The sequence below is a fragment of the Ambystoma mexicanum genome, chromosome 3p (genome assembly GCF_040938575.1).
Source record: "Ambystoma mexicanum isolate Mex_15411 chromosome 3p, UKY_AmexF1_1, whole genome shotgun sequence".
In the NCBI taxonomy this organism is placed as follows: Eukaryota; Metazoa; Chordata; class Amphibia; order Caudata; family Ambystomatidae; genus Ambystoma; species Ambystoma mexicanum.
The window spans coordinates 843,253,232-843,381,170 of NC_090925.1; the positions used below are offsets into that span (position 1 = coordinate 843,253,232).

The window sequence follows — 127,939 nt, forward strand, 5'->3', positions numbered from 1 at the left end:
CTACCCTCTTGACACAGTTGTTCACCGCATCGAGGTTGGATCATAAAAGGTCCCTCTGTCTCTAAATGACTCGGATTTCTCTCATATTTTCTTCTCCCGTATCGGCTAGTGCTCCGACGCGGCTCTTCGTTGCACGTGCACTGTACAAAACACCAAAGATCAAATAAATACACATGTTCCATCATGTATCTTTCCTTGGCGCTTTTAGCAGCTAGTGAAGTCACGGCGCTGCATGGCATGAAAGATACAAATTGAATCTCAACAAGCCATGACACAAGTTCTTTTATTTTTAATCTGGTGCACGCTGCCACAGGCTGTACATAGCATGGGTTACTGTGACCCAACACGGTTGCCCTCTATGTATCGTCCCACACTAGATGAAAGGCTGAATTTGCATCTCCTGGATTCAAACATGACATCTGCAAATTACACACAGATTTTTTCAGGAGGCACATTAACCGACTGAGCTACCCCCTTCAGATTGAAACCCGTGACCTTCAGGTTACACGGCAGGCACTCTCCCTGGCATGGGATCATCCCGCTGTTGTATTTTAAGCGATTGGACCCTGTACCCTGTACCCTGCGGGCAGTGGTCGAAGTGAGCAGGAGCGGTTTGGAGCGGTGCTCCTCTACTATTTTAATTTAAGTTTTACTGCTCCTATACTTTTATTTTAAAAAGATGCACTGCACGTTCCCTTAAAGAGCAGGTGCATGCGTCTGTTTTTGTTATTGTGTGTGGGAGGTGGTGTATTGATGGGGTTTGTGGGGATTGGCTGCAGGCTAGCAGGGAACATAGTTCCACACTTCTTTTCGTACACTTCGACCACCGTCTGCGGGTTACACCGAGGTCCATCTATGTAGTGTGTTTATGAAAACACTGCACTTTCCTAGAAGAATCAGAACATACCACCTGCAGGGTACAGCAACTTCTATACAGAATATGCATCAGCCTGGTGAGCTAATGTAATATGACCAGCATTTGGAACATGTGCCCTGCTGGGTGCACGTTGGCCTGTGAGTGACAGCTGCGTTAACCCTCAGAGCTATCCTACTGACTGTGATTGGAACCCCTGACCCTCCTTACACACAGATCTCTGGAGCGGGTGCATTAGCAAACTGATCTATCTTCTCCTTGCCTCGTTATAAGTATGGCGATAATGGTCAAATCCTTTGGTGTTTCAAATACCCCCTAATTGTGAGTCTGGAATCGCATGAGGTATTTACCCGGGATATTTACCCTGTGTGGCGCATAGAAAGTACTGCATTTGAGTAAATGACCCATATTTGCCGTCCGATGGTATTTCGCATGCCACATTTTTACCGCTGCCACAAACTTTTTGGTCTGCTCTCTCTACTCAGCTTTTTTAGAACCCCTAAAATTCTTCAACGGTTCCCAAATCCAGTCTCTAGATTTCTTTCTCCCCATTCCTTCCTCACTTTGCTCCCCCCGCCGCTCCCGCCTTCTCGTCAGCTGCCACAGGCAGCCGCTTTGCCAGCCGTGCCCTGGGACAGAAATAGGCCGCAGGTGCTGAGTGGTGGGTGAGGGGTGCCGGGATTCCTGCTCCAGACCCCCTCACTCCGGACCAGCTTCTCCACCCCACAGGCGGCTGCGACCTCGAGTCCCGGAGCGGGAGAAACCCACGCAGATTTCAGGTGATATTAATAATGACTATGAACCGAATATGTATACAGTGGTAGCGTCCGAGAGCAACAGGCTATGAAGGGCAGTCGTGAATGTCGCCAGGCCAAGGCCGTCGCCTCTGTACAGCCCAGCAGGGTGGGGGCAGAGCTCCTCCAACCTCAGGAACAGCCTTAGGCGAGACCAACGGTCACTCGCGGCTCTACTGGCCCTACGCAGATAGCTAGCTGCTTTGCTGGGGGCTTAGATACACCCTGTCTTGTCTGTACCCCACTAAGAAGCGTTTCAACTCTTTTGAGACAGTGGCATCACTACGGGGGAGGTTGGGGGGGGCGGGCCCTCCCCTGTGAAACCCTGTACCCCCTCTTGTGCCCCCCTACCTAAGACGTGCAGTGACTATGTTCTCCCCCTGCTTTTGTCTGTGCCCCCCCTACTTTTGTCTTTGGCCCCCTCTGTGCCCCTCCTAAATTTGATTCCTGGCGCTTTTGAACTCAGAGTTTGAAGGTTGTGGCGGCAGAGTGTGAAGGGGTTGTGAGCAAATGCTTTAAGCTATGGAACCTGCGTCATATAAGCCATAAAGTATATTCATAAAACAAATACGCAGGGATCTTGTTTTGTGTTGGCAATCAAAAGGCTGTGGCTTTTTATCAAACATAATACTAATAAAACCAAATGAGTATTATGGATATTTCCCAACCAAACAGGTGTGCAGTGTTACCTCAGTTCTGTACTTTGGGGCACTTGGGCCAGGCACTGGAAGTTGGCCTGCTTTACTCACAGGGTGCCCCCAGCGTGAGCTCCCAGGTCCGTGTGTTTGGGACCTGTACTTTGTCTGGTGAGCACTGCTGTGCCTGCTGGTAGTTTCCTTCCTGGGCCATGCCGCCACACATCTGTGGGCCCAAGGCCACTCGGGGTCCCCCAAAGACCCTTGCTCTATATGCATCGCCTTGCTGCTAATAAGTTCAGGATCCCTGTGTGAAATCGTTCCACCCTTTTTTCTCACATGTGGGTTCTGTCTTTGTGGAATAGGTCCGGGTCAGAAAAAAACGATACTCCTGTGCCTGATTAAATCCAGTCCCCTTTTTCTAGCTTGTGTTTAGCTTTCTCCTAGCTATGTCAAGGGCTCTGTTTGATGATGCCCCTCTCCATATTTTTTTGTACAACATTTTGGACATAAATATTTCAGTGTCTTTACAATTTCTTGGTATCCCTCTAAGGGGTATGTCTTGTGTTAGTTGTCGCCTTCCTATATTTACTAGGTCGTTGCCCCCAGGTGCATTACAAGGTATTCTAGGGGTCCCTGAATCCCACCAGGTCTGCTAGTCTCTCATGTCTGTCCTTCCATTTCATGCCCCCGGTGACCCACCAGGACGTGATAGTGTTTTTAAAAAGGTAGTTTATCTCTGGTTTCCTCGGTCCACATTCCTGTCCTGCCCACAACGGAATGCCCCACGATCCAGGCCGATTTGTAGGGGCCTTCTTCATCTGCTGAGAGGTATTTGTTAAATTAGTTCTGGCCTTATGAATCTTTTGACACACCCCGATTTCAATTCCCCTATTTCCTTGACCCCTTGTGGTCCCATGCCCCCACCCCATGGCGATATGATCGCTCCTATTTTGAAAGAGTGAGTTCCATATTCTGTACTGTGCCAGCCTGCCATGCTGATGGCTTTTTTTTCAGGATGGCCTGAAACTAAAAACGGCTCAGGGCCTTCCGTCCCAGTGTACCAAGAACTGGCCTCCTAGGTGGGGGCGGTTTGTAAGAAAACCATTTGCGATGCATGTCGGGCCATAGACCCCATCATCGATGACGTACAGGTTGATTACCTCCCTTTCACGATTTTTGTTTTTAATGTCATGCAGTCCCGCCCCATGAGCACATCTAACATGGCTAAACCATAATAGACACTTATATTAAAAGCTATAATAAACTATCAGCTTGCTGACCACCAGGGCCCTAAAGTGAGCCAGCGCCAAAGCTGCCCTGAATAACTTGCTCTCATATATGTGTGAACATATTTCTCCCAGTTTTAGCATTAATGTTTTGAGTTTTTCAAAATTTAGGGGCCGTCTTCTGTCCTTTGCTGGCCCCTCTAGTTTGCCCCAGCCCTTGAAAGCAGAATCTATCAGTGCGCTGTGTGTTGGGTCTTTTCCTCCGGCTATTCTTACAAAATATGCTATGACTGAAAGGTGCATCCTAGCCCATGCTTTCTTCTTCTTCTGGCTGTAAGCCCATGCCACAAATTAGTTGACCTCTATCTCATTCATGTCTTCTGTGTTTGCACTGGACAAAAGCATGAATGGCAATGACCCTGGTGGTGTCATATGCGGTAAAATTATGTGGGATCCTTTGTGCAAGCTCGCAGGTCTGTTTTTATTTTGGTTATTTTGTACGAACCTCAGGAAGCATCAAAGCACCGTGCATCAGTATAGAATTAAGCAATCTCCGAGCTTGGGGGTGGACATTGGTGGAAATGGTTCACCAGCCCATTGGCTCAAGCCTTGCTGAGGGCGGGCTCAGGGCCATTATTGGCTGTGGCCGCTGCTGAGCAGGGGTTAACGCTATTATAGCACCCTTGGATTTTTCCCGGGCTGCGAAGGGTATGGAATATGTTGACTAATGCGATTACATTTGATGAAACGGCAGACACGGGACCACTGCTCTTCCATCAAAGTGAAGCATGTGGCTGGCAAAGGTGGCCACCATGGAAATCCGAGCCACTACTTGCTTTCCGTGCTGGCGTAAGTTTCATGGTATACAGTGAGGCGGACGCGGGTTCGGGACTCAGCAGCATGAACAGGTGAGTGAGCAGGTTTATAACCTTGGCACTCAGCCATGTGGTGTGCCACCCCTTTAAGAAAGTATGAGTCCCTGCCAGGGCTTGTGTGTATGTCATATGTCTGTGACCAGGTGACCAACACAATAAAAAGGGATGAGTGGTTTCCCGCTCATCAGTCAGTACCAACTGACCCCTGCCTCCTGTGATCATTGCAGCGCTGCTCCAGCGGGACCTGTTAGGAAGATGGGCCTGCCCTGCAGGGCCCATCCTGAAGACAGTCCCCCTGCAAGGCAATGCTGCCCACCTGTAATAGCAGAGCCCCTGCAGGGCAACTCTGCATGTGTGTGCCGGTGCCCCTGCTGGGCAACTCTGGCTGCGTAGGCTGTAATGTCCTGGGTAACCCCCCAGGCCATGGTGCGCCAAGTGACCACGGGCTGACAGGGTGCCCCATGTCCTTGTGTGTTGGCTGGGTGACCCCCAGCAATGATGAGCCTGTACCCCTGTGCCCTGGGGGTCCAGCCACAACAAGCCACGTCCCCGAAACGGACCTAAACACATTGACATCCATCGGGACATGCATGCACTTTATTATCATGACAACGACATTGGCATGTCGCAGAGATGACTTTGGCATGGCGCAGAGATGACTTTGGCATGGCGCAGAGATGACATTGGCATGGCGCAGAGATGACTTTGGCATGGCGCAGAGATGACTTTGGGGGAGGCCGTATTTGTGGCATAGAAGGCTGCAGGTTGTATACAAATTGTCAAAACAAATCACAAATGCTACAATCTACATGATCCATTTGTTTTTGTCACAACCGTGTCATTTTCAATTCACCTTCCCCCCTCCTATTTAAGTCCAGTTCTTTGGCCAAAACTTTCCAGCCTAGTGTCTGAAAGCACCGGTCCGATCTTGAGGGTTGTCCCTGGTTGGAAGGAGCACCATTCATTGTTTATCAGGGGGGAAGTCACCGTTCTCTCCTTTAAGTGCCTTTAAGCATCCTCACCGTCTGGCTAAAGAGGGCCCCCCCTTACTACTGAGTTGGTGATTACCCCCCTTTTGCTATGAAAACCTTGCATTTGTTGTATTCTGGCCAGCCTTCTACAGCCGCTAGTTCCTTCGTGGCGTGATCCGAATGCTTGCCCTCGATGTGGCCTTCAATCTCTTGGGTGCGACGTGGCGTATCACTGCCACACTGGCTCACCTCTGAATGCTCCATGTTGTATTCCATTGCATTCCATCGCATTCCAGCTCCCGAGCCTTGCCATATATGGAAAGTGAAAGGCTCGGGAGATCGGGCGAGTGGCGGTTGGGAGCGTTGAAGGGAAGGGAGCCAGTTTAAGGTTATTGTCTCCAGGCCCAAATAAAGGAATTTACATATTACCGGCCTATCCCTCGTCATTTCATTGGCGAAGAGGACTTCCGCAAATGGGGTCGGCTGGGCCTGAGGGACTTCCTGGTAGCAATCAGCTGCGGATTGCATCCTGGCGGCTTCACAGTCCGTGACAAGCCTCACTGAGCAGGCTCACTGAACGCCCTTGTTATTCCCCACTGTGCAGACAGCAAACAATGCAAATCTAATTACCCATAAGAGGGATTGGGCACCACGCTCGTGGGTTAGAGGAAAACGTGGCAGCCATTTTAGTTTCCATTGCAACTCAGAACAATCACTGCTAATCCAAGCTCAGAGACTTCGTTGCAGTACAGGATCACTGTTTTCATGTGAACAGCTCTGTAAGTGCTAAAACCAAGCCTCATACTAAGTGAACATATAAACGGAAAGAGGATAATTGCAGCAACACGCTTGTTTTAAGGAACCATGGCAGCGGCAAGCATGGCACCACCCCCACCATGTTTAGCTGAGCCGGGCACACCTCCAATAAGATGGGACAGGTGGAAACTATTATTTGATGCCTACGTACCTATTGGCAATCAGAGGTGACAAATCTACCCCTGCCAATAACCAGGCCTTTCTTTAACATAATTTGGGTGCAGAAGGCCGCAGTGTGTATGATGGACTTCCCGAAGAGTCAGAAGCAGGTCAAGGGGACATTGATGAGTACACTATGGCAGTGCAAAGGATCCAAAACCACCTTGAACCCAAGAAGAACATCACGTTTGAAAGTCACAAATTCTTCCAGAGGTCACAGGAACCGCAGGAGCCTGTAGAATGCTTTGTGGCAGCATTGAGGGCCCTAAACCACACATGTGAGTTTGGGGGGTTGACCAACTCACTGATCAGAGACCAACTGGTACGTTGTACCAACAACAGCAGGGTACAGGAACAACTACTCTCCAAGGATGTGTCGCTAGACCAACCCATGAAAGTGGCAAGGAGTATGGAGTAAACGGCTCATTATATGAAAAGCATGAGGCCCGAAAGGCAAATTCAAGAGGTGTCAGCTATCAGGCAGCCTAAGAAAGTAAACAGCAGCAAAGAACTAACGTGTTTCAAATATGGCAGCAACATACATCTTGCAGCTAGTTTGTTTTGTCCTGCAAGGAATGTGAATTGTCTTAAATTGGTTGCATCCAACAAAATGGCTGAAATCTTTTAAATCTGCAGGGAGCTAGCCAACCCTTCCACTGTCTCCTCCTCCCCTCTTCTGTCCCAGGCCCTCTGCTACGCACTGGCCACACACTTCACCACTAAAGCTCTGGGCATCCTGAACACACTTGCTAACCTCCTCCCAACCCCTACCTCACTCCCTTGCCTCTTATTACTTCTCACCCTTCTTCTTCCTCTCTCTCCTTCTCCCGTCACACCTGAAGAAGTCACCAGAGTTGTCCGCTGCATGAAGGTCTCTTCCAAACAGGTTTCCCCTTGCTCCTCCGGAAACAATCAAGGACAACATTGGCTCTCTTGCCCCTGTACTTGCTGATCTCTGAAACCACTCTTTTGCCACTGGATCTTTCCCATCCTCCCTCAAGCACTCCCTTGTGGGCCCCCTCCTGAAAAAACCTTCAGCAGACCCTACCTGTCCAGCCAACTACCGCCCTATTTCCATCACCCCCTTACTTCGAAAATTGCTGGATAAGCTGGCATTTCCACAACTTACCTCAGACACTGAACTTGTTGGTGGTCTCCACGACCATCAATCTGGATTCCGAGCACCCAGAGGCATAGAAACTGCTCTTTTGAATACCTGTGAAGAACTGCTTGCTTCTGTGGCCTCTAACTCTCCAGCTGTCCTCATCCTACTTGATCTCTCCTCTGCCTGCGATACAGTTAACCATTCTATCCTCATAAAACGGTTCCATGATACCCATGGTATCTCGGAGCGGGCACTGAACTGGCTTACCTTCTTCCTAACTGACTGTTCATCTCAAGTCATTTTGGGCACCTTCTCCTCACCAACTTCCTTCTCCACCTGTGGTGTCCCCCAGGGCTCAAACCTCTCCCCCTGGCTCTTCAACACTTACCTTGCTCAGCTGGTACTCCTCATTTCCTCCTTCTGTGCCAAAACCTCCAGTGCTATGCAGATGACACACAACTCTTTTTCAAACTTCCTGCTGACCCTCTTGCATCTTCCATCATCCCTGACTGCTTGTCTGCCATCCAGTCCTCGTGCACTTCCAACAATCTCTGCCTCAGTGCCAGCAAGACTGAGATCATTCCCATTGGGACCCCTGCACCTTCTTTGTTCCCCTCACTCTGGCCATCCTATATGGGCTTTCCCCTGCTCCTTTTTCTGAAGCCAGAAACCTTGGAGTCATCTTCAACTCCTCGCTCTCTTTCCTCTCACACACTCAGGACATTGCCAAGAAGTCGCATTTTCAACTCTTCTTTCCCAAAGGAATTCTCCCTTTTCTCACTTTCCCCCACGAGTTCAATCTTACACGAGCCCTGGTTCTCTCTAGGCTTGACTACTGCAATAGTCTTCTTCTGAATCTACCTTCTTCCACTTTACAACCCCTCCAGCTAATCCAGAATAGGGCATTGAGACCTATCCTTAGCCTTGACCCAGGGACTCCTTCTCTTCTGCCCTAAAAACGATTCACTGGCTCCCGGTTGCAGTACGGATGAAATTAAAATCCCACTCCATCATCCACAAGGCTGTCTGGTGCCTGGGACCAGGATGTCTGCAACTTTCTCTTACTAAATATTGTCCCTGTAGACCTCTGCGGTCCTCTGGCACCAACTCTATGTGTGAAAAGTGTTTCACTAAACAGAGGGCTGGAGGCTGATCACTTCCTTCAGCTGGCTCCCTCTTATGGAACAGCCTTCCCCTTCATCTTCGTCTTCAGCAGGACTCCTCAAGGCTTTCCTTTTCACCTCCTAATTCTCTGCTAATCTCACAGTTGCTGTGATTGGTGGACAGGGCGCTTATGCATCCTTTGGGGACCTGGCCTCCCATACCCAATCGCCCCAGCCTACCTTGTAGCACTTGCCTTGGCACCCACCAGCCTCAATCCTGTTGGCTTGCACTTTCTACCCAATGCGGCTCCATGCCACATAGTACAGATGCTCGTGTGGTAGTTGGGGGGCGGGATCCCCGAGGATCAGCAGGTGGTGGTTAGGTTTGCAAGGCTATGATTTTAGAGTATGCTACCTGCCAGGGAAGCAGTATGTGGTGGCTGATTGTCTGTCGCGAATACCTGTAAGTACGAGTGAAGAGGGCTTGGAGAGTTGGAATGAGGGTGTTGTTATTGCCAGTCTGATTTAGGAAGCATAGAGTGAATTGAATGGGAGTTGTATGAGGGAGCAGATGAAGAATGGAAGTATGTCAAAGAGTGTACAGTCTCTGGTTGACCAGGCAAAGATACTTTGGACCGGAGATTTGAGGTGTGGTGGAAAGTTAAGGATGAGTGGCCTCTTATTGACGGTAGACTCAGGAAGGGGTCAAACATTGTTCCCCCGGAAGGACTAGGGCCCAAATTGGTTGAGTTAGCTCATCAAGGACACTTGGGAGTGAGCGGCACAAAGAGAAGGCTGAGGCAAAGTTTCTGATGGCCTGGGATGGATAGTATGGCGGAAAGGTTGGTCAGGGGGTGTGTACCTTGTTGTTTAAGTGATAAAACCAAAGTAGTGCATGAGACACCGCTGAGCCCCACTTTTGTTCCTGACAAACCGTGGAAAAAGGTTGCTGTTGACATCATGGGATCCATTCAGGGTTTGGGGGACGATTTGAGGTTTCTGTTTGTGATGGTTGATTACAACGCCAAATGGGTGGAATGGATTCCCACCCGGGAGGTTACGGCAAGGGACCTTGTTGATTTCCTGGAGGATGTGAGGTTTTGTTCCAATTTCATGATGACATTTCTGAATAGTTATGCCATTAAACACACTCGCACCACCCTCTACCACCATAGAGCAAATGGTTTGGTGGAAAGCGTTAACAGGTCCATCAATGGCAGTATCTTATTGAACTTAAGATGAAGGTTTCAGTGGAAAGTGGTCCTCAATCACATGTTGTGGGGTTATCTCACCATACCTCACTCTGTGACCAAAGTGTCAGCCTTTGTTTCATTGAAGGCGATGGAGTCTGGGACGAAATTGTGTCCGGGTTGGCTTGGTTTGGCCAATTCTGTTGCAGTAGACAGGAATTCCATAATGGGCTTCATCAAGAATAGTCAAAGGCATGCCAAGGAGGTGTTTTATCATGGAAAAAGTATGAAGGATTAGGTGTGAAAGGTAGGAGATTGGGTGTTGATTCGTAATCCTAGATTTACTTACAAGTGTGTGGAAATCAAATTCCTGGGTCCAAAGAGAATTTCTGCTATTAGGAATGGAGGTGTAATAGTTGAGGGTGGCGAAGTGTGGTCATTGGGCAGGTTAGTGCCTTGTGATGAAGGCAACGACTATGGCAGTGTACTGTTGCTAGAAGAGGAGGGCGAAGGTGTGTCAGTAGGAACCAGTAAAGGCGATGCTGAGTACAGTCCTATGTCAACAAAAAGAGTGAGAAACGAGCCAGAAAGTATGAAGGACTTAGTGCGTGATTGAAGATCAGGAGGGTTAAGGTGTGTAGAGTTACACCTTCAAAGAAATGCATATATGTTCACCTCTCTCATAAAGAAATGTATATAGGTTCATCCCTGCCAATTGCGTCATGCTCTGTTATTGTAGCATGTTAGAATCTACCACTCTTTTCACCCTGTGGTACCTTAGATTTCAATTGTTAGTGAAGTTCTGCATTAAGACTTTTTGTTATTCATGTCCGACATCCTGTGTTGTTTTAAAGTGTTAAAAGGGGGAGATGTGCTGTATTCCATTGCATTCCATCTCCTGAGCCTTGCCACACATGGAACGTGGAAGGCTCGTGAAGACTTGGGAGATTGGGCGAGTTGCGGTTGGGAGAGGCGAAGGGAGCCAGGTAACGGTGACGCAGGCCTAACTAAAGGAACTTACATCTTACCGCTTATCCCTCGTCATTTCACTCCACCTAACTGTGCTTGCCTTTGCCCAGGGCTGCTGCTTTCTGGTGCTACCTCGCTGAGCCGGTGCAGCTCCTTTTTTCCTACTACTGCAAGACACCTTAAGATGAGTAGAAACATTTGCCAATTAGACAATACCTGAAATTATTACACTGATCCAAGGTTTATGGAGAATAACAGGCAATAGGCTTCATTAATTACAACAGATAGTTATAAACTGTGAATTTCCAAGTGTGTGCTTTTTGGCACATAGGGGTCAGGAAGAGGGATGCCCTTCCTCGCCGGCTTTTCCTCCCAGGTCCCTGTCAGCAGGACCTGTCATAATCATATTTCCAGATCTGTGTGAGTGGGACCTGTCATACCTATTTGGCAGTGTTAGTGGATTGTTTTTACTGAGAAACAAGTCAGTAAAAATCCAAAATAAATCCTCCAACCCAAGACAAATAAATCCTTAATTGGAAAAATCCCCCCCAAAAATGTAAAAGAAATCTGCAGCTTGAAAACAAGCCAGAAGCAATCCCAAAACAATACAAAAAGTGGATTTCTTTTTTACTAGGGTTGGTTGCAGGTGGTCCTCCGCATGACCAGTGCCGCCCTTTGCCCACAACTTTGTGCAGCGTTCGTTGTCTGTGTTTTCTCAGCCAATGCTGCTCTTTGCTCACTTCAAATTTTCCAACCACACCGCTGTACCTCATGCGCCATACTGCCATTTCTACTGTACTGGCGGGTGGGTGGGGTGGTTAAAAGAAATTTGCCATCAGTGGTTGTGCTCCGTGCAGAGGTCGGTGGGGAAGGTCTATTTGGGCGCCCTCGCCCCCGATATTTATAAGGCAAAATAAGCCTAAGGCAGAGCCCCTATCTGGCGCTGGGCAGCATGAGCAAACGGACTGGTTCCACCCTGCCTGGCCCAGATGGAGCTGCTCATCACCTAGCCCATCCTCTTTCTTTTGGATTTTCACACTATCCCCTTTGAAGGGACAGTGTGAAAATGCCTTCACTCATTGCATTGGAAGGGGGGTGGGTGCCTGACTGGCACCGACATCTCTCCACACTGGCCACTTGCCCCGCTGCCCTCTTAATGCCTGTAGTCCCTATCTACATTTCTGCCGCCATTCTGCAGCACAGGGTAGATGTTTCTCTTGTTCTGCCACTACATGAGTTGCCTCTGCCCTTGAGTGGCACTTACTTCTCTGCTGTGACGACCAGACTCGTTAAATACACTACTTAAAAAGTATTCTGCACCTTAACGCAGACTCTCTTCTTGCTCGACGCTGCCACACCAGAAGTGTGCTGCTGTTCCTGCGGTGTCCCTTTTGAATACGTTCAGACTTGCTACCATTGGCTCCTTCTTCTCCAGTTCAAATAATGCAGGCCAATCACTGCTGGGCGCAACCATCTTGTTCCTTTTTTCTCAATATGGTGCCGTTTCTCCCCTTTTGTATGGGAATGTGCCCTCCCCCCACTGTTTCCTCACGGGCTACGGCCAACGTTATGGGATCTACGTTAAAACGCATTCTGAAAAGCTTGAGTTTCAAAATTGCAAAGCCGATTGTGGGAATGTGCTCAATTGTCCCCCGCTTTCACTTTAATGTATGCAGGGGACACCCCTGCAACCCCCAAAGCCCATAATGCCGATCTAGGGGAGCGTAGGGCACCACCGCAACCCCAGCTCATCTAGTTTGGCATTTTGGGATTCGTCATTATCAACTATGTCGAATGCCCAGAAAACGTGCATTCGGCATTTTTGATACAATATTTTGGAGCAATACCACGTTATGCTGGTGGCCTCATTACGGTCTGCCTTCATCTCCTCATCGCCACCCGCCAGGGTCAGTGGATGGGTGAGCTGATGAGATTGCGGTGGGTTTGCCAACAGCAGCGGCAGTGCAGGGCAAGGCTGGATTGACAAGCTCACTGCCCACCATGAGGAAGCAGAATTCAGCTCCTCAAAATGCAAGTGGGCACTGTTAGATTCGACCCAATATTCCCAAAAAACTGACTGGCTAGTACCACGTGTGGCACGCTGATTAAATGACTATGGAAAGGAAAAGTCGAACTACAGTAGCATTTATTACCAGCGGATCATTTAGGGTAGCAGGGAATAGTTAACATTTACAGTTTGTGGGAACATGCAACAGTCTGAAAGAGGGAACTGGTGGAGCAGGCAGTTGGCCTGTAAAGGTGGCTCATCAGGGGGGATACTGGGCTGGGTGGTGGTGTATCTTACAGGGTGTGGAGAAGGTGCTCCTTGAAGAAAAGTTCATGGTAAAACTCTGTGGGCAGCATTCATGTAACCCTGAATCAAGCCTTCTTACGTTCATCGTATAGCGCCTCCATGCCCGCGGGCTGCAGTGCGCTCTACAAATCCAAAAAATAAAGAAAATAAAGAAAAAATAAATGGTCCTTCAGTGAACAAATCAACAGCGATGCAGAGTTTCACCAAGCAATGTTCAAGGTGTACATTGATTAAACTAAGGGCTCCGGGTATTGACCCTATTCTGCCCAGGAGGGCTATATTATCATCAGATACAATTGAACGGATAAGTCAAAAAAGCACCTCCCCTTACAACTCATTTTTGGTACCCAGATAGCGTAAATAACATCTGGTCTCACTCCTTAGTTGTTGTGATCATTTTCATTTAACTTTTAAACACCTATACATATTTGCTAGTTAGAACAACACAGAACACCAGTTTTTACACATACAGCAATACATATTGCAAAAAATGTATATAAGCAAGTTAAATTCCTTGCAATACAGTATACAAGATAAACACAATACATGTCACTTAGTCTTTAGCTACAGTGTTACAACTGTTCCACTGTTCACAACTGTTATTATATGTAGCCATTGCACTTTTTCATGTAATATGACCCCCGCCGTGCTTGATCTCGACAGTACAATATGTATTGTGTTGATCTTGTACACTGTATTGCAAGGAATTTAACTTGCTGATATATATTTTTTGCAATTTGTATTGCTGTATGTGTAAAAACTGGTGTTCTGTGTTGTACTAACTAGCAAATGTGTATAGGTGTTTCAAATTTAAATGAGAATGATCACAACAACTACGGAGTGGGGCCAGATGTTATTTACGCTATCTGGGTACGGTAAATGAGTTGTAAGGGGAGGTGCTTTTTTGACTGACCCGTTCAATTGCACCTGATGACAAGGTGTACATTGGACAGTATGCTCGGGCAAGGTAGGAAGGCAAGCTATTGTGACCACTAATGTATTATGGTGCCCTGGAATGGGTTCCAAGATATTGCCCCCTAAAGACATCACCTTATAAAATAGGATATGGCCCACCAGGGACTTGGGCCATGCAATCAGCCCTGTATATTGTGATCATATGTTCTGCATAGCATTAAATGACACATTTCATATTTATTTTGAACAGCTATCAGAATTGGCTTGGTTCCCCCCACCCACCCGCACCACCTCACCTTCAAGCAACCCCATCACACACTTCATACACGTTACTCAACCAACTCAGACTGGTAGGAGATCCTGAGAACTATTGGTCTTCCGATCCCCCACACCGTACCAGGACTGCCCCGCTCAAATCTCACATTGGAAGGTGATGCGGGCAGCCATTATATTCCTTCAATCAGCCAGGGCCGTTCCCTCACCTCTGCCTCAGATACACACCTTTACTTCCCACCAGACTTTAGGAGTGCAGCAATCACCCACAATGTTCATCAGCTCTACCAGAAAGGTTGTGTAAATGACAGTCACGTGCACCTCCCAATAGTGCACAAAAGTCATGAGTAATCTGTGGTCCCTTTCATTGGGTGGAAGATAGAGTAATTGACCAACTCTCAGAGAGATCTGGGTGTGGTGACCAAGGCAGCCTTGATATTTAACTCTTGGAATGTTTATAAACCATTCTTATTGGACAATCCGGAAGCTACACGAACCAGAGTAGCCCGCAGATTGCTCTGAATGCCACATTTCAAGCCTACCGGCAGTGCAGAGTGTACCCACAGACAATTCTCCATGACTGCCCAGGCAGATTTAAATATTATCAACAGCCCCCCTGCGAAATCAGGTTAATCTAAATACCAAAAGCGCAGTGGCCATTTCTTTCAGGGAGTGGAGAACGCCTGTTATATAGGCATATAAAAGCATTACTTACATCCACAATTTATCACTTTTTGACTTTTTCTTCTCTTGAAAAAGCGGCACGGGTTATACCTGCTCCATTTAGCTTGCCCTCGGGCCTTACCAGGCGTTGTAGTCTTATAGACCATGTTAAATGTGCTTGCTGTGGAAGGGTCTTTAATTCAGTCTTCAGAGTCCATAATACTCTGTATGGCCCTTGGGCCAGGTCTACAAAGCTCAATTAGCGTGTAGGGATTATAAGCCGGCCAATCGGCTGCCACGAAACGTCGCCTTCATCTACCGGAGAAAGCCCACATTTCATGCCGACAGCTGGTGCCATTTCTCCAAACACCTTGTACCACTGTCCGGACCATGCGTGCTACTCCATCCTCTTGCATCACAACTGCACCTCTATTTCTTGGCTATGGAATTGGGGTTACCCTCGGAGCACCATGGTCTGTCTCCATGGCAGGTACGTTTTTTTCCTATCTTCCACTGATTCATAGCTGCATGGCTGTCATAGCCCATGTTTTTTGTTCTTTTGAGCTTGCCCGTCACATCTCAGGTGTTTTGCCCGGAGTGCTAATAGCAATAATATTTCTTTTCACTGGCCTTTTCAAAATGATTGTATCACACCTATTAACGTGGTCTGAGGGCCATTGCCACTTGGAGAATTGGCCCCCAGGCAGAAGCACTATTACTCAAATAGAATGATATGATACGACATTTAGAACGTGCCTATACACAAGTGTTTCAAGGCACGGCGAGGCAAGAAACAAAGGGAGGACAAAGACCACGATATTACTTGGCCAAGTGACATTGAGATTGCGCAAGTGCAGGGGTCAGGGGAGGGGTAAAGTGCCAGGGGAGAGGGAGGAATGGTAAGTGCAGGATACAGGATCAAGTAGTGCGGCCAACAGGTGGCAGTGCGAGGTTAGGTGCAGACAAGCGACTGGTAAGTGCAGAAAGAGACTGTAGGTTTACAGATACAGACCCAAGTGCAAGGGTTGCCGGGAGGCAGTGCAGGGGTGCAACTGGGCGGGTAGGGACCTGGGCCTGAAGTTCAGAGGGTAGCCAGGTGACCAGTGCAATATCAGACAGGAGAGTCAGGGAAGAGGACGAGAGAAGGCAGAAGCAAAGAGGAAAGTCTTGAGTTGCTGCCGGAACCGGAGATGGTTCTGCTCAAGTTAATACCATAATCTGCAATGGATGTAAATACACTGATCTCCAAGACCAGTCCTCAATAGCAAAATTAACCCCATGGTTTTTGGATAGGAGCATAGCACCCATATGAATACATTTGGACCGCAATTTGAGCATGCCGATGCATGGGGTTCTCGTGAATTTGTACAGAATGGTTCCTGCCCTTATGGTAAGGGTCCAGGATGATGATGTGAAGGGTACCTAGTCCATTAGTACATTGTTCTGCATCAGTGATAGGGTTCCCTGCTTTAGCCAAGAAGTTAGACCCATTGAACTGCCATGTTTTCCTGCACTGCAGCAAGGGGTTGGCCACAATGTTGCAGGGGGTGCAGGCGCATTAGAACAATGTGAGCTCCTACACCAGTACCTTGAGATTAGACGCCATGATTTAAGGTGCCCTAGCCCATTCGCACTGCGATTGTTCCTGCACTAATGCCAGGTGGTTGGGCTCGATGATTACAGGTGCCCTAGTACATTTGACATATAGACGGATTTGTTGCTAGCACAGTGCAGTTGCTGCAGTTACCAGGAAGCACTGGGGAAATAGTCCAAGGATGCTTATTGCTGAATAGCAGGGGCTGGGCAGCATGATACAGGAGTTCTTACATTAGAATTTTAAACAGAAATCTGCAATGGGTGTAAATGCACTGGTCTCCAAGACCGGTCCTCAATAGCAAAATGAACCCCAAGTTTTTTTTGGAAAGGAGCATAACACACATCTGAATACATTTGGGGAGATTCTCAAACAGTAGCGCAAATGAAAGGATCATAGAGAATGCGCCTGTTGGGGTTTGGCCAGTTTGACTGGAAATATTTAACCGTATGGCCTAGTTGACCGAATTTAGACTGTACGAAATGATCGTACAGCCAAATATTCAGTCAACTGGGCCACACGGTTCCATTATAGCAAACACGGGGAACAGGGGTTGCTGGGGTGCCCCCGATCCCCTTGCTTGCTATAATGGGATAGGGGGTTGCGGGGGTGTCCCCCGCTTCTGGGACATTGGAAGCTGGGGACTTTAAAAAAAAAAACAGAAAGGGATCCTGCGGCGTCAGTTCTGACCCGCATTGCAGGGACGTAACTTGCGCTGCAGGGTAAGAATGAAGGCAGCCACTGAAATGTAATTGGAGGTAGGGTGGGGATGTATTGGGGGATGGGACGAGGCATGGATTGGTTGCTTTTTGGCCGCTGCAAAATTGGGTTCGCGGCAGTGCTGACTACGGTCAGTTCTGCCGTGAACAATTACGCCGCGATCAAATCATATCAATCGGCCTGTTGTCTTGATTACCTAGTTTGGTCGAAGACTCTCCTGGAATGGCGTCGGGGACACCACTGGGAATACTTCTAAGTGGCATTCCCCAACACTAAACTTTAACCCCATCCGTGGTTTACACAAGGAAGCACTCCTATGCAAAGAAGTCCTTGCACTCAAGAGGGAGGAGTCCAGTCTGAGCTGCCTGGCCACGTCCCAACTGCACGTAAACATGTCAGGACATGTTTAAACTTTTTGGGCCTGCTCTTGAAATATTCCAGACATTATGCTGTTGAATGTTGTGCATTTTGTCTTGTGCTGCACTGCACATTGCATCCTTAGATGGCGGAGAGCGATAAATCTGTCCCAAAGATGATATGGTGCTTATCCCAAAGTGATTTATACAATGCTTTTGCTCTGGCTGCTAAAGGCTGTAAACTGGTTTACATTTCCCTGAAATCTAGGATTTAATGAATAGGAATTAGGATTGACTTTGTGCCCTAATCTTGTCAAATTGTGGTGCCTGAAGAGCCTGTAAATGTGCCTTAAAAAAGGCACAATATAAGCCAACGTCTGATAAATGCAGGGAGTGGGCACGGAGGGGTCAACGGCCGAGGAGGAGTAGATGCCAGTGTGAAGGAGTGAGCCTCGTCGGCAGTGGTTAAATGTTTCGTGCAGAAAGGACGCAACACCGTACTGGAGCAGGACCTTCACTTTATTCCTCTCCTTACACTGTACTTACAGGAACTGACATCCCACACAGAAAACCCCCAACTCCTCCCTTTCCTTCCGCTGTCTGCCCGGTGCCCTCCCTGTGCCTTAAAGGCACAGAGTTGTGTAACAGGAGTCAAAGTTGTAAATGCTCCAATGGCTATTAAGATGGCGCAAAAGGTCAGTAGAAATGCCACATAAAAGTATGAAACATAGCCCGCAAAACTCTTAACTATACTCCCAAAAACAGTGAAAATGCCAGCAAGAGCTGCATTCATGGACTCAAAAATTGTAAATCTGGCCGTACAAATGTATACAAAATACCACAAAGGAGTAGTAAACATGTTTTTATTCGGTTTATTCAATGTTTTATTGAATGTTTTATGCTGCTTCAAAGCACTTTAAGTACATTCATGTAATCTAGAAGTGCTGGGGCCGCTCTGCTGGTCTTTGGGGTGGGCAACAAATGCGATTTGTTGGAAGCCCGGTGGTCACTCCATTAGCAATGCTGTGTTTCATATAACCTGCATTATCTCTTGAAATATGCCAGTAGAAGAAGCCCTGTTGTTGAAGAAGCCACACCAGATGTGTACACTAGTCACGAGTGGCATGGTGTGGTGGCATGGTCTCTCAGCCCCACCCTGCACCCTGGGGGCTTTTCACCAAATGCAGTTAAGTGGCCACGTTGATTTGGGTAGGTACCAACCATTCAGGTGTTCAACTTTTGCACCGGTACTTAAAAGTGGCAACTTGAGTTGCCACCAGGTTCCCTGCTTGTGTAATACGGAACACAGTAAACAGGTTTTGTTTACCCCAATCCATATTCGATCAATATTTCTGCAGTGAAGCAAAAAACAAAGCACTATGTTTTTTTTAACTATGCGTTGCTGCACCATAAAAAGAAAGACTCTGGGGCTCATTATGAGTGTGCCGGGTTGGTAAACATGCCAGAAAAGTGCTGGTTATACCGACTTTGGAATTTTTACCAGACTGGCACACTCTGAGTTTGCCGCTAGGTTCTCTGATTCACTCAGCAGCCTTGACCTAGTGGTAGTTCAGGCCCTTACCGGCAAATAATTGCTGCAATCACTGGCATCATTCCATGGTGTCCTAATTACTGGTGTGTTACTGGCAAACCCGTAAGGAACCCCTATGCCTCAAAAGTCTCCTCTTGAGCATTGGCAAGGTGGAGCAGCATTGTTTTTGTTGCTTAATGCATAAACAGAAAACAAATTTAAAACACTGTTGTCCCATTTACTCTATTCCCCATCATTATGGCAGAACAAATGGGTAAACCAATGTTGCTACATTGCAAATGGCCTGATTAGTTACTGGAAATCTTCATTATTTCGAGTATTCCTCGTCACAGTCCTTACTCACTTACTCTACAGACAGGTGTGTGACAACTCTGCTAAAAAATGTGCTTCCTAATTTTTTAGACTTTGCCCCGAAACTTGGTATAAAAGCATCAGCCTCTCACCAAGACTTCCTGTTTGATTACCAAGGGGTTTAAAAGCACAATGGGCCACAAAGGTGACTGTGACGAGGAAGACTTGGACTTGCAGTAATGTAGATCACCGGTAAGTAATCGGGCCATTGCCTCCTTGTTCGTCTTCCGCACCACAGTCCTGACACTACGAGGATGTATCAAGCCGAAACTATTAAATTGTTGGACATCCAATTAAAGAAAAATGCCAAGTAGCCATTACCTTTTGAAATGGTCTGCACTTACCCAAGCATCAGAATCACAGAGTGGTGAACGTCAACAACACCCTATACATCTTATGATTGTCAGCATGACGACTGCCTTCATAAATGTATCCATGAACTAGAAAACGAACTCAAAACAATTAATGACATTTTCCATTTTTCAAACTCAATGGGCAAGGCACTGCTGCCATGATTTCTCCTAAGCACTGGCAGCATTTGGTAGCTCAATAACACCTAATGCTCTGGAACATCCATACAGTTCTTTACTGTAACTTAAGGGCTGCCTTCCTCGATTTCCACGTGTCTATAGGTCTGCAGGTCTAAAACACAGAACTCTTACAAAAAGAACATTCATACCATGCATATTTATGCTTCAGGAAGGTTGAAAGGCAAAGTCAGCACTAACAGAGTTAAAAAATGCAACCTGAATATTGAATACCAATTTTGCAACAAGTGTCCAACTCCCTGGGCTACTGCCTCTGTCCTGGACCATTGAGGCCTTTCCCAGGAACTAAGCACAGCCCAATTTACTACACACAGAGTTAACTCGAATCTTTAAATGTATACTCTAGCACTGACACCCATCTAAAAGTTAATCTTGTTAATTGGATGCAAAGGAGAAGGGTGCACAGTTTCAGGATTCAGCCCTGTGTGGGTGTTAAACTTCCCATATGCGAGGCTCATAGTCCAATGCTCTAACCACTGTGCTATACAGGTTTTCCCAATGGCAGCAAAAGAATGACTTAATAGTAGAATTATATTTTATTCATATTGATTTATATATACATTCATATATAATTGTTAAACCTTTTTTTCTTTACTGAAGACAAGACCTGCGTTCGACATTCATGTTTGTATTACATTAACTGTTTCTTCAAAGACATTCATAGCCTGAAACACATCAAACACATTTCAGTAAGAAGTAAAGGGTAAGATAGATAGCGTAGGTTTTATCATCCTAAACATGAATTACATTTTAATCTGTAGGGTTGCCCAGAAGGCAGCTTGATTCCCAGATGCATTTCAACTTCTGTAGTTGTCCGGATACCATCGCAACCAGAAAGAAACTTCCTTCAAAAAGACACAGAGTTCTGTCAGCACACACAGAAAGCACAGCCTTTCCCTGTTGCTGGGAACTGAATTCCACATGTATGTTGCGCTGAAGAGTCCCTTTGACCAGCTCCCTCATGTAATTCAGATCTACCTGGGACCAACTGCAAAGAAATAAAAGTATAACAACAGAGGAGTGAAGATTGGAGAGAGGGACATTCTCCGACAGACACAAATGACAATACACTGATACATTCAACATTCTAAATGTGTCGTAAAAATGATTCCCGACATGTTTCTGTTCTTCCAATTCCTCAAAGGGTGAATATTCTTCAGGGGAATCTCTGTAAAAACTGACAGTTTCTCTCTACGGTGTTATATAGCAGTACACACAGCAGGTGGGTAGTCCTGGGGAATTGTGTGCCAAATTTCTGTTAGTAGTTTGAGGCATATTCGAGAAACAACCAGGAATACATGAAATGACCAACACAGACCTTCCAAGTTCTGAGTGCATCATCATTTATTTTAAAACAAAGGAACAGTTAAATATCTGTGTACTTATATTTGTATATGTTTTATACATCGTTCAAGTTAAAACGTTTGCACAGCAGTACATGCTTCAATTGGGAGGCTCAAAATAACAGGTGTGCCCAGCAGTGCCTGTCTCTGAGTGGACAAGGGATCAACAAGATCTTTATGAAGTACAGGAGAACTGGGGTCCCCAGCAGTACCTGTCTCTGATTAAGGTTGTCTCTCCTAGAACCACCCCTAGATCACTGCTGTGCACCACTGGGGGCCTGGTTTCACATTCTAACAGGTATCCATACAAGGGTTTGGATGGGGGAGAAGCAAGAGGTAATGTTTGGCTATCTGTACCCTTATTTCAGAGGCTCACAGAAAGCCGGGGTAGCTATATCCTGGATGCAGGAAAACCACCTTTTAGTCACAGAAAGAAAATAATTTTGAACATGCAGAGATGTGCCCTTAATATGTTAAGAGTCACCCATGCATGAGTGCATATTGAACATAATCCTATGGCCCAAAAGACCAGGGAATATACTAAAAGGGAAGAACATATGTAGAACAGAAAGCTATCCACAGTCATGACCAACAGGTTCAATGCTACTTACCTATGAGATGCTGGAGAGGAGGCACATGTGTACCTGCCTCCAGAGGAGAGATACAAAACAGGAAGTCTTGTGAGTCATAGAACCTTCTATACCCAGCGCATGGAAGGATTAAAAACATGGGACAACTATAGCTTTTTTTTAGGAGATTTGTGATTCACCTGTCTCCTGCATGAGGACTTACCTTGTAGAGTAAGTACTGTGATGAGGAAGATGGATGAAGACGTAATGTACATTACCCTCAATGATGCATAGTGCTCCATTGCTTCCTAGGTAAGTTTGCACTATACAAACCCCTAAACACAAATATAAAATGTAAAAATAAGTGCAGTATGGCTTGGAGAAAAAAAAACGTGATCTATACAGTATTACACAAGCAGTAAAGCTGGTGCTAGGTGCATTTGCTCAGGTCCCAGCCCCAGTGTCAATTCAAATCAATGTATTCTCTGGTCATAGACCCATATAACTGGTACAACTCATTCCATATCATGCTGCTTAACATTCTCAAAAGTCAATGAAAATAATATAAGAAACCCCTGAGTGGATGAACATTTACACACTAGGTTATACTGAGGAATGACCTAAAATGATGGATTTAGGTAACGACTTTCAACTCATTGTATGATAGCCCCCCCCATTTACTATCCAGTGGCAGATTAATTGTAACGGGGAAGATTGGGTTTCCTGCGACATTTGAATCAGATTACTTAGACAAGAGGTGATTGATTCAGCTTACCTTATTGTTTTGAAGTTGTTGTAAGTGTTGATTGCAAAAGAATTATCCCTATGCGACATTATCCTTAATGGCTCTTTATGATGATTTTCAGAATGCATAAATATTGAATACCCCTGAAGAAGAGAATTGCTTCTCGAAACACGTTGGGTTTGGTTGCTTTTTGTTTGAAAATTAAACTACATGTCGTATGACACTTGAAATTGAAAGTCTAAAGGAGTTGCTTATCATTGTATGACTATTTCATTCATCACTATTGACACTGTTGTTCTTTCACTTACTACAAGTGAAATTACTTCAGTACAATTTGGCTTTACAGGCCACAGATAGTGTGCAGGGGACGCGAGTTCCCAATGCTGGGAACCCTTTTCTCTTTCTATACAGTCAGCATTTGCTCAATAATTGCTTTCTCTACTGCTGTGCACTTTTTAAAAATACAATCCAAGGAGTTCTCAGTTCTGTTTTCATAAATTGTGTAATGCTTACAGCAGATAAATACGAAAAACAAAAAGAAGGCATCTTTCAAATACTGAAAAATTCAGATAGTGTGCAGGGGACGTGAGTTCCCAGTGCTGGGAACCCTTTTCTCTTTTTATGTCGTTATAGGGTCTATGTGTCAGGACCTTGTTTTCTTCTCTGCACCTTGACTGAGTTTCTTAACTTATTACCAGACATAATGCTCTAATAATTACTCCACAAGCTTACTTATATGTATCTCTTATAGATAGGTGTCCTGTGGTCTAGATTTTTTCCAAATACTGACTATACACAGACTGAGCCGAGAGAGCAAAACCTTATCTGCCAACTTACTTAGGAGGGCATTGACAGGGCATCTGCGCACCCTGCTGGCATTAGTGAACCTCTATGCCAAAAGGGCATTCCAACATACCACAGGACGGTTCCATGGAATGACACAGCCAACAGTCTCTGTGGTGTCCATCTAGGTGCTGGCTACATGCCTGCCCCATCCAGCCCAATGACACACCTCCCGTCCCACAAAGCAGCAGGAGAAAGATGAAGCCAAGGTCAGTCTCCTGGCAGTGATTGGCTTCCCTAATTTGCTGGGGAACTGCAGTGCGCACGCAGAGCCTTTGCCCACTCACCCCACTTAAGAAAGGGTTTGCTCTGCAACCGAAAACACCATCACGCCAGGTGTGAGAAATGCCGTTCCTGTACAGAAAGTATGCAAAGGAACGCAAAGGCTTTGGTGCGCTATGCATGGACCACAGCCTGACTGTGTCCTGTTTCATTCATTAAGGTTACACAGGTACAATGTGAACGATATACCTTCATGGCTTCTATTTTGGTAATGGGGTTAAAGGGCATGCTATGCTCTTTAAAGAAGTGAGTCGGCAGCGGAAGTCTGCCAACAACGATAGTACAGGAATTAAGAAATAAAAGAAAAGCCCCAGCAAGGTTCTATGAAAATATGCAATCAAGATGAGTTTAAGACCCTTGGAACGTGTATTTATGGCTCCATGGGATTACACCAGAATAATTCTGAGTCTAAATAACCAGACAAACCCAACAATTATCTAAAACTGGGAGTTTACAACAAACATCAACAGACGTATGCTCATTCCCAGAGTAGTGTCATACTTCGTGGCAATAGTGAAAAACCTATCAAGGGTTGGGATTGGTTATGGGAAACATCTAGATATACAATCATATAGGAGCCTGGATTGTTATTGGCTGTCCTTTATCAGATGGACAACAAATGCCTACCTCTTCAAAAATGTAATTTAAGAAAAAATAGTTACACTGTGTTTCATTGTTCTTCTACGCTATAAGGTCCTTCGTTATATGGACTAATACAATTGGTTGGAACGCTTGTACCATGTCTGGGACATTCGGTTCATCTAGCAGCACATAAGCCCAGACCCAGGTGCAAGGAGATAGGACATGAAGCTACCTCACCGCCCAATTAGCCCAGCATCTCTCATCACCCACGCCTTCTGCCATGAAATTGCCTTTGTACTTACCCTTGCAGAGTATTCTCGTCCTGGAAATGCACGGGAGTGAGGACACTCGCTATTGTGTCTGGAACTCCAAGTTCGAACTCTATTTCCTTCCTTGGCTCACGTGATAAGAGACCACAATTTCTGTCATTTTACAGCTTTTAAATGCTTTAAATGAATTAAAACTTGGCATCCTTTGTGTTCTTTTTTTAACCCTAACATGAGAGGATTCATCCTCTGCACACTCGTTCTCTTCAGAGAAGATAGGTGACCTCGATTTCTAGGATCTGGACTATAGGGCAGGCAGCATTGCCACAAATCTTTAGCGACCTGTTATTCTACTGCGACACAGCTTTCCATTTTCCCTTCATAGTTTCTGGCTTATTTATTTCATGATACCAATGTCCAGGTTCTATACAATGGCAGCTTCACCTTCATTCTATTCACTAATCATAGCTAGCACAGACAATGATTTGATTTACCTTGCCTTTCAGAGTCTGTACATTCATTGGACTTCTGTTTTCTGCAGCACTTTAACGTGTAAGCTTCATCTTTTCCACTTTAATAGTCCACTCAATTCTTTACTTCTTCATTTGTCCTCTAGGATTCATACATTGTCTTCATTCAGCATCTCGGGACGTCGTGCACACTTTCTTATAACGTCCTCAGTTGATTCTCTTAGCTCTTTCTCATATTCCTTCAGGGAGTTCCTCCTGTAGATTGTCATCACTTCAGGGGTACAAAATACTCGCTGCGGTATTGGTACGATAGCTGGTGTCAGGCAAGGCACAGTCTCATGTCTCAATACAAAGGAGGTAGGGGGGGCGGGATCTCCTGCGGATGTATACATCTGGTCCTCTACAAAGACACTCAAAATCCACAGCTGTAAGGCAAGTACACAGGTACTGGAGGCTAGTGATATATACACTCTACATGCTGAGTGTTATCATGCGGGGTGGAAGGGCGCACACAAGATTAATATTAACTGTAAAAACACAAACCAAATGTAGTTACTTTTAATTATCTTTGGGTAAGGCAGGACAGGGGTGTCTCGCTAGTCTCTAGAGCCCAAGGTACGGTCAGGGCGGTGGAAAGCTAAAATAGGCAGACACTATGGTTAGCAGCGAATTCCAGACTGGCAATAACTAAATTCCTTGTATATTACTAGATCCATCTTTTGGCAGGATATAGCACATCTTCAATTCAATCTACCCTCCAATGTGCAGAACGCAAGTGAAACAGGCCCATTACCATTATTACGAATTAACCTGAAAACGGTTTCAGTTTTTCATCTACACATTAAAAGGTAAATACACAATTGGTCAGAAGTTTGTTTCTGTGCAGACTACAGACATACTGTTTGGAGGTAAGCTTCCTTAGGTTGTTCCATATGTAGCTTTCCAAATCTGAGGCTGCTAAAACACTCCTAAATTGTATGCTAGCAAAAAAATGGAATGCCAATAGAATGTTAGCAAAAACAGCTAGGGCTGCACTTTTAAAAAGGCTGCTGCATTTATGCTCAAATAGAAGCAGCTTTAGCAGAGTGTTTAAAAGCCATAACATACTGTCCTTTTACCCTTAGTCCCAAATGACCCCTTAAGTGCTATGGTTATGTATGTTCGCCCGGAATTCCCATAAGGAATCATTGTAGGTTCTACCCACTCCCGTAGTTTAGTGAAAAAGGAACTTGCATATAAAGGTGCCACATGTTTTATGCAAGTGTACACTCCCTTGCTGTGTATACTTGCAGGTTAGGTAGCTATGAGGTCTAACAGCTGCTGCCAAATGACTGATGCACAGCTGAAAGTATACACATGGTGCCATCTGGGCAGAAACCACTGCCACCACTTTTTAAGGCACAGAGTGCTTCATGAAAGTGAGCACTATTAGCAGACCTGACTTTCATGCAGAATCCATTCGCTTGAGAGCCTGAAATTTCAAAAAATAAAAATGGCAGATGTCCCGAGTGCATGACGATCCACCATCACGCCATCACTGTGCAGATGACCTGAGATGCCGCCCTATGCATCGGTCATCATTTCCTGTACTTCTTATTAGATTACCAGAACTTTAGTGAGATCACGCTTGCGATTCGCAGCAGAGGTTCCATACTTTTAATGGAACATTAGGCGTACCTTCTGCACATTTAGTAAGCAAGTATGAGCACTTCCTGGCAGGCAGTGCTACTATATTTGCAAGGGGACGGTAAGCACTTCAGCAAAGGGGCTACACTTAATAGGCCGCTGGTGCTTCGATAAGTAGCCGATCGCCTTCTAAACTTGTTCCTCTTTCCAGTAATAGGAACTCTGTGCTGGGTCGCTTTACTTATAACATGGCATTAAAGGTATGTCTGAACAGGGCTGCTATGCTTTCATTGGGGCAATGCTGGCACTTCTCATCTTGCACTTGCCTTTTGCAGTTGCACTTTAGTTTTTTTCTTTTTTGATGTCTTGATCCTATGTCTAGCACTTGCTCCTCCTCCTCTTCCCCTGCACTTTTCCCTTTCCCTCTCCCTGCACATGCGTGATCTCAATGTCACTTGGCCTAGTAAAATCGTTGTCCAGTCCTTCCTTGTTCTCCTCCCTTACCTCGTCGCGCCTTGAAACACTTGTGTATAGGCGCGATATAAATGTCTTATCATATGATATCATATCAATGGGACAGTACCAGCGGTTCTCTGTTGGACTGTTACCCATTCAGTGGCACAGTGCATGCACTTCTGAGGCTGCGTTTCTCTATTAATGAGACAATACCCGCAATTTTCAGCTGGGCTGCTATACTTTCAATGGCGCAGTGCCCACATTTCTCCTCATGCTGTCTCTCCTTAGAATCGGACAGTGCCAACAAGTCGTTGCAGCACTGATATACTTTAATGGGACAGTGTTTAAAAATTGGTGACAAGGCAGGCGCTCTGTTGCCAGTCAAGTTTTCCTGCATTAGCTTCTCTTCCAAACGCACGTTTTCATGACTCCATCAATCTTCAGGGAGTCTGTGTTTCTTTGGTTTTTCAGGCGTGTCTTCATTTCCTTTTCAGGTGTGGCAAGTTAATTGACTCTAATGATTCTGGTACTTGTATTTTTTGCACTTAATTATTCTTGCAGATGGCTAAACAACTCCCTCCAGAGCACAAATCTTCCCCTTGATGGGTGAAGTGGGAAAGCCATGATTGTGGCTCTCCATTTTAAGACATGATGGCCCTGCTGCTGCTGCCTTTTGAGCCCGGGACTCCTGGAACAATGTTTAAAAATTGGTGACAAGGCAGGTGCTCTGTTGCCAGTCAGGTTTTCCTGCATTATCTTCTCCTCCAAACGCACGTTTTCATGACTCCATCAATCTTCAGGGAGGCTGTGTTTCTTTGGTTTTTCAGGCAAGGGTATGTCTGAACAGGGCTGCTATGCTTTCATTGGGACAATGCTGGCCCTTCTCATCTTCCACTTCCCTTTTGCAGTTGCACTTTTGTTTTTTTCTTTCTTGATGTCTTGATCCTATGTCTCTTGCTCCTCCTCCCTTTCCCCTGGCACTTTTCCCCTTCCCTCTCCCTGCACGTGCGCGATCTCAATGTCACTTGGCCTAGTAAGATCGGTGTCCTGTCCTTCCTTGTTCCCCTCCCTTGCCTCGTCGCTCCTTGAAACACTTGCGTATAGGCGCGATATAAATGTCTTATCACCTGATATCATATCATGGGACAGTGCCTCCATTTCTCAGTAGGCCTGCCATAATTTAATTTAAGTGTCAGTCGGGGCTGGACAGGCCTACAGGGAACTCTGGAGATTTCCTGGTAGCAGATCTTAAGTCAAGGGTACACTCGGGTGAACGGAGCTCCCCCCCCCCCTTTTTTCAGACGTCCCTCCACTTTTTTCAGATGGCACCTTGATATGCTCATTTCTGGTGACACCACATTCAATTGGCATATTAACATGTCCCCCCACTATTTTTTAGGACTTAACCCTGCCTTGTAGGCCCTCCACCATGGACCTCTTCTGTGTGGGTACACCTGGTTTTGCACTCCTCTTACCCTTTCTCCTATGCACTCCAGTCCTGCCTTCCATCATTCCTCCGAAGTAAAAATGTGTTTTGAAGCTTCCAATTCACCATTGCAACCTATGTTTTCCATATGTACTTTTAAGAGAACCATCACAAACCCTACTGGGGGGCGGAGGGTGAAGGGGGGGGGGAGTTATTTTGATGGGATGGGCTTGCTTGCATATGGGGCCACTTCGAAAAACATTTCCAGAGCCACTTTAGGTTCCCCGACCACTCCTGGTGTCAATACTTCTTGGCAGGGTTAATATCGATTAGCGGGACATTACCGACACTTCTCTGAGGGGCTCCTGTATGTTTAATGGGACTGCACTAGCACTTCTCTGAAAGGTTAATATTCTTTAAATAGCCCACACTTCCCAGCGGCGCAGCAAAGAGACTGGGTCATGCCCCCCTCCCTGCTATCAAAGCAGAGCACACTCATGCACGCGCAGATTGGATATGCAATGGATTGGGGACGGGGGAGGTGGGTCTACAAGGGCAACAGATGTTCGCTCAGTTTATAATCCTTGCTTTAATAATCTAATATAGTTACATAAATAAAATAACGAGCAGAGTCCGCAGGTTGGACTCTAAAATTGTGTTTTCTTTATTTTATTTTTTTTACACAATGTAGCCCTCGTTTTCCTCTTGCGTTGGTGACTAAAGGTGGCATGTGTCCGCAAAATAAGGGGTTATTTTCTAATTTACTATGGGAAATGCCCGAGGTCAGTGGCTGCTGTGCAAACCCTTACCGCGTTGTACAGGGGTAGCTGTGTGAGTGCTATGGCACTGAGCAGTTGCTATATGGACGAGGTGCTCTCCTCCGCCGGGACGGCGCACACGCCCGCGCTCCCCAGTGCGGCGCTCATACCTATATATAGACACATTCGCAGGCCGGGCGTGCCATTCCATTCCCGCCCGAACCGCCTGCGCGAGCCCGGCCAGGCCGTGTGACGCAGCTGGGAAATGAAGAGGCCCGTCCTCTCGCGCTCCAGGACTCGCCCTGCACCGCAGCTCCCAGTGTGAGCCGTGCCACACAGCACAGGGACCAAGCACATCAGAGACTGGTAGTGTCCCTGTGAGCAGCCGCACTGCCCCACGTAAGCCCGCCATCTCTGCGTGGTAGCATGCCTGGGAAGAGCAGGGCGCTTGGGTTCCTGTAGATTGCGCGGGAGGGGCAGCAGGCCCGTTGGACTATGAATTCCTCTTGGTATCATGTCGGGGAGGGAGAGCATTTGGCTCTTTTTGCTCCCTCCATCTATTGGTAGCACAGTATCCCTGGGAGGGACAGACTAGTTGGGGCACTAGATACCCTCACTCTTCATGGCAATAAACCTGGAAAGGAAAAACCGTTTGGAGGCACTGTATACCCTCTCTCTATATGGCAGGATACATGACATGACCATGTTGGTTTAGGCACTGGATACCCCCTCTCTGTATTGCAGTGAGCCTTGCAGGGGCAGGTTGGTTGAGCGCTCTAGATACCCCGACTCTGCAGGGAAATATACCTGGGAGGGACAGAGTAGTTGCTGGCACTGGATACCCTCTCTCTCTATGGCAGTATGGTTGGCAATAACACCCCAAGATGGTACCTGAATCTTGCGGGTCTGCATGCTAATGAGCATGGAAGGGAGAAGTGGAATGGAGCTCTGTTCCTGAATCCTTTGGCAGGATGCCTGGGTGGGAGGCTTACACACTGTCTACACATCAGAAGGTGACACGGATTGGTCATAGAATGTGTTGGCAGCGTGCTTGAGAGGGACAGGTTTGCAGGTTCCTTGACTCCCTGTTTTTGTTGACCATGTTCATGAGAAGAGCAGACTCTTTGGGGCCTTAGAAAGCCTTTGCCTAGCTTGGAAATGCTAGCTGTGGCCCTGGATTTCTTAGTGTTTGGTAGTAGTATGTTTGGGAGAGACAGGCTGCTTGGGACCCTGGAGCCTTACTCTTTGCATGATAATATGCCTGGGACGGGCAGGCTGGTTAGAGCCCTGCATGCCTTCTCTTTGAGGGTACACCTTGTAGGGACATGCTGGCCAGGGCACTGAATTCTTTCCCTCTGGATAGCAGTATGCACCTGAGGGGCAGGCTGGTTGGGCTCCTGGATCTGTTCACTATGTAGTATGCCCGAGGAAGCAGCCTAGTTGGGGCCCTGGATCCCTTCATTTCATAATGCCTGAGAGGGATAGGCTACTAAGGGACTTGGATCCCCTCTCTTTGTAGGGTAGCATGCCTGAGAGGGATAGGCAGTTTGAAGCTTTGTTTGCCTCCCAGATCCCTGCATTGCCCGGAAGAGTCATGTTGGTTGATTCTTCTTCGATTTGGGCTTTATTTGGATACTAGGTGGTTGAAGCGGCGAGGGTTGGATATGTCCTTTTGGAGACCAAATATCCCATTCATACTACAACAGGTTTGCACTTTGTAGGCTCTGGGTTCCTTGTCTGAACTTTTCCTTCCTGTTTCTCCATTTATAGATTGACGACTGCCACGTCACGTCACAAAGATGTCGAAGCCCCTTCTGATCCAGGGTATGCACCAGGACCTGAGCTGTCCCATCTGCCTGGAGCTCTTCCGCTCGCCGGTCACATCAGAATGCGGCCACACCTTTTGCCAGAAGTGCCTTGATGGCCTGCCAAAAGAAGAGGATGGTCACACCACTGCCTGCCCCACCTGCCATGCCCTGACTCGGGCCGAGTCCCTGAACATCAACCGCCAAATGCAGCACCTGGTGGAGAGCTTCCAGCAGGTTCCACGCGACCACTGCGAGGAGCACATGGACCCCCTCAGCGTCTTCTGTGAGCAGGACAAGCAGGTTATCTGTGGCGTATGCGCCTCACTGGGAAAGCACAAGGGCCACAACATCATCAAGGCAGCCGATGCCCATCAGAAGATGAAGGTACTGACCACAGCTCATAGAGTTTAATGAAGTGATTAATAATCTAGAAATGTACCTGTGGCACAGCTTTCCCGGCTTGCTGTGGGGTGTGTGGGTGGGATATTCCACTTTCTGACAGTGGATCTTAACACTTCTGGGTGTGGCAGGTCCTCAACCTCAGCGTTGGTGCCCGATGCTTGCGTTTCATTTTCAAAACATTGAATTCTGGACAGAGGCTCAGGATCAAAAATGCATTGCACCAGACCATCGTACGCAGCAGCTGTAGAGCCGTATTAACTGCTAGGCAAACTAGGCATGTGCCTAGGAGCCCCCGGTATCTAGGGCGCCACTGAATGATTCAGCCTTGCACTTACGTGGCCCTACTTGCTGTTTTAAATTGCTGAAGCATCACTATATTCGTCTCAAGCTCATCGTCTGTATAAGCAGAGGCTGTTCTGACAACAATGCTGCCGCGACTTTAACTTTTTTTTACAATTGCTACAGGGAATCGCTTGCAATGCCAGCAGCTAAGACATTTGAAGGAAAAAGTACAAAAGTTTACTTTTTACATGTAGAATTCACAGCAGATCTACTTATTGGGTAAAGTGCTTTTGCGGAAAGCGCTATATAAACTTAATAAATACAAATGTGAAAGTTATAACCAACTCGTATATAACATAACAAAACAAAAACATTTTTTTATGTTAATAAAATATAATATTTTTTTAAAAGTTCTATAAGCAACCATAGATTTTCTTGTGATTACAAACTACAAGGAAATGGTCCCTCCAAATCTTAGTAGCTAGAATCCCCAGAGGGCATTAAACCAGTAGGGATCATTTGCCCTGAACCGACTGAGAGGCATTCTCAGCAGGCTAGAAAGAGCAAGGACCTCGAAAGTTTGGTTTGAAAATGAGTTTCTCACAGAATGGAGAGACAATTGCTTTGAAAGGAAACCTCATGGATACATGAATGCCTCTGGCTAAGGTGTCGTTTTTGAGTGCCTGATGGCAATTGATGGCTGTTCGAGGTCGAAAAGAGGTGCCAGAAAATGTCATCTTAGCTGGAACATGTGGCGCCTTGGAGATGGCATTCCACGTGCTTTCGCACGCACTAGGGATTCCTCTGACCGCAGTGACGTTGGACACTGAGGCTTGAGCCTCTTCATTCCAGTTTGCTGTTTAATTTTTGATGCACGCATCACCTCTCCGCCTGGGGTATGTTCTTACAGTATATATAGCATTGTTTCAGGGATCAGCACCAAGGTGTGGTCTGGACCCAGAGAGGAATTCTACATCATAATCAGGGAGGAACTGGAGTTCAGTTGGCATGCTTGTTTTCCTTATTCCTAGCCTCCTCTCGCATTAGGAATTTTAACATAAGCCCCCTCCCCTGGGCAGAGCATGCTCCTTCCATCTGGTATTGTTGTGGCCAAATGCCCTACCACCTGGCCTCTTTTTGTTTTTGACTTCCTCGACTGAGGAGCAGATCTTATCATAAGAGCATGGTATTTACCTCATGTGCTGTCGAAAAGGCCTATTGTGTAAACGCTGGTGGCCTACCACTAACAGCATGCTCTCTCCCTCTCTCTCAACTAGCATTCCGTCCAGTCATGGTCGTTTTCCCCATCTGGGTGGTGAAAGAGGTTCGTGCCAAGGCTATGCCCGCGCCTTTTCTCCCTCTGGCGACACTCCGGAATAGGCAGAGCAATGATATTTAGTGACGTGTAAGAAAGCATCGTGCGAGGTCTCCTCTGTGCCTCGCAGAGTGGGTGCCAAGGTGTCGCTCCCAATGTCAGAGACTCGTTCAGAAGGTGGTTGGACATTGCGCCTTAAGTGTACAACACCAGGAGTCGTCAGACGTGCGTCTCCCGCAGCAGCCTGCCACAGACCTCCCCCTGTCTTCTCCAAAATACAACCCCTCGTTTACATGGCGATGACAGCCAGTTTCAGGAACACTCAGATATGCCCTACCGCCTACCTACCTAACCATCCAGGCTGTTACCGGGGGAATGTTATCACACCTACTGTACAAGGAAGACAATAGGAGGATAGCCGTTTGCATTGGCCTACAGGCAAACCAGAGCCTGCTAAGAGAATCATAGACTCCTACAGCTTAATACATGTAACAAACATGTACTTTTCATACCCAATAAAAATAACGACCGCCGAAAGGGTGACTTACAGAACACAACACCAGAGATAAAAAGATGTGCGATTGTACTCATTATTGTCTTTGGTTATAACTATGAAACACCAGCAAAATTAAAAGTGTGCCCTCAAAACAACTCTCTGTACATATCATTCCATAGGATGATCTAATGCACGCTTTTTATAGCTTCGCCGCTTTCTTTCTCTCTGTCTCACTCCATGTCTCTCTCTCTCTGTGGGTCAGCATCTGTTGCCAGATGCGCGTTTGCTAGCACAGCGCAACCAGAGAAAAAGCATAGCTCACTTTATGGGGGTGCTGTGTTTTTGAGTAGAGCAAGAGCCACAGCGAAAGAGGCATCCACCCAGGTGGGGCTAGGCCTACTATTTGGAGACATTCATTGTCATTGCGTGTGTCCTGTAGGCCTGTCACCATCCACACTGAGGGCACATTGTACAGTGCGAGGTCAGAGGCCGTGAATGTATAGGCTTTGCAGGGTTTGCAGGGTTTATGGCAGACCTTGCAAGGGACCAGATGACCAGACTGAAGGCTCTAGAGCTTTTTTGTAATGTTTTATTTTTTTGTTAACAATTATTTGTTGTGCCTACTGCAAAGTTGGTCACAGAGGAAACGGGTCATTGGTTTTAATCTGTGCCTGACCCCCTTTCCAACAAGGAAGGACATTTTGAGAGACACAATGGTGTATAATTCTCAGCAACAAAAGCAATTAAAAAGGACATGATTTAATTGCACTTACATTGTAAACTGGCTATTTCCAAAAAGGGACAATGTTCATTTCTAATGATCACTTCTAATATAAATTGTGGTCATAATAGTGTTACACTTGTCTTTCAAAACAAAGCACATTATCAAAACATAGAAGAACCATATACTTTTTTTTCTGATAGTAGGCTGGTATTTCTGTATGAACTGTCTTGTACACTCCTATTGTACTCTTTATAAATACCCCTATAAGAACGGGAACGGGAAGGGGGCTGATAGCACGAATGGTAGTTTCTGGATGCTTTGCATGAAATCAAAGAGCATTTTGGGAACATAAGAATGACCACAGGGCTTTATATGAGTCAAATATGTCTCTTATAAACAGGTCGTATGCATGAATGACTAAGTACATAATGCACGCCGCGTCTGGTGCTCACTTTCCTTTTTTATAACACTCACCCTGGCATTTGAAATGTTTGTAACCTTGAGCCATATATACGGATCCGTACACAGGCAGGATTTGGATGTCAGGGTAGAATGGCTGTGGCATCGGTCAATGGTGGGGATCAAGGGCTGTCCTGGTTCTTGTTTCCAGTGGTAATGTTACCCTCCCTCAAAGGGTGCTAGGTTTGGGAGCCTTGCAGAATTTTAGAGAGGCAAAAGTGGGTGTGGGGGCAGTTATGATCACTTTATCGTGTCAAGATTAAGCTATTTACAGAATTAAATCTGCACCCATCATTAGTATTTCCATGCTCCAATTTCCCCCAAAGTGACTGGAGAATATGTTATATATTCTGGTAGGAGTGGGGGGCCAAGGGAAGATAGAATACAAACATGCAAGAACATCTGAAAATGAGACATCCTTTACAGAATACAGTCTGCATAAGGCAACAAACCCATTCCATACTTCCACACCCCATCTTCAACATGAGACCAGAGACGCGTGAGACCAGGGACGCATGAGACCAGGGGCGCTGGAGACCAGGGATGCTGGAGACCAGGGATGCAGGAGACCAGGGATGCAGGAGACCAGAGATGCATGAGACCAGAGATGCATGAGACCAGGGATGCATGAAACCAGAGATGCAGGAGACCAGGGATGCAGGAGACCAGGGATGCAGGAGAGCAGGGATGCAGGAGACCAGGGATTCAGGAGACCAGGGATTCAAGAGACCAGGGATTCAGGAGACCAGATATGCAGGAGCCCAGGGATGCAGGAGACCAGGGATGCATGAAACCAGAGATGCAGGAGACCAGGGATGCAGGAGACCAGGGATGCATGAGACCAGAGATGCATGAGACCAGGGATGCATGAAACCAGAGATGCAGGAGACCAGGGATGCATGAAACCAGAGATGCAGGAGACCAGGGATGCAGGAGACCAGGGATGCAGGAGAGCAGGGATGCAGGAGACCAGGGATTCAGGAGACCAGGGATTCATGAGACCAGGGATTCAGGAGACCAGGGATGCATGAGACCAGGGATGCATGAGACCACAGATGCACGAGACCACAGATGCACGAGACCACAGATGCATGAAACCAGAGATGCATGAGACCAGAGATGAAATTCCAATCAAACAGGAAAATAACTGTCACAATCATGCACAGCAACATATACGCAATGCAAGCCTCCAAGTGTCACCAATGGAAGCAGCCTCTCATTTTACACTTCCTTAAGGGACCTGTAACTTTCCACGTGTGTATTCATCACAACCTCTGGAAGGACCATCTTTCACAACCTCTGCATTGCTTGTAGCAGAAAGCTGATGATCACGGTTTCTTCTCAACCATGGTTTCCATCTTTAGGATTGCCCATCTGCAGGCTGCCCTATACAATGGCATTATTATTATTAGTATATGCCCCTTGTTTTATTTCTTTATTTTGTTTTTATTTCTTTTTGTTGCCCATTTTATACAATGTAAATGATTTACGGCTGATGGTTTGGAAATGAAACAAAGCTATCTATCTATCTATCTATCTATCTATCTATCTATCTATCTATCTATCTATCTATCTATCCATCGATCTATCCATCCATCTAGTTATCTAAATTGACATTAACCCTAGTGGCCTGGGGCAGTGTTTTCAATTGCTCCTTTGATGTCCTACTACTAATCACGGGGATAGCATCCAACAATAATGTTGTGCTGTCCCGAGGCATGCAAAGAAGAAAGTAGAGAGGACAGGGTGGAGGAAAAGAAATAGCTTTTTGCAAAGTCGCGAGACGTGAGATGTCAGGATTAGTTGAAAGACGCCCCTCTTCGTAGGTCAAGAATAACTATTATATAGCATGTCTGCATCTTTTATTTGTATTACTTACAATACAGGAAAACCGGCTTCACCTCACAATTATCTTAGTCATAGATATGCGGTGCTTGTAATACAATGGTGCTATTGAATTGTGTTGTCTTTCAAGTGGGACCCTTCTCTGGTGCTGCAAAACAGAAATGTATCCGCATTGTGCAACATGCGTTTAAAACATCCAATATATATTTTGACATCTAGTTCAGGATTATTGCTGCTAGTATGCTATAGTATTCTGCGGCGTTAACTCTCTCTGTATTAGATAATACTGTAACATGAAACCCCCCTGTGTAACCATCTACGTTTTCCACTGCAAGGCTATATGCTCAATGTAACCCTGAGCTAAGCATGGTCCTTGTAACTAAGACACTTTCTTGCAACAGTGCCTCGATGCCTCGGGGGTGCTAGTGCGCTTTACAAATGTAAATAAATAAATAAATACTTTAGCCTGGCCACGTTTGGCATTCAATTCCCAAAACATATTCTGGGAGACCTCGCTTCATCAGTTGTACAAGTTCCTTAGAGCTAATTGAGAAGTAATATATGGCCCCTATGCAGAGCCGTGCCTACCATAGAATTAAGGCAAAACATGAAGTGACATAGTACGGGCCAGAGGGTAACTGTGGGCTCCAAGAACACAGAGGACTATAGGATGCTGCATTTAGAGAGGGTGTGATGATTGGCTCGCTACTAGTTTGTAAGTCGTAGACTTGGGCACTCTCCATGACAGGTACCCCAGAGCTCATCCTTATCACTGTGGCCATTTAATGTCTATATCCACCCACTGGAGTCACTCATCATTTCAAGTTGCCATTTAATATCTATGCTGGGAATCAACATTGATGACAAGCACACCTCTTCCTAAACCCAACAAAAAACCCTTCTCTGCCATCGAGCTTCATCCATTGCTAGATTCTAGCCCGGAGCCCGGGTCTCCTCTCTTCCCCGCCAATCGGCAAAAGCCCAGAGTCTGGGAATCATGTTTGACCAACAACTTTCCTGCAGCCCACAAATAGCTGCACTTTGAGTATCTGCCACTTCCAACTTGTTTACACCTCTGACAGATCTAATCGTCACATGGGATCCAAGGGTCCCCGACACACCTGGGGAAGGGCGCTTGTATCCCAGATGGAGCCTTGCCTGGAATTTAGCGAATGGCCCGTCCACCACAAAGCAAAAGAAAAGAGAAATACCATTGCGATGTGCACCTGTATCAGCACCGCCATGTTGCAGTCTCCGTGCATGCATGGGATACCAGCGGCTGTGCTTGGAACATGGGCGGCCCGACATGCTCTTCAGATGTTTGTAGAATTGAGGCTGAGCCTTAATCCCACTTGAGGCATTCATCACACATAGAGGGGGCTTTGCAGACACATCACAAAGTCTCTCTGACTTGGCACGCTATTCCTTATTCAGGGGCCATTTCTTACCCACCTTCATGTCTGCTCAGTCCTTGCCTGTCTTCCTATTCGCTCCTTGTCCTCTCTCCTGTAGTCGTCTTAGGCCGCCTTGCTCATCGTTTTCCCTCCCATCTTGCAGCCTCCCTGCTCTTGCTGGTTTCCTTGCCAGCCATTGTTCTGCTATCACTAAATTTGCCAGAATACAGACTCTGAACTAGCGGTATCCCAGCTTTATTGCCAGAATACCTGACCAGCCAATGCTATACCAGATTTCCCACTCTGCTACTCATCTGCTGACTCCCCTCTCCCTGAAATAGCCTCACCCGCGGGTAGCTCTTCATCAGAGAATATCAGTGCAAAGTGTTTGCCTCTGCATTTCAGCAGCGATAACCTCTCACTTCAGTTCTTGTACTATTTACTGATCCAGATAAATAGTAGGTAGTTGCTAATGTAGGTTGGGGTGCTGTTCTCACGCAAACCTTCACGTATGACTCACGCCTTTGCCCCAAAAGACGGAGTATAAAATGCTGAATGCGAGTGATGGTCACATTCGGTATAGATAAAAGAAATCAGAGCCGAAAATACCGAACTGTTTGAGCGGGGATTGCAGGGGGTGACTCCCTCGCCCCTAGTTCAGTATTTTCTGATTCCAGGGTTGCGGGGGTGTCCCCCACATACATGGAAGAAAAAGCGGGGGACAATTGCGCTATTTCCGAAAAGCTTGAATTACACAATGCGGTAAAGTGGGCTTTGGTATTTTGTAGTTCGAGCTTTTTGGAATTCACAATGATAACGTGCATCCATAATTTACAGGGTCTGAGCGGTACTCCTTCCACCCCAATAGACCCTTCTACCAACAATCTGGATTCTGGCGAAGATTCCACCAAACGTACAAACAGGTACGCGGCACAGCATGACAACCACTTAGAAAAACTGCACATAAAAATACTACAGTCCATGCTCAATCATTATCAACACTGGATTAATGCAATATAATGTAAATTGGCCTCCCAAAATTAAAACTACAGAGCCAAAAGCCGTTCAAAACAGAGCTGCAAGTAGGATCCTGAGCCTAAACAAACATGGCTGTACCCCTGGCGGACTACTTAATCTTCACTGTTTCCCACAAAACATCACATTCAATTCAAGGCCAGAAAAGCCGTATGGAACTTGGGTCCCACTCATTTATCACCAAGTATAACCTGCTACCCCGTGTCTCATTGTAATGTGGGCCATACACCGATTTTGCTCCCTGCTTATCAACTATAACTTTTCTCCCTGATGTCCTAACGTAATACGTTTCATATCGCATAGTTGTGCTGGTGTCCCTCTGCTTTTTTCCAATCGCAAGGTTCAATATTTAGTGCAAATTGCATTAGCACACGGGCGGGGGGAGCCAGCCAATCAGATGGCTAGGAACATCGGCTTGAACTACCGGTACAAGCCCTTGTTCCAATCCGCCTGACGGCCAGCTCCCCCGCCGCCATCGTCCACCACCCTCCGTCCCTTTTTTTCTCCCTCACCCCCATACTTACCTTATTTCGGCAGCACGAGCCGCCGCTGCATCTGCTTCTTCCCTTTGCCTCCCGCAGGCTGCCATGTAAAGGGAAGAGGGGCTCCGTGTGGAGCCCCTCTTCCCTTCCCAAATGGTGGCCATCTTGGAAAAGGATTTTCCTTCCTACAGCAGGACGCTGCGCACGTCCCGTTGTAGGAAGGAAAATCCTTTTTTTTAGCACACCGAATTACCGCTTGGCAACCCGGCTTGCTATTGTCCATCGTCCACCGTTCCAGCCACTGGAGTGGGGGTTAACGTCCCGGAGTCCACGCTTCGCTCGGGCTGATACCAGCCCCTGAAACGGGTGATGAGCACCACAATGGTGCTGCTAACGGGCCCTTGTTCAATTGCCGTGATCCTGCTCTGGCCCTACTGCGTCTCTGTGAATGGCAGGCAATGTGACACCCATCCTGCAATTTCTCTCTAACCACTAACCCGACCCATCCCTCTCTATCCCTCTCCTGTCTCCATGCATCAACACAACAGCATAGCTGTCTTGCATTTTCCCTCAAACCAATAACCAAACCCATCCCCCTCTATGCCTGCCAGAGCAACCGGAGACCATGTGAGCTCAGGGCCCTTTAGTAACAGTAATGGATGGGTTCACAGAATAACCCTGACTCCAAATAACCAAACCAACTCAGGAAGATGGCAAAGTATTGTTTTATTATCAATTATCTAAAACAGGGAGTTACAATGGACATCAACAGACAGTCGCTTGATTTCTCTCAACGATCTTTTCACAAAACATACTTTATACAAGAAATACGTCAGAGGTGACGCCACACTACGTCGCAAATAAGGAAAAACCTACTAGGGGTTGTGATTGGCTTAAGGGGAACATCTAAGTATACATTACATAGGAACTGAGTTTGTAATTGGCTGCCCACTGTCAGGTGGACAATATATGCCTACCTCTAAAACATGTCATCTTCAAAACCATTAAGTACACGATTTTCAATTGGTCTTCAAACTATAAGGTCCTTCGTTAAAAGAACCTCTACAATTGGTTGGCACACTTGTGCCATGTCTGGAACATTCGGTTCACTTAGCAGCATGTAATCCCAGACCCAGGCACAAGGAGGTCGGCCTAACCCTACCTCCCCACCCAATTAGCCCAACATCTCTCAGCGCCCATGCCTTCTGCCACGAAGATGGTCTTTGAACTTGGCCTTGCCAAGTATCCTTGTCTCTGGGAATACATGGGAGTGCAGGCACTCACTATTATTGTTCTAGCACTCCAAGTTCAACTCTATTTTCATCCTTGGCTCACATGACAGGAGACCATGATTTGGTCAATTTTTCAGGTTTTAAATGTCTTAAATGAATAAATCTTGCCACTCTTGGTGTTCCTTCTCTGCACCTTAACCAGGGATGATTCATCCTTTACAGGTTCACTCCTTTCAAGAATAGATAACTGACCTTGGCTGCATCAGTTTTGATAGCAGGCCAGAGAGCCTCGCCATGCAGCTCGACAATTTTAGCTTATTCTTGCTGTGATACAATTCTCCCCTTTTTTTTCATGGGTCCCGGTTTACTAAAATTCATGATACCGATGTCCAGCTTCTGTACAGTGGCGGCTTCGCCCGCATTCTATTCACTAAATATAGCCAGCTTCTATGATAACTTAGTCTACCTTGCGTTTCAGCGTCTGTACAAGTATTGAGCAGTTGATTCTTTGCAGCACTTCATGCTCGTGTAATCTTATTTTCGTATTTAAAAGTTCACTTGACTCTTTACTACGTCATCAGTTTCTGCAGGATCCATGCATCCTCTTCAGCCAGTATCTCAGGACGTCGCACAGGACTCCTGTGATGTCACTAGCTTCTCTGTTTGCTCTTTTTCATATTCCTTCAGGCAGTTCCTCCATCAGATTGTCATCTCTTCTGGAATACTTTCGATAGGGTTGTCTCAACTGGTATCTTTTTTCAAATATAGGCTGCAGTATTGGCACAACTGTTGGTGTCAAACACGGCACAATCTCAGACTTCCAACATATAGGAGCTAGTGGGGTGGGATTTCCTGCAGAGCCATGCAACTGCTCCTCTACACATGCAAACATCAGTGGTGCAGAGTATAAATCCCAATAACGTAGCATAACTTATATCTCCAACCTCTTCAAGAATCCTGTGGACAGGTTCGGAATTTACACTCATCCCCCTACTTGCTTGTTGTGACTTGAGCTGTATCTGGTAGTGTGTGTGTGTGAGTGTGCATGAGCTGGTATGGAATGTATGGAATCTGGAACCTAGAGGGCCCTGAGGGTTCCATAGATGTCGGTTGGGGACTGCAGAATGGGAGCCCCGACAAGGGAAGATGTACTTGCCTGTTGCTCCTGCCTTATCTTTCTAACTGTAACTTGCAACAATAAAGAAGCCTTTCTATTTTCACTTAATTGGGTCCATACTCTCACCTAAGTGATTCCTGCCTCTGCTGGGACCAAGATGCATCAGGCCTTACTAAAAAAAAGACAGGACGAAACAGACTGGCTACACATAAGGACCAGATTCATGCAAACCACGCCCCCTGAAACAAAGACTGGAAGCCAACCCCGGAAGTGGAGGAAAGCCTTGGAGAGCCATCACTTGCATGAGGCTTTTCCACAGCATCAAAACGTTTCACTGTAGGTGCCAACCTTTGGTCCCGCTAGTCCTGGGCCCTCCGATCATTAAACGCTCCTGGCTTAAAGGAGGATATTCATTGATCATAATGAATTCTGACGTTTGTCTAAGGAGTCTGGAATGTGCTGTCCGTGATGGTATTTCTAATACATCTCAACTTAGCAAGCCTACGCTCTTGGGTGGTTGGCATTTCCTCTATCCCTTCTACCTCTCCCCACACTTTTTAACCACAGCATCCTCGATTATCTTTTGTGCATGCGGCACGATGCAAAACATCAAATCAATGCGTACATGTAGTCCACGGCAGTAATATTTGCCCTTTGGAGTGAGAGCAATGTAGAATCTATGTGCCATTCTGGACCTGTGCCTCTCTGGACAATTGACCTCTGTCGCTCCTCCGATGAATTCAGCTGGCATGACCACGCACTCTCAGGTGTTTTCATTGATATTCAATTATCCTCATTATGTTAGTAGGAAGTCCAGGGTTCCCCTTTCCTGTTGTAACTCATCCATAGAAATCCCATCATCTTTTACAAAGTACTAACAATAGCAGTGTCCAGCCGGGGTTGGAAAATGCATGAAAATGTCATTGCTTTTCCAAAGGTAAAGAGGCTATCCATGTTATGAGCCGCTGCTGCTCCAGCGTGGGCTTTGGAGAAGCTGGTAAGGATGGGCTACAGCGAGGGACAGCTAAAGGCTGGTAGATGCTGGGGCAGAGAGAGTCACATATCAGGCCAGTGTCTTGAAAGGCTGGAAGGACGGGGGAAATCCGATTGGTGTCCCTACTAAGCCAGCAGAGGCTGGGATAGAGTTAATCACATTTGAGGTTTACCAATCAAATATCGGGTAGGCTATGGCGGAGATGTGTGTTTTAACGAGCTCTTTGTCACGAACCCTTAGGATCAATACAAGGCAGATATGAGAAATATATCTGGGATGTATTAGGGTCAATTAGAAGGCCAGTCAAATCAAGAAAAATGGAACACAGAACTCCAGTGACAAAGACAGGATGGCTTCCCTGTGCTTTCAATAGTTCAAGTGTTTTAGTTTACCTGCTCCAGTCTTTGTTCTATACCAGGTGCAGCTTATAGTGATAACTACAGAGGTCTTGGTTCGTCCTGGGTGTTAACATTCCTTTGTGGAATTTTTTTAAATGGGAGATTTGCCTTGCACGTCATGGGTATGCCAACCACTTTTGAAAAAAAACGGCAAAGGTGTATGCTGGGAGAAAAGGTACATCGTCCTTTTTCTGTTTCCCTGGCAGCCAGGGAGTGGACTAAGCAAGGCACTGGAGCAAAAAACAGCTTTCTGGGGGTGTATTGCGAGTGGAGGGCAGGGCAAGAGCAAGAGGTTGGATCTAGACAGAAACAAAATGGCAGGTGTGGTAGTGGCGCAGAAGGCAGCAAGGCGGAATGGACTGCACTATTATACCAGCAGGGCAAGCCCATGTTCCTATCCTCTTGTTTGGCTGGCACAAATCCCCAGTGCTAATATCAGTTCATAGTCATTCACACTCCTGAGAGGTTTAAGGGTTCCTTGCCCTTCTACCTTTCATCCTTGGTTCACCATCACCGGTCCACTGTTTCTCATCCTTGATTTGCCGTCCCCTTTTTCTGAGGTCCCTCAGACCAAAGTGCAAAGTGCATGTTACTGCTGGGAATAGGCAGAAGATGAGGTATGGCAGTACAGTGAAAAACCCACGAGCTCCTATCGGAGGCCCATATTCTGAGTTGACCCCGAGGCAGTGCTTCTATTCTGTTGCACAATCTGTCTTTCAGGGTCCTGGCACTATCCTCGTATTCCTCCTTTATGTCTCGCACATTCTCGTACCTAAGAAAACCTCTCTTGTCCCGCCCAGTCCCATCTCACAATGCCAGCAATTCCTAAAACAGCACTCCCTCCTTGGCATCAGACAATCTGGATTCCGACCGAAACACAGTACTGAAACGGCCCTTATCGATCTAAAAATGCAACTTGACAGCATTAGAGATACTGGCAATGCTGCCATCCTGCTCTTCCTAGACCGCTCAGCTGCATTTGATCTCGTGGACCACAACCTACTCTGCCAAAACCTTTCTGGGATCTTCCACTTCTCACCTGAGGCAGTCCAATTGATCAAATCCTTCCTAAATTACCGTACTTCCAGAGTCTTCATTGACAACCATACAGCCGCTTCCCTGTCCCTCTTGGTGTCCCGCAAGGCTCTTGCCTTTGCCCGACCCTCTACAACTTCTACACTACTCCCCTCTTTGATATACTCGACACCTTAGGCACCACCTGCACCAACTTTGCAGACATGCAAATTCTCATCCCCCTTTCCGGCAAATACACTAACGACTCCAACACCATTAACAAAGTCTTCTGCATCATTCAATCTTGAATGCCTACCCATGACTTTTGCCTCAATGATGAGAAGACAGTTACTCATTGTAGGCTCACCCGCTCGCCTCAAGCCCTCAACACCTCTTACGCCTCCTTCACCATTGACGGCTCTATCATACCTGTCCTCAAACATGCCAAAACCCTGAGGGTCTACCTTGATGCAGAAATAACCATGACGAGACATATCAATGCTCTGGCATCTTCCACCTCCCACACCGCCAAACTTACCTCATTAAGAAGATAATTCCTCAGCCCCACCAACTGCCTCAGGCTCTAAAGAGCCATGATCCTGAGCAAACTAGACTATTGTAATGCCGTATTCAAGGGCACATCTGCCTCCAGTCTAGCTAAACTAAGCCCTCTGGGCTGCTCGGGGCCTCCGCAAATCGGACCATATGTCTGCAACACAATGAGAAGTGCATTGCTTACCAAATAAAAGCACAGACTGACTTCAAAACCTTGACTATAGCGCACTGTTGCATCTACAATGTAGCCCCCATATACTTGAACCATTGAATAAACAAGAAACAACACTGTTGCTCACTCCGCTCCTCTGAACAGCTCACGCTAGCCGTTCCATGCTTTAAACTAGCCAGAGCAGGAGGGGTTAGTTTCAGCACTACAGGCCCCACCGTGCAGAATTTCTTACCTCCAAACTTTACAAATGAGTCCTCCTACCCAGCCTTCAAGCGACTGTTGGAAAGTTGGTTATTCAATAAGTATGACTAATACTTTAAACATGAACTGTGTCCTACTTTGCCCATACTACCTCTTACTAACTTAATGATATGTAAAGATTTTACTCTGTTACTACCCATACAAACCTTGTGATACCTGTGGGTCTGGGCGTTACACAAATGTTAAAATAAAATATCCTTACCCACCTTCTCCGTGCTCTGCCACATGCTCGTGCCTCCATCTGCCACAAGTTCGCTGTCTTCAGGGTTCTGTGGGACTTCTCCTAACCTTCTGCCAACTCTCCTCCAGTGGTTATCCTAAAATCATTGTGACACCATCTTCCACTCTCCTTCCACCCTTCTTCAACTCTTCAACTTCTCCTTCACTCCCATCCTGATGTCTCCTTCAAACCTCCTTCCTCTCACTCATAATTCCACCAGCCTCCTTTTCCCTTTTCCTCTGTACTTCGTTCCAAGCTCTCTTCCAAACACCTCTTGATGTTACCTTCTAATCTTTGTTCTCTCTCTTTTACCCACCAACCACATATTGGTACCTCCTTTACACCGCCTAACTTGCTGCAGTCTCTCCTCCCTCCTACTTTCACTTGTTCCACTCCACCTTCTTCCTTCTGATTTCCATCTCCCTCCTTTCCTTGGAGGTTCTTGCTACCCTTTCTTGCCTCTTGTTCCACCATCCTCTTTTTGATCCTGACTTCCTTCCATCACCTGGTCTTACTCTCTTCTACCCTCCTAGCTTCCTGTGTCCCTCTTCTCTTATTCCTCTTTGCCCCCCTACCTTCCACTTTTCTTCAAGCTTTGGCCCCACCTCAGTCTCCTTTTGTTGTCTGCGTCAAACGCTTTGCTCTCTCTCTCTGCTTCACTTCTCCAGCGACCACCTCTGTAGCTCACTCACCAACTCCTTTAACCTACAGTACATCATGAACGCTTGTGGGTTTTTTCAGGTTCTGGCCCCTCCACCAGATCCATACCACACAAGTTTTTTTGTAGCTGTGCATGATAATTAATACAATACTCAAATTGGTGTGTTAGTGGGCTGGAGCAGTTTGTAATTGGGAACACAAGTCTGTGCATCTCCACGGGCTCAGAATTTCTGACCTTGTTCGCAGTGCGATTTCCCACTCCGTTCCCACTACACGGACCGCAACCGGCCCTCACATGTTTGCAATTGGAGATCCTGACAGACTTGTTCCTATTTCCTCCTCAGTCAGACTCTATTGAATGGGAATGTGCGGCTGAATCACAGCTCTCTAATTCTCAAGACAAGAAGGAAGAATCCATGTTGGGGGTAGACCACATGTGTACATCTCTAAAGTTACATACCCTGCCAAAATTCTGGGAAGAGGTGAGGTGGTCCATGTAATCCCAAATGTACCTCTTCCGGGCCCGGTAACACGGGCAGTTGGCGGCACCTGTCTCCCGTGACCACCCCGTCAACAGACAGAGTCAACAGACAGAGCTCAGTACCAATCCACATGTTTCTATCACTTTCCTCTGTATTCTAGCTCAAATCATCGCCATCTGTCTCTCTTTCCCTCTGTCTCTTTCTCTTCTCCTATTCTCCCCCTTAATGTTATCTTATTGCTTTTCACGGCTCCTTTTGCTTTCTTTCCCTATGTATCCGCCCTTTCCCTCCATTTGTTTGATCTTCCTTCTCTCTCTTCAGCAATGCCTCTTATTCCCATTTTGTTTCATTTCAGAAACAACTGCCCCAGCAGCAGGTGGTCCTGCAGGATGCTCGCTTGCGCAAAGAGAAAACCATTGCCATGCTGGACCGGCAAATCAATGAGGTGGAGGTGAGTACCGGGGCAGGTCAGCCTCTCCTTGATACCCTCCTATGATCCTATCTCAAAGTTACCATCTACCAGCTGCCAACAATGCTTCCTTGTTGAAGCTGCTTGTAACATTAGCATGACACATTCCAAATCAAATGTACTTTTAGCTTTTGTCTTTAGGCAGTAGTTTGGGCTTTCTTGAAATGCAGGTAGCACTGTGTTAGATCTTGTGCAAATGGTAATGCTCCATCTGACTGCATGGTTGGTGTCACAAAGGTGTCACAAACCAACAAGATTATTTTAATTTTATTGGAATGTTTGTTTAGTGCTGGCCCTACCCAGAGGTTCAAGGGGCGCCTTACAAGGTTCAACTGTTAACAAGGTGGGAAGTGAAAATGAAGTTACAAAATGTTTTCAGGATAGCATGGAAAGATTAGGAGTCAAGTGGTAGCAGGGATGGTGGAGGGACAGGGTTATGTGTGGGGAAACTAATATGTTTTGAGACTTTCTGACAGTGCTAATGGACGGTGCAGTGCGGATGTGAAGAGGTAGGGTGCTCGAGGTTCTGTGTGCACAGTGGGTAAACACTTGTTTTTGTGTTGGAAACGCTGGCTTGCTTGGCTGGTGTTTGTGTGGGTGATGGGTTTGAGTTTGTCATGAAGGTAAGATGGGTTTTGTGGTGGATGCCTTTGAAAACAATGCATAGTCCTTTGAAGGTATTTCTTTGATGTATGGGGAGCTAGTGGAGCTGGGCGAGAGCTTGGGTGATGTGTGACTGTTTGGGTAGGTGGAGGATGAGTCTGGCTGCTGCATTTTGTATGGTTTGTAGGTGTGCAACAGTGCTGCTGGGGAGTCAAGAGAGGAGAGAATTGCTGTAGTCCAGCTTGGACAGAACCAGTGCTTGGGCTGCGGTGTGAAAGTCACAAGGAGGAAGTATGTGGCTGACCCTTCGTAGAAGGTGTAGTTGTATATTGCATGCTTTGGTGATGGCAGTTATGTGATGTGTGAAGGAACAGTGGGGGTCCATGGTGAAGCCAATGGATTTGACAGGTGCGGAGAGGGATAAGAGTGCGTCATTCATGGAGAGTTCTTCATTCCATGGGTTGAGTACGGGTTTATGCCTAGGGGGTCAGAAAAGGTGGTTTTCTGTTTTGTAAGTGTTGAGCTTGAGCAAGTGGGTGGCCATCCAGTTGGTGATGGTAGAGAGACAGCTTTTGAGGGTGTGACCCTGTGAAGGAGTTGGGATTTGGAAGTATATTTGGTTGTTGTCTGAGTATTTGTGGAAATGGATGGTGTGTTTTCTAAGGGTCTGTCCAAGGGATTCAACATATAGGTTGAAGAGGAGTGGAGATAGGGAGGAGCCTTGCTTGACAACGTACTTGACCGGGGCGTGATCAGATTGAAAAGGCAGAATTGAGACAAAGTGTGTCTTGATAGTAAGGAAGGAGGTGAACAACTTGAGGTGCCTGAGAGTTTCGTACTAAGAGCGAGGATGTTGAGTAGAATGGTGTGGTCGATGGTGTTGAAGGCTGCTGAGAGGAGTTCATTGAGGATGTGAACTCTAGGGTTCCTGCTGCTGTCTCCATGTCGAAAGCCAGATTGGCAGGGGTTTAGTAGGTTGCTTGTGATGTGTTGCTGCAGTTGGGCAGTGACAAAGAGTTCGATCATTGTGGTGAGGTATTTCAAGATAGTGATGAGGCTGTAATCTTTGGGGAGCTTGGGAAGAGAGATGGTCTGTTGAGGAGGGGCGAGATTTGTTCTGTTTTGAGTGCATAGAGCATAGTGCCATGTGAGAGTCAGGGGTTGATGAGGTTGAGCCAGTGGGGAGTAAGGGTGGTGATACAAGTGGATAAGGCCTGAGGCATCATCTAGGAAGTGTGCAGGTTTTGTATTGGCAGTAAGGTGATGAGGGCGTCTGTGTCGATGGGGTGGAAGGTGTCCCATGTATTGGTATGTTTGAGAGCGGGGGAGGCAGTGGGAGAGCAGAGGGGAGGTTTTGGCTGATGTGTATTTTGAAGTTGAAGTAGTCCCCGAGAGCATTGTATACTGCAATGGATGGGGTGTTGAAGGTGTGGATGGTGGTTTGGAGCGAAATATGACAATGTTGAATAGTTTATACGATTTGTGGCGGATTGAAATTCTTAGAGGTAATAGTCAATCTTCTCTTGTATGGAGAGCCATTTGCAGTGTTTTCTGGTTGCCGAGATGTGCTCTCTTCTGGGTTTGTTTAATGCCGCTCTAAGCGCATTATTTTTGCAGAATCTGCAGCTTGTTAGTTATAGATTTATTGGCACCTAGGTATAAACCGTTACAGTAGTCCAGTTTGGACTGTATGAGTGCTCTGGCCAGTATGAGGCAGCTGTTTGAAGACAATAGTGGTCTGCAAGCCCGAATCAGTTTGCCTGTGTAGGCAGTGGCTGAGGCAGTCATGTTGACCTGTTTAGTAAGATTGCAATTGGCATTGATGTAAAACCCTAGGGTTTTTACATCTTTGGCGATGGGTATGTTATTCCCATCTATGTGGATACTGGTGTAGTTGGGACTGAGTTTTAGTAGGTTGTTGGGTGAGTTGACTAGGAGCAACTCTGTCTTGTCATCATTCAGGCAGAGGACATGTGTGGCCATCCATGCCTGAATGATGGCGTAGACTTTGTTGATCCAGCAGACATCTGTATCGTAGGTACCAGATAGTGGTAGGAGTATCTGGGTGTCATCTGCGTAATTAGTGTAGGTGACACCCAGATGGTACAGTTTGTCGAATAGGGGCTTTGTAAAGATATTATACAAAGTAGGCGAGGTGCATGAACCTTGTGGGACTCCGCAGGTGATAGGGATTGGGTCTATTGTCAAGGAAAGATCGAATCCACATGACAGCGGAATTCGAAAAGTGAGCTGCTGATGACAGGTGGTTGCATAGTATTTTAGGGTCAACCAAGTCAAAGGCTGCCGATAGGTCTGGAGGAGGTGAATGGCAACTTTGCTTTTGTCTTTTAGTTCGTCGATCTGGCTTTTGGAGGTCAACAAGGGCAGTTTCAGTTCCGTGTTGAGGTCTAAAGCCAGATTGACTTGTTCCTAGTAGTTTGTTGGTCTCTAGGTAATCTTGAATTTGCAAGTAAGCAACTCTAAGATTTTCAGCAAAAAAGGGACTGTAGTAATCGGTCTATAGTTGGTGGGAATAGTCAGATCAAGTGTTTGTCTCTTGAGTAATGGGAGAAACCACAACTGTTTTACTTTACTTGGGACTGAGTTGTTGGCAAATGAGGAGTTAATTAGTTAGGTAATAACAGGGGCTAGGTCTCTGGCCGCATCTTTTATGATCTGAGCAGGACAGCTGTCACCTTTACAGTTAGATGGTTTCCGTGATGCTATGATTTTTTGTACTTCAGGTATGGCTACCTTGTTGAATTTGAAGCCTGAGTTATGGTATGTGGTGGAAGGCAGAGTTGGACTAATTGGGTTGCCTGAGGAAAGTTGGTGCCATTTGTCAGCTATTTGGTCTGGAGCCCCGTGATTTTGTTGGAGAGCTCATTTTGGATACTGGTGCACCAAGGTTTATCCTTAGTGCTGGTATCTACATGGGGGTTAGGGTTTTCTAACTCTCTTAAGATATTGAATAATTCCTTGGTGTTAGATCCCGCTTGGTTAATTCGGTCGTTGTAGGTTTCTTTTTTAGTTTGGATAATCTCACTTTTGTAAATGGCAGTGATGTTGGTTAGGTTGGTTTTGTTTTCTGAGGAGGGAGATATTTTCCAGAGTGTTTCGAGTTTTCCTTTTTCTGTGCAAAGTAGTTTAAGTTCAGGGGTGAACTAGGAGTTCAGATGTGCTCTGGGTTTACCTTTGCGTGTTTTCTGAGGGGCAATGGTGCCTATTGCTTTGGTCATGGAGTCATTGTAGGTGTCAACCAGCAGATTAAGGTCATTTGTGTCAGGTAATGCATTGAGAGTGGGGATGACCAGGGGTACTATAGCCTCAGCTGTAATATTACGTTTGTTTCTAGTGAGACGTGGTGGTGCAATGGGAGGCTTTATCAGCTCTGGGTTATTGACATTAAGTTCTCGGGATAAGAGGTGATGGTCAGACCACACAAGTGGTGTGGAATCCTTGAGGGTGATGTTACAATTAAGGTCTGCTACCCAGACAAGTATCCTGCCTTTCTCATGGGTGGGTAGGGTGCTAATTTGTGTGAAACCTTGTTCAGATAGTGCGTTGGCTAGGGAAGTGGTGGGTATGTCATTAGGGTCATTATAGCCAAGGTTGAAGTCACTTAGGATAATATTTTGCGCCATAGGTTTGGTATTGTTAGCTACTAGTGATGTGATGTCTTCTTCAAAGGATCCGGGAGGACCTGGGGGCCTGGATATAAGGTGGATAGTAATGGTGTTTTTGGGATCTGTTTGGAGATTAACTGAAAGGAGTTCACGGGATGCCAAAGGTGAGGAGGTGGCCAATCTCATATCCAATGTAGATTTGAAAATAATGGCGGTTCCTCCTCCTCGAGCATTAGGTCTGTCGGCTCTGAGGATGGAATAATTGTTTAAGACAGCTAAGGTAAGGGAAGGGCCAGCTGCGTCATGCAGCCAGGTTTCTGTCACAGCAAGGAAATCAAAGTTGTTAGTCAGAATTATATCTGCGATCTCAGTTGTGTGGGCAACAAGGGACCTACCATTTAGTAGGGCCCCTTTTATAGGCAGCTTCTGAGTGCCCTTCTGGACGTGGTTAGAGGTGTTATCGACTGGATTCTTTATCAGGTTAGAGTGGGTTCTTTTGCATGTTAGTTTTTGGTTGGTGGACTTAGTTCATCGCTTGCTAATGGTCTTAGGGTTATGTTTAACTGGTGGGTTGGCACAATTATGTCTAGTGCTTGTGTGGTGATGATGTTGCGATTATGAAGAGCAATGGAGGGATATAGGTTTGGGTGGTATGAGTGGTGCTATGCCCCTGTAATGTGTTTGATTTGTCTCTATGTGGGAATAAAGGGGACGTGTGGCAGGTGGGGGGATCCCGCCTGGTAGAGTGAGTATGAAGGGGATTGCAAAGTGGACTGACCTTGACACAGAGATTCGATTTTCCATGAAAACATGATTTTTGCTCGAAATCAAAAGGTCCAAGGTGTTGCTATCCATGTTTGGGGTAGGTGATGAGTTGTGTGAGGTCATAGGAGGCGAGTGGAGTGAAGAAGCTCTTTAGTATGTGGGTTGCTGTCTCTATGGGAACTAACAGGGTTGACGTCGCAAAGGTAGATATTGAGATATTGATGCAGGGGGAGCTGTGGTTGTTAGTTGTGAAGTCAGTCTAGTCAGTGTGGAAGTTAGGATTGTGTGTTGGGGCAGTAAATAAGGTGGATAAAGCTGATGTTTGGGTTTGATAGAGGGGAGCAAGTGAGAGGGCTTTAACAGATGTGTATGGGTTGTATGTGGATGTGTGAATCTTAATATATGATGGCAATTTCCTGCAACCTTTTTGTGTGGGTGGGCTTTGTGGAGGATGATATAGTGTGGTGGGAGCAGGGATAATGGGTGTGTGGTGGGATTTCATTCATGTTTCTGTAAGGAAGAACCTGTCTCGGGACGGTGTGCTAATTAGTTAACTGATTACAAGTGTGTGAGAAGGTGCGGAGTTGCAGTTAAGAAGAATTTGGGTGCATGCATTTAGTGGTTTAATTGGAATGCTGTGGTGGAGTTTGACTTGAATGCTGTTTGTGTGCTTTGTTTCTGTCATGTTTTGTGGCAAAAATGGGCTAACGGTGAACAAAACAAGGGGGGGGTCTGGGAATCTCTCTACCAGCACGAACACAGCCCAATGACCTGTTGTTGGGTGAATAAGCCTGGGAGAGACTCTACCAAGTCTTTAGCTCACTGTCCCTTTCACAGAGAAGAAATGTCCCCGCATATCAGTCTTTGTCCTGCCCAGGGGCAGTCCAGCAGAGAGTTTCCCAGACACCCCTCTGTTTTGCATAATGGTAAACAAAGAATGAAAAAGTAAAAAGACAATTGCAACAACCCGCAGCTTTGTCAGCCCTTTGCGCTGGACACCTGTGCGAGTAGTCGCCCTAAGGAAATAACTTAAATTCCCCAAATAACCTGTAAAGTAAGCAAGCAATGCCACTCATTTCTGCACATTTAAAAGTGCAACCTGTTTGTGAATTCAGGTGTGCTTTTAAATGCACAGAAATGGCCCCTGGTGTGCGCAAATGCGCGAAGTGGAGGAAAAAAAGGCATCTGAATGTGCTCCACCTAAATGCCCCTTAGTTTGTGCCCAAGGGATGAGGTGAGGAAGCGCAGCTCAGCCCTTGCTCGAAAGCACGGTTTGAGAACCCGGCCAAAGGTATTGCAATTGACTTGTGTTTGTAACCAGGAACAACTGCATTCTGTGTGGGTGTGTTTTCTAGATGGATAGTGATTTGTACACTGGAGGCATTTATTTCCAAATACGAGACCTCCAGAGTCTGGGGAGGGTCTGGGTGTGGTGGAGCAGACACGCAATAGTATGCTTTGGAAGGGCAAGAGAAACTCAGGACCCACTGTACTGAGCCGTCTGCTGGGCTGTGAGAAGAGTACACCTCCATTGCCCACTTGTCACATACACCCTGGCTGCTGGTAATAGTGGCGGTCCCAAGAGAGGTTGTGCGCCACGCCGCGTAGCAAAGAATAAGACAGAGCCTGGAGTGCTCTACACACGTCTTTATTCTATTCCCTTCCAGCACGTACTGCCTTTCCCCTATCCCGCACCCCGCCACTTCCCTCCCGGGGCATGGGGGTAGGACGGGAGGCGGGAACATAATTGTCAACGTGACAGTAATTATTATATACAGCCCTTCAGGTGGCATTGGAGAGCCTAAAGAGGTGGTAGAGAGAGGCATCAGGGGGGTTTGAGTGCTTCATTATCACCCCCTGCTGTTTGGGATGCTGGATATTGTGTGATGCTGCGGCTAATCTTGGCCGGACAGTCTCGGGTGTAGTGGATCGCAGTGAGAGGACCACTGATGTGCACTAGCGTTGAAGGTTGCCTAGCGGGAGCTGTGTGGACCAGATTCCTGTCTTTCTGCAATCCATGGAGCCCATTCTGAAGGGGTGGTCAGGCCATGGCAAGGTGCCTGACAGGCAGAACACTCAACCTCAAGGCAGCATCTGGAGGAGCTGTCTAAAGACCCACCTTGCTCAAATGTTAGGCACCATGCTCTGGATCCTGAGGAGCGCAGCCTGGGGTGGGCCTCCTCACCAGCAGTGTGGTCAGCCAGACGAGTGCAATGTGGAGGGATCGTACAGAGGCGGAGGCCAGAGATTTAAAAGAGAGGACAGTTGGGCGTGGGGAGGGACATGTTAAGGCTGATGGGCAGGGTGCCAAAAAGGACACAAGCGAGCAGGCTCTAAAGAGGAAGCTCTTTGGCAGAGGTTTAGGCATTGTAAGGGGGGGTGCGAGTCCAGGGGTTACTCCTGCTAGCAAGAGGATATAAGAGAGAGACTGATGTTAAGGGGTTCTTAGGGAGGCTGAAAAGGTTATAATAAGAAAAGCGGCCCGGCAGAGGTTACTACAGAGGCTGGGGGCAGGGGCTATAAGGTTAAGCTGATGGGCAAGAGTTATGGGGGCATGGCCAATGGACATGAGCATTAAGGCAAGGGATATGCAGGGGCTTCTAGGGGAGGCTGGTGGACAAGGGTTATAAATAGGCTGCCGGCTCGTGGAGGCTCATTGGCAGTTGGTCGACAAGGGAAGCTGAAGGGCAGACCGATGCAGGCGATAGGAGGAGGCAAAGGACCAGGCAGGGATATGAGAGCAAGATACAGATTGGTGGAAAATGGATGAGAGGCCAGGGGACAGAGAATAGCACAGCACCTCCCCCCGCCCCCAAAGACCTCGAAACCTTGAGTGCACTTCTCCTCTTCAGTAAACAAGCATCATACTCCATGCACATGCACTCTCTCTTTTCACTAAACACACATCAAACACAGAGGCAGAAACCAACTAAATGTGTTGCTCTGTGTGAGAGAACTAACCAGTCTTCGCCCAAAGAATCGAACTCACAGCAATGCACATTACTGCACTGCATTCAAATGTGACACTCATAACAAGTACAGTACAACACTGAAAACAAACGCCACTGATATCAAGAACAGTACACCCCTGCATACAAAAGACACTGATAGCAAGTACAGTACTGTGGGTGCGATTTCTCGCCGTCACCATAACCAGTACAAGAGGGACCCTATAAAAACTCAAACAGAAAAGAGTTGAGTAAACATTGCTTTATTAACACACAAGCATTCGCGAATGGGCCACAAGTTCAACCGTCTCGCAAAGCAAGTCGTCAAAGTGCCGCCCTTTCCCCTGCACATCGTGGTCCTTTTATACCCATCTGTTTTACATTGTCATACATTGCTGCACATAGATTATGTCCACCACAAGGCGGTTCCTCCCAGTCATGACTTTGCATCAACGGTCAACAGTTCAACATCTGCTATTGTGGTTTCCTGTTATCTGTTATTCGCTCTCTCTCGTGCCCCTCTGTGTCCTTATCTCTGTGCACGAGGCTGTGCTTACTCATTCCTTCCCCCCACCCGCATCCTGCAGACAGTTTCAGTTAGACTCAGCTCATTTCGACACACATGGACCAAGCACAATCCTTCTGCAAAACAAGCTCTTGTCAGGTTAAACAGGCCTCTGTCTAATTTACAATTACTATCCCTATATGGACATTCTCAACAACTCATGCTAGTCTCGGCATCTGCAAGTATCGCCATCAAAAGGAAAGCCTCTTTTCTTTTATAAACGCACATTCATTTAGCGCACATAGTGAAAAATACAAAACTCCAAGTGTGAGCACAATATTACACATGCGGGCTCACCTTCAATCCACCCTTTTGCTCACACTTGAGCATCAATTTAGGCATTTCTAATCATCACATAATGTGTATACCATAATCTTCTCCAGGCCTCCCATGTCCAGGCATTCCTGTTGTACATGGCTTTTGTTTGTTGCATTTAGGCGTGTTACGGTGGAGGAACACATGGAAACACAGCACGACACACATACCGGGAAACATTGGATGCAGAGACAAATTCCTACAACTATTGCCGCTAGAACCAGTATAGGCGTAAGAAGTTGCCATCCAATTTCTTTCAGGAGCTTCATCCACCAGCTATCTCCTGACCCTTCCTCCTGGTGGATACTATCCGCCACTTTATGCAGTTTGTTTACTCCATCCAGGATTCCTGTACTCCCTTCTGGTATGTAAACACAGCATTGGGATCCCACCAAAAAACAGACTCTTCCCCTTTCTGCAGTGAGTATGTCTAAGACATACCTATTTTGGAGAGCCACTAGCCGAAATTGCTTTCATTTCATAAGTGATGTTTTCCATTAGGTCTGCAGATTCTTCGATTACGAACTCAAGGGCCCTGTTTAGCTTTTGGATTTCTTGACTGTTCATAAAGATGCCCGCTGGAGGAACCAGGACCCCCATCAGATCTATAAACGTTTCCCATCCTGTAGGTTGATACGTAGGAATTTTTGGGTTTACTGCTCGTTTATTTCTGCTGTGTATTTCTTTATGCAGAGTAGACGGGGCATATACCATCACAGCCGGCATTATTCTGGCTATGTAACATACCCCAACAAAATCTTTGGCTAACCACAAATAAGCCCTCTTGTTACAGACGTAGGCATGTCCTTCAATCTGTAACAATCCCTTCGTGTAGTTATTTAGATTAACCATTTGACTGCACCCTGAGATCATTCTTTGATTACCTCTTGCGCTCCTCTTAAAACATATATTCTTTGGCCTAAACTCTTGTGTGATGGTGATAGGGGGAGGAGGTTCTCTTACTATCTGTACCATAGCAGGTGCAAGCCTGATTCCCTCAGTTTTGATTTTATAGCGTATCTTTTCCTTTAGAAGGGTTTTGTTCTCTCCTCTAACATAACAAGCGGTATTCGGTATCATGTATTGCTGTGCTGACACTATTCTCATGTAAATTAATGTACACCCGGCATCCTCAGTAACTGGCGATGCGTACACTGGGATGCCTTCACTGCTATGTCGGGGCATGTGGGTGCAGATCCAGCAATCAGTTTTATTCACTACCCCATATGTTGTGTTTATTATCTTCACGTATTCATTTTTAGCATAGTCTTCCGGGTCGTGTTGGTCATAGGCATCTCGATTCCTGCTCTTGACCCAATCTGTTCTCCCTGTTTCATTTGACTCGGGCAACATGTTCTTTAATTCATATCTAGATGGATGTTCCAGATACCAGAATATTATGGCAAATGCTATTAGTACTACTATCGTGCATACAGAAAACAAAATTTTGCCTCTTGTGGTACAAACTGGTATTTTCCTCTTACCTTCTGTGTTTGAGGAGCATACACTTATCCGTTCAGGGACTAAACCAGCATACACAGGTGTAGACATAGTTCAGTATATGGCCCAGTATACAGCGTATATCAGTTGCAACCTAGCGATATAGCAATATCCCCTATTTAAAGCACCAGTGTCCTTATTACTCTGGTAGTGGTAGGTCTCACCGAAAACCTTCATCCGATCTGTCCCACGTCTCGTAGTGCCTGTCCCAGGAGGGGAACGCCGAAGGCCCTTCAGGCTACAAGCCCGTCGTCTTCAGTAAGGCACAATTCTGCTAAAACCAACAAGAGAGTCCAAATGTTCATCTCCCTAATGATCAAAGTTCAAAACAGTGTCCTTACACGTTGCTTGGCACATACACGTCACGGGATCGGAGGCGATGGGCACACCTGTCACTGGCATCTGGCAGTACACTTGCAACCTGCGGTTTGTCGGTTCCTTTTTCTGGAGGAATCAATAGTGGCAGCGTCTTCTTAATATGATTTGCGTGGTACCAGTGCGGTTTGCCATCAACTTTTACCGCAGTTTGTGTCGCGAGGAGCACCTGAAACGGGCCCCTCCATCTGGGTTGCAGTCCGCTGGTGCGATCGAAGGCTTTTATAAAAACCCAGTCACCGGGCTGCACGTCGTGACCTTCTCCTATCAGAGGAGATGGAGCTACTGCGTTCACCTGTGCATTAATAGAAATCAGTCTATTAGTTAACCCAATACAGTACTGTTGTAATGCAGGCCATGCTTGCTCAGACAATCTCTTACATGATATGGGGGTCCCAATACTTGGTGGGCGCCCCATACCAATTTCGAAAGGAGATAAACCATGTGTACGCTTAGGCATAGTACGCATAATGCAATAGGCAATGCATCCGGCCATTTCAGTCCCGTTTCAGCACAAGCCTTTGCCAGTTTGTTCTTCAGTACCTTATTTGTGCCCTCTATAATCCCAGCTGATTGAGGATGAAAAACTGCGTGGAAACATTGATCAATACCAAGGGCCTTGCAAACTTTGCTTACTACTTCACCAGTAAAATGAGTCCCATTGTCAGACCATAGATATCTGGGGACCGTATACAAGGGCACCCAGTGTTTCAATATGCATTGTGCTGTGGAGGTGGCACTATTGTCCCGCAGGGGATATGCTTCCACCCATCCTGAGAACCCACATTTCATCACCAAACAGTAGGAATGTTTATTTACAGGCTCCAGCTGTATAAAGTCCATATACACCACCTCAAAAGGGCAGGTGGGTAACTTACTGTGGCCCGCCGGGGCCGGTACACCTTTCCCCACATTATATAAAACACATATTTCACATTGTTTTGCCCATTGGCGACAATACATTCCCAATCTTTTGTTGTACCACACAGTACTTAAAACTTCTTCCATAGTCCTTGCGTTAACGTGAGTTGGACCATGAGCCACACTCACTATCACAGGTAAGTATGCATCAGGTAGTACCCAAGTATTCGTATTGGTATGTGCCCATAGCCCATCTACCGTCTCCTCGTATTGATCATCCTTGTGCCAAGATAGTCTTTCTTCAATGGTTGCATCTGCTTGGATTTCCTTTACGAGCTCCTTCGTCCCTTCCATAGTCACATCCCTCCCCACTATGAGTTGCCGGGCCTCCCACCGTGTATCCCTTGTGGCAGCTAGTTTAGCCATCTGGTCGGCTAAGGAGTTTCCTTGCGTGACATAATCTAGAGTCCTTTTATGCGCTGGGCATTTCACTATGGCCACCATCTTGGGCAACGTAAGGGCTTGTAATAATTCAGCAATCAATTGGGCATGTTTAATAGTATCACCTTGGGAGGTTAAAAACCCACGCTCTCCCCAGAGTTTACCAAAACTGGAAACCACCCCATGAGCGTAGGCTGAATCAGTATAAATTGTCACTTTCATACCACTGCTTAACACTAATGCTCTCGTTAGTGCAATCAATTCGGCTGCCTGGGCCGATTTTTCACACACTTTCCCACTCTCAATCAACCGCTCCCCTGTGGTTACAGCATACCCTGCTGTTGTCTCCCCATTTGGCAGTTTGAAACAGGAACCATCACAGAATAATATACCCTCATTATCAACCAGCGGGGTGTCTTGCAGGTCTGCTCTACCCTTAGTGTGTTCTTCCATTTGGATCACACAATCATGCCTAATGTCATTAGGTGAGACGGGCAAAGGAAGCAGTGTCGCTGGATTCAAAGTGTTACATCGTTCGATTTTTACATTACTGGCAAACAGAATCATCTCATACTGTGTGAGTCTAGCTGTGGTCAAATGCTGTGTATGCACTCTATTCAGGAGAACGTCCACCGCATGTGGGACTTTTACTGTCACTTCGCTCCCTAGGATGATACCTGCACTTTGTTTTAGGGCTGCCGCTGCTGCGGCCACTGCTCTCATGCATGGGGGTAGGCCTCGAGCTACTGAGTCCAGAGTGCTAGAAAAATATGCACATGGTCTCTGTTTACCCCCTTGTTCCTGTGTCAAGACTGACACAGCGCAACCTTCCTGTTCATCAACAAAAAGGCAAAATCTCTTAGTATAATCAGGTGTGCCTAAGGCCGGTGCGTGGCATAGAACATCTTTCATAGCTGTCAGGGCTTTTTCCATCTCAGGTGTCCATTCTAATGGGCCGTTTTCTTGTACTTCTTTTAAGGCTTTTAGCATGGGCTGGATCAATACAGAGAATTCAGGAATCCAGTGCCTACAGTAGGATAAAACACCAATTATCCTTCGGAGACCCTTTGCCGTGTCTGGACCTTTTATGGACTGTATCAAAGCAATGCGATCAGTAGACAGGGTTCGCCCCTCTTCGGACAGCTCAAAGCCTAAATAATGGACCTTTTGTTTTACATACTGCATTTTGGCAAGGGCTACCTTGTGCTTATTTTCTGCTAAGTGCATTAGCACCAATCTGGTCACATAATGGCATTCCTCTTCGGTGGCTGCACATAATAGCAAATCATCAACATATTGTATCAGAGCAGTGTTAGCGGGTAGGGCTAGGTTATCCATCTGTGTTTTTAGTGCTTGGCTGAATATAGCGGGACTTTCTGTATATCCCTGCGGGGCTCTAGTAAATTGGTACTGTCTATCTCGAAGAGTGAAACTAAACAGGTACCTGCTTTCTTTGGCAATAGGAATGCTGAAGAAGGCATTTTTCAAATCAATTACCGTAAACCATTTCGCTGTTTTGGGAATTAAAGTGAGCACACTTGAAATATTAGGGACAACTGGATATCTGGGTTCTACTATTTTGTTTATTTCTCTCAAATCAATAATAAAACGATAGGGTACGGCTTCATCACCTTTCTTGTGTACTGGAAGGATCGGAGAGTTACAAGGGCTATCATTTGTTGGCTCTACCACCCCTAACCGTATCATATCCTGTACTATTTGATATAGTGCCTGCTCTCCCTCGTGTGATATGCGATATTGTTTTATCCTGGGCAACCTGGCACCGGGCTTTAGTTTGATTACTACTGGGGAAACATCCAACACCCCTATATCATTCCCATGAGTGGCCCATAGTTCATTCGGGATGTCTTGGAGTTCCGGGGGCAGGGTTTGCGTTACTCCTATCATACCCACAGGTTTGCTTATAGTCATTCTCACCCCCTGAGGGGAGCAATATATTGTGGCCCCTAGTGTCTTTAATGCATCAATACCTAACAAGTTTTCTGGGCAGTGATTGGTCAATAGCCACCCATTCTCCCATTTTACCCCATGAAGTTCCACCTCTACTATTTCACTTACAGGAGTCTTTATTGGATTTCCCCCAAATCCAACTGATACCTTGCTTTTATCCGATAATGGGACAGCGGGGACGGCTCTGATATTCACGGAACTGTTTCCAGCTCCCGTGTCTACCAGACATCTCAAGTTTCGGTGGGGGCCGATCCTAATAGAGGCATAAGGCCCCCTTTGGTCTATAGGAACCTGCACCACTCCCGCTATCTCATTCCGGCATCCTCAGGACATATCGCTTGTGTTATCCTGAAAATCATCGTTATAGTATACCCCTTCTCAACATTCTTCACCCTGGCATACACCTTGTACTTGTGTCGTTTGTCGTGGCTGATACAGTAGATTGGGGGGAGGCGGGGCCGGCCAGGGAACATCCCCTCTTGCTTGTCCGTCAAAGGCATTGGGTTGAGGGGGTTTAAACATTCTATTGTCTTGGTTGCCGTACCCACCAGTCCTATTTCCTGGGGCAAATGTTGTCTGTGAAGGGGGCCGTACGCCCCTTCCTCTCCCACCACTCTGGGGACACTGGGATTTCCAGTGACCGGGTCTCTTGCAGAAGGCACATACATCTTGGGGTAGCCCATCCCTCCTCCCATATAGCGCACCTCCTTGCACTGTACCTCTACCTGTCCCTTGGCCCCCTATCACGTTGCTACTATAGCCCTGTGACGGGCCATTATTATTGTAGTTATACCTGCCTTGGGGCCCTTGATGCAACTGTTGCATCAACACTTTGGTTTTTAAATCCTTCTCTTGTCGTGCCTTTTGTTGTCCCTTCACTCTTTCCCCTCTTTCGTAATACCTAGCCATTTCGAGGAGATCCCGGGGGTTTCTAGTCATCCATGTACTTTCTGCCCTCCTAATGTTCTCCTGAATTGGCCCGTGGAGCCCCTCTACAAAGTTTGTGGCAAAGTACCGTTGGCCCGTTTCAGACCCTATCTCTAGCCCACTGTGCGCTTTGAATGCTGCTTCATAACGCAGAAAGTACTGTGCTACTTCCTCACTTGCACCCTGTATCATAGCGGACAGTTTCTCCACATTCACATCAAATGGGGGTAATACCTTTTCTAGAGCCCTCAGGACTGCCATGCCATGCCCCCTTAGGGGTTCGGGATATTCCTCATGCAGTTTCCTATTTTTACTCGCCTCCATTACATCTTTCCATTTTATTGTATCATTGTCTTTGGCACGAAAGGGGGTCCATATTTCTTCTGGGACAATGGCTAACAATATGTTATCTACATCCTCTACGGTAAATAACCCTGGCCTGAATAACTTTCCTACTTCTTTGTAGAATCCTGCCGGGTCTATACAGGGGTCGGGGATGGACTTGGTGATATGCATTAATTCAATTCGGGATAAAGGGACATACACATAGGTGCGCATCATGTTACCAGTGGCTGCCTCTTTGGTGGGTTGGCACTCTCTCATTGGCATTAATAGTAACTTTTCTGTATTTGTTTGTTCAGTCACAGGGGCCTGCGCTGGTGGCGAAACAGAGGATTGATGACTAAGAGCTTTCTCTTTTATTTTTTTATAATCTTTTAATAGTTTCTCCACCTTAGCCATCCTCCATTCTTCCGCCCCTGAATCATCCACTCTTATATTAGATAGCAGTTTCTTATCCAATTCTGTCCTAATCCTATTCCACTGGGACACATATCTAGGCTCCTTTTCCTCTTCTGTATCATCCACCCTAATAAGAAGATATTTAATTACGTTTACTTGTATAGGCCAGCCAAGGCCCTCCATCAGACTCACCAGGGTGGACATGGACTGCGAGTGTATGGATGCTATCATACGATTAGCTACGTTTTGGCCCGCCTGGTCTGCATCTTTGAGTTTAGCCTCTCTTTCCCTCACCTCTCTTTCCCATGCCCTATTTTCCTTCTCCCATTCAACACCGCCCCTTATGACTTCCGCTATTATGTCGGACATACATCCCCATAACTGAACACTGGACGCAGTCACTGGTAGTAACGCGACAGCGTCCTGATATGCTGAGGGCAGATCCGCAGTACTCTGTCCTCTCAATTTACAGTTACCCTCATGAAAGGTATATAGTTTAGTGGCCACTGTCCTAAATTCCAAAGGTGTCAAACGCCCCAATTGGTCCCGTAGGCTGTCATTGAGGGGTGTGCCATACAGCCCGGTCATAAGGATTTGCAAGTCTCCATCTCTATCCTTTTCTACAGTAGTCGTTCTCCTATGGTCTATCAACCTATCTGGGTCTCCATACTTCATTTGGAATTCCGCCCTCTCACCCTCACCTTCTCTCGGAGGAGCCGTAGCCCCTGGAAATAACAATTCAGTCGTTGTTTGTTCTGCTTCTAGTCCTATCACATCTTCATACCGAGGCGCCGGCAAGGCAGGATACATACCCCCGCTATTCTTAATCATAATACGTCTATCCAACTGGTCTAGTTTCTCATCCTTCTCTTTTATCTCTAGGTCACGTAATTTTTGATTTACTGTTCTCTTCTGCCCCTTTGCCTTTTGTTTGTTCTGAGCATTGCGCCTGCGCATTGCTTCTACCCTCCATAGTCGTATAGCCTCAAACTGTGCGGGTCTGACCCGTCTTTTTACTAATTCTATTTCTACTTTGGATATGCGGTCCACATCAAAGGACCCGGTGTCTGGCCATTTATGCTCAATCGAATCTTTTGTATATTCAGACCATTCTCTTAAGAACAATGTTGAATTCAATCCATGTTTAATCAACATATCAAATGCAGGGGTTCCTTCAAGGGGGGCATAGTGTCTCTTGCCTATACCTCCCTTGTGGGAAGCCGTTTGACCCATCTTGGCGGTATACCGCAATTGCCTAAAACACTCACCTTTCCCAAATATGCACCTATTGGCTAACAATAATAATACATCCTCCTGGCGTATCTAACATATCATATCATCATTTCAACATTACTTCTTCATAGACGGACTTACCACCGTCCTCTTCACAAACCCTGAATCATTATTTCCTTATTCCATCATGCATCCGTCCATACCACTTATCTTAAGGGTCCCGCCAGAGTGTTCCGGACCCGAAGGGCGACAGCCTGCTGTTCCACCGCCGACGCAGCCGGAAAAACAAGGATGACGCGTTGGTTGCAATCAAAGGTGCGGATTCAGTTGTTGGGGCCCCGTGATCAATTCCTTCTCCGGTTCCGCCGCGGCGTTCCTCACCCAGTGACGGACTGTCGCTCCTTCGCCTCCCACTTCTGACACCAAAATTGTGGGTGCGATTTCTCGCCGTCACCATAACCAGTACAAGAGGGACCCTATAAAAACTCAAACAGAAAAGAGTTGAGTAAACATTGCTTTATTAACACACAAGCATTCGCGAATGGGCCACAAGTTCAACCATCTCGCAAAGCAAGTCGTCAAAGTGCCGCCCTTTCCCCTGCACATCGTGGTCCTTTTATACCCATCTGTTTTACATTGTCATACATTGCTGCACATAGATTATGTCCACCACAAGGCGGTTCCTCCCAGTCATGACTTTGCATCAACGGTCAACAGTTCAGCATCTGCTATTGTGGTTTCCTGTTATCTGTTATTCGCTCTCTCTCGTGCCCCTCTGTGTCCTTATCTCTGTGCACGAGGCTGTGCTTACTCATTCCTTCCCCCCACCCGCATCCTGCAGACAGTTTCAGTTAGACTCAGCTCATTTCGACACACATGGACCAAGCACAATCCTTCTGCACAACAAGCTCTTGTCAGGTTAAACAGGCCTCTGTCTAATTTACAATTACTATCCCTATATGGACATTCTCAACAACTCATGCTAGTCTCGGCATCTGCAAGTATCGCCATCAAAAGGAAAGCCTCTTTTCTTTTATAAACGCACATTCATTTAGCGCACATAGTGAAAAATACAAAACTCCAAGTGTGAGCACAATATTACACATGCGGGCTCACCTTCAGTACACCACTGTGAACAAATGTGGCACTCATAGCAAGTACAGAACATCACTGCAAACAAATGACACCGATAGCAAGTACAGTACACCCTTGCATACAAATGACACTGATAGCAAGTACAGCACACCACTGCAAACACATGACACTGATAGCAAGTAGCGCACATCACTGCAAATACACGTGACACTCATAGCAAATACAGTACACCACTGAAAACAAACGGCACTGATATCAAGAACAGTACACCCCTGCATACAAAAGACACTGATAGCAAGTACAGTACACCACTGTGAACAAATGTGGCACTCATAGCAAGTACAGAACATCACTGCAAACAAATGACACCGATAGCAAGTACAGTACACCCCTGGATACAAATGACACTGATAGCAAGTACAGCACACCACTGCAAACACATGACACTGATAGCAAGTAGCGCACATCACTGCAAATACACGTGACACTCATAGCAAATAGAGTACACCACTGCAAACAATTGTGACACTCGTGCAAGCACAGCACAACACTGTAAACACACATGCCACTTGTAGCCAGTACAGTACACCACTGCAAACCATTGTGGCACTTGTGGCGAGTACAGTACACCACTGCAAACACATGTGACACTCGTAGTAAGTGCAGTACACCACTGCAAAACATGGTGACACTTGTGACGAGTACAGTACACCACTGCAAACCATTGTCACACTTGTGGTAAGCACAGTACACCACTGCAAACACACGTGATACTCGTAGCAAGTACAATACACCAGTGCAAACCAAAGTGACACTCGTAGTAAGTACAGTACACCACTGCAAAACATTATGACTCTCATAGCAAGTACAGCACAGCACCGCAAACAAATTACACTGATAGCAAGTACAGTACACCACTGCATACACATGACACTGATAGCAAGTTCAGTACACCACTACAAACAAATTACACTGATATCAAGTACAGTACATCACTGTGAACAAATAACACTGCTAGCAAGTACAGCACACCACTGCAAACCATTGTGGCACTTGTGGCGAGTACAGTACACCACTGCAAACACATGTGACACTCGTAGTAAGTGCAGAACACCACTGCAAAACATGGTGACACTTGTGACGAGTACAATACACCACTGCAAACCATTGTCACACTTGTGGCAAGCACAGTACACCACTGCAAACACACGTGATACTCGTAGCAAGTACAATACACCAGTGCAAACCACAGTGACACTCGTAGTAAGTACAGTACACCACTGCAAAACATTATGACTCTCATAGCAAGTACAGCACAGCACTGCAAACAAATTACACTGATAGCAAGTACATTACACCACTGCATACACATGACACTGATAGCAAGTTCAGTACACCACTGCAAACAAATTACACTGCTAGCAAGTACAGCACACCACTGCAAACCATTGTGGCACTTGTGGCGAGTACAGTACACCACTGCAAACACATGTGACACTCGTAGTAAGTGCAGGACACCACTGCAAAACATGGTGACACTTGTGACGAGTACAGTACACCACTGCAGACCATTGTCACACTTGTGGCAAGCACAGTACACCACTGCAAACACACGTGATACTCGTAGTAAGTGCAGGACACCACTGCAAAACATGGTGACACTTGTGACGAGTACAGTACACCACTGCAAACCATTGTCACACTTGTGGCAAGCACAGTACACCACTGCAAACACACGTGATGCTCGTAGCAAGTACAATACACCAGTGCAAACCACAGTGACACTCGTAGTAAGTACAGTACACCACTGCAAACACCTGCGACACTCGTGACAAGTACAACACTCCTTTTCACAAAACAAATGTCAAACTGATAGCATGTACAATACGCCTTGATGCTAAACAATTACTTCGCCACTCGCAAGCGGGATTCCTCATTTAAAAAAAACAAACATCAGACACACAGAACGTGTACTGCCTAGCCTTCCAAGCACAATCCCACATATCTATGCAAATACGTACATGCATGCTCATTCTGCCCGGATGACACGTTGGTGCCAACATGAAGCAGCCCTTCATTAACAAACACCATGAGTGGATGCCGAGGGGAGTCCGTGGAACGCCTCGCCTTCCATGGATAGAAAGGCGACGCTAGCCCTTTCTGCCTCTGGGCATTAACAGAGTTTCTAAACCTTTAACCGTTTATGGCAATACACGTTTTCCTTTTCTTCGCCCTTTACTCATCCAGCCAGTCAGCCAGCCAATGCTTCCTCTCATCACAGGGCTTAAGCGTGGGCTAAGCTTCTAACAGTCGCCCTTTTATAAAGGTACACTGGCAACTGAAAGACATCTAATACAGTTCCACGTTTTTCAGCTGAAACACCATCGCCCTGGTATATAGCTGAAACACTACCAAAACCTACTGACTGCTTCAGCTGCAGTCATCCAACAACCCCACCAGTCCCAATTGTCAGATTCCCATCTGTCCATTGGTTCCTTTGTCTGTCACACGCAGAAGGGACCTCGCCAGCTACATGACACCTTAAGACTCCTATGCTAGCACAGCACTGACCCCTGAGGTGAAGAATGGGTCACTGCAGTCCAGCCAGGCTGCACAATGGAATTTGGCGAAGTCACTGCAAAAGACCAGCAAGAGAGGGGATCTTAAACACTAGTTCTCCAGCACACAGCCCCCGGAAGAAAGTACACACAAGACATAGAACAACAGGCTGCTGCTGAACCCCAAATTGGGAAAGGGGTTAGACATGCATAAACTCCATTCCGCGGCTCAAATGCACTGCGCCTGTGCGGATTGCCATTTAACTATAAAACTCTGTGCCTGGATACATTCGCAGCACGTGGTATGATATGGTATGATATGATATGGCATTTATAACGCGCATATACACAAGTGTTTCAAGGCGCAACGAGGCATGGGAGTGGGAATGCAGGGAAGACAAAGGCAACTATCTTACTAGGCCAGGTGACATTGAGATTGCACAAGTGCAGCGAATTGGAGGGCGTAAAGGGAAACGTGCAGGGGGAAGAGGGGAGAGGGCAGTGCAATACATAGGATCAACAGTAACAACAAAAAAAATCAATAGGTAAAAAGTGCAGGCAGCTTGTGGCAAGTGCAGGGGTAAGTGCAGACATCAAGTGTCAAGAGTTGGTAGGGGGCTGTAGAGATACAGAAACAGCCCCCAAGTGCAGGGGTTGCCCGGGAGGCAGTGCAGGGGTGCACCTGGCGGTGGAGGGGACCTGGGCCTGAGATCAGAGGGTAGCCAGGTTTCAGTCAGGAGTTCAGCAGGGGAGCTGAGGAGAGAAAACAGAAGCAAACAGGAAAGTCTTGAATTGCTTCCGGAACCCGAGATGGTTCTCCTCAAATTTCAGGTAGGCAGGGAGGCTGTTCCAGAGGCCCCAGCCGAAGATAGAGATCTACCATGAACTCCATGATTGGAGAAGCGACTGACCCTGGGGGAGTTGGAGGCGGATGAGCGAAGAGCTTGAGAAGAAAGATATTTAGGAAGAGAGAGTTGAAGGTATTGAGGCCCCAGACCCCAGAAGGTACCTTCTGACATTCAGGAGAAAAATTCAGTCTGTGCTTTACGAAGCCCCTCTATAACTTCACCTCGGCTCATCGACGCTTAGTTCAGGGACGTCATTTTACCAAAATCCCTGGGGTAGCGGACGTGACATCACACGACCCTTGACCTCTGATGTTATTTGACCCCACCCCAAAATGACATCACGGGAAGCAATGGAACATGACCTTTCAGCCATTGGTAAAAGATGAAGTGGCATCACGTGGCATTGCTCCTAAGTACACTACGAGAAATATGGTTACGATATCACTATGATGTGATATACATTTCATAGAAGAATGGATCACCATATGTATCATTAAAATGTGTTTATAGGCCCATACGACCAAATTACTGTGAATGCAAGAAGACGACCAAGGCCAAATGATAATCGTGTCTTATTATATAGCACTTAGCCTTAAGTGCTTTAAATTGATCAAATATACATACAATATCACCCAACCTGTGTTGGTACTCATTTATCAACCTCAGAAGGGTGAAAGACTGAGTTGAGGTGTTTAAGAACAGACTAAATCAGTGACTCACCCCCTGAAGTGTGCCTGGAAATAAACCTTTAATAAGAGTCTAGCAATTATTGTCTAGAATACCAGAAAGACAACTTATTTGTTATTCATATTCTTTCCTATTTAAGGTCATTGCTCAAAGTGTTACACTTGTAGCACCCCCTGTTTTTTTAAGAGGTATGACCAAGAATCCATCCACTCCAGAAACAAAGAGCCACATGCCACTGGCCACAGCCCAGGAGCTTACACTTATTGTTAAAAAGATTGTATTTAAAAAAAAAAAATGTAGTGGTAGCAAGTGAGACCTCGGGTCGCAGGTATGACCCCTGGTGACCTCCAAATGACGTCCCTGGCTTAGTTGTTGTGTTGTTTGCAGAATTACAATACACAGTAGTGGTTGTGATGATCCTTATTTTCAGGCGGCTTCATCCGCAATTTGACCAGACAGTCTTTCTCTCTTCTCCTTCCATCGATCTAGATGTCGAAGTGGATGGAAACTAAGAGGCACGACGTTCCTCTACTTTTGGAGGCAATTCCCCATCGCACCCTTCATTTTTCCTTCCCCTATGTGGGGATTCGAAACTGGATGCTGCTGGGAACACTCCAGTGTCACAGCTTGTTCAGCTCTGACAGGCGCCAGTTTGCTTTTGTTTATTTGAATAGCCCGCACGGGGACATAGCATCCATTTCTGAGCCGTCATGTAGTTCTGCACCTGAATTGATCAGCGTTTGTCTTCTGCTCGTTGAGACCATACCAATGCGCTATACAAATAACAATTGCATAACATTACATTCTGCAATTAAGTACGATTATCAAAAAATGACGGTAGGCACAGCTGTGTGTGAAGGTAATGTGGGAGGTTGGGGTGGTCAGTCCCAAAGAGGTGTGAATGGTGGGTGATTGGAAAAGGGAGGGTGCATACATCTGCATGTTGTGGGGGACAATGACTGAGAGTATTGGTGCTCCTTTTCTTTAACTGTGTTTCATTCAGTGTTGAAAAGACAGTTGTAAACCACGGTGTTGGGTGGGGAAGTGGAGGAAAGGCAGGACCCAGGTATGGGGTTTGTGTTGGGAGGAGTGACGGTTGGTATGGGGTCTTTGGGGAGCAAGAGCTGGGAGGCGGAGCAGAGGGGGCCAGAGTTCCACTACTTTGATCCCCTCCAAGATTTATTAATTCATATGCCCAATCAGTGGCAGACCGAGCAGCAGTGTCAAGGGGGCAGCTTGCCCCCCCAGTGTCTCTTTCAAGAGTCAGACTGGGACATTTGCAGAGGGACACCTCTGCCGTTCGGCACCCTCATTGACATGACAATGAGGGTGCCTAAAGGGAAAGGTGTCCAGCTGGCAGGACAATGAGGGTGCTGAGCAGGAGCACAGTGTTGCTGCTCAGCTCCCTCGTACTGGCAGCAGGACACCTTTTCCATTTGGCACCCTCATTTTCATGTCAATGAGGGTGCTGAATGGGAGAGGTGTCCCTCTGCCAGGACAATTAGGGGGCCGAGCAGGAGCACACATCAAAAAGTTGTCCTTGTCAACCCTGCGCTGGGCCACTGCAGCAGCTGCATCCTGGAGCGGTAAGGAACACAGACACCAGGCAATGCTGTGTGCTCCAGTGGCACAACACAATTCAGCTGATTGGGCTTTAAGCCCCCCCCCCCACTCCCTGGAATTTTGGGATATGCTGCCTTGACCTGGCTGACCTATAGAGCTGTGGCTGGACAGAACTGAAAGTTTAAAAATACATTTTTAGGCAATTGACATTGCGATAGTGGGATTAGTACATGACAGGGGAGTGATTGGAAGCGGAGGGGAGACAGGTGACGGCTCATTCTCACAGCATTCCTTAAGTGTGTGGTTTCAGATGTGAAGGAGAGAGTTAACTGATTGTAACATTGAAGCGAATAGTCTCATTAGAATGCGCCAAGAAGTTAGATGCCTCCACACCAGTAAGTTTGCCCATCCCCCACAATTTCTGAAGTTGGCGCCTCTCCCTGAAATTTTAGCCTAGGTGCACCCCGGTTTGCTCTGCCTTCAGTTCCAGTCCTAGGCGCATTCACTAGTCTGACTTCAGAAAGAAGTCAGGTCCTTTCTTTTTGGAGTCGGAGGGCATCAGTCTCCAGAAAGAAATGATCTGACTTCTCTCCGAAGTCGGACTAGTGAATCCGCGCAGGGACTTAAGTAAGGCTCTAGTTGCAGACAACGCGACGCCCTGCAACTAGAACGTTACATGTGTTGGTCTCTGACCCCACTATGCATGACAGAAAACCAGGAAGATCTCCGGCTTTTTCGGTCTGTGTAGTGCAGGCGGGAGTCAGCTGAGCACAGGAGGCGGCAAGCAGGCTTCCTGGAGGCCAGGCCTTCTTTCTGGCGAAGACAGAGCAGCACTGGAACAGGTAAGAACACATTTATTTTTTATGATTGTGTGTATGTTCATGTATTCCTGGTGCTGTGCTGTGTGTTTGCGATGTATGTGTAGTGGATGACTGTTGTGTGACTGGGTGGGTGTGTGCGTGTGTTTCTGCTGGCAGTGGAGGAGGAGGAGTTTATTTTGGCAGGTAGGGTGAGGGGCGGTGTGCCATAATGGCTCTTCCACTTTTTTGAATGTACACCCATGATAAACCAAGCATTGTATGTGTTATTACTTTGCTAGACTGGCATTTGGGGGCAGCCAATGTAGCCCTTTCTTACTCTGGCATGATGATGTTTTACGGTAAGAAAGGGCTAGACTGGCTGCCCCCAAATGCCAGTCTAGCCAAGTAATAACTCATATCATACGTGGTGAAGTATGGTATGTGTTAGTACTTGGCTAGACTGACATTTGGGGCGAGCCAGTCTAGCCCTTTCTTACTGTGGCATGACTTTTTTTTCTGGGCATCTTGTCTGGGACAGCAGTGTTGCTGTGTGCTCTTGCTTGACCTGGCTGCCTGTACAGCGGTCAGCAGCAGGACATGGACAGGAGTGTGGCCGTATGAAGCGGCGTGCACCCTCCGTGCACATTGGGGGGCATAGCAGCAGCATGCTCTTTGACCAACTCCAGGCCGTTGACTGCACTGCAGGCCCAATATGGGGCAGAGCCAGATGCAGAGCAAGGGCACACCGCTCCATATCCCACTCTTGTCCGAATGTTGCAGGGAGAGGGTACGGCGTCAAGTCATCATATGGGGAAGGAACGAGTTTGTGTCAGCTTACATTCATTTCTCAAGGTGCATTTGAGGGGAACAGTAGTAGGAATTTTATCATGGCTCACCCCCACACTCTTGCAATGTTGCATACCCCCCCTGTGCCCAATCATGATCCCACCCCTCCCCGTTTAGTGAGGGGCGTGGTAGCAGGTTCGGGCAGCTGCACGCCTTGGGTTTCTCTTTGGAGAAACATGTCTGTCAATGAATTGGAGGGCGTGTCGGTCACCGCCTGCTACATTGCGCCAATAAAATCTTCCTGCCATTGGATGCCTGGAATGTCCACTGTGCTGACAGATTGGTTGGGACAGCTGCCTCTCAGCTAGCTGGGCTAGTATCTCCTCGGTTCAGGAAGAGAAGTGTTTCAGCAAGGAGACGCTTTAGCGTGTTAGTACGATTGCTTTCAACCGAGTAGTTTAGTACACATTTTTAATTCTGCCCTTTCCTAGTATTTCTCGATCGCACCTGTGATATTTTAAGTAATATGTAATGTTGGATGAAAAGTTTATTTTTAAATTATAGCCTTAATTTTGATCGAAAGTGGGTGTATACTATTAACTTTTGTGTATTGAGTATGATTTAAACGTGTGAAAGATATTTCAGTGTAAACCATATAACAATGAATTAAAAAATAAAAATAATAAAATGATCATTTTATACTTCTATCAACTTCAAAATTGCATGCGGGGTACTGGGCATCTGGGAGACTGATGTAAGTATGGGGATCAGAGAGCGAACCAAACAGGCTGTGTGTGGTGTCACTCCAGTAACAGACATCACTGCAGGAACTCGCAGCAGAAAGTGATATCTCTGCGGGGACGTCACGTCTGACTGTGACATCACCGCTGTGCCTATAGGGAGGATAGCTGTGCCTATAGGGAGGATAGCTGAGGGGCAACGTGCTCGCCTTGGAAGCAAGACGACATGGAGCAACACAGGTTCGAACCCCGGGTCCGCGCTTGGAAACCTCTGGGTATTAACATAACCTATCATATCATGTATGATAGACTGTGACATGATCTCTAAAAATATCTGACCTCACACTGTGACATCACTCCAAGTACCTAATGTCAGTCTACGAAGCCCCTTAAGAACCCAGCATTAGACTGTGACATGATCTCTAAAAATATCTGACCTCACACTGTGACATCACTCCAAGTATCTAATGTCAGTCTACGAAGCCCCTTAAGAACCCAGCATTAGACTGTGACATCGATCAAAGAACCTGATGTCAGACTGTGACTTCACTTCAGGGAAGGAGCCAGAAGACATACATTCAGATTCAGAAAGAGAACACACGTCATGCAAGAGACTGCATTTTCCACGTCTCTGTCAATATATTGAATTGTAGATGGGTAGCTTTCAACAACAGGGTTCAGATTGACGTCAAAGACAAGGAGAGCGCAGCTAGCCCATTATATAATTTGGCTCCCTGAGTGGAATACACCCTGGCCTGGGTTGAGAACTAGCCATCATTAGTTTGGGCTGTTAGGTGGCGCTTGAGGGGGTCTATCCTCTGGGGCTTGGGTGGCCGGTTGAGTGGGGACATCTCCCCAGGATCCCTGCGAGCCGTGGTGGCTTGCGGAAGGCAGCGCTACAGGTCGGCTTCTGTCTGCCCTGGTTCGTCGGATACCCAGAGCGTGCCGGTGATTGTTGGGGGTTGTTCTACGCAGCTCTTCCACGATTACTGCTTATGCTTTTCATGGTCTGTGGGGCACGGCGTGAGGCCCCCCCACTCCCTTTTTTGATTCTGCCATTGTCCATTGTCTGCTTTGGTGCATTGTTGTGGTGCTTTGTCGGGTGGTTTTCTGGGTCTTCCCGGGCCGCGGAGCTGCAGGCTCTCAGGCTCCTGCATTGGGTACTCTATGGCTTCGCCGCCTGCGGGGCAGGATTTTTGATGTTTCTCCTCTCTCCTTTTCTTGGGCCTGTGTGCTGTCAAGGCGGGGCTTGTTGCCATGGTGCTGGCGAGCCAGTGATTGATTCAGTTTTCCTGTGCTGGGAGGTTTAAAAGGCTGCAGTGTGGGTTCAATTATTTCACTGTGCTCTGCCTGCCGGCACTATGGGGAAACATGTGGCAAAGCGTCATCACCTGGAGTTCTTTTCTTCTTCTGACTCCCTGGAGCCTCGGTGGTTGCATTCTGCAAAGGGAACAGTGCCTAACCATTTGCCCTTGTCCCAAAAGGACATTAACATGTTGCTGCGGGTGGCCTCTTGCAACCATGCGTGTGGGGGCAAGCGCATGCGTGTTTCTCCTTTCTCTTCCTCACCTATGTCTTCTGGGACTGAAGCCTCCTCCTCGGATGCCCCTTCTTCGGAGGCAGATACTGAGGGGAAGTACCTGCACTGTGATGCTGTGGCTGCTGTCTTGACGCAGGTGTGGGTGGGTTTTTTGGAGCCTTTGGTCCAGGGCAACTGTTCTGATCCCTCCATTAGACAGTACAAGCATACTCCTCGTACGGGTTTGCCTCTCATTGCGGACACTCGTAGGTAAATCCTTCGGGAGTGGAAGGACCCAGTACGGATCGCCATGCCCCGGTTTATGGCAATGTTTTATCACTCCTTGCTCTCGGACTCCATGGAGGTAGACGATATTCTCACCAACCTGGCGGGGCGCTCCTCCATGTCGGCTGAGGAGGCTGCTGTTCGGGACCAGGTGGATCGCAAGGTCAACTCGGGCCTTAAGAAGGTGCACTCATGGGCCCATCTGGTCTTCGAGCAAATGTCTATGGCACCTACATGACAGAGACTGTCCTTGTGAGTTTTAAGAAGCTTTGGCAGGCTGTGGAGCGTGGTGCTGGCTGTGCTCCTCTTCTCTCTGACATGCAACACCAGGTGGAGTTGTTGTCAGACCTGGCCTATGATGGTGTCTGTGGGTCTGCCAGGGCCGTGGGTGCCAGAATTTCAGCTCTGAAGCATGTTCATCTTCCTTTTGAAGGTGCAAAACACTTTGGTAATTCGTTGGAGGAAAGGGTTCACAAGGGTCTTCCGTGCGGACCAATATACGGACAAACTGCATAAAAAGCCTCCCTCGGCTGCCAAGAAGTCCTCTGCCAGGTGGGATGCTGCTTTTTTTGGTTCCAAATCCCGTTCCTTCCGTAGGCCTCGAGGGGCGGGGAGTGGGAGCAGGATCGGACTGGGACAAGAAATAGGCCTGGGCACCCAAATAAAAGTGGCCCACCCCTCGCCTCAAAAAAGTTGCCCGACCCATGACCTCTGATAACATCACCGCAAGTGATGTCATATGACCCCATCCCGGAAGTGACAAAACACAACCTTTCACCCCTTGACTAAACAGGAAGTGGCATCAAATAGCATTGTTCCTAAGTACACTACGAAAAATATGGTTATGATTTAACTAATGTGATATACATTTCATACAAGAATGGATCACCATATGTATCATTAATAGCTGTGTGTATAGATCCATACTGTCAAATTAATGTGAATGCAAGCAGACGTCCAAGGCCAAATGATAATGTGGTATTGTATAGCACTTACTTTTAAGCTCTTTTTTATAGAACAAATATGCATACAATATCACCCAACCTGTGTTGGTACTCATTTATCGACCTAAGAAAGATGAAAGGATGAGATAGCCTTGCTGGGATTCGAACCTGCAGATCACATACACATCGTAGCAGCGAGCGCTCAACCCACTGAGCTATCATATCGGCTAATGTAAAATGAGCAATTATTCTGTAGTAGATACCATTAAACTGGTAACTGAGATTTAACAGAAGACCAGTTAATTTAATCTGCAGGTCTGGTGCAAAGTTGGTCGCATGTCAAGCCTGCATGCATATACTTTCAAGCTTCAGAGGTTGGCAAACTAGGGAAAACAGCGCACTCACAGGACATCCCATACCCTGAGCATTCGTTACCTGATACATGCAAAGAAACATCCTGAACGGCATGCCAGGGACATGGGAATGATAGACGCATTACAACAAAGCATTCATTGTGGCACAATGAAGTCAATGGCCACTTGATGTGCTATGGTCAAATATTTCTACACTGTACAGAAGCTTTTAGGTACAAGGATTTTGTCAAGTGAGCGAGGACACCGAGATGGAATGCCTTGTGATGATCATAACAGAGAAAACGGCAGAAGAAAAAAAACATGCTATTACTGCAACTTGCGAAAGGCAAAATACATAGTCCGAAATGGATGCTTATTCTACTCTAAAATTGGTCATTTATCACTAATATCACTAATACATATTTGTCACTAATACAACAGCACAGCCACTGCAGGGGGCACCGTGCCCCCTGGAGTGACAGCACGGTAACAGCCGTCGGCCATGGCCCCTCAACTTTGCACGCTGCAGCAGCATGTGAATGATGCATGCATCATAATTTATGATGCACACATCATGCATGCAAATCAATCATCAAAGCAAGGTAACATATGTTACCTTGCTTTGATGAATAATGCTGTTGCAGGTGTTTTTTTTCTCCAAAAATTAATATATATTTTTTTCCAATTTTTCTTTTTAAACAGGCCCAGGGGTGTGCAGAAACCGGCCCCCACTCCCCAGGGACGATTTCTGCCCGGCCACAGGCCGATAGGTAGAGGGTGCAATCCGACCCTGGGTGGGAGGGGGTTGTGCTCCTCCTCACACCTCTCGACTTTCGGGCCCTGTGCAGAAGTCCTGACGGTTCAGGGGGCTGGTGGGTGGTCGTCTTCAGCTGTTTTTTCCAGTGTAGGCGCGGTGGTGTTCCGACGCCTGGGCTCTTCACTCTGTCTGGGATGGGTATCATGTGGACTTCCTGTCTCCCCTGGTTCAGCCCTTCTTTGTCAGGATGTCTCTTCCTCGCATGCTGCCCAAGTGGTTGGCAATATCGACAGCCCTGTCGGAGTTGTTGCTGAAGAACGCTGTTGTGCCGGTCCCTGTGGACCAGCATGGTCGGGGGATTTACTCAAGGATTTGTCTAGTTCCAAAACCTTCTTGGAAGTTCTGCCTCATCCTTGATCTCAAGCACTTGAACTGTTTTGTGAGGAGGGAGCAGTTCAAAATGGATACTCTACAGAAAATTCTCCCACTGCTTCATAAAAGGGATTGGTTGGCGTCCCTGGACCTCCAGAACACTTACTATCATAAGTCTCCACTGTCCTCCCAGATCCAGTTCTTCCATTTTGCTGTCGGAAGTACACATTTTCAGTTCCTGGTTCTCCCCTTTCGGTTGTGGTTGGCCGACTGGGTGTTCACTAAGTTGGTGGCAACCCTGGTGGCTCATCTCCACCTGCAGGGTGTTCAGCTTTTCCCCTATTTGGGGTGACTGGCTTGTCAAGGCCGATCTGTGGGAGACGGTGCTGGTGCATCTCCCCCTGGTCTGCCTGCCTCGGCAAGACTGGGGGTTTCTGATCAACTTGCCCAAATACCACCTGTGTCCATTCCAAGATCTGGTTTTCATTGGGGCTCAGTTTTGCACCAGAGTGTGGAGGGTCTTCTTGCCTCTGCTAAGGGTTTGGCGACTTCATTCTGTTCTCAGGGTTCTCTGGAAGAGGTGGGCCCTGGCCTGCCTGTTGCTTGCTCTGCAGGGGCACATGGGCTCTTGTGTTTTTCTGGTGCCATGGGTCTGCCTCCATCTGCATTCCCTGGTATCCTACATTCTGGCACACTGGCTACGAGCCTCCCAGGCATACAAAGCCTCTGTCGGGATATCTTGGGCTCTGAAGGCAGATCAGCTATGGTGGTGGCAGGTTCAGAATCTCTGGGTGGGGGCGGATCTGGTTAGTCTCGTGCGGACAACTCTTAGGATAGCTCAGGGGCAAAGCCATTGTCTTGGAAGCAAGACAACGCAGAGCAACACCGGTTTGAATCCCGATACCGAGCTTAGATACCACTCGCTGGTATTAAGCATGTTATAAATGAGCAATAAAATAAAAATAAAATAAATACTACCGATTCCAGTGGATGAGGGTGGGGAGGCACTCTGGGGTCACATTCAGCACAAGGCCTTTGGGAGCCAAAGGAGCTTCACTGCTCGTCCAACTGGGAGGAGTTGTGTGCCATTCACCGGGCGTTGTTTTTCAGGGTGTCCCTGGTGGGCTGGGTGTTGATGGTCAGGATGGACAACACAACAGCCTTGGCCTATGCAAATCATCAACGGCGGTGGTTCGCTCCTTGAATGCCCTGACCTGTCTGATTGCTGCTTGGGGGAGAAACATCTGGTGTCTCTGGAGGCCGCACACATCAGGGGGGTGGGCAACTCTCAGGCGATCGCCTCAGCAGGGCTTTCTCCTCTTCCATAGATCTGGGTCTCTCAGACAGGGTGTTTGCAGGGATTGGCCGTAGGTTCGTGTGCCCAGTTCTGGATCAGTCCTCAGCCAATGTGCCCCACTTGTGCCCCTGGTTCCCGTCAGTGGGAGCCTTGGGGGGTGGATACCCTGAATCTGGCCGTGGTTGGTTCCAAAGTGGCCTTGCCCTCTTCAAGTGGGTCAGGGGTGCAAGATTCAGTGGATTCAATTGGCAGTTTGGTTCTTGCGCACTCTCAGTTGACGTCCCAGGGGTTTTCTTATCCAGTGCCCTTCTACCTTGAACTCCTATGACCGTCACTGGGGTAGATTTTTGGCTTGGTGCCGGAGGTCGGGGGTTCTCCCTCTTATGTGTGGGTTGCCTTCTGTTCTCCAGTTTCTCCAGGAGTAGTTCGACAAGGGGCTGGCTGTGTCCACGTTTTGTTCCCAGTGGGCCTCGATTAAGATCCTCAAAGGAGACTCTGAAGGCCGTATGGAGGGGATGCCTTGGTGGGGCAGTTCCTTAGGGGTATCTCTACTTCTTGTACCTCTACCTTTGGTCTTCCTCTGTGGGATCTTCCTCTGGTTTTAAAGTTTATTCAGGGTCCTCCTTTAGAGCTCCTTGATGTCATCGACATCCGGCTCCTCACCCTCAAGACACCCTTCCTTATTGCAATCACATGTGCCCAGTGTCTGGAGGAGGTAGGGAATTTGTTGTGTCGCCCACGTTTTTTTGCGGGTGCTCCCTGATTCCATTGTTTTACGCTGTGACCCCAAGTTTCTGCCAAAGGTGGTGTCTCGGTTTCACACTTCACAAGATCTGGTTTTGCTGGCTTTTTTCCAGGACCCCATGACTCCTGACGAGGTGGCTTGGCACGCCATTGTTATTCGGCGGGCTATCCTGGAGTGACTTTCTAGTATGGGATTCTTCCGTCGGGCTGATAGCCTGCTTGTAACATTTGGGGCTACTGGTGCAGGGTGGAAGGTCTCAGTGGTTTCCATCGCCCGTTGGATCCAGACTGTCATCTCAATGGCTTATGTGTCTGCTGGTTTGCCTGTGTCTGACCATGTCCAGGGTCATTGCACTAGGGCTATGGCGGCTTCCTGGGCTGATGCCCGTGGGGTGTCCCTGCAGGAGATATATGGAGCTGCTACCTGAGTGGATCAGGGCACATTTATCAACCATTACAGGCTGAATATGGCTCACCCCTCGGATGGCTCCTTTGTGGTTGGGGTTTTGTCTGTTGACGTGTGATTTTCTGGGGGATTAAAGTGTGTTGTGTTGCATTTCTGTCTCTCTGTGTCTCATTGGCTCTGTGTCTCATTGGGACCTCTCCCCATTGACTGTGCTTTGGGATACCTCAGAGGTAAGTACTGGGACGAGGAATAGGGATGTGATTACTTTCAGGTAATCTTCGTTACTCCTGTTCCTACTCCTCCTTGTCACAGTATTGCTGACCCTCTTCTCCCTCCCTGCTAGGAGAGTCCCAGGCTCCATCTTGGATATTGTTAACTAGGGCTTATGGTTAAGTAGGGGGTAATATATCTCAGAAGAAAGAAAGTGAAGAAGGTTTCCTGGAGTGGAAGTGGGGCCTCAGAGGTAAGTACTGTGACGAGGAAGAGTAGGACTAGGCATAATGAAGATTACCAGTAAATCACCTGAGCATTAGCTCCATGTCAGTAATCTGAGCAGTAACAGGCCTGGGCATCCTACCACTAACAGGCAGGCGCACCTCCCTTGGCCTCCAGCACTCTGTTGAGGTGGCTCAGGCTTGGTCAGTCCTGCTTCATGAGAGTCCGGAGGATCTTCCTGGAGCTTGGGTCTGACTTAAAAACGATGCACTCGATCTGGTGTTCCTCTCCCTGGCAATCGGTTCCTGCAGCAGCAATGGAAATACAGCCAGCTCCGAGAGGATGTCCAGACAAGTTTGCTTTGGGGCTGATTGGTCCCACCAACCCAAGGGGAGATGTCATCTGTTGCAGGGCTTCTCTAGTCAAGGCGAATTTGGAGCTTCAGAAAAGCAGCAGGGCTTCACTGGGCAAACCAACGGTCCAGGATTTGCAGCAAGAGTCTCTTCCAAGTTATTTGTTGGTTCCTTCGTCCAGTGGTCGACTCTGCCTTCCAAGCCAAAAGCCTCACCTTTTATGCAGGTTTCTCCCATTCATCCGCAGCCTAGCTGTCACTCACACAGCAGGGTGGCTGTCATCCAATGACAGCCAATCGGCCAATCACCTTTGGGTGCATTCCTGTAACCTAGTGGATTAAACACAGGGAGTTTCAGGCACATCCCTCACTTACTGCCCTCCCAGACACGCTGGAGCAAAAGGCAGCATTTAGCAGTGAAACCCGCCAAAGACAAAATGAACAAAGGGACCAAACCTGGTTTGGCGCGCAGAGTAAATCTCAAGAAAGACCTTTCTAACAAGAAATGGCAATAAAAGAAGACCGGCCATTTTGACAAAATGGGCACCCATGGGTGCTTTACTGCAGCTGCAGTTGCAGCCAGCGATAGAAACACACAATGGTAGGAAAAGGTAAACCACTGCCACCAGCCATTAATCGTAGAAAGGGTAACATAAAAATGTTACATGAGAAACTTCACTGCTCTTGGAAACAGCAGTTTAACCAAGAGAAGGTATTTAATATTTAAACCTTTTGGAAATCTGGAAGACTTCCCTGTGTCACTGCACTGAAGGTGCAGTGTGACAAAATGTAAAAAGATGATGCGTATGGAGTTTGTCAGACTCCAAAGTCAAAAGAAACACTGTGTTCAAATCAATGAAAAATACATGAGAACATAAGAGAGTGGGAGAAAGGTCTCACTCTCTCCAGGTTAGAAACGAAAAGTCCTAAAGTCCAGCAAAAGTGCTGGGGGTCTATAAGGTAGATGGGAATGAGCACATTTCTGAGAATTCTCCCTAACAAAGACCATACCGGCCATATGGGACGCAACAACTTACTGACAATCACATGAAATCATGCATTCTTTACTGGTTCAACCACTCCCCTTGGAATGTGAGGAGAGTTGAACGTGTACGATGTTTTGTCTTCTGTGGAGACTCCAGTTTGCGGGTTATATGCAGTCGGTGGCGCCAGATTGGTATTCCGTAGTCAGTAAAAGATTTGTTTGGATAGGAAGCTTTGTTTTCTGATTACTTAACGGATGCGAAGACACCAGGAAAGGTGAACACGTCTTCTTCTTTATTGATATCAACTCTACGCTCTGTGCAGGCAGCACGTGACATGGAAGTGGCAAGAATTAGTCCCAGGCTGTAATCCTCAATAACCGGCACCACCACCCTTGCCAACTCGCTCCCAGTAACTCTAACCGCCCCTAATGTAATGCTTGTGCCGGAACTACTGCAATGCTCTACAATGTCATACTAATGACATCAGATCACGCACAGGTAAGAGCCCAACACACCGCCCCCTTACAATGCAAAACAACAACGGATTAGAACATAGATTAGGGTGTCCCATAACAAACGAAGAAGATATTGAGATTAACATGTGGTCCACTATAACTCACAGTAAATGGAATAATACGTAGTTAAGGGATAAGTATTCAAACAATGAAAACATACTATAGTAACACCACATTCCAAAATGGAGGGTGGGGTGGGGCATAGAAAGAGGAACAATTGCTAAGGTGGTGGACGAGAGGAAGATGAAATGCAAATCAACAAACATAACATACCGATAAAATCAGTATACACCACCAGCGTGCCCAGGAGTGCAAGACCCCACTCACCACCAAGACCCTGCACTGCTCACAAAGACACTGCACTGCTCACAGATATTTCACAAAATAGCAGTACATGCCATACCACTCTCTCCAACCAAACTAGCAAAATCCAAACACAATAACACACCCTGAAAATGAATGGCAAAACAAAAATGTCGCCATCACAACTGCAGCAACAAGGCAGCAACAGAACACACGTCAGGTGTTACCACTCCAACGAAAAAGATTTGCATATGGGATGTTACCATTCTACCACAAAACATGAAACAAAACTGGGGATTCAGCACCACTATAGAAAACAGTAAAGACCCACACTGGCTACCAAACCACACGGCCACATGCACGTGAGGTAAGGGATGAGTTTAAACACACACCCCGACTTCCGCTAGAACAGCGCACAGAAGGCACCAGACCGTCCAAGATCAAATGGAACCCGGAGATCACCATCACTGGTCTACAGGGAACCCGCAGGTCACCCTCAAAACAGAACCCACAGGTCACCATTCCCACCGCAAGCAGACATCAGGCAAATGATGAACCACGGAGAACCCCAGGCAGGCCTCCAAGACATGGAGAGGGTGCACATGTAGCGCACACCCCAACTGCCGCCACCCAGGGCGCACAGCCAACCTCTTCCCCATGACATACACAGCCACCTTGGCTGAGAGCGTACACCATACATATGACCTCCCGATCAACATCCACAGTATCCACAGACATAAAAGCAACTTGAACATCACACATTGTTCTCACAACACCTAAGAGGGTGAGGTTCCCATGGAATGATACACAGTGTTCATTCCACTAAACACACAATTCCCAATGCAGAGAAAGGGATTTGGTTCCCCAAACGCTGACCAGGGTTTAGTTCCCCAACACCAACCGGGCTTTAGTTCCCCAACACCAACTGGGGTTTAGTTCCCCAACGCTAATGGGGTTTAGTTCTCCAACATCAACCGGGGTTTAGTTTCCCAACACAAACCAGGGTTTAGTCCCCCTAAATAACTTGATACGGTATGCTTCGTTCTCTCCCCAACGCACTAATTAACACAGTGATACAGTGCATACCACATAACTGAATTATATTAAATGACATCTAACAATGCAGACCCAAGGGTGATCTGTTTGAAGAATTCTAATACATCGGGATCAAGTTCTCGAAGAACTTCAATGTACTCTCTGCCCTTGAGGGGAAGTTTTTCGCCACCGATCAAACAGACTCCCAGAATGTTTGTGAGCTTCCCTTCCTCCTCTGAGCAAGTTTAATCCTGGGAGCAATCATCACACAAACCCTCCCCAGAGGTTTACGCTCCTCCCCACTGTACCTTTGGGACTCAGGTCCCCACTGCGGAGTGTCCTGCCCTTTGAGCTGATCGTTGGCTGAAAACCGCTCTGCATTCACATTCTCTGACGCTCCTTCGGCACTTTGAACCTCGGGTCCCAAGTGCAGAGCATCACGCCCCTGAAGACAACTTCTTGCTGGCATATTTTATTTCCCAGTGCCGAGATCTCCACTTCCTGAAAGGGATCTGTAACAGCGCAAAACGGTATTTTCTTGTCCACGTGACTGGCAGTCATGTTGTAGTCAGCGCTGCTTAGGGGGCACACCGCAGCTTGAAAGCGCGGACAATAAGTAACCTGGGGGGGCAAGGATGGCGTAAGGGTAGGGAACAGGGCACATGCTGCTGGGCACATGGTCTGCACCCCTCCTCCTCTCTCCCACAGCTACACAGTTTAAGACAGGATGGGGCCTGAGTAAGGTGCAAAAGCACATTATTTGTGCAGGCACAGAAAAGGGAAAACTAAGGGGCAGGAAACAACAACTGGTGACCTGTGAGGGTCACCATGAGGCGCTAACTGCTGTTGGCGCCAGCCGGCTGGGGGAGGGGAAACCTGCCCCCACACAAAAGCAGTGCCCAGGGCCATTCCTGCTAGCATATAACGGGCTGCCGGGGCAGCAAACAGCGCAAAACCTGTGTGCTCTGTATGGAGCACCACAAGTGATCCGCTTACGCAGATACCTTCTCTCTTCCCAAGAACCCACCCACCCAAGAAAAGAAGAAGGAAAAAGGAGGAGAAAAGAGATACAGGGCCACAAAAGGGCCCCGCGTCACAGGGCCATGGACGGTGCCCACTTCGTCGGGGGAAGAGGAAGGCGGGACAGGCCAGGGGGCACAACCCTGGGCCTCATGCCCAAAAGTGTACATTATGTATGTTATGGTTATTATTAGAACACCCTAGTGGGTGTTTGGCATTGCTGATTGGTCAATCTGTGGGCTATACGCAGTGGTGTAGCCCGCACATCGATTAAAGCTCATGGTTTGGGCTGAATGTGTATTCCAGAACGTAAAGAGTTAACTTTCTGTTCCGAAATACATGTTCTAGAGCAACGTGTCCATAGGCTCACAGAAGGTAAAGACAGAAAGGAAAGCAATGGAAACGCTTTCCCAGCGTTTCAAAATTAAAAGGGTCTGACATGAGCTGCACTGCAGATTAAGGGGGAAAGTATAGAGAAGTTTATATTTACCGAGGAAATTAGAGGAAATGTGGCAGTCACTGTTGAACGTTTAGTGGAGCATGAAAATGGCAATGGAGGAAAAGGGCACAGAAAGGTAAGTAAATTAATTGGCTGGTAATTGAATGAATGTGCATGTGGAGCTTGCAGAAGTTTGTCAACTTGCATGTTAGTAGTAGTAGCTACTGCCTAACAGTTGTGTAGTGGAGGGAAAAGCACACCTAAAGGAAACTTAATTAGAACAAGAGGCAAGCATACCCACACCTGAATCCACTTTAGTACCATACTCCTCCCAACCTAGCACCTTCCACCACCCATTAAAAAAATGCAACTATTGAAGTACAAAAAATGTCTGCAACATTTATTTACCATTTTGCAATTTGTTGCACTTCAATTAAACATGTCTCATTTATTCAACTTTAATTAAACAGTGAGGATGTTCTAATAACTTTATAGACCTGTAGCTCGGGCCGTATTGGGTGTTATGGTCCCTCATACCTTATTAACTCGGTCTTCAGGGCCCATAACACCTGGTACGGCCCTTGCTGCAGATCTATAAAGCTATATTATTTTGACTATTATTTTGTGTAATATTAGGTAATGTACAATAAAAACCCATAGCTTTTTTATTGCCAACACTTGGGAAACATAATATGTGTAACAGTCGCCAAGTCGCCAATATCTTGGCTCCACTGATTATTGCTTCTCAACACTTGCGGTGTGGCATCTGGGCCCACAGCCCTCAGCTGGGCACTCAGTGACATCATCATTCCATTCGCCATGTTTAGGGAATGCAGAGCTCATGCTGTTACACTATTGCATGGACCCCTCAGAGCTTCCTTCACTGCTGCACACAGTGGCGGGGTACAGCACTCAATGGTTTGAAAGATCACTTCAGGAAAAATGATCATACTCTGTGCACACTTTAAGGCATGAACATGCAAAACACATTAACTTAGTGCAATTTTTACTTTCACATTTTATTCTTGACCAAAAACAATGACCCAAGAATGTCTGGGTAATGTCTCTATTCAATTTTGTTAGTATTTCAAAAAATTCCCATTTTACAACAAAGTGTTACATGCAGTCTCGTGTTTAAAAATTCAATAAACCAAACAATATATACGTGTTTTCACAGCTTTTTCAGTCCGAAAATGTTTCTAATGTCTCTTTAACACTTTTTTTCTTGCTGTTATTTACAGTTTAAAGTCCAAAATTCTCAAATGAAATCAAGGGGCTATTGATCAAATAGTCTCTTATCTTTCCGTTGATGCACAACGTGTTTCGGGCTCTCTCTTAGCCCTTCATCAGGTGCGACCAAATTCTATACTTCAATCTGATGTATCTGAAAATTAAATATATATTTCTATTTAGACCCTCAGTTCATGTTACATATACCTTGACAATTCCTTTTGACTAAATTGACCAATGTACCTGTAATACTGTGGATCTCTCCCATCTGTCAGTCTCTAATACTTGTGAATTTCATTCCAGTATTGTTTATTCATCCTCTCTTATGTTTGTCTTGAGTATTATGTCCAATCTGTAATAAATGAATATGACTTTGTTTTTCTACATGGATTTTGAGTGTTTGTAAGTGGGTTTGGTGCTGGGAACAGTCGCTACATCATAGCGCTGTGCCCCAGTCACCCAACCCTAATTCAGCATTTTTCCATGCTTTCCTTTCATACCGTGTCCCAGTTGTCTCACCTGACTGTGCAGACCGCTGCCGGCTACTTTCTTTTGGCTTGCCGTGCTTACGTGCTCGTTTTCATCAGCTCAGCCCTGCCTGCCAGCCGCTCGTGTTGCTGTCTCGTGCCGCTCGGTATCCTGGTTTTCTCCTTCCCTTTGTTCTCACTCTTCTGTCCAATTCACAGCATGTGTATCTCCTTGCGGTAGCTCCACGGTTGCCTTGATTGTGTTCCTTTGGACTCCCTAGGTGTAGTCTCTTCTTGCTTTCTACCAAGCTGTCAAATGGCTAGTTTCCCGTGATTGCATGGCCACCATCTTGGAATAGTTTCAATAACTGTGATTTGAATCCCTGTCGTATGGTGGTTGCTTCTAGGTCGTCGCTACAGAAGTCTTGGGATGTTACTAAACATGATGTTTATTGTTTTAAATATTACATGGCTCATTAAGAAACACTCAAAAAATTATTTGTTTCGTATGTACTTGCTTTGTACCAGCCCGAGCATGTACAAATACAATTACATACGCGGGGTGCTGTTTAGATTCTTGCTGTCCAGCTGGTGTTTCTGTGCACTTTTATAGAAAGCAACTTAAATCCCAATCTGCGTTCATCCCATTGGGTTGCATTGAGTTCAATTTGTTGATCCAGTATGTTTCTCTTTGCAGAAGAATTTTGTTTAAATTTCCTCCCCTTCTTGATATTTTTATCTGTTCCAGAATAATGAATCTTATCTGAGAGATATTGTGTCTTTCTTTTTTGAAATGTTGAGTAACTGGTGATTTTATTGCTCCTGTCCTGATGTTTGACTTGTGTTCGGACCACCTTATTTTCACCTTCCTCATTGTATCATCTATAAAGCAGAACATGCATTTAAGTTTGGTTGTCCATCTTTCTTCATTAAAGATATTGGTTTCCTCCAAGTAATCCATATATGTATTCGCATAACTGGGGGCTATTGCGGCCCCCATAGAATTCCAGTTATGCGAATACATATATGGCTTACTTGGAGGAAACCAATATCTTTAATGAAGAAAGATGGACGAACAAACTGAAATGCATATTCCGCTTTATAGATGATATATTCGGGATTTGGAATGGTTCAAATGATGAATTGTTGACATTCTTTCAGCATCTCAACAGCATGGCACCAAGGATTGAATTAACATCTAAAATGAGCAAAGAATCCATTGAATTCCTTGATGTGCAAGTATACAAGAAAGGAGGCAAATTGGAAACAACAATATTTACGAAACTAACAGACAGGAACATCATACTGCATGCGAATAGTTTCCATCCGCGGAGGACAATAGAAAGCATACCTTTCAGTCAATTTTTAAGATACAGACGGATTATTTCAGAAGAAGTGGAATACACCAGAAGAACAGCAGAATTAAAAGAAAAATTTGAGAAAAGAGGTTATCAATCATCCATTATCACAACAGGTGCCGAAAAAGCCAACAGAATCAGCAGAGAAGGAGCGTTACAGCTAAAAGAAAAGGAGGAACAGGAGAAACTTGTATATGTTACTACTTTCTCCCAACAGAGTCCGAAAATCAAAGTAATTATCAAAAAGAATTGGTCAATCTTGACCTTAGACCCAATGATGAAAAGACTCTTCTCAGAACCTCCACTCTTTGCCTATTCCAAGAGCAAATCAATGAGGGAACATCTCATAAAAGCAGATTTGTCGGCAGAAAAACGAACCCAGGAAACCTACAAAGGTACAACCCCATGCCACAATTGCAACAACTGCAATAACTTAATAACGGGCAACACCATCTCTCACCCTCATAAAGGTTACAAAATCAATCTGTATCATTCTTCGACCTGTGATTCAAAAAATGTAATTTATAGCTTAAGATGTCCATGTGGAATTTATTACGTAGGCATGACAATGAGGAAGGCGAAAATAAGGTGGTCCGAACACAAGTCAAACATCAGGACAGGAGCAATAAAATCACCAGTTACTCAACATTTCAAAAAAGAAAGACACAATATCTCTCAGATAAGATTCATTATTCTGGAACAGATAAAAATATCAAGAAGGGGAGGAAATTTAAACAAAATTCTTCTGCAAAGAGAAACATATTGGATCGACAAATTGAACTCTATGCAACCCAATGGGATGAACGCAGATTGGGATTTAAGTTGCTTTCTATAAAAGTGCACAGAAACACCAGCTGGACAGCAAGAATCTAAACAGCACCCCGCGCATAGAATTGTATTTGTACATGCTCGGGCTGGTACAAAGCAAGTACATATGAAACAAATTAAACAAATAATTTTTTGAGTGTTTCTTAATGAGCCATGTAATATTTAAAACAATAAAGATCATGGTTAGTAACATCCCAAGACTTCTGTAGCGACGACCTAGAAGCAACCACCACACGACAGGGATTCAAATCACAGTTATTGAAACTATTCCAAGATGGTGGCCATGCAATCATGGGAAACTAGCCATTTGAAAGCTTGGTAGAAAGCAAGAAGGGACTACACCTAGGGAGTCCAAAGGAACACAATCAAGGCAACCATGGAGCTACCGCAAGGAGATACACATGCTGTGAATTGGACAGGAGAGTGAGAACAAAGGGAAGGAGAAAACCAGGATACCGAGCGACACGAGACAGCAACACGAGCGGCTCGCGGCAGTGCTGAGCTGATGACAACGAGCTTGCACGCACGGCAAGCCAAAAGAAAGTAGCCGGCAGCGGTCTGCACAGTCAGGTGAGACAACTGAGACACGGTATGAAAGGAAAGCATGGAAAAAAGCTGAATTAGGGTTGGGTGACTGGGGCACAGCGCTATGATGTAGCAACTGTTCCCAGCACCAAACCCACTTACAAACACTCAAAATCCATGTAGAAAAACAAAGTCATATTCATTTTTTACAGATTGGGCATAATACTCAAGACAAACATAAGAGAGGATGAATAAACAATACTGGAATGAAATTCACAAGTATTAAGAGACTGACAGATGGGAGAGATCCAGAGTATTACAGGTACATTGGTCAATTTAGTCAAAAGGAATTGTGAAGGTATATGTAACATGAACTGAGGGTCTAAATAGAAATATATATTTAATTTTCAGATACATCAGATTGAAGTATAGAATTTGGTCGCACCTGATGAAGGGCTAAGAGAGAGCCCGAAACACGTTGTGCATCAACGGAAAGATAAGAGACTATTTGATCAATAGCCCCTTGATTTCATTTGAGAATTTTGGACTTTAAACTGTAAAGAACAGCAAGAAAAGAGTGTTAAAGAGACATTAGAAACATTTTCAGACTGAAAAAGCTGTGAAAACACGTATATATTGTTTGGTTTATTGAATTTTTAAACACAAGACTGCATGTAACACTTTGTTGTAAAATGGGAATTTTTTGAAATATTAACAAAATTGAATAGAGACATTACCCAGACATTCTTGGGTCATTGTTTTTGGTCAAGAATAAAATGTGAAAGTAAACATTACACTAAGTTCATGTGTTTTGCATGTTCATGCCTTAAAGTGTGCACAGAGTATGATCATTTTTGCTGAAGTGATCTTTCAAACCATTGTTTATCCGATTCTGTAGCCCAGAATCAAACTCTGTTTAGCACCTAAGTTTGTATTTAATTCTAACAAGTAAGCATTTGAATTTACGTTAAGGTTCATGGTATTAAGGAGTGCTCCTCCACACCCAAATTGATCATTGGGTACAGCACTCACCCTTGGCTGACTGAAGAAGGAGCTGCTGTTCCCGGGAAGTTACTCCTGCTTTCGTCTCCTTCCAGACAATGGAGTTGCTGCCCCCACAAGCACTCAGAGATGGCTTCGAGACACTGCACTGCCGGAGCATTGTGAAGGGCGGTAGAGAAGCGCACCGTCACAATGTGTGCTGCGGTTCTCCCCGCACTTACGCACAGTGGTCTAAGTGTACGAAAAAAAAGTAGTGGAACTATGTTCCCTGCTGGCCTGCCCCCGTTCCCCACAAACACCATCGCTGCACCCCCTCAGACACAATCCAGAGCCACTTTTTTACGTGACGTCTAAAGCTCGAGTATGGAAAATTAGCTCTCAGTGCAGAGGGGAGGGCATTCCATGCGCAAGCAGCTTTTACAGGGTTCTTGCTCATCCTCGTCGCCAATCTGTTCTGATTACTTAACGGATGCAAAGACACCAGCTAAGGAGAACACGTCTTCTTTATCGATATCAACTCTACCCTCTGCGCAGGCAGCACGTGACATGGAAGTGCCAAGCATTAATCCCAGGCTGTTATCCTCAGGAGCCGGCACCACCAACCAGGCAGGCCTTGCCATCTCGCTCCCATTAACTCTAACCGTCCCTAATGGAATGCTTGTGCCTGAACTACTGCAGCGCTCTACAATGTCATACTAATATGCACAGGTAGGAGCCAAATACTTTGCCTTGTTCATAAACTCCCTCGGCCGCTTAGATAATTCTGGCATGGATTTATTTTTGAAGCAGACATTTTCATAAGATAAGCAGGTATTATTTGAATTTTTATGGAAAGTAAGGTTTCAAGGTGTGCTTGTGTGGGCCAAATTGGGCCTGGCTAGGCAGGGCTGCATACAGGCTCGGACTGGCCTATAGGGCAATAGGCCTATGGCCGAACAAAAAACACAAAATGCTGGTGTGGGCCAGTTTTTGGGGTTAAAGTGGGCCACTTTTTTGGCCAATGTGGGGCAGTTTGATGAGTTACTTCACCATGCGGCTAATAGTTTTGACCAGTTTTGCCAAATAAATATTCTTTAAAATGCACAATTTGCACCGCATTTTATCCCCAAAAAACCTTGGATACTATTCAAACAGTGTCACAAAAGGAAAGTATTGCCATTTGCAACTGTGGGCCACTTTTTCATTGGTGCCTGAGACCATTTTATGGCCCAGTCCGACCCTGGCTGCATACTTGATCTGTACGGGAAAATCGAAATAAAGACACTGGCACCAGGGTGTTTTAGAAAATAAAATACTCTGTTTAGTGCAATGAGGGGCAGGATGGAATGTTGAAGGAGAAGGCGGAAAAAAACAGCACAGGCATGGGCTGGTTAGGGGAGAAGGGATTCTAAGAAAAACCGTTGGGCAAGGACAGTTGGAAAATGGAGGCAAAGGAAGCAATAGCTAGTGGTGGCTTACTGGGGATGTGTGGCCTCGAGTGGGCCAGCAGGGTAAAAAAGACTATATTCACCAACCCACTTATTGGAGTGGGGTTTGACCCGATCGTTATGAGGGAAGGGTTAGGCACGTAAAATAAGAAATGCAGTTTATGTTTTTTTATGAATAAAGAGGGATCCCTTAAAAATCCACCTTGTTGTATGTGTCCCATTTGATTAAGGTAAGGACACAGGGCGTAGCCTGTCTCCTGTTTAGCATCAACTTTAGTCGTGGGTTGCAGAGTGCCCTTTCCTTTCAAGCTGTTCTGGTGGGTGGGGGCAGGGTCGGACTGGGACAAGAAATAGGCCCGGACACCCAAAAGAAAAGTACCCCCCCCTTGCCTCAAAAAAAGTAGCCCACCTCTCGCCTCAAAAAAGTGGCCCTCAAACCATCATCCCTGAATCGCGTCAATTCACGACTTTACAGAAAATGCTACTTATGGAGGGTTCATGTGTCTGTTACAGTACAACACAACTCATAAAATAACATAACTTCGCATACAAGAATGGATCACCATGTGTATCATTAATATCTGTGTGCATACATCCATATTGTCAAATTACTGTGAATGAAAGCAGACATCCAAGGCCAAATGATAAGATGTTATTGTATAGCACTTAGGCTTAAGCTCTGTTTATATAGAACAAATATTGTATAGCACTTAGGCTTAAGGTCTGTTTATATAGAACAAATATTCATACAATATCACCCAACCTGTGTTGGTACTCATTTATCGACCTCAGAAGGATGAAAGGCTGAGATGGCCTTGCTGGGATTCGAACCTGCAACCTGCAGATCACACACACATTGCAGCAGTGAGCGCTGAATCCACTGAGCTATCATATTGGCTATAGCAAATTTAGCAATTATTCTGCAGTGGATACCATTAAACGGCTGAGATTTAACAGCAGACCAGTTAAGTTCATCGCAGGTCTGGTGCAAATTTGTCTCCATGTCATGTCTGCGTGCATCTACTTTTCAGGCTTCAGAGGTTGGCAAAATAGGGAAAGCAGCGCACTCTCAGAACATCCCATACTCTGAGCACTCGTTACCTAATACATGCAAACATCCTGAACAGCATACCAGGGAGATGGGAAAGATACACACATTACAACAAAGCATTCATTGTGGCACAATGAAGTCAAGGGACACTTGATGTGCTATGGTCAAATTTCTCTCCATTGTACAGAAGCTTTTAGGCACAAGGATTTTGTCAAGTGACCAAGGACACCGAGATGGAATGTCTTGTGATGATCGTAACAGAGACAACGGCAGAAAAAACATGTTATTACTGCAACTTGTGAAAAGCAAAATACATAGTCCGAAATGCATGCTTATTCTACTCTGTGTGTTGGAACTTGCTTTTTAATATCATATAGTTATAAAGTTGGAGTTTGTTTCCACATGTTGTTTTGTGAAACAGTTAAGAAATCATAATTGATGCACAATTATTGCAGTTACATACATGAAGGGCGAGAACTCAGATCATGTTCCATGATGGAAACGCCCTTTACCATGGGATAGCGAGACCCAGACAGTTCCCTACATGGCATGCAGGCGAGGGAAATACCGGCACTCTTCAAGAATGAAATACTATCCGCCCCCAACCATCTGGAGAGGAAAGGTGCTTCTCTCTCTGAACCTGAGCGTTTAACTCGGGATGGCAAACGGCACAAGTTCCCAGTACTGAGAAGCAGACAGCTGCATTAGAACAGTTCTCTTGGACTTTCGAGGTGGGGCATTGCATGCATGGTGCACTCCTAGTGGACACACAGTGAGCCCTTCGGGAAGTCCCCTGCTGAGACCCAGGTGCCGTCGGCACATGTTTTGTATCTTGAGGGCCCTGAGCCCCTGTGGTTTGGGACTGAGTCGGGAGGGGCCTCTGTCACGGCTGCTGTCTACTTGCACCGTGACCCCATCTACTCTGGGTCTGTACCGTTTGGGCCTCCGAGACCCTGTGGTTCTGGGTCTAGTAGGACCCTTACCACATCTGCACACCCCGGTTCTCTAACGAGTTTGATCTGTTCGCGGTGGCACCCTGAGCACATCTCCTGTGGGTCTGATGGTGGAACTGCAAGTGCCTGAAGTTCTGCCTAGTGGTACCCCAACCCCCACCATGCCACAGTGGCACTCTGAGCCCTCACACTCTGGCTTGATTCAGTACCTGGAGGAATCCGAGCCCACCCCCAGTGCCTGCTTACCTGAGCCACCAGTTGTGGTCGTAAGGAAAGAAGCTGTTGGGGTCATCGCAGCCGTACTTGTTGTCACGGAAGCCACAGCAGTACACGGCCCCAGCCTCGCTGTCTGTGGGAGCCCGGGGGCAGATGAAGGCGCCCACTAGGACATTCTCTGTATTGGTATAACTCGTGCACTTGGTGCGGCTCATGGTGCCCGGCAGGGCTCTGCCGGGGGCGTGCAGGGGCTGTAGTCAGCAGGTGAAAACAAATGCGTGCCCGGCCCTCCAGACCTGTGCAGAGGGCGCTGAGCACAAGCAGAGGAGCCCAGGACATGGTGCAGGGTCCACAATGAATCGCAACAAAAGGAGCGGCTCCTGGCCCAGGAGCCTCTTCTTTTGTTGTGATTCATTGCATTTGCAACTGGCGCCAAGCCGTCGCCAGATGGGCCCAGGGCACTGCCAGGCCAGCACGCCTACGTGATGCATTCATCAAAGAAAGGTAACACTTGCATGATACCTTTTCTTTAAGGAATGCATCCACTGTGCGTCGTGAGGCTCGAGCCGGCTGTTGAGCGGGCTGCAGCGTGCAGCCCGGGGGCAAGCCAGCCAGCCCTGAGCACACTGGCCCACATATAGTAGACCGTCCCCCAGGGCCTTGGATCGGCCCGGCCACATGCCAAATGGTCGACGGCCAGTACGACCCTGGGTGGGGGTGGTTTGTTCCCAAAGGGACTGCCCCTGTCCTGGGATGAGGGAGGTGCACACCCTTGCCCAAGGCCAGGACCAGAAAACAGGGGCTACTTTTGTCCAGTTTTAAAATTATGCAAAATCCAAGTTCTGAAACCTATTTTTGACTAAGTGAAAGTATTCTGCTGTGATCGAACAATGCATTAGGTTTCAAAGTCCTATACATCTCCACAGATGGCTGAGGATAGCTCTGTGGCAACACGTGGCTCTTGGAAGCAAGACCAAATGAGCAACACAGGTTCAAATCCCAGGATGCGCACTGACACCAATCTCGGGAATAAGCGTGTTATAAATAACCTGCACTTGCACGATCCGAATGTACAAGGCCTAGTAGGATCGACCTCCCCCTGTATTGTTCCACCTTGGGACACCTGTGTATAGACGCATAATAAATGACCAATGAAATAAATCGATTTGACTTCAAAACTTAATACATTTTTAAATCACATCATAATATTTTCAGGTAGTCCCAGGAAAGTTTTCACAATTTGGTATTTGAGTGTAGCCATGAAGTCCATCCTCCTAATAAGCTGATCCATGTTCACAGCACCTGTCCAGCAAGTGTCATTATTATCCATTAGGCCTGATTACTTCATACAAACAGAAGTTTATACTTTTGTAACGATAACCCCCACTTTGCCCGGCTAGACAGGGCTGGTAATGGCACACCAGCCCGAGACTAAGATAGGTGGTTATTTGGCATTTTTCTCCTTTTTATGGGAAAGCGGCCATAGCTACTCACACATGCTAAATGCCCATAAAAAGAAATGTCAAACAATCGAGCACAACACGCCTGAGAGCCAAGAACGAAGAAGCAATGGCTTATGATTGGGAAGAGGAGGTAAGCGGGGTCGAGGGGTGCCGATAGGACGCAGTTTGGCGAGGTGGAGAGCCCCCCAGGAAACAGAAAAGATGCCAGACCTGGGGGAGAGGCAGAGCAGTTTCAAAGCAATGTGGTTCCCATGTCAAACAACAAGAATGTGCCCCCGCATGCGTTTGCAGCACACTCCCACGATGCAAACTTTGACTCCGCCCTGCAAGCACTAACAAAATGCTCAAGATCAGTGTGCCTCTTTTGCCTCAGGGTCAACCATGGCAGCAGGCAGAGCCTTCACAGGGTTCCATGTGTTAATGTACTCGCAAAAAATGTCGGCATGCAAAAATGGCGCTGTTCTTTTGCTGCGACGTTATCATTAGGAACATGCAGGGATGTTATCATTAGGAACATGCAGGGATGCTGTTTCCCGGCGACTATATGTATGGCAGCATTATATAATGTGGACAATATTACCTGATACCCTTCACAGCTGCAGGTCCAAAGATCTGGGTGCTGGCAAAAGCACGTGTGCCTCTGCGTGCCAGAACACCCTGCTCCGTGGTCTTCCCAAGCCCGGCACAGGACTGCGGGAGCACTACATAACACAGAGACACAGCCCAGCAGCCTGGTCCCTGAAAACACCAGAAGTGGCTGAGGCGTTCAGGTACTGCGGCATATTGAAATAGGGGCGGCAGGGAGGTGTTAAAAAATGCATCCAGGGGCTGATGTGAAAGCCAACTCCTCTATAGAGGAAAGGCCTGGGACGAGGAATAGGAGCACGTGAAGGCAATGGATCATGGTATCGGTTTTTTCAATATATATTTTCACAAGTGGACCTCTTTGGTTTTCCCCCAAGTGTACAAGCAAACTGTAAAGTAGCTTAGTTATATTACAGCTGTTTAGAGAAGAGCCTGGCTAGGCACAATCGTTGCCCCTTCCTTCATCCTACCAGGGCCACATAAACTAACATTCACTGCTCATCAAAACTGCAGAGCTCTGAGGCTTCCAGCGGCCATGCATGAGTAGGAGGGCCAGTCCTGTTTTTGCTTTGCAAATTAGAGGGGGGTCTGGGAAACTCTACCAGCATGAACACAGCCCATTGACTTGTTCTTGGGTGGATGGCCCCTGGGAGAGTCTCAACCAAGTCTTTCGCTCACTGTTCTTTTCACAGAGAAGAAATGTCCGCGTATATCAGTCTTTGTCCTGTCCAGGAACAGGCCAGCACTGAAATGCTAGGCAATTCTCCTCTGAACAAGAGTTGCTTTGAATTCAGGCACTTATAGGTTTTTCCGTTAGAAATTAAGGAAAACTACAAGTCCCAGAATGCAAAGGAAATAAGCAGGCCTGCATGGCCTTCTCACTCTTGGGCAGGGACATCTTGTGAGCTCAGCTGCGCGTTTCTGTGGGGCTGTCAGACAGTGCACGTGATGCGCGAGGCAGTGCCCTGGGTCAGGCGCCTGCTCCCGACACTAACGGGTCAGTGCCCACATGGGTGCTACTGGCAGTGCATTTCACAGCGATGGGACCCCAAAGGGAAGGTGATTGTGAAACACATCTCACCCCGGTTGAAGGGTCAGAAATCCCTCATGCGTCGTGCATCGGGTGCTTTTGTTTTCTGAGCATTTCAAAGCGCTTCCTATTTCCGAATGAAGGGTGCATGTTGCAATGAGCAGAAATGCCCCTTTTACCCGCCCCCACCCCCTGCTTAGCACAATTATAATTGGGGGAATTACATGAATGTGTGAATTGAAGATGTAAATAGGACACGTTTTTCTGGTGAAATGAACCAGGCCTGCAGAGTTCAAGTAGAGGCGTGCATAGTGTGCTATTGCTCATATTACAAATACGTTTTTGCAATTTTAAAGAGATTATATTTAATGTGATGTCACTATTTTATATTTTTCAGGGCGGGTGATGTAGTACTTACTACCTTAGTACCTCTCTCTTCTCCCTTCTTTACTTCACTCCCTCTTTTGCTCCTTCTCCTCCCTCCTTTTCTTTTCCTCTCTCGCTCTCCCAATCACCACACAATCTCCTTGCTTCTCCTCTCGATCTTCACTCTACTCTCCTCCCTACTCTTTGCTCTTCGATCTCTCTCCTATCTCCTCCCTTCTCGCCTCTTTCCTGACCTCTCATCTCCTCCCTCCTCTCCCCTCTCTACTCGTCACTCTCCTCCCACTCCCACAGGCGCTCCCCTTTCTCTCATTCACTTATGCTCCCACTGTACCATAAACATGGTCCAGAAGGAACACTCCATCACAGCATCACTACTGCGTTCTAGTACAACTCCCTCTCACAACCAAGACCTCACCTTCAAGAATTTCCAGTGCAATTTTCTCAATGCTCCTCCCCACTGTCCTTCCTCCTCCTGGTTTCTTGGTCAGCCTCCATTCCACCTGAAGTCGCCCCAACACTGGACACTCCTTGTGTTTCTTGCAGGGTTTTATACCCCTGACCTTCCGTGTCCTTACCTTCCCCCTCCCATTGGTCTGCATGTTTACCTGCCTTTCTGGGACCAACAGGCCTTACTCTTTTCTCCGGCTTTGTGCCACAGCATTGGGAAACTTTAAAACCCTCTATTACGCTTGATTCAGTCTCTCTGGTGCAGATTTCAGTGGTTGTGCTCCACTCGCCTAGATGCTGTGTGTCTTTCTTTGATGATGTAATGGTTTGCTGGACCTGTGCTGGTGTTTCTAATTTGTTTGTGAAGCTGTCAGTTTCACACGGCAGAGCATGACTCTCCTCTAATGAAAGTTCTTCTTGGACAGGTAGTCCTGAAATGACATAAATAGAATTCTGACCAGAATAGGGTTTGGCAAGCATTGGGTGATTGCCAATGTACCTTCCACTTGTAACAAGGCTCATATAGGGGAGGAGCAGATTTGGGACCCCCGAACTACCCCCCACAAACCCCGCTTCGGGGACAGGATTGGTTCGGGTGAGAACCCTAGCAGGCCACCTGCCCCAGGTTCAGAGGGGTCCCTACTCCCTGTGACAGAGTCAAGACCAGGACCCTGTCACATAAAATCATTTTTCTTCTGAGTCCCCACTTCCTCTATCTATCTATCTATCTATCTATCTATCTATCTATCTATCTATCTATCTATCTATCTATCTATCTATCTATCTATCTATCTATCTATCTATCTATCTATCTATCTATCTATCTATCTATCTATCGTGGAGTACCTCAAAAGAAAACCCATGTTGGCCTGCTCGGACCCAGCCAGGTGTTCTACAGAAAATGAATAGGGCTGGAGAGTGAGGAACCATTGTAGAATTATGGGTTTGGTGTCTTTGTGTCTAGCCATCCACACCAAAGGGGCGTGGTCTGTGAATAACTTGAATTAGCAATTGGTTGAATAATACCTTAGATTTTGAATAGCATATCCCACAGTTAGACATTCCAGTTTAACTATGGATCATTTCTTTCATGTGGGAAGAATGTCCTACTGATAAATATGATTGTTTTTTCTTCACCAATCTGGAACTGCGATAGAACTGCTGCCAAGCCTAAAAGGGGTGCTTTCCTTTGCAGCCGGAAATCTAAGGAGAAATCTGGTATTGTTTATATCAGGCTCTGTCAGATTTGAGCCTTCCATTTTTTAAGATTATTTGTGCCTTTTAGTCCCAATAGACGGGAATGAACTGCATTGTTTGGAGCTTGTCTGTTAGGGGTGCCACTAATGAAGAAAGGCTGGGATGAATCGTCTGTAGTATCCTACCAGCCCAAGGAAGGCCTGAATATCTTCCCTAGTTCTTGAAGATGGAACATTCTAGATGGCTTCAACCTCACTCTGATGGGGCAGTAGCAGACCATCACCCACCTGGAAACTAAGATATTTCACTCACATCTGAGCCAAAGGACACTTAGATGGATTGAATGTGAGATTAGCTTCAGCGAAACAGTCACAGATGATACCAAGGTGTTTTAGGTGGTCGGTCCATGTCCTGCAATAGATGACTATATCATCGAGCTATGCCCCCAGTGAACAGTAAACTAGAATTCGGTCCATCAACCTTTGAAAGGAGGCTGGTCTCCGTGTAGGCTAAAGGGTAGGACCGTGAATTAAAAGAGACCCTCTAGAGTGGAGAAGACGGTCTTCTTCTTCGTAGCTTTCACCAGCTATACGTAGCTGGTGAAAGCTACGTATATTCAAATAGACCTAAAGACACATTACACACCTGCAACCTGCCATGGGGGGATTTTCTATCTGCACATCCAATCTAAACCCAAAACAAATTGGCAGTATTTCTGTGAGCGTTCACGGCCTATGTGGATTACTATATTTATTGGGGAGGAAAAGTATGCCAGTGGTACAAACATCACTACTCTGCAAATTGCCGTTTATTCACATATTGAAGAATCTGTAATGACACCTTTTTTTTAAACACTTATTTCCAGCTGGTCTTTTTTCTCATACTCATGGCAGTTCAGTCGCCACTCTAGGCCATCATTACACATTTTGGATATTAACAGGATCCTCACTCAAACAGAAAATGAGCAGCATGTGGTCGACTGCAGAGAGATTCTTGGCTTCACAGTTTGAATGCAGATACTCAACCGGAAATTGAGGGCAGGTCGATTTGCAAACTCAAAAGACCTCTCCGGTTTCCTTCTCACTGATAACTGGGTGTCTGCTCATTAGGAGAGCAGCAGGTGGACAACCTTTGCATTTCAATGGCTGTGGCGGCCATTTTCAGCTCTTGCGGTTTACCCTTGTCTTTGGGGCAGAAGATAATTAAAGAAAACCCTGCGTGAACTTTTTTCCCTGATTCTTCTGCTCAGGAAAGTGAGGTGGGTAAGTCTTCGTCTATCCCAGCCAACTCAGGAAAGTGGGTACATAAGAGCCCACCCCCCCTATACTTTCTGGTTCCAACGTCCTACTTCAATGTCATTTGAGAAAGTCACAAAGGAACTATATGAACCTAAAATAGAGGGTCTTCTGATACGGATTTAATGAATATGCTGAATTCAAATCAAATCTTCAGTAGTGGGGTGCACACTGGCTGATCTATTCACTAACACACTGCCGCTGGAGGGAATCCTCAAAGTCATGGTTTTAGTAACGCTGTGACGATTTAATAAAACAGGTATTGGCAAAGCCAATTTGCAAAGCCAGACCTATTGGTTTTGTAGTTGCTTGTAATCTATGGTGTTGCACTGTATTCAGCTCCTACTGGGGACACAGACTCCTCCTCCATGTGGTCCCCCCTATATTGCTGCGATAAGTATTGCTGAAACTACTGCTGTTGAAAGGGGTTTTGGTGGGGAAATCGGCTGGGGGTATAACGTTAATGAGAAAAAAACATATTATATTATTTTGATTAAAGCCTTAAAAGAAGTATAAAAGGTCCAACAAAGATCCATGAAAGCAAGAAGCAAAACACCTTTCATTGCCCCCTGCTTGTCTATAAACAAATCTTAAAACATATTTTTCAAGCAATGCCACTGCTGTAAAGTTGATTTATAGCTATAAATTATGCCTGACTCCATGATTTATCATAGATCAGCAAAGGAGCTTAGTCAACAGGAATGTGTTTATCTTTCAATGATTTGATTTGACTTGAGTTAATTTGGGCGTTTATACAGCGTGTATGATGGACTTAACCGTATAAAGGTGCAGATGATTTAGCAAAACTAAATTCCTGGTGGTTAATACTTCTAGACTTCAATCCAGAGGCGTTGCTTGGGGTCTCTGAGGGGGCCATAGCCCCAGATATTTTGGATGAAGCCCCCGGATAGAAGCCCAGGGGCTATAACCAAAAGGCTAGCTAGCCGCCAGTCCCGACATTAGCATAGCCCCTGATCTTTTCCAGACCTAGCAACACCCCTGCGTCAATCTGTATTGAAGTCCCTCGATTTCACATTTAAAGAGATGAGTTTTAAGGGATTTACAAAACTGAATAAAGGTTTCCGATACTCTCATTTCCTTCGGGAGGCTATTCCTCAATCCCGGACCATACATTGAAAATCTTCTACCCCCCCTACAAACACGGGGATTGTCAGAAGCAATTGATCTCCTGAGCGTAGAGTTCTCATGGGTTGGTATCTGCTGATTTTTTCTGCTAAGTAAGAATGGGCGAGGCCATTCAGGCACTTATATCTCAAGCAAGCGACCTTGAAGTCGATTCTATCCCCCACAGCCAGCCAATGAACGGAACGCTGAAATGCTGAGATGGGGGGGACTTCCCCACTCGTCAAACCAGTCTATTCCGCTCTTTCCTAATCGTTCTTTCTGAACATGCTCTTAGGAGTCTTGTTAGCAATATATTAAACATGAATACATAAATTGTGGGTTACCCACCATAACCTCAATTACAGCTGAAGTTGAGAAGTGTGGACCCTGGTAAGTTTTACGAAAAGTGATTCAGGAGCCTGCATGTCGTCTGCTCTTAAGGTAAAGACCGTTTAGTTATATCGCCGGCGTATGTCAAGTTGACCGGAAGGTAAAATGTCTGCTACTGGCTGACGTTGTACTATGTTCTTCTGACATGTCTCCGCTGATCTAGGACACAGTCTCAAAGTTCAAGGCGAACGTGCGCGAGCAGCTTAACATGATGCGCGCCTACCTGAACGTCATGGAGTCGTCATTGGGTCATGAGGCGGAGAAGGTCCAGCGTGAAGCCTCATCCGCGCTGCTGGAGGAGCGCAAGAACATGTCCCGTTACCTGGAGCAGCTGAAGCAGATGGAGGTGGTGTTGAACGAGGTGGAAGGCGAGGAACAGACAGAGTTCCTGAGGGTGAGATGTGAATACTGCGAAATGTCCTGAGCGGGTGGGGGAGATGCATGCAGCTTTTCAGCTTAAGCCAGGGACATGGGGTTGTACTAAATGTGGGTGTATCAGACAACAGAGGTCTTCACGTTGAAGTGAAGGGTCCATAATGTGGCTAAGGGCTGGGTTGAGTGTTTCACGTCCTTTTTGACCGTTTTCAGTGTGTGGTCTCCTGAGCAGAGACAGAGAGGCTTATGGGGAAATTATGGACTTCCAAATAGGTTGGTTCTTTTGAATAGCCAGTAGGTCTCTGTGTTTTCTGTCAGGTGTCATGCCACATCCTGATATGTGGCTGACCCCACCCCCACAAAAACCAGCATGTCTCACATGTGCTTGACTCTGCCCCAGCCCTACCCGCCTTCCAGCACCCCCACTGTGTCTAAAACATTTAGACAGTTTGCATATGGGAGAGTATGCCTCTTTTCAACACTTCCATTCGGCATGTTCTTTGAAATGTCCTTCCATGTGAGTGATTTTGTAGAAAGCTTTTGCATCGTGTGTGCGCCAGTTCTCTCTTTAAGGCATTTCCTAACCCTCCTTGATGTGCGCTATCACCGTTATAGAGGCAATATGTCCACGTAATTCTGTGTATCTTCTTGATCTTCCCACAGAAGTACTGTCTGGTGGCGAGCAGGTAAGAGCTGGCTGTGGTTCCCGTTCACCTACTCCTCCTTTTAGAGGCCTCCTCACTGCTCAGGGCTCCGCAGCGGGGAGTTCATCCAGAGCGGTACGGGTTGGTCGGGCTTATCCGGAAGGATGGGAATTGATGGGGGCTCGCCATGGTATTTAGATGTAGGCCATGTTCCTCCATGGGGATTGCGGAGGATTTAAAATGGTGGTAATGCTACCCGCAGCAAATCCGCTCATTTTTTAAGGTAATGTGGCCGATGTAACGGTATCCAGTGATAATGTTGCCTGTGAAAAGGTCCCCAGGGGGCGACATTTCCCCCAAATGTGCACTCCTGCAAAAATCAATCCCTTCCCCCAAATATTCTAGTACTGGAGTTAGAATAGAAAATTGTACGCGCCCTAGAGTATGTGGGGGTAGGCCTTTAGCAGTGCAGGGAAAAATGTTGCCTAACTGGTGATTTTTCCCCATGGGACATTATTCACATGGAACCGATGTAACTCCACCTACACCGTGGAAGTAAATCCTCCACTGTACTCCGAAGTAAGCATTGGGTGCCGCGGGAAACTGGTGGTAAATCGGTTACCGCTATTTTGCTGGCCATTATTTCTCCCACACAGCTGTACCTGCAATGAGGCCGTTTATATTTAGAATACGAATTTGTTTACTAAAAAAACCTTCAATGGAAAGAAAAAAAAGAGGAACAAATGAGAATGCAGTGTATGTGAGACCACATAGTCATTGCTTAGTAATCATTAAGGGTGCTCTTTTCCAACAGCTTTAAGTGCTTGAGTTCTTCACCACCAGTGGGTATAAGCACTTTATATGAGCATTTCAGTCTTTAACATTATAATCCTTGGGAGGGCCTCTCGTTCATGGTGAACGAAGAGAGCCACTTTAGAATATTGCTGTCTTTTATCATCAACTCGGTAGGATAGCTCAGGGGCAACATGCTCGCCTCGGAAACAATGACACGGAGCAACACGGGTTTGACCCCCGGGTCCGTTCTTCTGGGTATTAAGCACGTTATAAATAACCTATCATATCATAACTGTGAATCTACCAGTGTCTCCTTGTTGTCTTCTGAGAGGGTGATTTTGTGACAGTACACATGTTGTGTTGTGGATAAAGAGAGAGTTCTCACACAACTTTGAATGCTTCCCATCTCTCACTGTGCACTGGAATGCCATTGGTCCTCAGTAAAAGGGCCTTGAATGGAGTTCGATGACTTCTTGCAGCTCCATTCGAAATGCAGCATGTAACCCCAATATCAGGAAAGGTGATGAACCTCTAAAAAAATGAATATCAGCATCTTCTACTGAATTCTGCAAGCTGCTGGCCCTGAAGGGTTTGCGCGGGAATATAAACCAGGTCGCCGGGGGCCATGTCCTCTCATTCAGGGGCGGACTGGCCTATAGGGAACTCTGGAGATTTCCCGGTGGGCCTCTGCACCCTGGGCCTCTTTTGTGTGGTAGTTCCATATTCTCTCATAGGAAAAGCATTGAGCTTGCTGAAAATGTGTCATATGGGACCACTTTGAAAATTATTTCCAGGGCCTCTTTTAGTTCCCAGTCCACCCCTGCAGTCTCATTGCTTCAATATTTGGAATAGTTTACGCACCAGTCTTGACGTCCTTGCCCGAGGCAGAGTGCAGATTCCATTGGGCGAGGGCACAGGGCTGGGGAGTTGTCTGCAGGACTAGCTTCTAGATGAGGCAAGCCGTACTGCCTGAACACCTGATAGCCCTCTGCTCACAGTGAGAGATGGGAGAGCCCCTCTGACCGCCACACATGCAGCAGGGATAGCTAACCTTTGACTGAAGGGAGCAGACGAAGGACACATGCAGTACACACATGAACAAGTCCAAGCTATGTGCCAGCATGACCTATGTCCTGTTTGCTTGACAGTAGCGAGGAATAATAAATAAATAAAGAGGCTCGTCCAATATCCTACAGGTTTGCTTGTGTGGAGATGGTAGAAGGGGCAGCCCATCTTATTCCAACAGTGCCCTGTAGAGTCACCCATCATATGGACACACATGGCTGGGATATCCTGCCTCAGCCTCCCAGAAATTCCTGCCTGTCGCCATCATAAGCATTCATAAGGCTTGGTCAGGCTGTGCAGTGCCCAAGTGGGGGCTGGGGGGAGTTGGGTGGGGGAGGGGTGGCAACAGGAGAAAAATGCCACTCGGCTGCTAGATAAAAATGTCATAGTAAACTGTCTCCACTCTGATGTTGTGGTTTTCTTCTCACAGGTTGAACAAGGTCCTGGGAGAATCCCCCCCAATGGGACGGCTCGACATCCAGCTGCCAATCATATCAGATGAGTTCAAGTTCCAGGTGTGGAGGAAGATGTTCCGCTCACTCATGCCAGGTAAAGTACTCAAGGTCACAGGGCTTGAAAGGACTTGTGGAGTCACTAAGAGGTGGAAGGCGACAGGGGATGTCGCAGGTCCTGGCGATGCGCTTGTGACCAAAGATTACCTGTTCATGCAGTATCCCTTTTTACAGGAAAACTGCTCTAATCCAACAATCCCACTCACCCTGAATTACACGAGTCTCCTTTTGATGAATGCACCCATTTCAGTTTTTGACTCCCTGCCACCCACTTTAAATAGTTTAGCAAAACTCACTACAGTGATGAGTATCCTGCATTTCACACATTAGCCTTTCTTCAGTATCGCATGGCTCAGTGGGCATGGTGGTAAGCTGCAACGGTGCCACAACTCACACTGGCACTCTAGTAAGCCCTTTTAGTTTTGGCAGCACAGAGGTAAACACCCACCATCGACTGGTGATCATCTCAAGTTTAGGTAGATGATTTTGAGGCAGTCAGACTCATTTTTTGTGGGAACATTACTGTACCATTGTGCACGTAGACGCCCTTGGGCCTTAGTTGTGATTTATAAATCTTCAAACAAATAAATAAATAAATGATGGCCACAGAATACTAGTAGTGCCGCGCCAGATTTCCTATATCGCCCTTATGTGAGGGTTCCCTTCTTTCCATTGAATCCCAAAATCTAAAGGGTACAGGGAGGGATTTGCCAACTGTCACATAGAATGCGGAAAATAAAAAGTAGCAGGGACTCTTTGGTACTGGGGCCCTCCACCTTGCACCCAAAATGTGTCAAACGTTAGGGTAATTAACATAACCTCCTCTCAAACCCTCTGACAGTCAATATCCGAGCGCACCCACCTCTGACTTCTATTGAAGAATAATAACTGATCGAGACCTTACTAACCCCCAACACTTAGCTCTCAATCACAGTTTGAGATTGTGTGTCTCAAGAAATGCCACTTATTTCTTTGTGTCTCATGCCTCCACCTGCAGGCCTGGAAAATCTGACCTTGGATCCTGAAACGGCTCAGCAGAACCTGGTGGTCTCAGAAGATGGCCGGTCGGTGGAGTGCACGGACCAAAAGCAGCAGGTGTCGGACGAGCCCAACCGCTTTGACAAGTCTAACTGCCTCGTGAGCAAGGAAGGTTTTGACAAGGGAGAGCACTACTGGGAGGTGGTGGTGGGTGACAAGCCTCGCTGGAGCCTGGGCGTGATCTTGGAGACAGCCAACCGCAAAGGCAGGCTGCACGCTACTCCCTCCAATGGCTTTTGGCTGATAGGTCACAAGGACGGCAAGGTGTATGAAGCCTACATGGAGCAGAAGGAGCCCCGACAGCTGCGTGTGGAGGAGAAGCCCGAGAAGATCGGCATCTACGTCAGCTTTAGCGATGGAGTGGTATCCTTCTACAATGCAGACGACGAAGACAACCTCCGCCCACTCCACACCTTCCATGAGAAGTTCTCTGGCAAGCTGTTCCCGTTCTTTGATGTTTGCTGGCATGACAAGGGCAAAAACAGCCAGCCCCTAAAGATCTTCTATCCAGCTTCTGATTAGAGAAAATGGCCTCCATCTCTTACTTTCTTGCATTTTACCCTCCTGCCTTCATTTCAACATGCTTCTGTCTTCTCAGCTTTTCTGCTCTCCCTTGCCTCACCTCTTGATCTGTCCAATTCCCTCTCAACTCTTTGGCCTCCCTTCTGATCTAATGTTGATTGTTTTGAAAGAGCTTCTTCCATCCTTTCTCTCAACTTCTTTTTCTCTTCTCTTCCATTCCTTTTCCCCCTTTTGCTTGCTCTCATTCTTACCTCTGTTCTTTTACTCTGCCACTTTCTCTATTTGGTTGTTCTCTTCTTCTCGCCCTTCTCTCCTTCTGCCCGTCTCTGTAATACCAATATATGAATTCAAATACATCAATAAAAGTAAGCTTTAAAATGTATTTTAGGGAAAATGCTATCATTTCACAAATGGCACCTCCAATTCTCCAGTCCCTGCCATGTATTTCATAAAAAGCGATTTATCACGCCCCACTTCTAAAGGGAGGGTCTGCCAACTCTTTTTGGGGGGTCGTTTTGATCCTAAATTGTAATTGCCGAGGTTAAGGTCCACGTTGTGAAAATTATGAAAGCCCCACACTTCAGAAAACACCTTAAATGTATTTTCCTGTAATCTAATTTTCTATTTTCTGTTAACTCGCATCAGGCGAATTCGTATTGTATTTGAGAGACGTGTTCCATGCTTGGCTTCTCTTTGCTCATTGCTTGCTTTTTTCTAGAATCCTAAGTCTTCTGCATAAGTCTTCTGCAAATACTGTGCCTCGTGAAAATGGCGGTTCCGGGACAGCACATTAAACGGAACTATTGCATCTCATGGGATAACGAGGCAAGGAAAAATCAGCACTTCCTAGTGCTTAAGACAGTGTCACAAATGTCACGTTGCCAGCCACTACTCTGGCCAAAATAGTCACATGCGCCCTTGCTCTGCCACCTACACCTTTCAAACCACTTCTTACTCGCCAATTATCATTAGCCAATGGCTACTGGCGAGTGTACATTTTGAGTCCTGGCTTAAGACCACAGCTTGTATACGAAGATCATGAAAAGGGCAAATATGTCCAGCTCGGTGCCCCGTCATCTGCTCCGTGAGGTGGAAATGGATGTTCAACCAATGAGGCCCCTCTCAGTGTGCGGACAGTGAGCATGGCCAGGATACAACTCCTCCCACACACGCACTTTCTAAATGACAGCCCTATTCGGGGATTCCACCCCAAAATCAGCAGGTCTGCCCTTTTCAAGAACTGTGGTTGATGTCATCTGGGCTTGCTGACCCCTTTTGTCAGACTTGACTATTGTGATGAAAAATCTAAATCATTGATGACATCTGACCCTTGGCTTCAGCTATCAACACATGGCTGATGCCGATACCACTGGGTGGCGGTGGCATCAAAACCCAGTGTTGCCCCCTGCCAGGCCTGCCCAGTCCCTCCTAAATGCATGAGTTTCTGGAGAGGAGGCCTGGAGGCCTTTGGTGTTGAGCAAGCTACTTTGAAAAAAGGGCAACCAAGGGCATGTTTTTAGTTGGTTATTTGGGATAGCTCAGTGGCAACGTGCTAAGCCTTGGAAGCAAGACGACGTGTTGCAATGCAGGTTCTATCCCGGCCCACACTTAAAAAACCTCTGGTTATTAAGCGCGTTATAAATAACCTATCATATCAATATCAACAGAGTGTCCTGGGAAGAGAAATCCTGTGACATTCTTGCACCATGTCCCCTCAAGCATCTTTTATTTCGGGTTCTCCCAGAGTACTTTGTCATGTTCTAAGAGTGATAGTACCTCAAATGGTAGCTGCTCACACAGAAGGACAGCCATTTTGAGAATAAGCGCTGTGCACTGTAGGTGACGTGCATCTATTAGATTTCTGGATACGTATCACCGCAGCAACTTCCAATGTAGGGGGCGTGGCATAATATGGTAAAATCTGGCCATATTATGCTGTAGTTGCATATCAATGGCAGTGCCTTTGCCTTTGTTGATTCTATTGGGTCTAACCCTGTCATTTCATGACCCCATCCTTTGCGTATGAAGGCAGCACCCTTGTTAAAATGCGGTTGGTTTCAAAATATTCTTACCGTATAGGGAAAAGAACACGGACAATTTTGAATCCAAATTCGGTACAGTATTCTTTGGACCATTCATTGAAGGTATTCGGCACTGAGGCCGATTATTTTCTTCTGGAGCTGCGTCCAATGTTTTACATAGGGAATGCAGTGCACATCTCTCCACATGTGGGAGCCATTCCGAGGAGTTTGGATGCGCTAGGCCAAACGGGAGGAACATGGGCTCCCCCATGTGACCCGCAACCACGGATGTGGAAGCCTCCTCTTCCGTGAGATCCACCCAGTCGTCAGTGTGGGCTGAGTCGGCAGAAGAAGAGGAATCCGAGGGGAAGGAAGTGCTCCATCATTCCTCCCTGGAAGATGAGCTTACAGCTTCCAATTGCCCTATTCTGCAGATAAATGTTCCCCCTTCCTCCAGGGGGCTCACCAGGTGTACACACGGTGGCGGCTCGACAATAGAGGGGCTGGGGTCACCACCTCCTATTTTAAGAACCCAGGGAGTCCCAAAAAGTCAACTGAAGAAATGTAAAACAATTTTTTTAATATCCCATTTGCATTATTTGTGCCTCACTTCCTAAAACAAATGCAATCAGAAACTATTTAAATTCTTTGAAAATGCCAAGAATGGTCTACCTAATTGTCAGCAAAGTAATGTTCATGAATATGAAAGCCATGGGCCCTGCCTCATGCACAGCTTTCTGAAAGGTATTGGGGATTCCTTGTGTGACGTCACGGCTTTATTTGTGTCCCATGGGCGTTGAAAAGGACGCCTGGGGAGCACAGTGAATGCCTCAGACGTCAGCCCTCCATCTCCCAGCCTGTCTCGTGCAGGGCTTTAAGTGGGTCGGGGCTGAGCCCTGGCAGGCTCATTAATATTGTTCTGAGGCGGGGCCCTGCCGGGGCTCACTAATGTCCCCTGGCAGACCCGGCCACTAGAGGGCAAGGCTTTTTTCAAAATCCTGGAGGTCTCGCTCATCTGCGAGTGCTTCAGGCTTCAGACATTTTTTTCTTTAATCCATAATGATGGCACTGGCACCTGCGGGGCACCCCTTCAATCAAGAGATCCCATGGGCCGGCACCACCATTTTTGAAGAAAAGGTGTGGCTCTTAAAGCCTGAAGCTCCCACTCATTTGCAGGAGCTTCAGGCTTTAGGAAAAAAGTATTAACCAAAATCTATGTATACCTGTCTTACATCTCAAATGGATAAACTGAATTACTTCTAATCACATCTCCTATCTTTTAGGAGTCTATGGAAAATCAATCTGACAAAGGTCACCCACTTAATGTAAAAAGGATTTTTTAATTGTATTACGTGTCAATTCAATAGTGTTTCACTTGTGCATGGTTAAGTAAAAATAATGTAAAGTAAATAAACAATTCCAAAGCAATTACCATCCAAATGTGAATAAGACTTAGTCAGAAAAGTGAAAAAATAAAAAAAATACAATAATAATAAACCATCAAATATGATTTTTCAATGCTAATGCTACATACACTAAATGACAATATTTATAGCATTACATGAAAAAAACATTGGCTTTTAAACAATCAGTCCAAACAACTGTTCATTCTTGTGCTATTAGTACTGTACATAGAAAGGCCTAAACCCAACTATTCCTGCAGTTTCTAGGCCATGTCCCAATTTAGTGGATCATCTTTCAGGGTCTTGAAGTGCAAGATATCTCTGCCTTGCCAACTTGGAAGCTCCTAACTAATAAGAACTGCGGAATAAGGGAACCCCTAATCAGTTATTGGTCCCTTTGGTCTTCATGTTTCGGCGGTAGCAAAAACTGTTTTGCCCGCCTTCTTCAGGGCATCAAATTGAGGACCCTGTGTGAAAGAAAAAAAAAACTAAAAAATGTGAAATAAAATAGGAGGTGGGTACTCACAGATGGTGCCTATCATTACTTGGCACTGGACATTTGAATACTGTTCTCTAGGTCCTAGCACCTATTTTTACCTGCCAGGGCTATGATCTCTAGTAAAGGATCCAGGCGTAAGTATGTCACAAATCAGTTGGTGACGGTTATCCTGGGGTGATTGAATAAATTGTAGGTCCTGCATGGTTTCCGTATAGTTGATTGTTACTCCAGATAGAATCTGTGGAGTCAGTTAAATAAAATCACGTCAGGGCCCTGGGTGTGTGTTCCTGAGCTCCTGAGGAATTGGGCAGATAATAAATTAAATGTGTACCTTTAGAGATTTCTTCTCATGTGTCTGCTGGTGAAATTCAGTATTGTGGGAAAAGTATTCATGGAATTGCCCTTCCGGTCTGCAGGCGCAGTTTTCACCCACGTAGAGTCCTGTAGTGGGAACACAAATGGTGTTGTAGTTACAGTGCACCTAAGCATGCACTGACTGAGTTTGTGCAAGAAGGTCGGTAAACATATAATCAACAGAGCCTTACAAATACCTGTGTTTTGCTGGTCCTGCCCACATGCGGATCGATATGCTGTCCGGTCTTGTTCTCTGTATGTGGTATCCCTTGATGAAACGGGCAATCCGCGTTCTTATGTGGTGGAACAGAAGTATGCAAAGAATTGTAATTTAGATTTTTAAAGGCATGTGGGATTCCGCACGTTCTTATTGTAGATGATGTTAGTTAGTACTCGAAGTGCGGCCGCCCTTAGTTGTGCCGTCTGAGTCACCCCGCGTGTAATGTTGAATATTGGAAACCGAAGGTTGTGGAGGTTATTACCATTCGGGGCGGGAAAAAGGGCCTTGGCTTCCAGAGGCCTCACCTTTTCAGCCTTAATGGTGCTGCTGCCTCTCCCCAGGCATGATTCCGGGCAAGGGGCAGCACCACCATTAAGGCTGAAAAGGCAAGGCGCTGTCCCCTACCAGGAAAGCCATTAGTAAATAAATGTAAATAAATGTAAATATCAGCACCCTCTCCCCATGGCTGAGCTCTACAAACGTCTGCCTGGCAGGGTTGCCTGTAGTCCATTAAGCTGAGGGCCGTCAAGAGGGCACTGGCCAATTTTCCAGTGCCACTTAAGGCACTGGTCTCAGTCCATAAGGAGGGGTTATAAAGCTGATGCATCCTCGGCCTGATTCTTGAGAAGCAAAAGGGACAGGTGAACGTCTCCTCCTTGTTATGGGGCGCTGTGAGGCCCTGTGATGTTCTGTGAGCCCCCTCCCTCCACAGACTAACTCCAGACACGTCTGTATCGTTCGGGCTCCCCGGTTGCTCTGCCGGCTGGGAAACACCCCTTTATTTAAAGGCACGCGGCGGAGTGCAACGTCACTCCGCCACGTGCTGAAATCCTTAAAGGGGCAGAACCACACTCCTCCTTTTTCATGAGGACAAACAATGAACAATATAACAATGTTAATTCTAAACACAACAACCACAGCAAATCAGATCACACGTTCACCCCTTTAATGACAGCCACCCGAGTCCCCTTACCACTATCGGCCCCACCGTGGCCGCTTGGACTCATGGGTCCGCTTGCACTCACGGGTCCAACACATAGTCACTGAGGCGAACAGGTTTCCCTCGCCCTGTACTCAGGGGGTACCTCCTGCTCGCATCCGGGAGAGGGGATCCCTCGGCGGCCGTCACGCTGACCGGTGAGCAGGGAAGAGGGGCCACACCCCCACCCTCACCTGGAACCTCCATGATGTCCATGTCCGGGACCACCTCTGCCCGAGGTTCCCCCAGTCTTTTAAAGAAACGTACGTTTCTGGTGACAGATGCCTTGCCATCGGAGGCTATTACCATGGACCCTTTAACGGCCACTACGTCCAAGGGCTCAGGCTCGTAAGTTAGTGATAGCTTCCCGTGAGGGTGCCTGTTTCTGATAAGCAACTCATCGCCAGGCATGAGTTGCTGAGGGCGAAGACCTCTCCTCAGGTTTCCCTGTTCAGTCCTTACCCTGCGGTCACATTCCACCTGTTGATCATCAATGACCGCAGGCTCCTTCTCCCCGACCTCAGGTATCAGTCCTCTCGGCCATCGTTTGAATAGGGCATCCGCCGGGCCACTCCTGTGGATGTGTGCGTGTGGTCGTTCGGTAAACACGCATAAACTGGTACAGCGCCCTTTCCAGGCACCGGCCTTGCCCCTGTGCAATGCGGAACACTTTGCTGAGGGTTCGCATCAGCCTCTCTGCCTCCCCATTTGCCCTGGGCCACAGCGGGGTGATATTCCTGTGCTGAACCCCATAGTCCTTCATCAGAGCCGCAAACCTTTCACCCGGAAATAGGGCCCTATTGTCGGAACACAGAATCTTGGGGAGTCCATGAGCCACAAAGATCTTTTTCATGGCCACCACCACACTCTCAAAGGCCACTGACTCATGAACTCGACCTCCGGGTACCTGGACCATTCGTCTACCACCACCAGGAGCCCTGTGTCGTGGAGCCAAAGTCTGCATGTACCACTTCCATGGTTGCGTGCCTCAGGGCATGGCTTTGATGGAAGGCTCCCTCTGCATGGGAGATGCCACCTGGCACCATACGCACGATGCCACAAACTCCTCCACACGTTTTCTCCAGCTCAGAGAACCACACTTTCATGCGCAGGCAGGCTTTCATCTTGGCAGCCCCTTGATGACCTTGGGTAGCCAACCCAGTGACCTCCTGGACGTTCACCTGAGGGACTATGATCCAGTCAACCCTGAGTAGGAGGCCAGACCCGGAAAATGACAGTTCATCCCTCACCTTCCACAATTGTTCAAGCTTAACCTTCGCCTCCTGCGTTTGCATAGCCAGGGACTCCAGCATCGTCTTCCAGGATCCCTGCTGCATCACCGATTTCAGGATGCAAAAGCACTCGTCCTGGGCCGCAGCCACCTCCAGGTCCTCCAAGGGCAAGGAGTTGGGAGTTGCCGCCTCCACCACCAACCGAACATGAGCGTCCGCTTCCTCTGCACAGTCATCCACCCAGCTCTCAGGGTCCCCTTTGGGGTGGCGAGACAGATAGTCAGCCGCATTGTTGGTGCCTGGCCGATAGACTAGCGAGACACCATACTCGAGAAGCGCCAACATCCACTGTTCAATCCTCGCCGGTGGTTTCGAGGATGAGCCCGCCAAAATGGCCAGAAAAGGCTTGTGGTCGGTCACCACCGTCACAGGTCAACCCAGAATATACAGCCGAAAGTGCCTGCAACCCCCAAAGAACAGCCAAGGCCTCCCGCTCAATCTGGAAGTATCCAGCCACTGGTCTGACACTTGAATCTGCACCGACCTGTGTCAGCACTGCCCCCAGACCAAAAGGGCTGGCGTCCACTACGATCTCCGACTGGACGGCGGGATCGAAGAACACCATGGTGTCCTCTGCTGCGAGGGCGCTTTTGATATCCTCAAAGGTGGCTTGTTCTAGCGGCCCCCACTGCCATGCGGTCTCCTTCTTCGTGAGGGCTCGCAACGGCTCCGAACAAGAGGCCAAGTTCTTTATGAAGCGGCCACAGTACGTCACCATGCCCAAGAAACTCTGTACCTCCGACACGTTCTCTGGTGGGCAAGCATCCTTGATATCTTTCACCTTGCGGGGGCAGGTGACACACCTCCCTCCTTGAACATGAACCTGAAGAATTTGATTGCAGGCTTCAGGAATTCACATTTTTCACGGTGTAGCGTCATGCCAAGGGACTGAAGTCATTCAAAAGTCTTGCAAGCTTGTGCAGATGTTCTGGTTCTTATTTAGCAAACACCAGGATGTCGTCGATTATGTTCAAAATGCCATCTAGGTCTGCCAGGGCACAACAAATCATGTTCTGAAACACCTCTGCTGCAGAGGACACCCCGAAACTCAGTCGGTTGTATCGATACAGCCCTCAGTAAGTGGTGAGGTTGTGATGTATCGAGATTCCAGGTGTAAGACGACCTGATGGTACCCGGCCCTGAAGTTCAGTTTTGAAAAGAACCGGGCTCCCTGCAGCTCGGTGATAGTGTCATCTATGGTACGTGTTAAATGCTGCTCTTGTTTAATAGCCTTGTTGGGGAGCCGTATGTCAACACAGATCCTCACTGAGTCCGGTTGTTTTGGCTTTCATGCCACAGCAATGTGGGACACCCACAGGGTAGGGCCTTCAACCTTCTCGATGATATCAAAGTTGACGAGATTGTCCAGTTCTTTATCCACCAACTCCCGCAAGTAGAAAGGCACCCAGAGGTGTTTGAGAGTGATGGGTTGCACTGTTTCGTCAATATGCATTCTCACAGGATCTCCTGCCATCTGCCCAATGCCTTGGAATAAACAGGAGTACTTTTCCAGCAATGTTTGAACATCTACGTACACTTAGTACGCAAAACTCACAATCCCTAGGGCCTCAGCCGCTGCGCAGCTCAACAACCTGTTGGTGCTTACAGGTATCTCATAGAAGCGGGCGCTAATTTTAGAATCACCATGCCCGATGTCTGCCACAAAAGCACCATCCGGGGGAATTGGCTGGGATCCCCAAACATGAAGATGTGGGCTTTGGGAGCAGCCAGTAGCAGAGGGCCCTCCATGGCATTGTAGTGTCCTCTAGCCATCACGTTGACAGAGGCCCCAGTGTCCACTAGCACCGGGACCGATGATTAGTTCACTGTGACAATGCACCGCGGTTGCCGTCTGTTCTTCGTTTTGAGGGCCTCAACGCTGGATACAAAGAAAATATTCTACTCTTGCTCCTCTTCCTCCTCTTCTAGTTGTGCATCTTCATCACCCTGGTCGACCTGGGCAACATTGGGCGGGCATGATTGCCAGAAATAGCCAGAATGAACAGGACCCCTCGGCACTATCACTGGTAGGGAGGCCCTGCACATTCGGGCGTAGTGGTCAGCTAGACCACATCGACCACACGCTTTCCCCCGCCGCGGGGCACTACGTAGGGTGGGGCAGGTCATACTCGCACTTTAGGCTCTCCTCCCCAGGCTTTCTGCCCCATCACGGAAATTGCATGCTGGCCTCCTGGCACCCCTGCCACCCCAGCTCACAGCACAGACCTCTTCCGCCTTGGCTGGGCACACTCCTGCCTCCATCCTGGACGCTCGCATCTCAGACACCTCCTGGCACTGACCCAGTTCAAGGATACGAGGCAAGGTTATCCCAGGCTCCTGCAGCACCTGCCTGCGTAGCTTCCCTGACGAGCATCCTTGGATCAGCTGATTTCTGACCATTGCATCAGTATTGTCCCAGGCACATGCCACCGACATGGCCATAGAAAGTGTCAAGACTTTCATAGTCTTTCTGACGGAGGGAAAGCATCACAAAGTGTTCATAGTCTGCATTCGCTAACGGCAGGAAGTAGTCATGAAGCGTTGTCTTCGCTGCGCCATAGGAACCATAGGTTGGTTGAAGAGGCTCAAAAATGTTATGGACCGCAGACCCCGCAGAGTAAAGTAGGGTCGCCAGTTTGCTGTCCTCATTGGTCTCCATGGTGACCCTGAAGTACTTGTCGAGTCGATCAATCCACCGCTTCCACCTTGGACCTTGGCTGGATGGGGGACCAGAGACATGAAATTCAGGGATTGGCTGCAGTGCCCCCAGTGGTCTCATCTGGGCCATAGCTCGAGGCACAGGTTGGGGCACAGGTGGTGGCTGGACCTGGGGCAGTGGCTGGGCACCCTGGACTGAGATGCCTTGGCAACTCAAGTCGCACTCTGGTGTGATTGGCCCAGTGGTGAGCCCCCTGGCTCACCACTTAGCATATTTGAGTGACAGCTAGGACTGATGAATGGGGGTTTTCTGCATAACAGCAGGGCTTTGGGGACTGGGACTTCAGACGTCGCCACAGGACCAAAGAATCCGAAGAGGGAGAAGCTGAGCCGACCTGCAATGACGACACCACCGGTGGAGCCCTGCGGAACCGTCTCACCACTTTTCCCGACGACAGAGGAGATCTTCAATCCGAAGAGTCTCCTTCCTTTGACTGGTGGGGATAACCAGTTTGCCTGCCTTTTCGCCTTCCCGGATCATCTCGTGGCCGCCTTGCCTGTGCCAAGCACCGGGACACTTTTAACCGGAGAATACCGCGGCTGGTTTCTTCCCTGACAGTGCAACGACCTTCAGCCTTCCTCCACTTCGAGATCATCTCTTCCTCTGGACGACGCCGTGACTTGCACCCGCTGCCAGGAACAACTGCCCCCGCTGGAGGATCCTCTCCACTTTAAAGGTACTGTGTCCGCCTGGCCTCCCTCGCTACGGTCTGTGTGGGGTGACTCTTAAAGCCTCAACTTACCACTTGGGTTGGCCCTAGGCTGGCTAACTGAACTTTTCTAAACTGAACTGATCCCTTTCTGAACTCTCTGCAAGACTCTCCAAGCCTTTTAAACTGTATGATCCTGGGCACAGTGGTGTTCTACTCTCTCCAAGAGGGAGCCTGGCTGAACTTTCTGCTCACAAGTATACTTTGACTTTCCTGCCTTGCTAAGTGCTTCTGAAGGATTGTGTTGTGTGCTGTTCCTAATCTCTGCCTTTTCCCTCCCTTTTTCTTAAACTTATTGGAGTGCCATCTTTAGTTAAGCGCTCACCTCTGTCTGGAAATAAGTTGTGTTAACTAAGACTTGTCTAATAAGAAATAAGGGTTGTACATATGATAATAGTGATTGTGTTTTTGAACTTACTTATAAAAATAGTGCTAGGGTATTTCTAAATGTGTGTTTAAATAAATAATTATATACTTGATACCAAAGCTCTGGTCAGTGTTTGCTTGTGCTACTGTATTTTGGTACCTATCTTGTATACTCTATATACTGTCTAACTCTTCTTCAGAGAAGTCTGGCTGCTGAGCCACAGCTACCAGGTAAATCTGGGTGGTACAGACTGCTACCAATTGGGTTTACTGCCAACACCTGTAGTCTTAAAGGGATGGTCTAGTAAACATTTTTATTTAAAAAATAGATAGGCCACATAAAAAAAAAAAATACTAGCATCCTCCGTTTTAAAACTTCCTATGTAAAATTTTGAGCTATTCAAGCTCAAAATTCAAAAAAGCAAGCACAGGGGCGCAGCCATTTTGTGAAATGGAGGCCCTCCTGTGCTGGCTTTTGCTTTTGCGGCACTAATGAAGGAAAAGCCAGCCAGCTGTAGTAAACAAAGTCTACCGCTGGGTGGCTTTCCCTTCATTAGTGCCGGGACTCGGAGGACGCGGACCGGAGACCAGAGCAGGAAAGCTGCAGCTGAATCTCGGTAAGTGCTATTTATTTTTTTTACAAAAAATAAGCACTAGCTGCGGTTTTTTTTCTAAGTTTTCCGGGCTGGAGGAGCCCGGAAAACTTAGAAATAAAACCGCAGCTTTAAAAACATTGTATTTATGTTTGTGGTCGCTTTTGAAGCGACCGCAAACATAAATACAACGTTATTGTGTTGGAAAACGCTGCGGTTTTTCTTTCAAAGTTTCTCAGGCTCCTCCGGCTCGGAGGAGCCTGAGAAACTTGGAAAGAAAAACGGCAGCGTTTTCCAACACAACCGCGTTGTGTCTGCCTGAATCTGCTCTACCATTTGGGGCTCTCGGGCTCCCCAGGAGCCCGAGAGCCCCAAATGGAAAAGCAGATTCAGGCAGACATAACGCGGCATTGCGGAAAACAACCGCGTTGTGTCTGCCTGAATCTGCTTTCCCATTTGGGGCTCTCGGGCTCCCCACGGGGAGCCCGAGAGCCCCAAATGGGAAATCAGATTTAGGCAGACAACGCAGCATTTAGCATTTCCCATTTGGGGCTCTCGGGCTCCCTACGGGGAGCCCGAGAGCCCCAAATGGGAAATCAGCTGCAGGTAGAAACACTACGCGGCATGTAAACATAACCGCGTGTGTTTCTGCCTGCTGTGGCTTTCACTTTGGGTATCCGGTGCTCCCCTGGGGGAGCACCGGAGACCCAAAGTGATAGCCACAGCAGGCAGAAACACACGGGGTTGTGTTGGAAAACGCTGCGGTTTTTCTTTCCAAGTTTCTCACGCTCCTCCGAGGAGCCTGAGAAACTTGGAAAGAAAAACCGCAGCGTTTTCCAACACAATAACGTTGTATTTATGTTTGCGGTCGCTTCAAAAGCAACCGCAAACATAAATACGTTTTTAAAGCTGCGGTTTTATTTCTAAGTTTTCCGGGCTCCTCCAGCCCGGAAAACTTAGAAAAAAAAACGCAGCTAGTGCTTATTTTTTGTAAAAAAAATAAATAGCACTTACCGAGATTCAGCTGCAGCTTTCCTGCTCTGGTCTCCGGTCTGCGTCCTCCGAGTCCCAGCACTAATGAAGGGAAAGCCACCCAGCGGTAGACTTTGTTTACTACAGCTGGCTGGCTTTTCCTTCATTAGTGCCGCAAAAGCAAAAGCCAGCACAGGAGAGCCTCCATTTCACAAAATGGCTGCGCCCCTGTGCTTGCTTTTTCGAATTTTGAGCTTGAATAGCTCAAAATTTTACATAGGAGGTTTTAAAACGGAGGATGCTAGTATTTTTTTTTTATGTGGCCTATCTATTTTTTAAATAAAAATTTTTACTAGACCATCCGTTTAAGCCTTTTGCAGTGGTCCCTAAGGGAACTTCACAGGTTTCTGCCTAACACTGGTGTACAGCGGTGGGATTTGCATTGAGTATACATTTTAGTGTGCTATAGATACCTTAGTGCAACTAACCACAAAGCTTAGCACTAAAAAAGTTATTTTCTAAACCTGTCAACTATGGAAAGTTACAGTCAAGAGTCCCTTGCTACAAAAACTGCTGATTGTTTAAGAGTTCTCTGTAAGCAAAAGAATCTCCTGACTAAAGGCAAGAAAATGGAGCTAATAGAAAGGTTGTTAGCAAACCAAAGTCTGGATTGTGGTTCAGAGGAACCTACCACTCCAGCAACTGTAGATAACAGCAATGATATTGATATTAATGTTAGTATTGATAACTTTGAGTCAGAAGGAGAAGAGGAGGTGGAAGATGTTAGAGTTGTCTCCCCTGGGCCTCTACCTGCCCTGCCAGCTGTACCTACTGGACCTTTACCAGGTCCCACACTTAATCCTCAATATATGGAACTAGAAAAAATGAAGCTTGAATTAGAATTCAAAAGAATTAGTGCTCAAACAGAACAACGGCACCAAGAACTAAGGCTCAGAGAAATGGAGCTCAACCATGAGCTGGAAATGAAAAAAATGTCTGTGGAAAGTGCTTCTCTCTCTGAATCCTCTAGGAGTTCCAGTCCCAAAAGACCCCGGATGCCTAAGGAGTTGGTGGGTATGTATGAGCCTAAATTGGATGTGTTGGATTGGTTGAGTTTGTTTGAATATAATCATGGGCTCCAGAACATTACAGGAAATGAGTTACTTTCCTGGTTGTTCTCTAGGCTCCCCCCTAATGAAACTGATGTGGTAATGGAGTTGGGGGAGGAGGATAGGAAGGATTATGAATGTGTGAAGCTAGCTTTGATAGCTAGATTTGGGAAGATCCCTTCCCAGTACCTTAAGAGGTTTAGGACCCTCAAAAAGAATGATCGTACCCCTTGGGCTACCTGGGTGAGTGAGTGTTTGAAAAACTTAGAGGGATGGATTAAGGGTTACAAGGTGAACACTTATGAGGGAATGAGAAATCTTGTAATGTTGGAGTCAATTTATGATGCCTGCTCTCCTGAGCTCAGACAGCACTTGGCTGATTCAAAGGAATTAGATCCTAGAAAACTAGCTAAGGCTGCTGACTTGTGGGTTGCCAACAGGGCTACTCACAAGGATTCAGGGGTCACTCAGAAAAAGAATGAGAGAAATCAGCCACCAAAAGGGAACCAAGAGATTTCTAATACCTCCCAACCCAAAGAGGGCCCCAAACAACAAAATAACCAGGGTAAGCCCCAGGGTAAACCACAACAGGTTAGTGTACCTTCTGGTCACAAACCAGAAGGAGGTCAGGCCAAGCCACCCTTTCAGAGAGCATTTGGAACATGCTATCTCTGTGGGGCCACTGACCACATCAAAGGAGATCCCAGATGTAAGTGTAAACCTGCAGGGATCAGCACAGTCTCCTTAGCCTTCACTCCTGAGGAGGAAGTCCAAATGGCTAGTGCTCACTTTGAAGTCTTTGCTGAAGAACCTTTGGGACTTCAAGCAAGTGTAACAGTAGAGTCCATGGGTCTGGTTAGTGATCAGAATAGGAGTGTGTACAACTCCATACCAGAAAACTGTAAAGTTTATTAAATGGACAGCGTTCTTGTCAATGGCCAGGATACTCCTGCCAGGTGAGACTCTGGGGCCAGCAGAACAGTAGTGGATGAAAGCTTTTTCAGGCCTGAGGATGTTGTTAAGGCACCCAAAGGTCCCACTAAGATGTCTGGAGGCCCTGTCCAAATGGTTCCAATTCTACCAGCCCTCATTCAGTGTAATGACATGACAGTGTTGATTCCTGTCAGTGTTCAGACTGAGGTGCCTGGGAGAGTCGTGTTGGGGAATGATCTAAGAACTCTAGGAGTAGTATCCAGTACCCCCAGGCCTCCCAGTATGGAGACCCAGAACCAAACCAAATTGGCTAGAGAGGCCACCTTAAGGAACCACTCAAAGCCTGTGGGAACCTCTACTGAGAGCCCCACTGCAAGCCCTGGTGTTGGTAAATTGACCTCTGACCAAGGCAAATTTCAGGCTAAAATGTTAGGGAAATGGGAGCCCCAACCAAGCTCCATCATTGTTCCCCCAGTTTTAGAGTCTGTTACTTCCCCTTCTTCTGAGGAGGAGGTGGGTAGACCCACTGGAACCCTAACTAGGCCTCAGAGAACTGGTAATTCTCAGTGCTGGTGGACAACCAGAAAAGAAAAGTCTAAGGCCAAAAACCTTCAGACTGTTGGACCTTCCACAGAAGACTCCAACCCAATTCCTAGTCTTAAGGGGGAAACTCCTAAAGTAGGTAAAGGTAGATCTAAGAGGAAAGAGAAGCATGTACCTTGCTTATCTCCATCCCCTCCAACCAAGAGGCCTAAAACCCAACCTTGTCCCAACAGAGAGGTGGTGAGGACCTCTGGAGGCCCATCTTGATCTAAGGGAGTCCTTTATAAGGACCCCTTGAAAAAGCCTATCACAGGTTCAGAATTTGTACCAACTTCTGAGGGACTGGTCAACCAGATCCCCTATAACTTTAAAAAGACTGATGTTCCTCAAAGGGTTTGTAGGTCATATAGCTTACAAAGGAAAACCTTTGACCCTACCACTGAAAATAAGTTATGGTGTCACCACCAAAATGCTGATGGTCTCTCTAGGATGTATGTCATCGACTAGAGGTATGAGATTCATCCAGGAGTGGATTAAATCCTCCTTTCCCTTAGTCTGGGGGGGCGAGTGTTAGGGAGAATTCTCTGTTAAGGCTAATTTCCCAAACCTAGTGTGTCCCCCAGCAGCTTTGCTGGATTTTTGGGGTTTATTTTCTTCTCCTGCTAAGAGTGAGACTCTTTTTCTCCCACTCTTAGACATGATTTGAGGTGTTCCTTTGACTTTGTATGTGTTTTATGGGCTATGGGGTCCTTTACCCCATAGGGCTTCATGTGTTTTTGGTATGTGGGTTACACAGCACCCTCTGTGCAGTAACCCAGGGGTGTCGTAGCGACCCCCAAACATAGACTCCATACCCTGGGACTGACTACTGTCTCCCAGGGCATGTAAAGTCACCATTGGCTTTACTAGTCTTAAATTGTGAACAGAACCAGTACAAACCATCATATTGTGGACGTACTGGTCGGGGCAATTCGATTGCCCCGGGGTCTGTTGTTCGAGGGGGCACTGTCCAGTCCCCCCCGACCGAGTTTTGGCTGGTGGCAGTGGATACTACTTTTTATATTCGACCGCAAATATATTCCTATGGAATTTGCCATTGTTCGAGGCTACCACTTTTTAATATAGCCTCAAACATACCGCCGGTTTATTAAATTAATATAAATTCACTGGTTGGTATTTTTTGCCGAAACTCGGTTCCAAAATGGCATTTGTGTTTGCTTCTGTGACTCCAAACCAAGTCGAGCCCTTTGTCCCACTTTTTGGCGGGCTTCTCCACAAAAGCCTCCAAAAGTGGTGCCACTCTGTCTGGGTACGACAGAGGGTGTGGGAGGGGGTCTAGGCACCCTGGACTGGTGTGATTGGCCCAGTGGTGAGCCGCCCGGCTCACCACTTAGCATGTTTGAGTGACAGCTAGGACTAATGAATGGGGGTTTTCTGCATAAAAGCAGGGCTTTGGGGACTGGGACTTCAGACGTCGCCACAGGACCAAAGAATCCGAAGAGGGAGAAGCTGAGCCGACCTGCAATGACGACACCACCGGTGGAGCCCTGCTGAACCGTCTCACCACTTTTCCCACCGACAGAGGAGATCTTCAATCCGAAGAGTCTTCTTCCTTTGACTGGTGGGGATAACCAGTTTGCCTGCCTTTTCGCCTCCCTGGATCATCTCCTGGCCGCCTTGCCTGTGCCAAGCACTCCGGCAACCGGGATACCACGTTTTTCTCCACTACCGCGAATAAAAGGGTAGTACCTTTTAACCGGAGAACTCCGCGGCTGGTTTCTTCCCTGGCAGTGCAACGACCTTCAGCCTTCCTCCACGTCGAGATCATCTCTTCCTCTGGACGACGCTGTGACTTGCACCCGCTGCCAGGAACAACTGCCCCCGCTGGAGGATCCTCTCCACTTTAATGGTACTGTGTCCGCCTGGCCTCCCTCGCAACGGTCTGTGTGGGGTGACTCTTAAAGCCTCAGCCTACCACTTGGGTTGGCCCTAGGCTGGCTAACTGAACTTTTCTAAACTGAACTGATCCCTTTCTGAACTCTCTGCAAGACTCTCCAAGCCTTTTAAACTTTGTGATCCTGGGCACAGTGGTGTTCTACTCTCTCCAGGAGGGAGCCTGGCCTCTGAACTTTTTGCTCACAAGTAGACTTTGACTTTCCTGCCTTGCTAAGTGCTTCTGAAGGATTGTGTTGTGTGCTGTTCCTAGTTTCTGCCTTTTCCCTCCCTTTTTCTTAAACTTATTGGAGTGCCATCTTTAGTTAAGCGCTCACCTCTGTCTGGAAATAAGTGGTGTTAACTAAGACTTGTCTAATAAGGAATAAGGGTTGTACATATGATAATAGTGATTGTGTTTTTGAACTTACTTATAATAATAGTGCTAGAGTATTTCTGTATTTCTAAGTGTGTGTTTAAATAAATAATTATATACTTGATACCAAAGCTCTGGTCAGAGTTTGCTTGTGCTACTGTATTTTGGTACCTATCTTGTATACTCTACATACTGTCTAACTCTTCTTGAGAGAAGTCTGGCTGCTCAGCCACAGCTACCAGGTAAATCTGGGTGGTACAGACTGCTACCAATTGGGTTTACTGCCAACACCTGTAGTCTTAAGCCTTTTGCAGTGGTCCCTAAGGGAACTGCACAGGTTTCTGCCTAACAGAGTCCCACAAAGCGACTGCCACTCCCAAGGGTGCCTGTACCTCAGTTACTCCAGGGGAGGGGTAAGGAGCTGGGGAGCGGCTGGGAGTCGTTCTGTTGTTGTTTTTCTGTTTTTGGCAGCCGTTCCATGTTTTTGGCAGGTTCCGAAGCCACGGTTACCAGAACCTTTTCCAGCGGAGCTGTTGGCAGTTTTCAGTGTGTGTGTTTGTGTATTTATTGTGCGACCAGTGCGGGTGCAGTCTGTTTTGTGTGGTCTTCCCTATGATCATGGGGAAGCATTCTATGAAGATGAAACATGTAGAGCCTTGCCCCGCCAGTTACTCTCACCTGAAAGGCCCAGTAAAAAGTTGGCTGGGTTCTCTGAGAAGAGGCTGATGCAATTCTTCCAGAGGGCCATTCAGGAGGAAAAGGGGAAGTCTCGTACCAAGCTTAAGACCTCCCATGTCTCCTGGAGTCGTCCTCTTCTTCTTCCTCTGACTCGTCGTTGGACTGAATGGCCTCAACGGATGGAGGCCAAAAGGGGACAAATCTGGACAGGGCTTCTGTGGCCTCCGGCTTAATCCAGGTGGCTCATTATATAGGTTTTGAGCAACCAGACTCCTTTCCTGTGGATGGCTCCATCAGGATTCCTCCCTCCAATTTAAAAAGACTCTAAAGGCGGGTTTACCAATGTTGACAGAGGTCAAAGAAGAGATCCTTTATGAGTGGAGGGAGCTTGACAGGGTCATGGTTCTCAGGTTCTTGTCCCGGGTTTATCCTTTGCAGGGGGAGGAAAAGCTGGTGCCTCAGGCCATCCAGGTAGACACTATTCTTCCAAGTTTGTTAGGTGGTTCCACTATGGCGCCTGAAGAAGCGATCAGGGATGTGGCTGACAGCAAGGCCGATGGGGCCTTGCAGGAGGCATACGGAAGAGCCCATTAATCCATTACGGCGGCGACCTATTCCTCCTGCACTGCTGAGACTTCTCTTGGAAGTCTATGGGCTTTTTCGACAGTGGTGAAAGAGGGTTCAGATCCAGCCCATATTCTGTAAACTGTAAAGACTCAGGTGGAATTCCTATCAGATTTAGCTTACAACAGGGTCAAAGTTCCAATATTGCTGGCCGGCGCCATCTTCCAATCAAGAATTTGCATATGGATTCCCATCAGAAATCTGTGGCAATGAAGATTCAGTTTGAGAAACATAACCTATTTGGCGATGCCCTGGAGGACAAGGTGCATATGCCAACATCGCTATCAGACGATCGCCGTGAGGACGCACGAGAACCACAAGCCCGGCCGTATTATAGTGGCTACTCAGCCACTCACACCCAGGACCAACCGGGCCCACGCCTACATGCCTTGAGAAAGACCCTAGGCCGAAACACGAGTTGACAATTCATGATATGCAACAGCATATACCCAACATGCAACTATAAACAAGCATGTCTGCCCACCTGGGGCAAATATTGTGATTTGACCAAGGCACCAATAAATCCGACCAAACTTAATCACCCAACTGTGTCCTACAGTCATTGGAAAAGGTAACCTAGGTACAACGATACCGTTTGGCAATTGCAATATTCAGCTCCATTGCTACTGAGGTTCCAAATCCAATTCTCCACATGCCAACAAGCATGCCAGCAAACTCAGGAAGAAACCGGAGGTGAAGCATAAACCACTGGCCTTCTCTAGAGTGCAGGCCTCACTCGTTTAGTTCTTCGGCTCACAGACAAGGAAGAGACATGCCTCTTTGGGCTCGCTGGAATAGGCACCCACCATTCTCCTTAAAAGCCTCAGATGTCCTGACACCAGACCGGTTGGGGGTCACCTGAAGAGAACCTGGAGAGTGTGGCTCTGCAAGGCCCGGGACCAATGGGCCAATCCGACTGTGAGGTGGTTCTATCGTATCAAATTCAGGACCCTTCCAGCCCCCTATGGAGTTGTACGGACCCCCCTGCCCAGGTACTCAGCCAATAGGGCGGCTATGCACCAGGCTGTGGAGGACCTCTTCAGGGAAAGGGCTATCAGGCCAGTCCTGGCTAAGGAACGGGGATTGGACATCTGCGCGACTGTCTTTCTGGTGCCCAAACCAAAGGGAAAGCTCAGGCTGATCATCGACCTAAAGGCCCTGAACCGCTTTGTTGTTAACCGCTGATTCAAGATGGATTCGCAGGATGAATATTTCAATGTCTCCGTGTGGAGGGGTCGCCAGCAATTCCTGAGATTCCTGGTAGTAGGGATACACTACCACTTCAAAGCTCTCCCGTTTGGATTGAAGTCTTCCTGAAAGTGTTTACGACAATCCTAGGGGTGGTGGTGGCAGAACTTCCCCTTCTGGGCATCCAGTTTGTCCCCTAACTGGATGACTGGTTGATCACGGCTTCCTCCTGAGAGATGTTGTCCTGTCATTTTCTGCTAGCTTGCGATTTCCTGGGGGAGATGGACCTCCGAGTAAATTGCTGCAAGTCCCATTTGGTCCCATCTCAGGACCTCCAGTTTTCCATTACAGTCTTCCATTAGGGTTAAGAACTAAGGACTCCCTTATGCAGTTTCGCAAAGCATTGACCACCTTTCTTTTGAAATGACTCCCAGCTGATGGTATTTTTTTCATTGTCTATGTGCTGTTGTTTTAAGCATTTCCTCCTCTTTTGGTTTTCTTATGTTCATAGATGCAGTTAATTCTGCTCAGCTGCGCGTTATAAATGCGTCAAAAATCAAACCAAAACGAATCCAATTCATTGGGGCACGGTTCTGTACTCGCCAGGGATTGGTCCATCTCCCAGCAGCAAGGACCTCCAACCTTCAGGTGATGCTTCAGTCTCTGTTGTCCTCTCCTAGGGGCAGTGCAGGAGAGTTCCTCAGGTATCTGGGTCATATTGCTGCTTGCGCGTTTCTTGTGGCTTGGGCTTGCGTGCACCTGCAACGGTTGTTCCACTTACATCAGTTCTGGAGACAGAACAGTCAGGACTTCAACTATCCGATCTGGATTCCGGTGTCCCTGGGAAAGGTTTGTGGTGGTGGTTTCATCTGTCAAATTTGCAGAGAGGGTTTCTGCTCTCGCAGCCCTGGCCAACCTCTGTTATCACCGATACCAGAGTGAGGGGCTGGGGTGCGGTGATGGGGTACCGGTCTCTGCAAAAGGCGTGGTTGGTCGAGGAGTTTGTCCAGGTCTTCCAATTGGTGGGAGTTGACAGCTGCCTATCGGGCTCTCGTGTCTTTGCCATGGTCCTGACAGGGAAGGGTGTTTTGCTGCAGTCGGACAACACCACAATGGTGGCCTACATCAACAGGCAGGGGGGTTCTCGATCCAGGGCTCTGGGTCTGTTGGCATCAACGGTTTTTGGGCGGATCAAACTTGTTGTCGCTCAGGGCTGTTCACATAAGGGGACTGGACAAATACACTGCGGACAGGGTCAGCAGGGTCTTTCCTTCCATGGACTGGGTGCTGGGGGAGGACATGATTTTGTCTCTTTTCCACCAGTTTGGGACCTCGTGGCTGAATTTGCTTGCCTCCCCTGAACAAGCAAAACATCTGCGTTTTCTCCTAGATCCCTTGTCCGGAGGCATGGGGCATGAATGCAATGGTTCTCCCCTGGCCATCAGGCCTCCTGAATGCCTTCCGCCCCTCTCCCCCTGCTTCCCAGGGTTTTGGTGAAAGTCAAGGAGTCTGAAGTAGTACTCCTTCTGGTTGCTCCTTTTTGGACTCAGAGGAATTGGTTTCCTCTACTCTTGGAGTTGGCTGTGTCCCCGATTTTTCTCATT

The 127,939-nt window shown here is 46.9% G+C and overlaps 1 protein-coding gene across 2 annotated transcripts; it reads left to right on the forward strand.

Moving 5' to 3' along the window:
- The first annotated feature begins 1,510 nt into the window (after positions 1-1,510).
- On the forward strand, positions 1,511-107,207 carry TRIM72 (tripartite motif containing 72). Of its 2 annotated transcripts, none has more exons than XM_069651951.1 (7): positions 1,511-1,653; positions 31,143-31,564; positions 47,075-47,170; positions 102,038-102,268; positions 102,913-102,935; positions 105,184-105,302; positions 106,263-107,207. In XM_069651951.1, the coding sequence occupies exons 2-7, from the start codon at positions 31,172-31,174 to the stop codon at positions 106,823-106,825; spliced, it is 1,425 nt and encodes a 474-aa protein (XP_069508052.1). In that variant the 5' UTR covers positions 1,511-1,653; positions 31,143-31,171; the 3' UTR covers positions 106,826-107,207. The 2 variants fall into 2 exon arrangements, with proteins under 2 accessions (XP_069508052.1, XP_069508053.1); XM_069651952.1 differs by lacking the exon at positions 1,511-1,653 and adding an exon at positions 29,621-29,771.
- The last annotated feature ends 20,732 nt before the right edge of the window (positions 107,208-127,939 follow it).

What these genes read in the sequence shown, in the direction of transcription:
- TRIM72 (XM_069651951.1), top strand. Translation starts at nt 31,172, where the DNA reads ATGTCGAAGCCCCTTCTGATCCAGGGTATGCACCAGGACCTGAGCTGT. An exon ending in GGCAAATCAATGAGGTGGAG is followed by an intron (nt 47,171 to 102,037) that starts GTGAGTACCGGG and finishes CCGCTGATCTAG; the next exon opens with GACACAGTCTCAAAGTTCAA. An exon ending in AACAGACAGAGTTCCTGAGG is followed by an intron (nt 102,269 to 102,912) that starts GTGAGATGTGAA and finishes ATCTTCCCACAG; the next exon opens with AAGTACTGTCTGGTGGCGAG.